Here is a 144,179-nt window from a genome sequence, read left to right as displayed (position 1 = left end):
CCAAATTCACCTCCATGAAATTCAAACTCGAATTCCCAGCAGCCTGATGATCAGCCACTTCTCGAAAACTCCCCGGCCAAAGCATCTCCCCTTGCTCTTCCTCTAAGAAAATCGGTAGGCCAAAATGATACTCGTGCTCAAATCTTGCCCCACTTCTAATTTCGTTCGGCCTAATTGGTATGGCCAAGTTTTGATGGACAGAAGAGTGTGCTTTGATCCCGAGAGACCTAAATGGTGTCGCGGTAAAAGGTAGAGAAGCCAAATTGGCATATCTCATTGCCCTTTTGGCTAAACTTCTTTCTCGCTTATGTGCATTTTGGTGGCCCCCGAGTGCCTGCGAAGTAGAGAATTTTCGCTGGCAGTAGTTGCACGAAAACACTCGAGGGATGGCTGCAGCTGTGGTTCGCAATGCAGGCTCGTTGCTGCTCTCGCTGGTGCTGGACACTGCCAAGCCGGCCGAGTCCCTTGTCTCAGGCTCATTGCTGTTGAAGTACAGCGCCAAATTAAGGCAAACTCGTTGTGGGTTTGATTCGGGATTGGCCAAACTACTCCGAATGCTCAAGCTCTCGTTAGATGGAGCTGCAGCTGCGGAGTATGATGTTTCGTGCATTGATAAGTTGGAAGCTACCTGGCTGCAAACATCTGAATCATTTTCTGAATTGGCCTCCACTTCAAGGTCTATAATTGGTTTCATCATGTGCTAGAAAAGTGAAAATTGAATCAAATTTCTTCACATTCAGTCTGTCTTCTCCGCCAGCTTATTTCCTGTAATTTTTCAAATCACACTAATTGCAGTTTAATTTAATCCAATGCTGAAAATATATTAATTTGTTCATTAATGTAGAAATTAGCAACAAGATCAACAAAATCATTTTCTTTTTCGGGTAAAAATAGCATATGCTACATGTATATATATATATATATATATATATACACACACACTCAAATATTTCTTTTCTCTTGGTTTTACATTTATTATTGCGACCAAATTAAATACTCATAGTAAATTATCGAATTACTAATTTATGTTTCGTTCATTAATTATTTTTTTTAGTAAATTCGTTTATTAATTTGAACAAAATTGTACTAAATTCCACTAGTTTTTCTAAAGTTTATAAGTTTCAAGTATTTTTTTTTTCTTTTAACCATAATAATTGTATTATAAATAATTAATTATATAATTCTTTTACGTATAATTAAAAATTGATAAGTGAAACAACAAAAAAAAAAAAAAACCAAAAATTCCAAAGTTCTAATTGTAAAAGGATATTAATTATTCAAAAAATATTAAGCTAATAAAAATGAAGAACATGAATTTTTTCTATTATTTATATATTTTAATCATTCATAAGATTATCAAAAGTAAATGAAATCACACACCATACATACCATGGAGATGACCCGCACGCATCGATCTCGAGCAGTCAAAACCAGAGAGAACAGTACTAAGCTATAATCAGAAATACCCACATACATACATACATACATACATACATACATACATATATACTCGTATTCCTTTGGAAACCAAGAACATGAAATTTAACAGGAAAATGGAAAAGAAGAGAGAATAGGTAGAGAGAGTTACCATGAAGATGAAGATGATGATGAGCCAAATGAAGAAATAATTGGAGGTGAGTAGTTGTGGGAGGTTTTGGTTTTGTGGGTTTGTTGCTGATTTATTATCGGCAAGATCAGTAGGAGAAAAATATATACCTGCAGATCAAAGATAAAATATACATATATATACATACATATACATACACACACACACACACACACACACACATATATATATATGGAAAAGGTAAGGGCAAGAGGAGAGATGGAAAGTGGGAGAGAGAGGGAGCCAATGGTGGGAACGTCAGAGAAATTCAGAGCTTAAAAGCTATTCTTATGTTGCTCTCATTTTTATATATACATATACATATACATATATAATGAGTTTGTTTTTAGAAAAGAGAGATACCCACATTTTTTTGAGTTTGCATTTATGTATATATATATATATATATATATATATATACATACATTGTCGTTTCAATATTTTATACATGATCACAACTCTACACTACACGAGGAGCTTTCTTTCTACTCCCTCCTTCGCTAGGGTGAGCAAAACTTAGTTCAATATATTCTAAAAATTAAAATTCATTTTAATTTAAATAAAAAAATCCACATTGTGGTTTAGCAAAGATATAAATAATACTAAAATATATTTTTTAAAAAAATTAAAATATTTAAATTAATTCAGTCCGTTTCAATTTAATTTCAAAATAAATATTTTTTACCTATAATTTAGATAATAAATATTCTTAAACATTTAATTATTCTTAAGAACATGAATTAAAAAAAAAAAAAATTGTGCCACCATAACTCCTTACAATATTAAATTATTTAAAATTTGTATTGGTGTATATAGATGGGTATGCACATACACCAACAATATATATTTGTATTTTTATCAAACAACCCCACCCACCCAATATATATATATATATACATATATATATATACTTATACCATCTCTCTTTCCAATTGCAATTGCACTTTAATTGAGTTTTATTTTTATGTTTTAATTAAATAAAATTTGCATTATTACACTACTTTTTTTAAAAAAAAAATTAAATCAAGAGGGTTCTCACGAATTCCCATAATTAATTAATTAATTAATTAACATAATTTTTTTTTAATGATTTTTTGGGTGGCTTACAAACAAATAAAGTCAATCAATTGCTTTTCCACCAACCATGGAAGAACTGGTTCATATATACTTTGGTTTAAACCAAAAATATTTGTTTAATATTTAATTTTTATGTAATTAATTGATAATTTTAATTTTGTTCTATAGTTTTAAATCTATTTAATTGATTATTTTATGTGTATTTTTTATAATTTTTTTTATGTTAATCCTATTCAACTTTGGTATGTCAATACTAAAATATTGTTTTTAAATTATTTTAAAAATGCATTTCCCACATTAACCTAACATATTTGAGACATATATATATATATATACTTCTTTAAGTAAATTATTTGACCCAATAAGTCTTTAATTAGATATTAAATATATTTTTTATTTTTTAAAAAACGTATAAATTTGAATTAAATTGTATATTTTTATATTTTTTTTATTAAAATTATATTATAATAAGTATCTGTGTCGTATAATTAAAAATTATATGTATATGTATATAAAAATAAATAAATTTCTTGAATCCTAAACTCTAATGGAAACCCTATTTAATAATAATAAAAATTATGCCATGATCACTTTATACAAGACCCATTTTGAAGAAATAATCATTACGTATTTAAATAAGAATAATATTAAACTACGTATGTCTGTGTATGTATATATATAAATACATATATATATATCATCTTCGCCTGCACCGAGCAATGCTGACTCTTCAAAGCAAAAAATGTTTGATTCATTACATATAAACTAATATTATCTTCTTCTTTTCGAAAGAAAGAAAGAAAGCCATCTCCATACATATTATATAACTTTAGGGTTTAGTGCCTATGTATGACCTCTGATTGCCATAAACGTATAATATATGTATATATAGACTGCCTCGTAGGCTAACATGAATAGATCAAAGTATATATATCGGTTGATATCCTCTTTATCTTCATGTTAGTTTCTATAATTATATATCTATATCTATATCTATTTATATATTCAGTCTAGACTGTAGCTAGCTAGCTTCCTACTTTACCTTGCATGTAACTTATAATGAAATTCCAGTTTGACACTACGAACATTTGCAAGAAAAGTTAACGCGTGGTGCGAATCTTCTGAAACTTATCTACTTACAGTATTAAGAATATGAATATTTGTATCATTTCACATGTTTCTTGGTGTGTGTATATATATACATATATATATATATATTATAAATTAAGCTGATGAAAACCCATATTTTCAATATCATGGAATTTTCATCATTAGAGCTTCTTGAAAAATTTAATCGATTATGGTGTGTGTTTGAAATTCTAAATGTCAACTTGCAAATTAACAATCATGATGGAGTATCTAATCGATGTGGGTGCATATAATATATATATATATATATATAAAAACGTATACGATATCTTTTTAGTAAAATTTTAAGTTGTAATTATGGTAATTTTAAAATAAAATAGGAAATTCTTAAACATTATAATAATATATTGTTAGTAATGAAAATTACAGTACAATACATATGTATATATATATATATATGTGTGTATGCATATTTCAGTTCCCAACAAGAAAATATAGTACTGGACAATATTAATTATGTTCATCGGACATAAGAATTGAAAAAACCAAGATGAGAAAAAGACATTTTGCTCCCATAATTATCCTCTTATATTAAAATGGATGTAGCCTCAGATACCTACCAGTAGGTCATTAGAACCCTAAGCACATGTCTAATCTACCATTAATTTCTTAATTACAAAAGGGAATATAACTTGTCGGCCAGTTACATACATATACATATACATATATATATATATATGTGTGTGTGTATACACACATATGTATATCAAAATCAACTAATGATACTTTACCGTATGATCCATCCATGTGAGCTTCAACTAATCTAATTTGAAGTTTGGTTTTTTATTTTTAAAACTATTGAGTTTCCTTAATTAAAAAAAAAAATTAATAATTAGTTAAAATATTTATTTTTATTTAAAAATATAAGACTTTCAAATATTATTTAGCGATCTTGTATGCATCCATATCAATGGTAACTTATTATTTTAATAAATTATTTTTTAAAACAAAAAAATTTATATAAATACTTTTTTAAAATCTCATTTATTAAATTTTATTGTAAAAAATAATTTTTTTTAAAAGAATTCATCACGATATATTTGATACATATATAATATTATAAAAAATTTATATAAATTTTTGTAATTTAATTACTGTAATTTTATCAAATAATTAAATATTTGTTTTTATTAAATTAAAATATTGTAACTAAACTATCATAAGTTTATAATTTTATTATAATACTATTTTAATTATATGTTATTTTTTTATCCATAAAAGACTATATTTTAATTATCTTAAATAGATTCTTATAAGGCTAAGAAGAATTTTGAGCACTTTCAAAATCAATTTGAAGAGTTTGAAGATGTTTTAATTAATTATTTTATACTAATTTTTAATTAAAATAGAATGTGTGTGTGTGTATGTATAATTATATGTTAAGTAGAAAGCAAAAAAAAAATAATAATAATAATAATTTTAAAAAAAAGGTAATAAAAAGTTACTTTTTACCCCCAAAAAAATAATAAAATAAAAAATTGTAAAAGGGTTGCAGTTGACACGTGATAGACACGTGACAGACACGTGAGAGGCACGTGAGAGAGAGTTTTGTCCCCAAGGTAAAATAGCAAAGAGGGAAGTAGTGTTGGCATTTGCCGACAGTTTTCACGCCCGCGCCGATCGGCTCGGTGGCCGAGACGTTGCTCGGCTTTTGTGTCAGGGGCTCGCTTTGTATTGGTTGGTCCCCCACCCGACTCCCATGTCTTTTTTTTTTTTTTTTTTTTTTTCAAAATTTTAAAATAAATTAACAAATTACTTAATAATATTTTGTTTTTAGTGTTTTTTTTTTTTTTTATATTTTAATTTTAAATATTTTTATTCTTTTTAATACTGATTTTCTTTTATTTTTCAAGAAATAATAATGATAACTAATTGAGATTATATATAATAATCTTTATGTAATACCCGGATCCGAAATTTAATCCAAAATTAATTTTAAAGTTTTAAAAAATGTATAAAAATATAGTTTTTAAATTCATAAATTTTGTTTAATGTAAAATTAGGAAAAAAATATGTTTAGGATGAAATTGAAAATAATTTTAGAAAAAATAAGTGAAAATTTGAGTTCAAATGATATTTTTGAAAGAAAAATTAAAAACTGGAGGGTCAAAATGTAATTAAAAAAATTGTGCCACGTAGGACTGCCCCATCAGCAGGCCCGACGAACCGGAGCGCGCTGCGTGGCAAGACACACTAACTCGGCGCCACAGTGGAGGCTACGCTGGTAATCTGCGTGCCCGCAATCGGACGGCCCAGATGCGTTCTTGCGAGCGTGGACAGTCCAGATCTATTCTCTCCTCAGGCACGATCGGACGGTCGTGATTAAACGTGATGAATGGTTCAGATTCGTTTCCTCTTTAAATGCAATCATACGGTCAAGATCAAATCACAATGAACGGTCCAGATTTATTTTTTCTTTAAACGCGATCGAACGATCGAGATCAAACGGTCGAAATCAAATTGTGATGAATGGTCTAGATTTATTTTCTCTTTAAATGTGATCGAACGATCGAGATAAAATGCAATTAACAGTCCAAATTTAAGAGAGACGGATATAAACATCTCGCATCACATTGAATCCAAATACTACCCCACCCATAACTTAGAACTTACCACGATTATCCACGCCTTGAAGACTTGCCCCCATTGCTTGTATGGGGAGACTTTTCAAATCTATACCGACCATAATAGCTTGAAACACATATTCACTCAAAAGGATCTCAAGAGGTGGCCGACTTTGTTTTCAAGTATTTGGTATATCAGCAAGTCAAGGCAGAGCATCAACGCCCAGGTGGGCTACTTCAGCTATTACCAATTTCAGAGTAGAAATGGGAACACATCACAATAGATTTCGTGACAAGATTGTCTAGGGTATGTTCGGGACATGATGTCGTTTGGGTAATAGTTGATTGGTTCACTAAGTCTTCCCACTTCTTGGCCATCAAGATGACCGACCCATTGGACAAGCTAGTAAGAATGTATATCCGAAAGATAGTTAGGTTACATGGAGTGCCAGTGATAGTAGTATCTGACAGGGACCCAAAGTTCACTTCTCAGTTTTGGTCTAGTTTTCCGCAAGTCATGGGAACGAAACTATCCCTTAGTACTGTGTTCCACCCTCAAATTGATGAACAATCAAAAAGGATGATCCGCACACTAGAGGATATGCTATGAGTTTGTGTTCTTAACTTTGGGGGCCATTTGGATGATTATTTACCCTTAATAGAGTTCGCTTACAATAACAGCTATTAAGCAAATATTAGCATGGCTCTGTACAAGGCATTATATAGCCACCCATACAGATCATTGATCTGTTGCGAAGAGGTGAGTGATAAGAAATTGTTCGGCCTACATCTTGTAGAGGAGACTACAGTCAAAATAGTTAAGATTAGAAAGAAAATCCAGATGGCTTAGAGTAGACAGAAGAGTTATATAGACACCTGGATGAGGGATTTGGAATTTGAGAAAGACGATTGACTGTTCCTTAAGATCACCCCTTTCAAGAAAATTAGTAGATTTGACAAGAAAGGAAAACTAGATCCCTAGTTTATTAGGTCATTTGAAATCTTAGACAGAATTGGTACCACCGCCTACAGACTGGCACTATCTCTAGAACTATTCAGGGTCTATAATGTGTTTCTTGTGTCCATGCTATGCAAGTACAACCCGAACCCCTCTCACGTTGGCCCACGAGCCTCTTTCACTCCAAGAGGATCTATCATATGAGAAGGTACCGGTGGGTATTGTGGATCGAAAGAGTAGAGTACTCCGCAACTAGAAAATACCCTTCGTTAAGGTCCTATGGCAGAATTTTACACAGAGGGAGGCCACATGGGAGTTAGAATTAGACTTCATAGCCCAATATCTCCAGCTATTTGATTAAGTGAGAGTGAGATAAATTTGAGAGCTCAAATTTCTTTTAAAGAGGGAAAATTGTAATACCCGGGCCCTAAATTTGGCCCGAAATTAATTTTAAAATTAAAAAATATATATATAAATATAATTTTTAAATTTTTAAATTTTTAAATTTTTATTTAATGTAAAATTAGGAAAAAAAAATAAGGGGATGATGAAATTGAAATTGAGAAAAATTGGTGAAATTTTAGGTTCGAATGTATTTTTGAAAGAAAAATCAAAAACTGTAAGTCAAAATATAATTAAAGAAAATTACACCATGTAGGACTGGCCGGTTAGTAGCCCCGATGAAACGGAGCACGTTACGTGGCAGGTACACTGACTCGATGCCACGCAGGAGGCCACGCTGACAATCTGCGTGTCCGCAATCGGATGGTCGGAATATGTTCTTGCACGCGTGAGCGGTCTGGATCTGTTCCATCTTCAAGTGCGATCAAACAGTTGCAATTAAATGAGATGAACGGTGCAGATTCGTTCCCTCTTTAAACGTAATTGTATAGTCCAGATCAAATCGTGATGAACGGTTCAGATCAAATCACGATGAACGGTATATATTCATTTTCTCTTTAAACAAGATCGAACAGACGAGATCAAATACGATGAACGGTCCAGATTTAAGGGAGACGAGTATAAATATCTTGCATCACGCCAAACCTAAACTCTAGCCGTTAGCCCCCCGCCAGAGAAAGGAGCCAACCACCACCGCTGGAGCCACCTCTGACCGCCAAAGAAGGTAAAAATTCTCTTATCAACTCGGAATTTGATTTCGAACACCCTCATGGCCAAATTGGAGCAAAAAAAAAAACAGCGGATGAGCCGAAAACTGCGAGTAAAGCCCGGCGGTGCTACCACAGTCAAAACCAAAAATCGCCTCTGATGAGTCCCTTCAAGATTCCCGTTTCATGCGATTTTTTCACCATTATGTTTACCATTCTATTTTCTACAAGTTGACCGAAGAAAAACGACCAGCCACAAAGGTGAGCCGGCGGAGTCACCGTATCAGAAATTTTCGCTGTCAGTAGTTTTTATTTTTCGACTTTTTCGACCAACCAAAGCCTCCTAACGTATTTTCTTGGAAGAATTGGTATAAAACTGGCCGAAACTGGCCAAAGTTGGCCGAAAACGGCCAGTCTGAGGCAAACCACTGTCGTGGACAGCGGTGCCGTCGCTGGAGCACGACGGAACTGCCATGTCAGAATTCTGAAATTAGTCAGAAAAAGATTTTAACACCGATTTTAGATTTTTAAGGGTATTTTGAGGTACTTGAAACATGTTTTAATTTCCGTAAAAAAATTTAGGAAACCCGAGGACCGCCAGTAGACGAAGCTGAAAGTTCGGTATTTCATACACTGATTCGGGTAAGAATCCCTCACCTTATTCCCTGTTATGGAATTGAAGTTGAATTATCAATAATACAGTATTTTGTGTAATTTAAAAAACTTCGAGAATTAATTACAAGTTACTAATGGAGCTAAAGCCGATTATTTATTATTATTTGTCATGTTAACTGATTGTTTGATTTTACAGCTTTAAATGCATAATAATATATTAGAATTGGCAAAATAATTCAGTTGTGTTTCCTTAATTCATGTAGTGTTTGTCTTGTGTTGACTTATGGTTAAATTGTGAAACTGAAAAATTAAATGTAAACAGAAAATTGATTGGTTAAGTGAATGAATGAATGATAGCCTTACTGGATATCTTGGGAGATGGTGGACGGACTGAATACATAAGGAACCCTACCGTAAACGTCGCCTCATACCGGACGAAGTATCGAGGATTAGTATTTTTAGTGCTCATATCAGGCGCGATATGGGGACGACTAGTTAGTTGACAATGTTGAATATTGGTTCACGCGTAGTGGGACATCCCTATGGACCTCAATGGATACCAGTAAGCAAATAAAAAAGAAAAATTATTATTTTTGCTTACTTGAATATAAGATTATGATGTTGTTGAGTTATTGTCTCTATAAGTCGGTTTTATAAATCTCGAAACGCTAAGTATGCAATAAATGGTTTTACTTATGATAAACGAATTTGCTTAAATTAAGAGTTCCATTGGTTATTTTATGATTTTTACCAATATTCAGTTTATGTATCGGTGAGTAGTATGATATTCTTACTGGGTTAGTGTACCTCACTCTTTTATTAACTATTTCAGATCAAGAGGACCAAGATCCAAATCCCGATCAACAAGGAAGTTGTGAATAAGTTCACCACCCGGACTCCTTCAAAAGCTAGTGAAGGTCGTCATAGGATGCTCAGTTATTTACTTTTCGTTTATTTCTTTAATTTTCGTTTATTTTTTTAGAACGAACATTTCTGTAACCTTATTGGTTATTTTAAACTATTGTGTAAGGAATGTAAACCCTAATTTTATTATTCCGCTTCTGCATTCAATTTATGATTTTATTTCTTTTTAAGTTCTGGATTGTTACAACTTATATATATATATATACAGTCAAATATTAATGTATAAATTATAATTTATTTTATTAATTAGTTTGAATTTAAATAAAATTTATAATATATTTATTTTGTAAATATCATGTTATTAATGAAAATTTATCTTTTAAGAGATTTGGTTAATATTTATCTTATTTTATGATGTTTAAATTTGATATAAGTTTATTTAAATTCCTTTGAAGTTATTAATTTTAGAAAGAAATCAATAAAAATTTAAGTTTTCTTCCCCTAAAATATCCCTAACATATACACATATATATATATATATATTTATATGTTTTGTAAATTCAATTCTGAATTAAATTTATTTGAAACTTGATGGAGAACTTGATCAAGTATAACTCACACCTTTGTTAGCCCATATGTTACGATTATAATTACATGCCCATTGGGCTTTTAGAAAAATAAAACGTAATAAACCCATCAAGAATCTGAATGCCAATTGGTATCTGGTATAGCAAATTATATATGTATATATATATATATATATATATATATATATTAGATATCCGAGTGAAATTAATTTTTAAAGAAATATCCTTAAATTAATGTTAATTTATTTGGTAGAATTCAATCTCCAAAAATTAATACATAGATTAAGCTCAGATAAAAATTTATCTGAAACATTATAAGTTGATTGTAAAAAGGTTTAAATATTTTGATATTTTAAAGGAATATTTGTAAAGAAAATTAGGGAGCAATTTTTTTTTAGTAAAAATCTATATATTAATTAAAATATATATATATATACATTAATAATTATATAATAACAAATTATTTTTAAATTGAGATACGTACAAAAATACATTACGATATAAAATCACAATATTTAATAATAATAAAAAAATAACGTGCCAACCATTATACTAAATAAAGACGGATAAATTAACATTGCAAGACATTGAATTATTTAAGATTATAGGTAAATAAATCTTACAAGTTTATGAAGCTACATAATAAGCTTTTAATTAAATTATTTTACTAAATATTTATTTTTTATTTATTTATCATTCTTCAGTCATTTTATAACTAAGTAACTAGTACTTATAGGTGAATTATGTAAGGGTGTCATAAACCCCAACATTTTACCCATATTTATTTGTGTAATGTCATTTATAAACTCTTGTAAAAAATTTTACCCACTAGGTTAAGATCATTGATGCAAAAAATTATCTCACACATGGAAGCTGTTTTTTACTAAGGGTCATTGTATTGGTAATATGGTCATTACTCGTGAAAAAAAAAATAAAATAAACAAGGCTATTGAAGGAGTCCAGGTGGTAGACCTATTCACAACTCCCTTATTGATCGGGATCTGGATCTTATTTTTCTTGATCTAAAATAGTTAAAAAAGGGGTGAGCAACACTATTACAGTAAGAATATCACACTACTCACTGATATTGAAACTGAAGATTGGTAAAAATCATAAAATAACCAATAGAGTTTTTAATTTAAGTAAATTCTTTTACCATAAGTAAAACCATTTATTGCATACTTACTATTGTAAGATTTTCAAAACTAACCTATGGAGACAATAATTCAACAACATCATACTCTCATATTCAAGTAAGGAAGAATAACAACTTTTCCTTTTTATTTACCTACTAGTATCTATGGAGACCCATAGAGATATCTCACTACGCGTGAACCAACATCCAACCTTGTCAACTAACCAGTCGTTCCCATATCCCGTCCGATATGAGCGCTAAAAATAACATCCCTCAATACCTTGTCTGATATGAAGTCAAACTAGCCATCCCCATACCTCGTCCGGTATGAGTGCCAAAAATACCAATCTTCGATACCCCATCCGGTATGAGGCGATGTTCACAGTAGGGTTCCCTATGTATCCAGTCCGTTCACTATCTCACATGATATCTAGTAAAACTAACATTCATTCATTCACTTAACCAATCAATTTTCTATTTACATTTAATTTTCAGTTTCATAATTTAACCGTAAGTCAACGCAAGACAAACAATACATGCATCAAGGAAACACAACTGAATCATTTTACTAATTCTAATATATTATCATGCATTTAAAGCTGTAAAATCAAACAATCAGTTAAACAGGACAACAATAATAAATAACCGGTTCTGGCTTCATTAGTAACATGTAATTAATTCTCAAAATTTTTTAAATTACACAAAATACCGTATTATTGATAATTAAACTTCAATTCCATAACAGGAAAAAATATGAAAGATTCTTACCCGAATCGGCGTTCAAAACACTGAACTTTCAGCTCTGCCTACTAGTGATCCCTAAGTTTCCTGAGTTTTTCTGTGAAGATTAAAACCAGCTTCACGTACCTAAAAATACCCCAAAAAATCAAAATCAGAGTTAAAAAATTTTTTCGACCAATTTTGGAATTTCGGCACGGCATCACCACCCACGACGGCAGTTTACCTTGGATTGGCAGTTTTCGGCTAGTTTTGACAGATTTCTGTCGGTTTATATTCATCCTTGCGAGAAAATACGTTAGTGGGCTTTGGTTGGCCGAAAAAAATTGAAAAATAAAAACTTACCGACGGCGAAATTTTTCGGTGCGGTGGGCGCATGAAATGGGAAATGGGAATAGGCTTATCGGAGACGATTTTCAGTTTTGTCTGCGGCAGCACTGTTGAGCTTTACCCACAGTTTCTGGCTTATCCACCGTTTCTTTTGTTTCTATTTGGCCATGAGGGTGTTTGAAATCAAATTCCGAGCGGGTAGGAGAATTTTTACCTTTTTTGGTAGTTGGAGGTAGCTCCGACGCAGCGGTGGGCGACAGTCAGCTCCTTTCTCTGGCGACTGGTTCTTCTACTCCAGCGAAGGGCTGGCGAATAGGGTTTAGGTTTTGTGTGATGCGAACTATTTATACTCATCTCCTACAAATCTGGACTGTTCATTGCATTTGATCTTGACCGTCCGATCGTGTTTAAAGAGAAAATGAATATAAACCGTTCATTGCTATTTGATTTAGACCGTATGATCGCGTTTAAAGAAGAAACAAATCTGAGCCGTTCATTACATTTAATCACAATCATTTGATTGCGTCTGAGAAGGGAACGGATCTAGACCGTCCTCGCGTGTAGGAACGCATTCGAGTTGTTTGATCGCGGGCACGTGGATTGCCAATGTGGTCTCTCGCGTGACACTGAGTCAGTGTGCATTGCCATGCGGCATGCTCCAATTTGTCGGGCTGCTGACTGGGTAATCCTACGTGGCACAATTTTTTTAATTGTATTTTAACCCTCAATTTTCGATTTTTCTTTTAAAAATACTCCCGAAACCCAAATTCCACTCTTTTTTCCCAAAATTATTTTCAATTTCATCATCCACCTATTTTTTTTCTAATTTTGCATTAAATAAAAATTTAAAAATTTAAAAATTATATTTTTATATATATATTTTTTTAATTTTAAAATTAATCTCGGACTAAATTTTGGCCTCGGGTATTATAACTCTCCCCTCTTAAAGAAATTTAGTCCTTCAAATTTGTCTCTCTTACTCAATCAAACAGTTGGAGATACTAAGCTCTGAAGTCTAATTCTATCTCTCATGTGACCTCTCTGTGTGTGTGATTCTGCCATAGGATCTTAGTGAAGAGAATTTTTCAGTTGTGGAGTACTCTGCTCTTTCGGGGCATAATACCCACCGGTACATTCTCATATGACAGATCATTCTGGAGTGAAAGGGGCTCATAGGCCAAGACGTGATAGGGGTCCAGGTTGTACTTGCGTAGCATGGATACATGAAATATATTATGGACTGTGCATAGTTTTGAAGGTAGTGTCAGTCTGTAGGCGGCGGTGCCAATTCTTTTTAAGATTCTAAATGGCCCAATAAACTAGGGATTTATTTTTTTCCTATTACCAAAGCTATTGATTCCCTTAAAAGGAATGACCTTAAGGAACACTCGATCACTTTTCTCAAATTCTAAATCCCTCCTCCGAGTGTCTGCATAACTCTTCTGCCTGCTCTGAGCTGTCTGGATGTTCTTCTTGACTTTAACTATTTTGACTGTAGTCTTCTCCACAAGATCTGAACCAAACAATTTTCTATCACTCACATCTTACCAACAGATCGGTGATCCGCATGGGTGACTATATAACGCATCGTACGGAGCCATGTTGATACTTATTTAGTAGTTTTTATTGTAAGAGAACTCTATTAAGGGTAAATGATCATCCCAATGGCCCCGAAAGTTAAGAACACAAACTCAGAGCATATCCTCTAGTGTGTGGATCATCCTTACTGATTATCCATCGGTCTGAGGGTGGAATGCAGTACAAGGGACAATTTCATTCTCATGGCTTGCTGAAAACTAGACAAGAATTAAAAAGTAAACCTGATGTCCTTGTCGAATACTACTGTCACTGGCACTCCATATAACATGACTATCTCTCGGATATACATTTTTATTATCTTGTCCAAGGGGTCGGTCATCTTGATGACCAAAAAGTGATAAGACTTAGTGAGCCAGTCAATAATTACCTAAATGGTATCAAGTCCTGAGCGTTCCCTAGGCAATCTGGTCACGAAATTCATTATAATATGTTCCCACTTCCACTCCGAAATTGATAATGTCTGAAGTAACCCAGCTGGGCGTTGATGCTCCGCCTTGATTTGCTGACACACCAGACACTTGAAAACAAAGTTGACCCCTCTCTTTTATTCTCGTTTTACCAAAATCATGATTGTATACTTTGATACATCTTATTGCTTCCGGGATGCATGACAAACTTTGAGTTATGAGCCTTTGTCATGATATCCCTTTTCAGCTCACTGTCACATATAATACACATCATGTCCTAAAATTTGAACAACCTATCGGCAAAGACTCAAAATTCTGAATTTATTCCATGTTTTGTATCTTTCCTTAGGGCTGCCAAGGTGGAATCGGTGGATTAAGCTTCCTTTATTCTCAGGATCAACTCAGGTTGAACAGTCAGGTAAGTCAAACATGTAACTCTCTTCAGGTCCTGAAGTCGTACTTATTGTACAGCCCCTATTACCCAGCATTCTGAAACTATTAAGTAAGCTAATATACCTGTATTTTTTTTGCTGAGTGCATTGGCTACCATGTTTTTCTTACCCGGGTGATACAAGATGTTGTAATCGTAGTCCTTGAGGAGTTTTATCCATCGTCTCTGATGCATGTTGAGATCATTTTGAGTGAATATATGTTTTAAACTCTTATGGTTGGTATAGATCTAAAAAGTCTCTTCATACAAGTAATGACACCAAGTCTTCAAGGCGTGGATAATTGCGGTAAGTTCTAAGTCATGGGTGGGGTAGTTTTTCTCATGACTTTTCAACTGCTTGGACCCATAGGCTATGACATTCTCATGCTGCATCAAAACATAACTCAACCCCAGGTAGGAGGCATCACTATAAACTGTGTATTCACATGTCCCACTCGGCAAGGCCAACACAACTGCAATAGTCAACTGCTTCTTTAGTTATGAAAACCTCATTTCACAGTTCTTATTTCACTCAAACTTGACGTTCTTCTTTGTGAGCCGGACCAAATGAGCAAGTAGGCTAGAAACTCCTTCCACAAACCTGTAGTAATAACTTGTCATCCCCAGAAAGTTACGAATCTCCTTGACCGAGGTCAATTTCTCTCAATCGAGTACTGTCTCAACTTTTTTGGGATTCACTGACACTCCATCCTTTGATATGATGTGCTCTAAGAAGGTAGTCTGCTCGAAATAGAACTCACACTTACTCAACTTTGTATACAACTTCTTTTCTTTGAGAACTTGCAAAACCTGAGTCAAATGGTAAACGTGTTCCTCTCTATTTTTTGAATAAACCAGGATATCATCGATAAATACGAAGATGAAATGATTCAGGAATTGTCTGAAAACTCTGTTCATCAAATCCATGAAGATGACCAGTACATTGGTTAGTCCAAATGATATGACCAGGAACTCATAGTATCCATACCTGGTTTGAAAGGCTATTTTGGGATTGTCTTCTGTCTTGATCTTTACCTGATGGGGTACTTGTTCTAGATCACGATCTTGTTAAATCCCCTGCAGTCAATACATGATCTTAACGTTTCTTCCCATTTCTTTGTAAATATGACTCCAGCGCTCCAAAGAAAAACACTGTTTCGAATGAACCCACTGTCCTGTAATTTTTTTTTATCTATTTTCTTAGCTCTTCCATCTCAATACGACTCATGCGGTAAGTGGCAATCGAAATAGGCTGGGTGTCTGGCTGAAGATCTATAATGAATTCAATTTCTCTGTCCACTAGTAATTTGGGTAGTTTATCCGAGAACACATTCGGGAAGTCTCGGATTACCGGGATCTCTAGAATGTAAATTTTTTCTTAGATTTGCCTAGTCAGAGAAAAAAATCGAGTTAAAATGCTATGTAATAAGGAAATTGCTACGAGGAAATAATATTTAAAGCCTTTATTAGCTTGTAAATGACTCTTCGTTATGAGACTTAAATGCAATTTTTTTCGTAGAAACAATCCAAGGTGGCGTGATATATCACTAATCAGTTCATTTTTAGAAATACAACAGGGTCCCCTATGTCAATCTCTATCAGGTCCATCATGGGTGAAACCGAGTCTCGTGGAAGAGGGGCCAGATGTTGCTAGGGAGAGACCAAGTGGCCCTGTAACGATGCCGAATGATACGGTGGGGACTCCAAATTGTATTATAATAGTGTCAGATGATACGACGGAGGAACAGGGTTGCATTGAGATGGCGTAAGATCCTTTCGTTGTAGGGGTGGCTCATATTGTGGAAGTGGTGGAGGGTCAGATAGTTCCCTCCTCCACTCTCTAGCCTACTGGGTAGAGATAAGTTTCTCTAAAATCTCGATGAGCAGATTGACATACTCTCGAAGCGACCCATCTTGGGCTACCCTGTTCAGTAAGGCACCTCATCTACTCGTGTCTTTGTACTCATTTTTCACAAGAAATGGTTGGATAATAGTTCATATTTGGTATTTTTAAGTCTTTTTATAAGGAATGGTTTCGAGGAACACAACTCTAATACCAACTATAACGGCGAGGAACTTGAAAAAAAATAAAGACATGAATTGAATGTGGAAGCGGAATAATAGAGTTAGGGTTTATATTCCTTATACAATAATTTAAAATACTCAATAGGGCTATGAGAATGTCCCTTCTAAAAGAACAAATGAAAATTAAAGAAATAAACAAAAAGTAAATAACTGAGCATCCTAGGATGATCTTCACTAGCTTTTGAAGGAGTCCAGGTGATAAACTATTCACAACCCATTTGTTGATCGGGATCTAGATCTTGATTTTCTTGATATGAAATACTGAATGAATAGGTGAGCTACACTATCCTAATAAGAATATCACACTACTCACCGATACAAAAATTGAAGGTTGGTAAAAATCATAAAAATAACAAATGAAGCTCTTAATTTAAGTAAATTCATTTATCATAAGTAAAACTATTTATTACATGCTTACCATTGCGATATCTCTAAAACTGACTTATAGAGATAATAACTTAACAAAATCATAATCTCATATTCAAGTAAGAGAAAATAACAAATTTTCCTTTTTTATTTGCCTACTGATATCTATGGAGGTCCATAAGGATGTCCCACTACACGTGAATCAACATCCAACATTGTCAACTAACCGGCCGTCCCCATACCCCGCCAGTATGAACACTAAAAATACCATTCCTCAATATCCTGTTTTGGTATGAAGGAGAAACGGGCTGTCCCCATAGCCCGTCTGGTATGAGTGCCCAAAATATCAATTCTCGATACCCCATCTGATATGAGGCGACGTTCACGGTAGGGTTTTCTATGTACCTGATTCGTCAATCATCTCCCAAAATATCCAGTAAAACTACCATTTATTCGTTCACTTAATCAATCAATTTTCAGTTTACATTTAGTTTTCAATTTCACAATTTAACCATAAATCAATGCAAGACAAACAATACATGCATAAAGAAAATACAACTAAATCATTTTACCAATTCTAATATATTATGCATTTAAAGCTGTAAAATCAAATAATCAGTTAAACATGACAACAATAATAAATAACTGGTTCTGGTTCCATCAGTAACCTGTAATTAATTCTCGAAGTTTTTTAAATTATGCAAAATACCGTATTATTAATAATTAAACTTCAATTCCATAACAGAAAAGAAGGTGAAAGATTCTTACCCGAATTAGTGTTCGAAATACCGAACATTCAGCTGCGTCTATTGACGGTCTCTCGATTTCTTGATTTATTTTATAGAGATAAAAACACGCTTCATGTATTTAAAAATACATTGAAAAACTCAAAATCAGTATTAAAAATATTTTTTGACCAATTTTAGAATTCCGGCACTACGACACCACCGTGCTTCGGTGACGACACCACCGTGCTTCGGTGACGACACCACCGCCTGCGACGGTGGTTTGCCTCGGACTAGCCATTTTCGGTCAGTTTTGGTCGGTTTCGGCTGGTTTTATATCCATCACTATGAGAAAACATATTAGAAGGGCCTCAGCTGACTGAAAAAAAAAATTGAAAAATAAAAACTTACCGGCAGTAAAATTTTTTAATGCGGCAGCTCCGCCGGCTTACCTTCACGGCTGAGCATTTTTCTTCTGTCAACCTGTAGAAAACAGAATAGTGAACACAATGGTGAAAAAATTGTACGAAACAAAAAACGGGAAGAGGCTCATCGGAGGTGATTTTAGGCGGCGTCGGACTTTACCCGCAGTTTCCGGCTCATCCGCTGTTCTTTTGCTCCGATTTGGCCATAAGGGTGTTCAAAATTAAATTTTGAGCGGATAGACAAGTATTAGAGAAGACTTGAGAATGACAAGTGCAAAAATAGAAACAATTCTTGAAAATGACAAGAAATAGAAAGGGAAAATACAAATTGAATAAAATTTGTTAAATATTTAAATTATTAAATTAGTATATAAAATTTAGTTTATAATTTTTTTTTGAAAATAAAAAGAAATTAAATGTATAAAATAAATAAAAAAATTAAAAATTAAATTATAATAAATTTTAAATTTTAAAAATTAAATGCTGACTGCACAAGCTGTTGACAGTCTCTTAACAAACCCATGTGCTGGCCACAGAGATTGTGCCACGTGGACCGCCAGCCTCTTTTAGTTAATAAAGTAGAACACTTCAGTATCTTGCGTGTCCGTTAACTAATCATTTACAAAATGCTATTAATTATTATCCAGATTACTTTAAATAAGATAATATATGTATTAATATAATATTATAATTTTATTTATATAGATTTATAATTTGTAATTAAAACAGTAAAGAAGAAGAAATTTTCTGCAGTTAAATTATTGTAAAGAAAAGTTTTTATTTTTTATATATATATTTTTTTAGAAATAAAAATATATTTTACAGTATTTACATTTTACAGAGAATGGAGGAAGGATGGAGAGATGGAGGAAGAAGAAAAAGAAATCCACCAATTTTATGGCCTTTCAAACATTCATGACAGCCTTTTGATTCTCCCCAAGTTTCCTGTGGGCCCCACTTCCATGTGCTCTCTCTTCCCCCTCCATAGCCATCTCCATCTTCTTCCTTCTTTCTTCATCTTCAAGATCTCGCCAGCTTCTGTTTTACATTCAATGCACGCCATACCCATCTACCCACCTCAAAAGAATACTAACGAAAAGCTGTAGTGTCCACTTTTCAGCTTCAAACTCCATATATATATATATATATATATATCTCTCTCTGTCACAACTTCTTTCTTGCTTTTTTTTTTTTTTTCTTTTTTTCAGTTTCAGCTTTTAGTTTTTCTTTTGGATGCATGAAGTATGGAGCTAAGTTCTTGACGTTAAAGTTGAAGCTCTTTGCAGTTTCAGAACCCAGAAAAAGGATCCACCAATCTGGTGTTTCTCTCTCTAAAAATGAAGGCGAAGACTCATTTTGACTGCAAGCTTTTCCTGGCTGTTTTTTTGGGGTTGTCTTCTTTCTTTCTCTGCGTAAATTCTCAGACAATTGCAGCCGATGATACGGCGGTTATGGTGGCTCTCAAAGAAAGTCTTAACGTACCCGAATCTCTCGGGTGGTCCGACCCGGATCCTTGCAAATGGAAGCACGTCGTCTGCTCGGAGGACAAACGGGTAACGCGGATCCAAATCGGCCACCAAAACCTGCAAGGTACACTTCCTGTAAATCTCCAAAACCTCTCTGAGCTTGAGCGTTTAGAGCTTCAATGGAACAACATTTCGGGTCCACTCCCGAGCTTAAACGGGTTAAGTTCACTGCAAGTAATTATGCTGAGTAACAATCAGTTTACTTCAATTCCGGAAGATTTCTTCGCCGGCTTATCTTCTCTCCAATCGGTGGAGATTGATAATAATCCATTCTCTGCCTGGGAAATACCCGAAAGTTTGAAAAATGCATCTGCTCTGCAGAATTTCTCAGCAAATTCCGCTAACATTTCCGGGAAAATTCCGGATTTTCTCGGCCCGGATGAGTTTCCGGGTCTAACCCTTTTGCATTTGGCCTTCAACAGTCTTACAGGCGAATTGCCTGCTAGTTTTTCTGGGTCACAGATTCAGTCTTTTTGGGTTAATGGGCAGATGGGTAATGGAAAACTCAGTGGAAAACTTGATATCATACAGAATATGACAATGTTAAAAGAGGCCTGGTTGCATTCAAATGGGTTCTCGGGTCCCTTACCGGATTTTTCGGGGTTGAAGGAGCTGCAAACTTTGAGTTTAAGAGATAATCGTTTTACTGGGCCTGTTCCCGCCTCTTTGGTGAATCTTGAATCATTGGAGATGGTGAATTTGACTAATAATTTACTTCAAGGGCCAATGCCTCAGTTTAAGAGCTCAGTTTCTGTGGATATGGTTAAGGATTCGAATCGGTTTTGCCTTCCTAGTCCTGGAGACTGTGATTCCAGGGTGAATACACTTCTTTCAATTGTGAAGTTAATGGAGTATCCACAAAAGCTAGCTGATAACTGGAAAGGGAATGATCCTTGCCAAGATTGGATTGGGATTAGATGTAATAATGATGGGAATGTTTCTGTTGTTAACTTTGAGAAGATGGGCCTTAATGGGACAATCTCTCCTGACTTTGCATTGCTCAAATCTTTGCAGAGGCTTGTTCTTGCTGATAACAATCTTACCGGGTCAATTCCGAATGAGCTGACTACTCTTCCTGCACTTAAAGAACTTGATGTGTCAAACAATCAGATTTATGGGAAAATCCCTGTTTTCAAGAGTAATGTGATATTAAATACTAATGGTAATCCGGATATAGGGAAGGATAGAAGTTCTTCATCACCATCAGGAAGTCCTTCAACCACTCCAGGTTCCGGGAACAAAGATAGTTCAGGAAATGCTGGTAAGAAATCTTCTGCTTTGGTTGGAATAATCGTGATTTCTGTCACTGGGTGTGTATTGGTGATTGTCTTGATTGGTTTCTTGGCTTTTTGTCTGTACAAAAAGAGGCAAAAGCGGTTTAGTAGAGTGCAAAGCCCGAGTGCAATGGTGATTCATCCTCGTCACTCTGGCTCCGATAATGAAAGCATGAAGATCACAGTTGCTAGCTCAAGTGTTACTGTTGGTGCAGTCAGTGAAACGCATACTCTTCCTAGTAGTGAGCCTGGTGATTTCCAAATGGTTGAAGCAGGGAACATGGTGATCTCAATCCAGGTCTTGAGGAACGTAACGAACAATTTCAGCCGAGAGAATATATTGGGACAAGGAGGTTTTGGGGTGGTTTACAGAGGGGAGTTACACGATGGTACGAAGATTGCAGTGAAAAGAATGGAATCCGGGGTAATAAGTGGGAAAGGATTAGCAGAATTCAAATCTGAAATTGCTGTTCTGACCAAAGTTAGGCATCGGAATCTTGTTTCACTTCTAGGGTATTGCTTGGATGGGAATGAGAAGCTTCTTGTCTATGAGTATATGCCACAAGGTACTCTCAGTAGGCATCTCTTCAATTGGCCAGAAGAAGAATTGAAGCCTCTTGAATGGAGACAGAGGCTGATTATAGCCTTGGATGTGGCGAGAGGCGTTGAATATCTTCATAGCTTGGCACACCAGAGCTTCATACATCGGGACTTGAAACCTTCAAACATTCTTCTTGGGGATGATATGAGGGCTAAGGTATCAGATTTTGGTCTTGTTCGTCTTGCTCCAGAGGGTAAAGGGTCAATTGAAACAAGAATTGCTGGAACATTTGGATACTTGGCACCCGAATATGCAGGTAGCCTTTCATTTTCCTTCTTTTGTTGCTTTTAGTTAAAGTTTAAAATGCAATATTGAGAAACTTTCTCATGAGGTAATCAGCATTTGGTAGTTTCCAGAAAATAGCTGAACCCGGACAGACATTGGGAGACCCATTTACCTGATCTGACATTATTATTAACTACATTCATCAGCATAATTTTTCCTGATCTATTATAATTATGTGTTGCTTTATCTTGCATTTGATTAAGCTTGGGTTCAAAGCCTTTCTAGGATCAACCCATGACTGGATTTGTATTCAAGAAAGTGAACATTATTTCTTGAATACATATAGAGTCCATACAATCACATATCTTCTCTCAAATGCTTACTATTAATCACATGATGACAGTTACTGGTCGAGTAACAACTAAAGTCGATGTATTTAGCTTTGGGGTGATATTGATGGAACTGATATCGGGCAGAAAAGCACTTGATGAAAGCCAGCCAGAGGAGAGCATGCACCTTGTAACGTGGTTCCGAAGAATGTACATCAACAAGGACGGTTTCCGCAAGGCCATTGATCCTACGCTTGATCTTATCGAGGAAACATTCACGAGTATCAGTACTGTGGCCGAATTGGCAGGCCATTGCTGTGCAAGAGAGCCATATCAAAGGCCTGACATGGGTCACGCGGTCAATGTTCTATCATCTTTAGTAGAGCTCTGGAAACCAAGTGACCAGAACTCCGAAGACATATATGGAATTGATCTCGAAATGTCATTGCCTCAAGCACTCAAGAAATGGCAGGCTTACGAGGGTAGAAGTAATATGGAGTCTTCTTCTTCTTCGTCACTCCTTCCGAGCTTAGACAATACTCAAACGAGCATTCCTACTCGCCCGTATGGATTTGCAGAGTCATTCACATCTGCAGATGGCCGGTGAGAGTATCATTCTGTAAATTATTGTTGTGGGTGATTTTGTATGTTCATTCTACTTGATTTTTTTCTTGTTTGTTCTCATGTAAACAGTGTTGACCTCTCACATTTCTCTTCCATGCTATGTTACTTCTCATGAACATCAAGTATGGACTTTTTTTTATATTGTTTTAAGATTTTCTCTTTAAAATTTTCTTGTAGTGATATATATATATATATATAATATGTATAATTCTTCATTACTCTAGGTTTTATTGCAGTGCTGTCTTGTGTTGTTTGTTTGTTTCTGGATTAGTTACTAGTTGGGAAGCTGGAGTGGATAAGAACTGACCAGAGGATGTGAAGCTGGTCATGATCATGTTTTCTTTTTTTTTTTTCAATCATGTCATGATGATGATCATCAATTTCCTTCACCATTTTCCTTCATGATTGAACCAAAAATTTATGCCCAATGATAAAACCAAGTGAAACTAAGTTAGACACAAAATACATATATATTAAATATGCATATGTACTTTACAGACATGAATTTTCCCTTTACTTCCATTTTCCATCAAACCAAACATAAAGAAAAGATTTTACAGATCAAGTGTATGTATATATTGTTTAAAAACAAAGAACAGAAAAAAAAAAAAAAAAAAAAAAAGCATATTCATCAAACTGTATGGCAGACTGGTTATTTTGCAAACTAAACTGAGTTGTAAAAGGCCCTACTAATAATTGAACATGAGTGGCTTAAAAAGGTTAAAAAAACAAAAAACAAAAGAAAAGAGAAAGCAAAAGCAGCTTCACCATGATGTCATATCTTATCTTATACTTTGTATGCCTCATGGTGAAAGCATCATATATAACTACTCTGAGTTTTATTATTATGGTTATTTTAAATATTTAATCACTACAAAATATTTATTTTAATAAAAAAATAATAATAATAAGTTCGTTAAAATTTATATAAAATTCTTTATAAATCAGAATTCAATTTAAATTATATCTAAGTTTACGAATAAATCATGATAGTTTGTAAAAGAAATTTCTATTACATGTAAAATACCCATATGTATTTTGGTAAAAAAATATAAATCTAAATTTATGAATAAATCATGATAATTTATAAGAAATTCTCCTAATCAAATGTAAAGATCCATATATATTTCGGTCAAAATATTTATTTCGATAAAAAATATATATAAATATAACAAGACCCGTATAATTTTTTATAAATTAATATTTAAAGTTAATAATATTTAAGTTTATAAATAAATCATGATAGTTTATAAGAAAAATTACTATCAAATGTAAAGACTTATATATATTTTGATAAAAAATATAATAAATTTATTAAGACCCGTATAATTTTTTATAAATTAAGATTTAAATTAAATGATATTTAAGTTTACGAATGAATAAATCATGGTAGTTTATAAGAGAAGCTACGATCAAAATGTAAACAACTACAATTTTTCTTAAGAGAAATCTTTGTAGAATAGTAAAATTTACTAAATGGTTTTTATCAAACTACTAAAAAAATATGATACCATATCTATGTACACGTATACATATAATTATATAAAATAATGAGGTTTATATGGATGGGAAAAGATTGGCAGAGCCCAATGAGATTAATTATCAAACATTACTGAAGGCTCGTTATATATATATATATATAAGTCCACTCCTGACCAGATCATGAGTACCCAAGTATCCACGATACAAGCAATACATATACGTGTGTGTGTGTGTGTGTGTGTGTGTGTGTACGTATATGTAGTCTGATTTATTTCAGCTGTGAGCAGAAAACGAAATTATCATATAAAATTTATTATTATATACGTACATGTGAATTACAGTATGAACTAGGGCATCACTGCTGGCTCGATGCATATATAAATATAATAAACGTATATTTTACTGTTGTCTCTTGATTATACGATATATGCATATATATATATATATAAATATATATGTACATAATAATTACATTATTAATTGGCCTGTCTGAGTCATTATGGTTTTCTAATTCAAATTACTGATAATTACCCAAAAATATTCTAATTAACCGGGTTGGTACATTGGACTAATTTGATCCAGACCAAGTCAACAGGTCAAACATTTTAATCTTAACCTTCACTTATTTATTATTCACATTCATACTGGTTTTTCAATTTTCAAATATTCAACGGTCAACGTTCCAATACTACAACGTAACTGCACTCTTTGACCTAATTTCATTCAACATCTTCATCTACCTCTCTTTGACTCCGCGTCATATCTGCTAAATTTCTGTGTTAAACATGGCGGACACGCTCTTTCTTATATAACCTCACACACCCATATATATATTACAATCATATATACTTCTCTGTTATACAGATAAGCTTAAATAATATATAGAGTACTTGTAGTATCATCATCATCGTCATTACAATGATTTTGTCATGGAGAAGGCAACGACCTCGTTCTGGTTTGAGAAAGAACCAAATAGCTCCTCCGGCCTGCGATAACTCGTCGGAGATGGAGTTAACAATCCCGTCTCATTTCCGGTGTCCGATTTCTCTTGATTTGATGAGAGATCCGGTCACCTTGTCCACCGGGATCACCTACGACAGACAGAGCATCGAGAAGTGGATCGAGAATGGAAACCAGACATGTCCGGTTACCAACCAGGTGCTAAGTAGTTTCGATCAGATTCCCAACCATGCAATACGAAGAATGATTCAGGACTGGTGCGTCGAGAATCGGTCTCACGGCATCGAACGGATCCCGACTCCACGTATTCCGGTCACCCCGTACGAGATTTCAAAGATCTGTTCAAGAATCGAGAGCGCCACGCAGCGCCGGGATGAAGTCAAGTGCCGGGAATTGGTAGAGAAGATGAAGAAGTGGGCGAAAGAAAGCGAGAGGAATAAGCGATGTATGGTGGAGAATGGAGCTGGATTTGTCTTGGCAGCTTCTTTTGAGACCTTTGCCACTGTTGCAGGTTCTTCAATGGTGAAAAAGTTGTTAGAGGAGATATTGTCAATGTTGACGTGGATTTTCCCCAGCGGAGAAAACCGCCGGGAAAAGCTTGGGTCAGTTGCTTCTTTAAAATGCATTGTAGTATTCTTGGAAAGTGGAGATCTTTTGGCGAGACAAAACGCAGCTATTGTACTCAAGGAGATTCTTTGTCTAGATCGAACCCATGTGAAGACCCTGCTTAAGATTGACGACGAAGATAACAGTATTTTTAAAACTCTTGTTAAGTTAATCAGGGAGCCTATTTGTCCCGCTGCCACCAAAGCTTCACTAATGGCCATTTACTACATGATCTGCCCCATGTCTGAAATCACCAACAAGATGATTTTGAAGTTTCTGGAAGTGGGTTTGGTTTCTTCAATGGTGGAAACCATTGTGGATGCAGAAAAGGGTGTATGCGAGAAGGCTTTAGGTGTTCTTGATCGCGTGTTCGATACCAAACAAGGGAGAGAGGAGGCTTACAAGAATGCTTTAATGGTACCTCTTCTGGTCAAGAAGGTGATCCGTGTATCAGATTTGGCAACTCAGTTCATAGTTTCGATTCTATGGAAGTTGTTTGGTAATGTAAAAAATGATGATGTTGAAGGAGGTGAGCTGATTGTTGAAGCACTTCAAGTGGGTGCTTTTCAGAAGCTGCTGGTTCTTTTGCAGGTTGGATGTGGTGAGAAGACAAAGGAGAAAGTCAGTGAATTGCTGAAGTTGTTGAATGTTTATAAAGAGAAAGTAGGCTGCTTTAATTCATCAATGAATTTCAAGCACCTGAAAAAACCATTTTGAATAGAATAGGAGAAAAAGAAATAGGAATAGATAGATTATGTACAAAACATTCTTGATCTCAAATCATTTCAAATGGACAAATTCCATTAATTCTTTATAGAATTTGGTTAGTTTCTTCAGTCCCTATTCAATATTTCATTGATGACTCAGATGTCTTCAAACACCGGGCTTTAATGTTGAAAAAATTAGACCACACCATTTTAAAGACTTATAGATGATAATTCACTCGGCTACTGAATTACATTCTAATTCAACATAATATGTTCAGAAGTTCAGATTACATGGTTTCCTTTCTTTGCAATATGCTCCAAGCAATCTGCAGATTGCTGCAGATTCCAGTTGTATTGCATGACTGCGTAGATCTTCGCTCCAATTGTCTACGGATTGCCGCATTTCCTCAATAATAATCATCTATGGCTTGAAGCATAGCTGCTGCAATTTCATGGGTCCTGCTACAGCTTGCTATTTTTCTTCAATATGTTTTTCATCTGCATCTTATCACCTGATTTATGATGATTGTTTCTTCTTATGGTTTAAGGTGTATGAATATTATGGGTGCAGTGTCAAGAATATTGCTCTTATTATGGGATGTGGTTTCTACCATTCACCACTGATTGATGCCAGTTTCCATATGCTGTATCTCTATTCTGAAGCGGCGAGCACCATAGCTCTCATATTATGACTTGTGGAGGCCAGGGGTCACATTTTAGATGGAAGTTTCGAGGGTGGGGGGGCAGGAAAAGGATATCAAATTGAGAAAAATTTTAAATACTAAATATAACCTTAAAATAATAGAGATTAAGGTCGGCCAGTGAAATGATGGGGATAAGTTTCATCCTAAGAAAAATAATTCAGATCACCATCTAAGACCCCTAAATGAACTCTTAGTGATAAAAGAGGCAGAGAAGCAAAGACAGCTACGAGGTTTGTCTATAAACAAGAAACCCTTGAAATAGTGCGTAATAACTCACTTATCAAGCACTCTTGTGATGAAGATGAACATGGCTAAACAGTTTAACAAAACTGTAGGATGTAAAATGTATTGGTAGAGAAGTGTTCTGTCTTACGGGAATCAGTGTATTTTCTGTGATGATGTAAGGATTACAACTGATAAAAGCTTTCTTATTTTTCAAAAAGAAAAAAGTTACTACCCCCCATCTTTCCATTCCCCTCTCTTTACACTTTGAATTGTTTGATGGTGGAAATTCAAATCCCACATTAAACGTTAAGAATTGAATTCTTAGCATCATGAATTCAAAATGGGAGTGGCAACTCAAACACAATACACTCTATTCTAATTATAGAGTAATAAGTCCGATATAAAAACTAGAACTAGAAATTGAATGAGAATTGAATCAAATGCAAGCGTCACACGATTATCGCCTCTCTAAGATCCTCAAGCATATACATTTGATCAAGTAATTAATCATAAATTAAATCCAAGACCCCTCTCATTAAGGTTGTGAAAAAAAGTGAAAGGTCTAATAAGATTGAAACATAACCATGATGAATTTAACACCTGCAGATAAGTACTGAAAGGTCACCCACAGTAGAGATTCACATTTTCCCATTTTCTCTCCATAATTTGCTAACCATTGAAATAATCTCCCAGAAGAACTATAATACTGAATTGTTAATAACATGTGAATTTATGCAACAGTCAACACAAAAAATATCCCAGTCAGATAAAAAATGCTGAAAAGGGAACTCAATTAAACTAGCCCGTCAAAAAGAATTAGACCCAGAAAAAAGAATATTACTTCCATAGATCATGATCATTCACAAGAATATCAGTTCATAAACATATTGAGTACTGTGATGCTGCTGAGACATAAAGATTAGAGTGGTAAAAACACCATACATATCACGAAGACAACTGATAAGGGACAAAGCAGAAGCTTTCTGTCTGTAATTTTCTGGGTTAGAAGAAGATACCATGAAGCAATTTAGGGAACAGATGATGACACCGAGGAAGATGGCTCTCTCCGAAGCTCCTTGACAAGAGCAGCCAATGCCTCTGGGTTCAGACCCAGGTCACAGAGAGCAATCAGAACTGAAAGGGTGTGGCGATCAAGCCCCGTGTCAAGGATGTTCGACATGTGAAATGCCAAATCTAGGGATTCTCGAGCAGTCCGTGCAGCCTCTGGGTCCATACCAGTTAAGGAACGGGAGTTGAGGTTTTGATTTGAAATTGGCGCCTAAACCTGCAATATCAAAGCAAAATATGCATGAGAAAAAAAATTCGGCTAAAAGATTTCAAGGGATTAAAGCAAAACAAAAGAAGCAGAAGCAAAATCGAACAGTGAAATGACTTTCTTTTCCATGATTTTCACGTTCCAAACTTACTCCTTTTGAAGGTTTTCTGGTAATCGGCTTCCTTTTCCTGAAAAATCTGAAAAGTCAGACAAAAAATCCTTTGAAACCAAATAAGCAAACCCTGATTTTCCCCTTGATTTCCCCAATTTCAAACAGGTTTCTCGCCAAATCCCCGTCAGTCTTCTAATACGAAGTAGAAAAGAAACCCTAAAATCCCCAAAAACTCCTCTTCTCTGGATCGTCTAGCAAGACCTAAAACCAGTGATTTCCCCTTCGTGCCGCAGTTCTCTCTCTCGCTTGCCCGCTCTCTGCTTCAGTCCCTTTCGCCTACCAAACGGTGTCGTTTCTGCTTCTCTTCTCATGATCGAGACTTGAATTTTGGGCTTCAGTTCTCAACAGGCTTGGACCCTGTTTGGATGGGTTGATTATAGACTTGAATGGAATAATAAACTATCCATACAATAATTGGGCTTGAACCACTATATGTTAATATTTTAATTACAAATGAAGTCCAATTTTAATTATTATTTAAATGCAGTCCAAAATAAAATATATAATTTAATTTAAATGGATTTTTTATTTATTTCATACCCCCAATTTTTTTTTTTCAACTTCTTAATAAAAAAATTAAAATAATTATGTCATGTTTAGATATTTAAAAAAAATAGTTCAAATAACTGATTTTAACTAATTAATTAAAATAATAAATTAATAAACTATAAAAAAAATATATCTAATAGTATTATCAATTTATTAATTTAATTAGTCAATTCAAATTATTTTTTTAAAATAAATAAAAAATATATGGTACTAAACTGTAATAAAATGGTGCGATCATACCAGCACTAATACACCGGATTTCATCAGAATTCTGTAGTTAAACGTGCTTGAACGAGAGTAGTACCAGGATGGTAAAAATGATGTGGAAACATGCACGCACCTACTCTTTTATTCCCCCATCTTTCAATCCGTATGGTCTCTGGTTTTAAGTATTACGAATTTATCATAGATTACGACCGGTTCTATTAAGAGCGAACTTTTTTGCATAAGAATACTTGTGCAAGAGAAAAGCTAATCATAAAATCATTCATTTAATTATCTTTTGGATTATTTAGAAAAAAAATGACAACCGAACATTTATGCTTATAGAATTAGATTTTGTCGCTATCAATGATAAATGATTGCACTTTTTTAGGTCTATTGTATAACAGTAACATCTATTTGGTGTCTTTTTTTAATATAATTTTTTACTTTTATCTAAAAAAATTGTAGTAAAAAAAATTATAAATTAATACTTTATTTTAAATTTTTTGAAGAGTAATTATTCTAAAAGTAAATAATAAATTTTAATTTTTTTTATTAATTAAGGAGCAAGAAGTTTCAATTTTACTTATAATCTATACTTTTTGTTTATATGATAATTAAAGACTTTGTTTTGTAATTAAAAAAAAAATTTAAATTCCAATTTTCACATTCATTTAGTGTGATAATTTTTTTTTTAAAAATTAAAATATGATAACACAAATAAAATATAAGTTGGGAGAGAAATGAAATCTATTTTCATTATTAACAAAAAAAACTAATTTTGTTTATAATATATTAAATAATCACACAAATTTATGTTTATAAATACTTACAAGTTTAAAAAATAAAAATTATTTACCAATTAAAATCTAAAGTACCCTAAATACCATTAAGTCTCAATTTTGGTCTTATTTAATTTTCATTTTACTTTGTCTTAATTTTTATTTTTATTTTTTATGTACCAACTATTATTATGTACCAAATAATTCAATCTATAAGTATTATATCTCGTTTGAACACTAAAAATAGGAGTTAAATTAAACCCAATGGCACCCACAGGATATATATATATATATATATATATATATCTTGGATACATTGAATAGTAATATTATTTTATGTTAAAAATTTGGATATTATTAACTATTTATAATTAGAAAATCTTAATAAATGTGGGTCACCATATTTAGAACATAATATTTTCTTACATATAAAAAAAAAACTGATTTTTTAAAAATAATATAGAGGAAAAAATATATATATATAAATAATAACTTGGGGGTTGGTGAATCATTAATTAAAAAATATATATATATTTTATGTGTGTGTAAATATATATATATATATATATCAACCAATAAAAATTCAACACATCATTTTCCACCTCATATTTTCAACCTCTCCATCCTCGTTTCTATCGACCCCCTTCCATCCATTAGTCAACTGGAAAATTTAAGTTTCGTATTTGACTCCAGTCACCATCACCTTCGTCATCCATTGCAGATTACTGACTGAACTTTTCTTCTCAACCTTTTTCCAGTTAAGTCTGTATATAACAGTAGTTTTCTATTCGTGATTTCTGTATAGTTTCTTCCGTTTCGTTACAGTAGTGAATTTTCCCATGTGAAAAAAACTATAGCTACGTAGTGGGTAATTGCTTACTATTGTAGTTTTTTTTTTTCTTTTTTACGTGATCCATGATGAGTTCCTCTCGTTCGATATTACGGTTTCCGCAGATATGGAAAATTTGTCTTCTTCTTCTTCTTCTTCTTCTTTTGAGGACAATTCGGTGAGATTCTCTCTTCTTCTGGTTTTTCTTATTTTTTTTTTGTGCTTTCTTTTTGAATTTAGGGTTTTTAGTTTTTGCATGGGCGATTAAATTTGATATATCTTACTGCTGTTATGTAAAAGACCTAGATATTCAGATGAATTTAGTAGAAAATTGAGAGCGTTGATGATTTTCAAAAGTTTTGGACTCAGGATTCTTAATCACTTGTTCGTTCAAATTCAAGTAAATCGATACGTGTTCTTATAAGTTTTAGAAAACTTCCGAGCAAACACACGCATCATCATCTATGCCCACAAAATGTAATATCAAAATTGAGGCATTGATGTGTATGATTACACTGTTGATGCATTAATAAACAGATGAATATTTGCATCCTAATTATGTGAGGACATGAAATAATCATTGGAAAATAATTCAATCATGAAAGAGATCATGAATATAAGGAGAATATATATATATATATATATATATATTATGCATGAATGGATCTATAAAGTTACAAGATTCTATTGTTTTAAGGAAAATATAACTTCATTGATTGAGATCCATCATTCTAAAAAAACTGTAATTAAAAAATTAATTATCCGTAATATTTTAATAATATTTAATCGTTTATAATATATGTTATTTGTATATACCGTAAATATATGTAATATATAGAAATTAACCGTAAATAAACATATAAAGTCAACGCTATAATTCGTATGCTAATTATTATAACTAAATATGACATTTAGTTATACCTAATAAATAAAGTTATACGTCGTGTAGAATCTTTAAAACACGATGTATTAGTTCTATTTTTCAAGTACTCGACATTTATAATATTACGTTATTGTTACAAACAATTCAAGTTTACGATCAATACTTATTTTAACTAGATTAGGAAAATAAAATAAAAATCTATTTTTTTTTTCAGATTCGTTGTGTGTTGTTACTGAAATAAAAAATTAAGTGATAAGTTTTATTATCGTTGTTTTACTTCGCTTTATTTATTTCGTTATTGAATTTTCTCTATGAAATAATGTCGATGATTTAGATTATGATCACGAAATTGAAATATTTGCATTAACATTTCTTTCACGAACACATATAAAAATCATGAATTGTATATATATGTATGTATTGATCCTATTTCTACAATGTAACTTGATACTAAACATTATAAGATTTTGTAGGTGAAAGAAGTCATCATGCTGGAAGAGAGTAACCAAAAACCAGAATGGCTTGAACCTTTTATGCAGACAACATTCTTTGATGTTTGTCCCATTCATGCATTTTTCCAGATTGAGAAGAATGCTTTTTGCATCAACTGTTGCGTAGATATTTGTCAATACTGTTTGTCTTCACCTGCTCATCGTAGCCACAAGATTATACAAATCTACAGGCATGTCTATAAAGAAGTTGTCTCAATTCCTACCATTGAAAACTACATGGATTGCTCCAAGATTCAGGTACATATAAATTTTCTTAATTATTTACTTAGTCATTTTCTTAAGTAAATATTTCATATTTTATTTGATAAATCAATATGCAAACATGAGTGACTTTTCTTTAGAAAATTAAACTCCGACATCCAATAATTCCATTGCCAAGACAAAACCATTTAGCTCAATCATCGATTTACTCCTTATCTTAATTAGAGATCTCCAAAGAGTTTTTATTCATTGAAACTTTTGCGAATAAAATATTACTCCCTTAGAATTTTCAGCACCATATAATTCAATTATTTGATATGTAGTTATGGGAATACCACTATATTTTTATAACAGTTGCTTATGATTCTCACAAAATTATTTTTTGAATTATTGAAGTTTTATGTAAACTTAATATACAAGAATGATATTACAAGAATAATGATGAAATTACTTTTAAACACAATTTCTCTTTTATTTGTGTTGCACCTAGAAACATAGGTTACAATAATAAGCTTTTTCGTACACTATTGTCGATGCGAAAGCATATTACTTTAAATATATTGCATATTTGTAGTATCTTCATTTAAATAACAAAATAACTAATATATCTATTAGTGGCTAAAATATAAAAAAAAATTATACTTCTATAAACATGCATGGAGGCACCAAAACCCTTTCACCTTATAATTGCACTCATTTTTCTTGTGACTATGCATGCATAATATTTTGTGTCTATATTGAAATTATGTGTGACTGTTATTATTTATATAAGGACTTAAATGACTTATAATTAATAGTTATATATGAACTTTCTAGATTTGAAAAGTTATGAGACTCGTAATATTAATTAAATATAAAATATTATAAATGAAAACATAATATATGCTAACTTAATAACTTTATGTTGATGCGTACTTGGGCTTTATGGGCATTGATTTTATTTGCAAAAAGTTTTCTTTGAAACGTGTGCAACTTTGATAGTGATATACATCACTTGCATGAATGATAAAAATTATAAGACTTTTATAAGTGATTGGTGAACTCTATTTAACTTTAATAATGGCCGACATCAATAATATATATCAAATTATTAGACTAGTAGTACTTACATATGAACAATATCACAATATATACCAACTTGGTATTTTCTTGGACTATATGGGCACTTAATTTGATTTATAATGAGTTTTATTTGAAATGTATATTGTATTGAACATGACATGCTAATTTCAATGATGAGGATTATGAGACTCGATAATTGATTGATAAACTCTGTGTAAAAATTAAATATACAACTGTTGTGAATTGAGTTTTAATTCTTTTAGAGACAGTGATTTACGTTTGAATAATGAGTATGATTTTTTCTTAATATAATTATTTGAATGTTTCTAGTAACATAATCAAAAAATTTCTCCACCATAAGCTCTTACTACATTTTATTTATGGCTTGTATCTTGATTTTCTCTTTAATGAACTTTTCCTTTTTGAAGAGAACATATTGCAAATCTGGTTGTATTAAGAGTTAGAACTAAGTTTAAATGTATAAGTACTCTTAAAATGAATTTCTTAATAGCGTATATATATCTTACAGAAATTATTTCATCAATTGGGAAAGCTTATGTATAACATGCATATCAATATCAAAGAAAAGAAATAATCTAATCTATGATCATGTTTCGATTCATTCATAATTTCCATGTCCCTGGTGTCTTGGATTGCATCAATTCAATGATGTATATGTAGGGTATAGCAGAAGGTAAATAATCATTTTGATTTATGTTATATATTAATTTTTCTAGAACTGATATATCTCTATGTACACACACAAACACAGACGCACATACATGAATGTAACGTAACTATATATTGATGGATATAAAAACACTCTTAGTAGGGGCTGCTTGGGTATGGTGCGTGTATGTATATATATATATATTTATTTATTTATTTGTTTTCCATGTTTCTATCTGGGTTGGTGCAGCAATATAAGTGCAACAAGAAGATGGTGTTGGCTATAAAACCCCTTCCCCATGTTTCTACTGCTGCAAGATTTGATGTAGCTTGCAGGGGCTGCGGCAGAAGACTAGCCATGCCCAGCCTTCATCTATACTGCTCTATTTCGTGCAAGGTAAACATATATGTTGATGAGACTTTAAAATTTTGATTTGAATGATTTGACTAAACTAGTTTATGTCATATTAAATCGGTTTGATTTGGTTTGAAAAAACCCTAGTATCTTGGATATACTAAGATTTACAGATTAATTGGTGACTGTACTCATTTCTTTTCATTATAGTGGAAAAACCTTTTATTTGTCTTGTCTGCGAACGTTAGTATCTTTGCAATATATATAAATTCACGTAAATATGTACATACGAATATATATATGTATATATAAATATATATCAATGATGATATTTCTGATGATGTTAAAATTAAACTTATAAAACAGGTGAAAGTATTTGACTTGAAATCAAGTTCTTCAGCTCCTCCATTTCTTTCTCCTAACAAAGTGAAAAAGAGAACTGATTCAGCACCCAAAACCAGAAAGCAACCAAGGAAAGGGATTCCTCAAAGGGCTCCATTTTTCTGAAGACTAAGGTATAAGCCAATTTCTCTCTTCAGGTTACTTTCATAACATAAATGAGTTGAATAACAATGTAAATACAATTAATTCAATTCAAATCTCTATCGAAAAATTATTCACGAAAAATTTAAAAACGAATCTATTACATTTATGAAATTTTCAAACTCGTAAGTACTAGCTCTTCGGTATTTAATAATTTTTTCTTAGTCTCGTAAATGCATGTTTTGTGATTACAGGTTATGCATGTCTTCTCTTTATCCGACCTACATGATGATTGTCAAGTGAAAAGCCTCCTTCAGAAAGAGTCCAAAGTCCTGAAAGTATATTGTGACCAGCTTGAACCCTAACTATAGTTATATATATATGTATAGGGTATATTTCTCTGGGAAATGTTAGCAGTTTATAAGTTAAGAAAGTTGGGAGACTTATTAAACTATCTGAACTAAACTGTCACCATGGCAGTTAATATGTGAACTCTTTTTAGTCTGTGTCTACATGCATATATATAGATATTATATATATGTATGTTTAATGCTGTTATATGCATGAAATTGGAGAACTGAAAAATTATTCTGTGCATACATCAGCTTCAGAACTGAATTAATATGATATAGTATATTAGGTAAAACTGATTTTTGAGATTGAATGAAGTAATGTGCTTTTTGCTCAGCTGGTTATATGAGTTTTTGTTCATGTTAGAAATTAGGTTTTGACTCTTATGTATTAGGTTGTCCCAACAAAAAAGATACAGAAGTAATTTACTTATGTTTTAGAAATGATAATAATAAATATTATGTAATAAATAATTTTAAATTTATAATTATAAATAAAAAATTTTAATTTTAAATTAATTTTTTATATTAATTATAAAAAAATTAAAATTTTATTTTTTATAGTAAATTTATTTTTTTGATATTTTTTTAAAAAATTATTAAAAATTATAATTTAAATAATTTTACAAGTTAAATGACTGAATTATAAATTAAACGAGTCCTTTTTTTTCATTTAATATTACATATAATAAAACATAGATAAATTAATAATTTGATTAAATATATAATCATATCATTCTATCAATACAAACAAAATAATTATTATTATCATACATTAATATACAATCTTCTTAAATATGATATAACTTTGTTATTACTATCATATGTCATTATCATATACTATTGTACATTAATTATATACTATAAAATTCATCCAAATAAAACATTAGGGTCCATGATAACTGTTTTATATAATTTTATTTTTGTGTTAAGGGATCTCTTTAATAAAAACTTTCTCACTTTTGATATAAAAAAAAAAATTGTGTCAAGAATTGATCTTACTTAATATGAACCTTGCATATATATAGTTTATATATATATATATAATCAATAATATCTACATAAATTAAAATTGTACCAAAATATTTAGAATTTTTCTTTTAAATTACGAGTTCAAAAATTATTAAAGAAATAAAATATTTTTGTAGAGACTCCGAAAATATTAAAAGAAATAAGTTATAAATTAAGTGCGGAAACTTAATAAGAGTTCAAAGTTTATATTACTTACACAATAACTTAAAGTATCAAACAGTGTTACACCAATCACTTTGCATCAATTCCTGCGATAAAATACGTTAAGGGATCTCGGTTGGTCGAAAAAATCTAAAAAACTGAAAGTTACCGTCGGCAGGGCGCTCCAGTGTTGCGGCTCCTCTGGTTCATATTGCGGTTTGGTATTTTGCTCCAGTCAACCTATAGAGAAGGACATGATGATCACAACGGTAGAAAAATTATACAGAACGGGAATCGGAAAGGGACTCATCGGAGACGTTTTGTAAAATTTTTCGTGGCAGTGCCTACCAGGCTTTGCCTGCATTTTTCGACTAATTGACCGGTCATTTTGCTCCGATTTATCCATGTGTGTTTAGAATTGAATTCCGAGCAAAAGAAATTTTTTTTACCTTTTTTGGTGGTTGGAAAGAGCTCCGGTGTGGCAGCAGTCTCCTTCCCGGCGGCTGGGTCTTCTTCTCCGGCGAATGGGTCTTACGGTTAGGGTTAGGGTTTGGTGTGGATGGAGGTTATTTATATATGTCCGCTCTTGATCTGGGATATTCATCGCGTTTGATATAGACCGTCCGATTGCGATTAAATAGAGAATGAATCTGGACCGTTCATCGCGATCCAATATGGGTCATCCATCGCGATCTAATTTGGACTGTCCGATCACATTTGGGGAGGGAACGCATCTGGGCCGTCCGTGCGCGCGGGAACGGATCTGGGTCATTCGATCGCGGGCACGCAGATTGCCCGCGTGGCACCGCGTCAGCGTTCGCTGCCACGCAACGCATCTTGATTCATCGGGCCTGTTGACCGGACATCTGACGTGACCAAACTTTTTTAAATTACAGTTTGATCTCTGGTTTCTAATTTTTCTTTCAAAAATACTCTAAGAACCCAAATTTTCACTTATTTTCTTCAAAATTGTTTTCAATTTCATCTCATTTCAATTTATACTTCATTTTTACTCTAAATTAAATTAGAAAAATTAAAAAATTATATTTATTAATTTTAAATTACATTAAAATCTTATTTTGGGGTATTATAATTTTATTGTGTGAGTGTATTATAAGTTAACGATTGATATATAATATTTTAATGAGTGCAATCGTAAACTTAGTTAATTAATATATTAATATAACTATAATAATCAAATTAGATTAAATCTTAATAAATCTATTATATTTTTGTATAAATAGAATATTTTAAGGTATTAGATTAGCTTAATTGAAGATAACTGTAATAGAATAAAAATCTGACTTAATTTTTTTACATTTAAAAAATATGTATATAGAAATATATATATATATGTAATTTATAAAAAAAAACTAGGGACTAAAATATATATGAGTGAAGTTATATCTTATTGTTGTTTCCGCTCAAATGCGTGCAATCGTCGTTTTCTTTCACTGTAGGTTCCAGGGGTATTAAGCTGATGAGATTTTTTCAAATGATTTAATTTTTTATTTTAATTTAAGTTTTATAATTTTTTGTGAATTCTTAATAATTTTATATAAAACATTATTTTTTCACGAGAAGCACATATATTAATTTATTTTAATATATTTATATATATATATATATATATATTCTTATGGGCCATTATAATTTTTGTTTTTACCTTATAATTAATCAATTCAGAGAAGAAAACTCCACAATCAAGAAAAACCACCGAGGGGACAAACAGATTGTGGATTACACTTGATAGAAAAAAAAAATGTGCTACCAAGTAAGCGTTTTGTGTGTATTCTAATTAAAAATTAATGGTATTAATCACTGTTTAATTAAATAATTAATTAATTTTTTTTAATTTAAAATTTATTATAAGTGATATTTAAATTTATATTTATATTAATAAATTACGGATTTATACTAAAAAAAAGTTAAAAAATTTATGGTTTTCTTAGTTATAATTTTATTAATATACAATTGACGACAAAGAAAAAATGTTTTTTTATAGACTGGTGAGAGAACCAAATTCAAAGTAGTTTCTCTTTTTGCCAGTCACTGTCTCGGTAAAAATTATTTTTCTACACGCGTTGATTCTCCATTTTATTGCCTTCGTCTCCACGCAAATACTCGTACGAATCAATTATAAAAAAAAAAAAAAAGAAAAACCCTCTCCACTCTCCCTGTTTATTATACTGACAGCTTCGAGTTGATCATTTTCGACATATACAACACACACACACACACACATTTATATATATATATAGATACAGGTATATATATATATATATCCACTAAAATCATGATCATGGATTTCAGGCAAGCTGCTGTGCTTACATGTTCTTCTCTTCCTCTTGTGAGTTGTGTGATGGGTATTCTTCGTCATCTTTTTCAGTCGACTCTGAAGTCAACTACTTGCAGAGATGATCGTGAGGAGAATCTGATGAGTAGAAATGGTGAAGGAAGCTTTGATGCAACTACTGCCAATAGAGCAGCTCAAAAGCAATTCAAGCAGGTCCAAAACCTTCGAATCGCTTGATATACTGATATACATACATATATATATATATATAAATATGTAGATATTGCTTGTCTCCTTGATTAGCGTGAATTTTTGCTTTACCATGTCATATATGTATGTATAATTTATATGGGTGTGTGTATCTAATGCTTAGTTCAAAACTGATTGGAGATGATTTTGGAGTTCTGATTCTTGACGGAGAAAAGCTGTAAGCTGTAAGGTCATGACTGTTGCTTGCTTGGGAAATTAATTATGGTCTTACTGTTGTTGTCTTGAATCCAAACAATTGACAAGGTAGAAATATATGCGTTTTGGCTCTTCATGATTTCAGAGAAGAAACTGAGTATTTTCCTTCTTTATGTCTACACACACATACATGATTGAAAATTGTTTATGATTTTCATGTGTAATATATATGTTCCTTCCTGCTATCCTCTATGACCCAGGGCAAGATAAAACTGTAAAACACAAATATATCTGGAAAAGAGAAAGTTATATATAGGTTTTTATGACCTCAATATCTGCTAACATCAAAGCTTAATATGAAAGTTAAACCAGGGAATTTAAGTACTGGAAAATTTACTGTGGTTTGATCAAACTTAATTTTGTTCTCCGAAAAGATCGAATTTAAGTTTACTATGAAATTTCGTGAAATTGTGATAGATTTATTCTCTCTGAAGATAAAATTGACGCATATATTTACATGGCGATTACAGAGACAAACCAGTATTTGCGGATAATTGTAGTATCTATAAGCACATAAGATGGTGAAATTAAACACATTACAACAACAACAACAAGTGACAAGCTTACTCCTAGAATGGATCTTTGAGTATTCTATACCTCCCGCATTATTTGTTGAACAACTCTCTATGAGATTAGAGATATGCAAATAATTGTAGTATCCAGAGGCGACAATCTCACAATCGAATAACGTGAAGCCTGAGCTTTGTAATATCAAACTAGTAAAAATGTCTGTCTAATGTGTTTCACTGATTAAGTAGAGTTTCTGCCCATCATTAATCATGTCCACATCAATAATTTTACCTTCATCTTCAGACAGTATGCATGAAGCATCTGCAAAAGATAGATGCTCGGCTGCTGATTTGATGAGCTCTTCAATGGTGCGTGGAACCCATAAAACGACTCCATGTATTCTTTGTTCTTTAGCATCTTGTGGATGGAGAGGAAAGACGGTACACTTCTTTTTGTGCATTTTATCTGCGCAGTTAAGGAAAAAAATTCTCTTGCTAGTGATGATAAGAGACAGGATGATCAAACAAAATTGTGGAGGCTACAATGAGCAGAGGTACCAAATGAGACAAGAAAACTTAACATGAAAAAATATTTATTTACTTCTAACATATTTGTTTTATGGTTTCTAGTGACATCAGATAAATTTGCTGCCGTAATTCTTTTGCATGACTTGTATAAACCAGACATTGACTGCTAAATGAAACCTCCATTGTTTTCACCAGCAGAAAAACTGACAGAAAAGCGTCTAACTAAAATTGGTAACCTATGGTTGTGCAATAATAGGTTGAATAACCAATATCTTGAAAGTACAAAGGCAATAGCATTTCCTCATGCAGAAACTCATTAGGTTAAAAATGTAGACGATGCACAAAATTTTAGTACTGTGTGAAATAATATGTCACATAATTAATTATTATCAAATCTTAAACCGACTTGACAAAATGACCACCATACTGTTTATTTTTTACAAATATAACGAAATATTATATTTAGTGGTCATACAACTTTTTGCTAATGTTTAAGTACTCCTCTTTGGTTGATAAATCTTTACTCATAACAACATAACTGCGAATCACTCCCATAATTCAAATAGTTTTGATTGTTTAATTTTTCTTTTCGTGAACTGATTCTATATCTAGAAAAGCTTAATGTGTATTAGCTATCAGTTAATTGAAGAATATAAAAGCTCATATTAGCATAAGATGGAATTAAAGTTTTGGTAATACCTTTAACTTCTTGAGAGTGATAATGAAGTTCTGACAGCTGAGCAGACTTAGCATCTTCTAGTAGCTTGATCAAATTGTTGTTTCCACACATCTGCGCTTCATCAATGGGTGTGTTTCCTCCTCTGCAAATTGTAAATGGCTAAATAATTAAAAAGTTGAGCAGAGTAAGAACAGCTTATTAGATGCCAAAACGACGGTCTATAATTTTCCTTGCAAAAATATAGGCAGAATAATAGAGAAGGGAATTTTTTCAATCCAAGGTTAAAACTATTCAAACGTAGTAATAGAGAAGTGAATAGATCTTGTGTGCTTTCTAAAGATACCCGACAAAAATTAAAATTTCCTCATTCCTCATAAAAAAAAAAAGGAATGTACATAAATTCTTCGTACAAGAAGGTGTAAAGAACAAGTCCTGAAAACTAATGAATAAATACAAACAAGAGATTTCAAGATCAACAAATCATTGAAATAGAATATTTTCACTCACTTGTAACATCAAAGTAAATATCCCTGCCTATGGTAGAGTTTCAATTGCATGATTAGATGTGATAGTCGAAGCATTCTAGAAAAGTAATTGGAGGAAAAACAGAAACATTTTTTTTCCACATCAAATAAGAAAAATGAAAATATTTTGCACCTGTCCTTTGAGAAAACACTAGCCCCTGATTCCACCAATATCTTTGCCATCAAATATAATCCTTCCGAGGCAGCAACATGAAGTGGAGTTCGATGGTCATAATCTCTGGAGTTTGGATCAACGCCATTGGAAAGAATCCTTCTCAGAAAATCTGAATCACCTTTTGCAACAACAGTACATAAAAAACTACCAGCATCGTCTATATCTAAAGAAGCCCCTTCTTTGATTAGTAAGGAAGCAATTCGATCATGTCCATTTTTTAAGGCTTCTAATAAGGGTGTGTTCCCGAATTTGTCTGTGCAAAAATGGAAATTACTTTAGTGCATGTTCTAATGTGCATATAGACAGATTGTCAGGCAGAAAGAAAAGTGAGAGCTTACACAATAAAAGAATTACCTTTTATATTGATGTCTACGCCTTCTTGAATAAGAAAAACTGTTATATCTTCATATCCTCTGCATGCTGCAAGATGCTGTTTCAAACAAATCCCTTTTAGAAACAATTTTTTCTTCCTTTCTTTTTCCAATTTCTTTATCTTCCTGATTATGCACATTATGTTTGGGTGAATAAAATAAATATGATTACATTACAAAAACAATTAATAAAACTACTACAAGTAATTGCCATATCTAGTCACCATCTTTAACCTGAATGAAAAAACCTCCCAATTTTAGTGTCTAAAAACAATGAGCACAAACAAAATTAATCACCCACCACTCAAAGTTTTGCGAACAAATCGGAAAGTGTGTTAATCATGCGCTAGAAAATGGAAAGATAGAAGAATCTACCATATTGCCAACAGAAAGGTATACTAAGGTGTGAAAAGACTTGGATGAGATGTTCAGATATTCTAGACAGAAGATTTATTATAAGTTATTATACCCTCCTTAAAGCAATTTAGTTATATGGAGAAGTACGAAATAAAATAAAGTTGTGAGTTCAATGCATAATCAGAATTCAGGATAATGGCACAAGAGGTAAATAAACTACTATAGAAAAAAAATAAATTGGAAGACCTTAGAATAAGTGAGAAAACCCCATGTGCCTATATTGTGGTAACAAGTTAATAATAAACATTAACAATCTGATGCAACAAGATCAAACCAAACATGTGACATCTATAAACATTTTACCAAAGAAAAATTTGACAGTCACCTAATATATACCCTACACATACCTAATAACTCTCAACTGACAGATGTATTAACTAAAGACTTAAGAAATCTAACATTCTAAAATTCTATTGGCAAGCTGGAAATAGACACATCTACTCTCTAGTTTGAAGGAGAGTGTTAAAGAGATAGTAAATTAAGTTAAAGGATACAAGAGTAAATTACATCTTTATAATTAATTGTTTATTTCTTTTTTCATTCTAGAATAACAATATATCTAAGGTTGTAATATTCAATAAAGTATACGTGAAAAAATTCTTGACATAAATCATTCTTCCAACACTAATCTAATCATCCTAAGTTATCATCAGCTTGATTTTGTCAGTGTTTTGAAAAGTAAATGTGTTGTTTTCAATTGGATCAATACCAATTAGATGTTGCAAAAACATAGACCTAATTATGCATTTTCACCTAATCTGTCCATCACGTGCAGGTGCAACGCTGAGACATTTTCATTTGTCTATGCCGTGTGAAACCACATGGAGATTGTGGACAAGATTGTTTGATATGGTTGGGTTGATGCCAATAATTCCACTTTTGGTAAAATGCTTTTTGATCTCCCACTTCAAGGGAGTTGGAGTTCTGCCAATAATATAACTTATTTCAAGAGGAGCCAATTTGGCAGAGTTGTGGATCATTTCGTTAGAGAGAAATGGATGTATTTTTTTAGCACTGTTTCTCTACATACTCAGATATGTGGGACTGCGTAATCCCTATGGGCTAAGGATAATGGAAAGTATTCCGACATTGGCTATCTGTTCTATGTAAAAATTGGGGAGTTCTCTCATTTCTTGAACACTAGGGTCCTTCCCTCACTTGTCTTGACGTTGTGAATATTGTTTTTTTCTTTGCATTTTGTTGTATTTTCTCTCATAGAGGATGTCTTGTTCTCCTTTTGTATATCTTTTCTATTTTCTTCTAATATACTTCTTTATTCGATTAAAAAAAGAAACTGTTGGAACTCTAGGGGCTTTGTTAAATGAAGTGTAGCAGTTTTTAAAGCCTCTAGTATGTCCTCCATTAATACTTACTTTGCTGGAGGTATCACATTTTACAAGACAATAAGAATATTTTACATTATCAAATCAGTTGCGAATATTATATAATGATAAGATCACTCTATGACATCTTAAATTTACTGAACAGAATTTGGATAAATTTCTTATCTTATAGGTAAATGCTAAAAGAACAAGACCAACTTTGCCAGCAAAAGATTCATAAGCATAAAACATACCAAAGGAGACCGTCCATCATAATCTACTTTGTTGGGATCAGCCCCTGCTCGGATCAATCCTTTAAGCTGGTATAGATCACCATAGTAAGCTGCACTGTTGACCTTCAGAGCAAGTTCTGCTTCTTGCTTACCAATGTGAAAGGTGATATCCGATTCCAATTGCTTAACTCGATTGGATTCTTTTCCCTGTCAATTTATGAAAAAAAAATTGTTTGTAGCTGTAGCAACCAAATTTCATAAAGCCTGTGTAAAGAATAGAAAAAGAATTTTGTGCACATTCTGGGTGGCAATTTTGCATCCATTTCTACTATAAAAATTCCAGATTCCGGGAACTTCAACAGGGTTTTATGGTAGCAGCAAAGTTAATTACCTCTAGGAGATTGTTCAAGATTCTCCGACCATCATGGAAATATATCTCCAGAATATTTGTGAAAGATTGTTTATCAAGCCGCAGAAGCTTACATAGTTCACAAACACGAACTGTGTAAGGCTGAGGAATGTTGCACAGGATTGAAATTTCACCAAAGGAGCTGTTAGGACGTAAAAATGAAATAGTCTTTTCTGATCCATCTTGAGCAGTACCCACCTCCTCCTGTGAAAGATAATATTTCTTGTATGAAAATTTTATTAAAAAATGGTGAGAACTATAGCCTGCAATTCTTGGTCACTAATTAACATCATTAGATTATATCATGAAAAAGGATTAAAATTTACAAGAAGAGGACTTGCATACCAAATGACCAAGGTGGAGAAACTTCGGTTAGCTTATCATACTTTTAGTAAGGATATAATTGAACCCCAGGCTTTACAGGTGGCAAGTAAATTGAGCAAAAAAAACAAATCCAGTGGACATTTTTTTTGAAACTAAATATATAAACCATGGACAGAGTACATTACATGTTAGAAAAATGCCATCCGTTCCGCAGCAATTAAAAAATAAACATCAGAGGACCTAACTGGGAAAATACAAACATGGGTGAAAAATATAGGTCTAAATAAAATCAGGATATTAACAAATGAAACTACCAAATGCAGAGGCATAAGATACTGAAGCATACCAGTACACCATGGCAGACAAAATATAGTTGGTCCACCACATTTCCTTGCTCCATGATAACTTCTCCAGGCAAAAAAAACTCTTCATGGAGTCTAATAACCTGCAAGATCAAATAAATAAAAGAGATGAAACATGACTTGTATCAGCAATAGTGAAATGAGATTTTGTTTAACATATCTCTGGTTTTGTGGTTACTAAATGTGAGCACAATACATTAGCCTTTACCTACCGGAAGCATAAGACACCCATCAGCATGGAAATAATGTGCAAACCACAAAAAATTAATGCATAAAGAAAATCAGAAATTCAATTTTCAAATGTAGATATTCCCTGTTTGATATCTTTTTAGCATGAGGCCAACATCAAATTAATCTCCATTGTCCATTTCCATGAGACAAGGTACGTTAAATTCAGAAACAAATACCAAGAACTATGATCCCATGCAAATAATATGTGTGAGAATTGGACTTCTTCAATCCAGAAGCAGTTTCGATGGTAGCAGATTTACTTTTCAAGGAAATAAATATAATGTAAAAATTCCATGCCATAAAGAAAAGTGACTTACGATCTGATTGATGAATTCCGAAGAGCATCCCTGGAAAAGGGGAACTTCTTCAATGTATGACATGTATAAAGTTTGGGCAATCTGTAGAAGAGAAGAATCAACTTGTTGTATTAAGTCCAGAAATGTTTCAAAAGGAATCCTTTGATACCCACAAGCACGCATACATATTGCACATCAATAATGTTTTTTAAACAAAGGAAAGGAAAACTTATTAATTTATAATATCTAACCAATCACTCGTAACTAAATGATTAGTACGTCTATTCCTTTACAAGAGATCGTGGGTTTGAGTGAGGTTCTGCTTCCATGTGTGCCCATGGTTGGAGGTTATTTTTTGTTGTATTATAATTGTTATATGTGTATAACTTAATTAATGAATGTATAAATTTATTAGGAAAAATATTTTAAACAAATTTACGATATCCAAAAATAAAACTAAAAGTTTGATGAATTACAAATATAAACAGGTAAAGCTTCCTTTCTTACTCCATAAAAATTGCATCCAAAATGTAGCTGATTATTGGTACTGCCACTAACAACAGCAAAGTACATATTTTCTAAGTTTTGTATCAAGGAATTAATGATAAATTCCCTTCATAGCAAACGCCTATATGGTTTTCTATAGAAACAATGCTCCAAATTATGCAGGAAAGCATTGATAGAGGATGTCATCCTACACCTTCAGGCTATCGTTATTAGCTAGGTCAAGGCAGGCCCCTTTTTCTTATCCTAGAAAGTCCCATACCAAATGTACACCATAATCAAACCACAGAAATGCTTGCCAATTTGCATCTGATGCTTTTGTAGGTTACATGGGTGTCCGAGCTTGCAATCACTAGGCTTAAGTTTGTCAAGTTATTTGCTGATGTGATGACTATAAGAACCTGACTGTGAAGACTGAGGACAATATTTTTCCCATTTCAAAGAGACTATTTGCATGTATGAGAAGAGACTAAATGTTCCTCACTGTCTAATTATGTAGTTGAGTTAGGGAGGAAGCAGTTCTGATTACAGGATTTCAGGGTTACAAGGGGAATGTTTGCTACATAATGGAGAACAATATTACATTCCTAATCAGAAAGCCGCTTAACTTAGTTCAGTTCATTAAGGATATGTATTTTCACTTTCTTCATGACCTCTTTATGATGGAAATGCAATAAACTAACAAAAAGTAGAATAAATAAGACCCTTCTTTTCCTCTTACCTTAGCTCGGATGGAGATGGGGATATCTTGAAGTACAGCAGCATCAGTGTAGCTACTCTCATACTGCAGACGAAAGTGGCCTTTAATCTGATTACGAATATCCCTTCCAAGTCTGTTTCTGTTCATATACTTAATAAGATCTGTCATTTTATCCCTAAATTTTTCTGTCTTAGATCCTTTTACAATTAATGCTGTCATGTTACCGATCAGATAGGCACCAAGAACCATATCAAATGAAACATAAATCATTACAAATATCATTTCCCTCAAGTTGACAGCGTGTATATCTCCATAACCTGGAAAAAAGAAAAGCAGTCTCTTTAAGCATTTCTGAAATCTAAACAATGATGTAGCATTTAGAGCAACCATCAGAATGCAAACTGCATCTAGGATTCTCAATTTCATATACGGGTAAATGAAGAGAAATCATGAACTTAATTAATATTGTCTTTCGCATAAGAAAGCAACCTAATAATAACATCTTACTTCAAATATATGAATTAATGGATGCTGCTAATAGCATGAGAATTACCACTTCTGCAACAATTTCATATTTGCTGATATATACATACTATTGATATGTGAACAATTTCATACCTGCTGATATATAATTTCATAATTGCTGATATGTGAACATACAGTTCATCCAAGTAGACCTCAAACAGGTGGTGCACATATAATCTGTAGTACTCTTACCACTACCACAGCGTTTACTGACAGCATTTTACTTCTACCACCACAAACTCATAATTACTCCCTTCCTTGAATAAGCACAGATAAACTACCAGCACAGCATTTCAATAATTGTCCGAATCTTTAGCCAATTCCTAGAATAGAATACCTAGATGCAATTCATCCATGCCAAAATGGTATATAAAAGTTGGCATGGAAAGCACTTTAGAACAACTAATAAATAAAAGAAAATAACTTCCATTTTAAACTACAATATGATAGTAAACCTCAAAATCATATTTTAAATAAGGCTTTTAAGAGTCAAGAAATGACACATATTGTAGCAAATTTGCACAATCCAGCCATCCACTAGCTCCTACCCAAAAAGAAAATGATCCAAAACATAAGTTTCACATATATATATATATTCTGTTTTAGTATTGGAAGACCAAAATTTCCTCATTGTAAGGAAGGTAACCTAAAAGCTTATTGAATTTAAAATTTTGTCTAGCTTCCCATATAATGACATGCTTACTGCCTTCCGGTTTTTTATTATTTATGAAAATTCAATCCCAGGATCCAGTTTCCGTTACATAATTATTTGGGTCTGATTACATCACATAGCTAACTGCAGAAGAGTATAAAATTTCAACAGTGATGACTTCTGCTATTATCTTAGAAGTTAACTTACCAACAGTGGCCATAGTGACGATGGCAAAGTACATAGATGTCGTGTACCGCTTCCAGAGGTCAATATCTCTGAACTGCGAATACCTATAATCACCCAATTTTAAACTTCCAATCCACGTGTACTCTTCTTGCTGTGGTGGCAGAGAGGTGGCCAAATAGTAAAAGATGCAAGCTGCTGTATGTGTGCAATAAAGTTCAACAAAAATAAGCTTGATAATCCTGGTAAACATGTAGTTGATTCGTATGTCTTTCTCCATCTTCTGAAAAAATTGAATGACTTTCCGTACTCGATATAACCTAATCCACAAGAGATACCTGACTTCTTCTTTGTTTCCGGAAGCCTGTTTGAAGAAAATTCTTGAAATGGTAAATCCAAGTCTTAATGTGCTTACAACTCTAAGTTCATTATATATCCTGTCAAACCATATTACTAATTTTATGGCATGAAGTTCTTTCAATCAAACCAACCAATATGTAATACCAATCTATGTTTAATGATATGATGGACAAATTATTTATGGGGAACTTAAAACCAAATACATTGGAATTATGCTCTTCCTTAAAAAGTGAAGACAGGGAAAACTAAAGAAATACCTTGTAAATCAAGTCCCAAGGCATGCAGCCAAGTAAATCAATGATAAAAGATGATTTCAAGTACCTGCAGGAAGAGGTGAGGGAAGGGGGAAGATTAACAACAGCAATAGCTAAAACACTAAAACATGATATTATGTGATCTAACTAAAGCAAACTGGGGTTATAAAAAATAAACAAGCAAACTGGACAGGATACTACTTCAATTAAATGTTCTTCAATTGTCCACACGATGCTGGAACACATAAAATCCAATGGCATGCCAACGTGAAGATAAGGATAGAACCCCACTAGAACTAACATAACTATAACATTTCCATATGTTTGTCAAGCTTTAACTATTAAAAAATCTTTTGATTCCGATAAATGTTAACCTTGTTGAATTAGTCATATCATGGGACTAAAGATTGATCATAACCCATCTTTCTTGGTTGTTCTCTATCAATCCATTAACAGCACAGACAGAGAATGTAATAACTGATGGATAGGAGAATATCAAAACTTTAATATAGTCCATGAGGGTACTACTTCGTACTACAAAAAGAACAATCTGATGGTTGATTACACAAATGTTTTAAGTTAATAAGAAAATAACAAATATAGTTTAATAGTAACAACGAAAGGAACAAAGAACCTAACCGGAGAGTAATTGGGGTGTGCTTATAGACCATTCGGTATGTCTGGCTGTCTCGATAGGCAACAAAAAACTGCAAAACAATGTCTAGCAAGAAAGCAACCTGTCCAGCAATGTCCAGTATAAACAGGTTCTCTGGCAGACCTCTGAAAAACCCAAATTCCAAGGGAGTGAAGAAGGACGAATACAGTGCCCATACCAGTATGAACGTTGTCCAGGCTCGATACCACCTGCAATTGGTCTTGTGATTTTACTACTTGTAAATTGTAAACAGAAGATGGACTTTACAATGCTCTTATGGTTCTATAAACAAGTAACTACGAATGACACTTCCCCATGTAGCACTTATTCAACACCCAATTCCTGCGGTTAGTGCCCGAGGCTATTGGCTCCTATGTAATCGTCTCTTTTATTTATCATTGAGACTGAATTCCATATGGAGATAATTGGCTTCCCCTTCTTTCCTTAAAAAAAATTCAGGCTATGCAGCTGTTTATTTAATCAAACAAAGGATCTTTTGATTGTTAAAATAGTACTGTATATATCACAAAATTGAATGTGACTTTTTAACCTCCCACGTCATTAAATAGTAACAAAAAGTATAAATTTTCCGGAGCTTGGAGACTTATTTATATGCTCATTTTTGTCGCACTGTTCTGTTCTGCTAGACTAAAAGTTAAACTGTTGGGTTTCCTCTTTTTCATTTGAAACAATAGTCTTTAAACTATTAAGGTTTGTTTTTCTTTTTACTTTCTTTTTTCAAATTATTTATTTAAAATGAAAAGTAACAATAATATATTATTAAGAAAGACTATTTTTTAACGAATAATTCAAACGAACAAAAATATTTAAAATCTTCAATTAATATTCTTGTAATTTATATATCCTCGTTCGTTATAAAAAGTGACTATTAATAAATTTTAGCACACTTATTTTTTACCAAAAAAAACTAGTACCCGCCCCCCCCTTAGTAATTTTTTTTTAACATTAAAAGAAATAAAACTTGAAGCACTTAACTCATAAATTGACCATTGCTTAATTTTTTGGAATATCAATTAATTTTATAATACTATATAAATTTAGCTATTTTATTTCTATGATTAAACTTTGTTGTTTGACACACAACACAATAGGCTTGAATACTATTGGTTGTTAAAAAATTCATGTATTCTAAATAAAGTAAAGGGAGAAAAACCAGATGAGTGCTGTCATCTAAACAAATTCATGTTGACTTGTCCCTTCTAATCATAGTACAATTTTGTTTTAAATTTCCTTTACCTATATCAAATGATGATGGGAAAATTTCAAGAAACAGCTATACATGTTTTTCACTATATTCATCAAATTAAAACTTCATAAATTTGATATTAATGCCAGCAACGACAATTGACTCATTGTTGTTAAAAGCTTTAGCTTAATTAATAATAGAAATCAAAATAAGTAATATGTTCAAAGGATCATGCTTGAAGAATTCATACCATTAGATCTTATATAAACTTATGTGTTAGTTAATATATAATTAACAATCAATAATAATATATAAATTTTTAAATTAAGAAAAAAAGTAAAGGCAAATTACTAATTCGTACCTTAACTTTGGACTATACTGTAGTTTAATCTTAACATTATGTTGATTATAATTTAATCCTTAAACTTACAAATTTATTTTAAAACGTGATTTTTTCTAAATAATTTTTTCATAGAAACAATTAAAGTTCTTTGGGTATTATTTGAGTAATATAAAAAAATAAATCTTAAAGAAAATAACATTATATTCTTATTGAGGAGAAAGTTTGAAATATTCAAAAAAATTATTGTTGTATAATTCTTTTTCTGTCTTAATATATGCATTATTTAAATAAATAGATTGTTATTCTTGTCAAATTCATTAGTATTTTAGTTACTATAAATTTTTTAAGTCTGTAGAAAAAAAAAAGTATTAATTCTCTAATAATCTCTTAATAATAGAAGTAAACATCAGACTAATACTCATCACTATTCCCTTTGGGTGAAGCATAACTAGACTATAATATCATTTTGCTAATAGGTTAAATGCATCCACAGTCTTGACCACACAAAAGAGACAAAGGCACTGTTGCATTAATTAGCATGTGATACAGATACCCTACAGTTTTGCATTAATAATGTATATATGGACTGTCCACTGTTCAGTGGGTGAAAAGATCAAAAGTAAATCGTTGTTATAACAAGTTATATGAAAGTAATTTTCACTTTCTTTATTACCAAATTTATCCAAAAAAAATAAACATATAACAATATATGTTTATTATGAAAACTAAGAAAGCTTCAAGTAATCTTTTCTTGCATAATACCAACGAGTGTTCTTTCCCACTGATCAGTTATTTTTAAAAAAAATATATATGTATTTGTTAATTGTCTACCTTCACGTTAATAAAATTATTCTCTTATAGTCGGGTTAAATAAAAATATGACGAAATTAAATAAAATGTTCCTGAAATCATTATGCGGCTAAATAAAACGGCATCTCTCCCTCTGGCGGGCCAGGATATGATGACAACAGGATCATCGGAAGTACACAGTATTCCTCATCCCAGCCATGCATACAGCTGTGTGTCTGAGCTAACGGCCAAGCGGCCGAACCGGACAAGTATGGACCGACGTGATTCGGTGCCTATATTTTCACCGAAATTTCAAAAAGTTTACTAACACCACAGCATAGCACCAAATTTCAGTGAACAGTCCAATCTTCTTGTGCCACGTGTCTAATTTGGGATCTAATTCACCTCAAATCAAAATTCGTGTTTCTATAAAACCAGAAAAAGAAACGCGGAGAAAGAAGAAAGAAAAAAACCCCAGCAATTTCGGAGACATGGACGATGGGAGAGAGAAAGAACGTGAACGGATATGTATTCGTTTTAAAAAAAAGAGAAAGAGCTTTTAGAACTTACCTGCTATCTGGAGAGATAATGCATCCCCGAGAGAAGTATTTGATGCCATTGATGACGCTCTCGCGGCTAAACTTGCGAAGACTGGAATCCAAATTAAACAGGTTCGACACCAGATTGTACCGGCTTCCTGCCGACGACGATATTCGTTCTTTAACATCCTCCACCACGTATTCCACCTCAATCATCCCTCCGTTTCGATCACCTCCCATCCTCTCCGTCCTCCAATCAAATGTTACTTAATTCTGATCCCTCTCTCTCAGCCACGCCGTCTCACCGGATTATATATCATTCAATGTCTCTCCTTCTGTGCATCAATCCACGGCAACTGATTGTTTAGAAGGTTTCAAATTGTTGATAGAGGATTTTATTTGAATCTTTGATTAATAACGAAAAGAAGTAGCAAGAAACGACAAAGGCCTAAAAGAAATACAAATTAGGAGCGAAAAAGGAGGATAACTGAAAACAGAAAACATACCTTTTGTTTTCCTTGTTGCAAAATCGGACACGAAGGTCATGTGAATAGCAATGTTAATTATATTTATATATATATATGTACATGTATATAGTTGCTTAAGATAATGACGGCGGAGATGGCTAGTTTTTCCTTCGATTGCGAGTCTGCAATACAATCTCCATTTCTTTTTCTTCAAACAATGCTAAGTATACGTTCAAATCTTCAAAAGACAAAGAACTACATAGACTCCAAAGAGTAGAAATCCAGAGCTCAAAACTTTCAAAAATCGCAGAGAGAAAAGACAAACCGGAGTAGAGAAGGAGACAATTTATTTTTGCCGTGTTTGGCAAGGAAACGTTGGGGTTGCTGAATTTATACCTAATCGCCCCCTCTCTCTTTCGCTTCGGGGTTTTTAATTTTTAATTTTTTATTTTTTATTTTTTATTTTTTATTTTTTATTTGAATTTTGTTGTTTGGTTGGATTAGCAGATGATAACGTAATTAATTTTATACCCGGGTGAGTTATGGATCTCTATCGGGTTTACTCAATAGATTTGAAAAGCTATTAATAACGTAACTGGATGACGTGTAACCCGCGTTTCATGGCGCCACGTTTGTTTTATTTTTTTAAATAAATTATGCGATCATATTGGCGGCCGATAATTCAATAATTAAAATATTAATAATAATTCAATAAAAATAATTTTATTCAAAATTTTTAATAAATTATTTCGTTTCTTAAAAAAGTAAAAACAATGAAAAATTAATTTTATATTATATTATATTTATGTGTGTATAATAACAATAATTAATTTTTTTTTTTTTATAATAAGTGAAAACCAAAATTAAAATTTATAGTATGAATGGAAGTGTAAATACCCTTGACCACAATATACAGGAAATCTTTCTTGGAATTATGGGATATATATATACACGCAGCTTACATTAAATATAATGTGTGTGTGTGTGTATGTATGTATACATGTATATATACCACCGGTTTCAAAATATTTGCTGATCCGTTACACTCATTCCCAATTTTTGTTTTCTTTTTTGCTTTTTTCTTAATTTAGATTAAATTTTTTAAAAAAATTATTATTAAATTAATTTTAAAAAATTTATATTTGTTATAATTTAATTATTAATATTTATCTCGTTATTTTTTAAAAAAATTAAAATAATTAGATTAGTTGAATTACTTTTTAACACCGAAACATTACGTAATAATTTTAGTTTTTTTATTAAAAATGAAAAAAAAAAAATCAAACATTTGAAATAAATAAAAATAATTTAAAAATTAAAACTAAAAGTGTAATTTATTATTTAATTAAGGAATTAATGTGATTAATTACCCAACTAATAATCAATTTATGTGCAATTAATTTTTTTTTAAAAAAAAAAATTGTGGGCAATGATCGAAGTTTCTATAGACGTATAAAGTTGTAGCTATAAATAATAAAGTTCATTAATAATTAATAACGAAATTTTGTGCATGCATTAATTAATGGAGCATATTAATTATTATACAATATTATGTGTGTGTGTGTATATATATATTTATATGTACGTATACATTATATGTGTGTGTATGTATGGCCTTAAATGGTTTCCTTTTTGGTCTGTCACTAAACCGGAATGTGACTCCACAACCAACTAGCTCCTTTGTGGGTTCACCATATTCACAAATTAAAAAGGAAAAATTAATTAATTTTCACAAAAAAGAAGTTTGTAAAGTCACATGGTATATATAATATGCTTTTAATGACTTTCTTTTGTTAATTTGTGGTACGTTATAGAATTATAATTCGTTTTTATTAAAAAAAATATATAATATTTAAGAATTTATACGTGATGAAAATTTAAATTAATTCGTTAATTTGAAAAAAAAAAAATAGAGATAATTATTGGACTAAGATTTAAAAATTATCTATTATAAACTTATTTTTAACATGAGATATTCAAAATTTTACTTCAACTACAAAATTTGGTTTTATGTAAATAAAATTATAAATCACGCTTTCTTAATTATCTATTTATTGATAATTTAATTTAATTATTTATACTAACATGTATATGAGCCGGGATGACAAGAGAAAAATGTGACAATTGTTCATCTTTTATACTAACATATATATATATATATATATATATATATATGAATAGGGATGATAAAAAAATATGTGACGAGTCAAAATTATTTTACTTGGTAGAGATCATTGCAGATTTAAACCGACACTGAATCAAGTTTAATTGAGTCAGATAAATTTTTTAAATATGTCAAATTAATATATGATAAGTTTTAATTTGATGTAAAAAAATTCATTTGAATCTGACTCAGACTTTATTTATCAATTAAAATAAAAAAATTATATAATATCATAGTTGTTGACGATTAAATAATAAATCTACTTGAAGTGGGACTGATTTCACTATAAACCCGCACCATGTAACAAAAAAATAAAATAAAATAATTTTTTCAAAAAGTTATATTGAGTTTGGTGTAATTTCAACGTAACATAATCTTTATTCGACCTGGATTCGATTTTATCTCCCACCAGATTGTCATCTCGACATATAACATATATGTAGATTGTTTAATATTTTATTATTATTTTGTACTCAGTGACTAATCAATTAATACAGTTTAGTATTTCTTAGAGCAAAATTTAATATTTAATAATGTATATAAATATAGCCTATAACTTTATAATGTTAAACATTTAATACTTGGTGTCAAAATTTCGATGCTAATTAATTAATTAATTAATTAGCCCACATGAAACGCAGGCACACATTATATGAAGCAAATGGCCAGCTAAAGTGAATGAGTCACGTATGTGCATTTGGGCTTTACTTTAAAAATAAAAATAAAGATGTATATATATATATGTGTGTGTGTGTGTGTATATATATTAAACACCACGTATATCTATGTTTATTCAAGGTTTGCGAAGGTGGTGCTCTCCACAATTGAGATATCCTGCTTATAATTAAATTATTTAATTAGTGCTTCTTCCAATTACAAAAGATAATTAATTGCTAATTAATTAGGTTATGGAAATTTAATTACTAAAACACAATGGCGCACACTTGTTATAGCTCTTTGTTTTGGCTGCTTATCGTCATAAGACACTCTGCTTATGTTACTATAATATATATATATATATATATATACATACATATGCACGAAGCATTTATGTGTAACATGACCACTTATTGGTTATGCATGCTACATATATATATATATATATATACGCACACACAAGAAGCATTTATGTGTAGCATGGTTACTTTTTGTAATGGGATTAGAGAATTAATATGATATATATATATATATATATAGAGAGAGATATATATCTGTGACTTAAAAGTTATATACTTTATAAGTTAGGAGACCATATAAATTTAACAAAGACAAGTAAATGTTCTTATAATATAAAAGAATTGATCTTAATTAACAAATGTATAAGAGATAGTGATAAGGGTGAAGAGAGAAGTTAATTGGTGAACAAGTGACAGTATTATCTTTACCGTAAAACAAATATTATTAAATAAGATATAATATATATATATTATATATATATGTGCATTATAATATAATTGAGTTTTCAGATTTATTAATCAAGGGTTTTTGTTGGTTTACAATTAAAATAAAATTTTACTTAGTTTTTGAACGTAGTTTTAATTATTTTTTTAGACCAACATGCATGCAACTATTGCATTATTGACTTAGAGAAGCACCAGGATTGAGCAGTTAATTAAAAAATTAAACTCAATTCTTAATTTATTATAATTACTTTAATTAAAAAATATTTAATTATTATAAAATATTTTTTTTATTTAAAAATATAATAAATTCGCTAAAAGTTAACCTAACTTTACAAACTCGAATTGATTGTTTAAGTACTTAAAAATTATTTAAGTAAATACACAATATGCAATATTATTATATTTTAATAGATTAATTAACCATTTGATAAATAAGCCAAAAAAGGGTCTTAACTTTTAATTAATTCCTACACTAATCCCAAGTTGTGTTGTGTGGCTTGAATTCAATAAAGTTTTAAGTATATATATATATGTCCATTACACTGCACGAAAAACCAACTAAGCTTTAAAAAATTATATGTTCTTTAAGAATAAGAAATGGATTCTTATCCGTAATTAATTTTTTAAAAAAAATTAAAGTTATAATTGGTGTATTAGAGAATAAGTGGATACTAATTAAGGGCTAATCATATTAGAATTACGTATCATTCAAAAATAATATAATTATAGAAATCATTTAGAAAAAATTTTAATTCTGTAATTCACTTTTTTTTTAATTTATTTTAGCATCCTTACGTGTATGATAAGATATGAAAACGAAATAAATAAAAGTGAAAAAAATAATAATAATTGTCATTGAAAGTGAAGAATTAAAAAGAAAATTATTGGTAAGAAACAAAAAGTGAAGTAGAAGTTGACTTTGACCTACTGTAATGTGATTGATTGCTAAACTTAAAGCCAAAAAATGTTACACCTGCCCGTATATGACTTGACTTAAAATAAATAAGCTATAAATTTTATGAGATTTTAATCATTAGTTTAAAGCTAATAAATTATTAAATTCTTCTAATTAAATTTTATTCATATATTATTATTATTTTTAAATATTTAAATTTAATTATATACGATTTTTTATTTAATCCGAATCATAATTTATATGTAAATAATTAAATATTTATTTTTACTTATGATGTTGGCAAGAGTATTTGTTGTTTTGAATTGGACCGTCGAAGTGTACTGTCATTTTATTTTTAAAAAATTTAGAAAATATATGCTGATAATGACATAAAATTATTATTTATAAGTTTTTTAATCATTATATCAAATAATTTAATATGTTTTCAATACAATTAGTGATTGTTTTAGTCTTTAAATTATTATTCATGCTATAACTGTATTTCAAAAAAAAAATTTCATTACAATTTAATATTTTAATGTACAACTACAAAAATTTTTTTAAAAAATGACATGATTTTTTAGGTTATTTTTATTTTATTTTTAAACTTAAATAAAATCATTGTATCTTAAGGTTACTTTTCATATAGATGCAATTTTTTAACTTAATTATATCAATATTTTAATTAAATTCTTAAATAAATATCCACACAAATTCAAAGTTTACTTCAAAAATTGGTAAGAGAAAATTAAAGAATATATTAAAAATTAATTTTTTATAAATATATTTAATTAGTCTATCAGATAATTGGTTGATCATTTCAATCAGAATAAAACTCAACTGAGAATGATCATCGACAACATCACAGTTTAAAAAATATCTTTATCATTAATCATATTTTAATTACACGATCACGATTCATCTACCAAATTTAAGATCATGTCTCCTTAGAACACAAAGACACAAAAGTACAAACCTATAAAACATATGCTGTTCAATTAAGGTCATGAATATGTTACAAAATTAATAGAGTTTGAAATCTTCATTTGAGACACAAGTTTTGTGAATTTCTAATTAAATTCCACAAAAATGTTGATTTGTTACTAACATTGCCTGAAACCCTTAAACAGTTTGCTTCCTTCCAAGAACCATGATCATCTCAATCACAATCAAATAAAATGCCCCATCAAAATTAGACCATCCTCCCTCCCAGGTACAAGACTGAGTGTAAACCAAGAACAACAATATAATTGTCGTAGTGGATGGATGCTTGGTATATAGGTATACTTTTGAAAAGTTGCCCGCAAAACCTGCCTACTTTATTGAGTCTAGCCGATCTTGTCTGTTTGCTACATAAATCATGTACAAGAAAGAGGAACCGATGCTTTGTTACAGCAAGTAGCCAGACTTCAAGCTCTGGATAGATTTTACATCACCAGGATACATGTTAGGAAGTATTTGGATAATTCGCAAGTGGCTCCGAATTCTTCTTGCCGGGACGAGTGATCCAATTTGAATTAATCAACCTGAATCAAGGCAGCCATATATTGCCAAGCAAATTAGTGCTCTGAAGATTATTTAGGAGCAGTTGATGCGTATATTTATCAAGACAAAACTATGATGTCTTATTGTCAATTTTGTAACTTTCTGAGATCAACTTTAGACCATTTAACTGATAACTGACCTAACGGGTTACGATCTGTTACTACCGAAACTAACAGGAACTAAAGACAAGTTATCCTCCTAACTTTGTTCTAAACACAGTCGTCATAATTTTTTCCAAAAGTTACCACTTGACCGTGCATAGGATTTCCAACTTCCCAAATTGACGCAGAAACTCTAGAAGCAGGAAAGAAACATCTTTTAGTAATTAAGCTTTATGCTTTTCTAGAACAGTGATACTATTACATCCAGTTTTTCAGCATAACAATAGTTCACCAACTAAATTTATATCCAAGTTATATAATGCCCGGCTGAAAAATGTATTTTGAAAACCTAAATCTTAGGTCCAAATAAAATGAAAACAATCTAATATTCAAACCAACAGCTTTATCAAAAATTGCCCTGGAAAGGAAAGAAATTACTGCATAGGCATAACAGCTGCGCTCTGCCATTGAACCATCCAAATCACGACTTGTGGAATGATTTTTTTTTAACACAGAATTCTATCCCCAAGGAGAGGAAGAGAAAATACCAGCAAATTTAGAAGTAGAGTTCATAGATGTTGCGCTCTCCAATCCACAGCAAAATCCTCATCACTATCATCATCACTGGATGATTCTTCTTCCATAGGCTCTTTTCTAGCAACCTCAACGCCTTTATTACGTTTGGCTGACCTAGCAGCCTCCAACTCCATTTTCTTCCTCTTCAAAATTTCCACCTTCTCCTTGTAGGATCTGTAAAAATGGTTAAATTTTCAAGAACCATTTGATGAAGATTAAAACAGAAAAAAGAAATAAAAAAGTTGATAGAAGAGTATATTCTTCCATTGATTTAAAAAACAACTCACTTTTGTTCCACCAGTTCCTCCTCTTCTATCATTTCAGCCGCATCAAACTGCATTTTGTAATGGCAAGATCATAAAAGAATACTATAATTCTACAGTGGGATCGAGTTGCTAGTAAAATAAGCCATGTAATATGATAACAGTTCTGACCTCTTCTTCTTCCATACGGTTATCTACCTCCTGCAAGTCCTCTTGGATCAACTTCTCAAATTCCTTGTACTCATCTCTGAACAGCATTTATAAAATATTCAAAGTAGGTTGTCAGTCCAAATATGTAACTCATAATAAATACTCATTGCATAAAAGGTTCTGATGCATCGGATGAGTGAGAATACAACAATGAGGTTTGAAATCCAGACTTCGGATATTATATTTGCTAAATAATAGAAATCTCCACCTATATATTTGTTGGACACCAAATAAGATCTTCTTGTTATAACGTTTCATATGGTTGGATTTTTCTAATGCAAGATACACCTGAACAGAAAGGTAGTAGATGGTGCTAATATCTGTTAGAGAAAATCATGCTAAGAATTATATTTGCTAAATAGTAGAAGTCTCCATCTATATATTTATAGGATTAAATAAGACCTTCTCTTTATGAATGTCTATTCCCTTTCCCTATTTTTAATATCAATTGATTTTTCTGATGCAAGATACACCTGAAATACAGAAGGCCGTAAATGTTTCCAAGAGATGTTAGAGAAAATCACAGTACAAATTGTGTAGTCCTATGATTGTGATTTAGTAATTTAGATTAGCTCATATTTGACATATTAATTCATGGGATTTTCCTTCAATTTGATTGCATTCTTCCATACAATTTAGTGAACACAAGATAGATGTGCAGACCACTCTTTCCATGATGATTGCAGGCATACACCAACTACTAAAACTTAAAAAATATGTTTATCAGTGTATACCTCCAGGGAAGGGGGTGGGGGGGTCCCTAGTAATACTTCAAGATACTAAAACACAAACTGTTGATATCATCAATCAATTAACAAAAACAAATTCCCACTGTTTAGGACTTGAATGATCAAAAGCTGAAGAATTTATTGGTTAAGTTGTAAAGGCAAAGCAGTATATAGCTCACACACCAATGTCTCACTGTCAAGACTAATTAGGAAATCATTTCGAAGACTTCCCCATATTAAATCAAATTTATCCTCGAGCTGCACCATTTGTAAGTTTATTAAGGCCCTTTCTCACAATTTTGGAAACTAAATCTTAATCCTTAAACCTCCAAAACCAGAAGAATGAAAGATGAAAATAAGGATTGAAAATAGATTTGAAAATACATGACCACCAGAGAAGTGGAAACTTACTTGACATCTGGTTTAACGGGCTTGATACCACGAGCTCGTAAATCAGCCTCTTTGTTATCAAAAAAGCCTTCAGGAATAGATCCCTTTACTTGCGTGGTCTCTGAACTTGTATGCTGTACATATTGGTTTACGTGTTCCTCGGTAGACTTGTCACTATCAACAGATAAATTAGCTTGATTGCTATCAAAGAAGCCTTCAGGAAGAACCCCCTTCACTTGCTTGGTTCCTGAACCAGCTATGTCTGCCGATGTCTGTCCAGCCTCTCTCTCAGGCTGATTGCTTTTTGTCTGGCTGACTTTACCACAAGGCAAACCATCCAACTTATTTTCCAAGTTCAGCGTCTTCGCCTGAGATTGAGCAGAAGCCCCTGACATTTTGTATGAATCAGGGTCCACTATCCTAACTAAAAATGCATTATAAGGTCCTTCATTAAAATCCAAAAGGTCATTGTACAAACGTTCAATTCCAAGCCTTCCACCAAAAACAACAGAGTGCAAAAACTAATGGAATGATTGTAGCCAGACACATGTATAAACAAAAATAAAGGCCAATCAGGAGCCACATTCCAACAAGAACAATATGATTAAGAATGAAGTGGATGTAATAATAGATTACAAAATCTATTGCACACATGCTTTACATGATATAAAGAGGAGAAAAGACCATCTTCATCATTTAACCTACTCCAACTCTTTGCAAACTAAATATGACATCGAAGTAAAAAAAACAATAATAGAATGAGTAATCTGTCTGCAGTGCTACTTCAGTGTAAAACAGGTTACCAATTCCTTTCAATTGTTATCATTTCAATGAATTTTAAAGTGAATTCAAGAAGCTGGAACTTTATAAATGCCATAACAAGTTGCAAACATGATACAATGAGGGAAAAGGTAAATGTGCTGTAGGTTTCAGACTGGTTTAGCAGACTCTGGAACCAGCTACCAGATAATATTTTTTCTACTTACAAAAGAGCAAAGTATTAAACAAGTGAAAGGGGAAACAAAAGTGAGATACAAGCTCTTACCCGTCTTTTGTTTTGCCATATCATGATTATCGAAAAAGTTAGAAGGAAGCCCAGATGAAGTCTTAGGATCCGGTAGTCTTGTTGAGGGTTCAACTTTCATCTTTTGCGAATTCATAGCTGACTCGGGATGGGACTCAGGCTTCGTATTGTTAATTTGAGTCCGTCCAGCAGCATTAGCTTTGATATTATTAATTGCCTGATCAAAGAAAACCTTCCATAAGCATGTGATCCGACTATTGCCTGACTACCAGCTCATAGTTGGAAAGTAACTTATGATGCACAAGAAAAAAAGATATGTATTATAAGGAGATACTGGTCCAATACAAAATCAAACTATTTAAAAGAACAAAAAATATCAACAAAGGCTCCAAGATACTCCCCTAAGAAGATGGAGTGACATATATACAAAAAGCTCAAGGTCTGAAACCAATGATCTCTAATACTAACAAAAGGAGTGTCCTCAAAAACTCTGTTGCTCCTTTCATTTCAAATCACCCTCATGATAGCCAATGGGATGAGGCTATGAGTTTTTTTCCTCTATTTATAGAAATGCCATTTCAGGCCAGATTTCCTCTGCCACTGAACTACTGACACCAACGGCATCCCATAATCCTCTAGACTCAGGACACTAGAGGAGAATTAGGGCATTCATTCCCCGGAAGGCACAAAGGACAGATATTGAATATGATTCCCTCTTGCTTCATTAGATTGTCAAAGGTGAGGATTCTACCCCAAGCAGCCTCCCAAGCAAAGAAAGCAATGTCAAAAGAAGCTTTCTTCTTCCCTGTTTACTTCCAAAGAAGTATGGAAACTACTTCTGACTGGCTAAGATAGTTATGATAGAAGGAATACAAGATGAGGTAACCTATACGCCTACACCCACCAGCAACTTAAAAAAATAAATAGCACAAAAATAAAAAATGCAGCAGAATGTTAGGATCTGGTTGAATCTGTTGGTTGTGACGTCTCAGAGTGGCCTTATATTATCTTGGTGCTTCTAAGGGGTAATCTTATCCTAGGGTTGCATCCTTCCGGGATCCAATTGTGAGTAGAGTCTCTAAACGTCTAATTTGTTGGACGAATATTCTCTTCTCCTTGGTGGTAGGATCAGTCTTCTATCCATTCTTGCTTGTCCAGAATTCCACTTTCCTATCTTTTTCTCTCTTTAAAATTCCCGGAGATGTCATTGAGGAAATCGAGAGCTGATGATTGCGACATTGAAATATCAGTTAGTTAATTAGGAAAGATGATGTTTGCCTAAGTCTGATGGGTATTTCAATTAAAAAATGCAACAGGTGAGCTTAATGTATATATTTATCATTTGACATTGCCAATAGAAAAAAATTGAACTAGTTGGAACAAAAACTTAGCCTAGTTATTCCAACTCTCCAACTGAGATTATAAAGCATTCCCAATATTTCATATGATGATTCATATCAGAAGGTAGAAGATAGTTCTAAAAATAAGAAACTCCATATAGCAAGGACATAATCAAGTCATTCAGCAGAAGCTGTATTTTTTCTTTTCACCAGTTGACCATGAACCTATCCAACTCCCTTGTGTTCTCAAACACTTGTTCCATAATATAACCATAAGTAATTTAATATTCTAGTTTGTTGTCTGCTTGTGGTTACTTCGAAAGAAAAAAGGACATATAGTCAGCACCATAAAAGTAAATGCATCATTACCTCATGATGTTTACGAGAAACCTGGTGGGCATCCCAGCTAGCTTCAGACTTCAGAACAACATCGCAAACCCGACAAACAGGTTGATCAAACTCATTGTATCTGAATACAGTTTTTATTAGTTAGCATAAGGAAAAAAATGATTTTCTCAGAAGCTTATCAAGGAGAGTATACCCATAAACACCTATGTTTTAGAAATGACTTGCAAAGACAAAAGCAACAATTATAACATATTTGTTAGAAAATATCATACGTGTGAAATGATTTACCTCACGAGAGGAGAATCTATGCGCTTCTCCTTCTTCTGCGCATTCAATTTAGCACGAAACAGTGCCTTCTTCCTCGCTTGAGCATCCATTATTTGCTTCACTTGTGAAAACAAAGACAAGGAGAGAAAATTTCTTTCAACCTAAAACCAGAAACGAGACACAAGTCACACAACAAAATCATAGCTAACTCAATTGTTTATAAAACAACATAGAACTATTTTTCAACCTCGCCTTCCAAAAAACCCTGATTCGCTTCTTAAACCTCAGCTTCCTGCAATCTCAACCCTCCACCGGCAAATTCCGGCCTATAGATTCTAATTCCTCGCACGCGAACCCTCCGCTTCACTTTATTGTCGACTTATCGTGCACCCCATCCATCCAGCTCCATCAAACGAGTAAAGAAACTCCATGTACACCATCAATCAATCATCATCAAGAGATTTGTTGCTTCTCTCCCCTTCGAGTTCTTGACGATTCCGAGAGTATTGTGCGTGTTCGACTGCGTGCAAACTCCTCTGTCCCTCATCTTCATCCATTTTTTTTTCCTTCCTTTTCAATCAGAGAACAGACCTGAAATTGGATGGGCCGAACGAGTACTGAATGGGCCGAGCAAAGTAATAGCATCTGGGCCCAATGATCCCCATCTATTTTATTTTTTAATTAATTAATCTCCAATTTTTTTAAAAAAAAAATTAAAATTTTATTTTTAATCTTTTTAACTAAATTATTATTATCATTTTCACCCTGCTTATTCCAAAGTAATAAATTTTCTCCACTCATATACTCACTTGCGTCATGTATTTATTTTACTTTAATTTATATTTAATTGTATAAATTCTTTGCTAATCACGATTGAACTAAACTATAATTACAAGAATTAAACTTTTCATATAATCATACAAGGTAAAAAAATAAAAATAAAATTAATCAATTCATAAATTTGATGAAATTATAATATAAATGTAACGGAAGTTCAAATAAAAATATTATTTTAATTTTAAATCAATTTCATATTCAAGTCAAATTAATTATTTTCGTGATAATTCATGATTATATAATTAAACATACGAGTAAAATTGACTACGTTACAAAATTAGAATTTGAATCAAATGCAACCCTAGATCTATTGCTACCAAGATCATCTTGATTTAGTATAAATAAAGCTAAACTAAATACCATGAACTATATATTGTAGTATCGGAGCTAAATTTATTGATTTAGTAGCAGCATTTACTGATTCCTCATCACATCGATGCAAGAACTAACGATGGGAACAATGCAGACATACCTCAAAACACCTCCATTCAAATAGTTGTGACAGCAGTCACGAGACGAAATCGTACTCATGATATAACCATCTTTGTTTTCATTGCTCTTTTCTCGTTTTCCCCACCAGAAGTCGGAGAGGAAACTGACTCGAAAATACCTAGCTTTGCTATAAAATAATTAATCGAACCTACCATATGATCTCGACAAGGCAGAACTGCCATTAGACATACAAGGCCTCAATTTTGCTTACAAGTTCATTCTAGAAGACGAGGGGCAAAAATCTGCAATAATTATTGACGAGTGCACTCGAGCTTGCTTTAACAATCACACAAATGCTTTCTTATGAAGATTTCAATGTCTTCACCAAGTCTTCGCGTCTTCCAACTTATGGTTGTCTGAGAAATTTGGCTTCTTCGCTTCATGAATCACACTGTACTACATGAGAATGAAAAAGAATGGAAAACAATCATAAATTGCTTTCTGAAGCTATTTCTGGAAGCACTGAACTTTCTTTGTAAACTTCATTTAAATTTCACATTTAAAAAAAAAACTATAAAAACATGCAATTTCCATCCAAAATGATAAAAATTGACATTCTTGGTGGAACTTAAAATATATATCCTCAAATTTTGAAATTGTCTAGTTTAATATTTACTACTTTATAACAAAAATAAATTCTTTTCATAGTTCAAATAAATGTAGTTTCCAAATGAATTCTTGTAAATAAAATTCATTTCTTTCAGACATAAGACTAAGAAGATATAATGTTAACAAAAAGCGACAAGCTTAGAAAACGAGTAACAGAAGAACGAGAAGATAATGGCAGCATTCTTAATGATATCCAGCATTCAGACGGCCAAGAGGAAAAAAAAAATATGTACAGGGTGCCTTAGCTAAAATGGGAAAGAGAGGATGTGAAAAACCAACCTTTTTTCTATCAAAGTTCACTGGAATATTCTAGGAGAATTACAAGCCGAAGTCAAGTTCAGCTTGTTCTAGTATTGATGTCACCCTCTTGAAAAATTCAGGTTCCTTTTCCCTAACATCATCAAGTGTCCTTGACTCGTGTTCATCAGCCTGTAAACAATAAAAAAAATCAAGTACATAACTCCGGGACCAAATGAGTAATTGATTCTCTGCCCGCAGCAGACTATGACAAAATATGATCTGCATGAATACATCATGCATTTAGATGCATCTAAAGCATCTTCATCTTCATCTCCTTTTCCTTTCTGGGAGAGAAAGAAGATTAAGAGTTAAAAGTACGAGAAATTAAAAACAATGTTCGAGCAGTGCTGTAACTGCTATTTACAACTTGCTCATATTAACATTTAAAAATCCAACAGACATTACGTAACAACTATCATGTTACAGATAAAGTTGCCAAAAAAGGAAAGTGACTGAGTAGAAATTGATGTTACAATCATAATAAATAAACGTTTTGGACCAACGAAAAGCCCTGGCTTTTTTGTGTAAATCTCTGACAAGGAAAATATATCACATATCAGGATCAGATTGAAGGATGATTATACCTTGGTAAATAAAAAACTCAACAAACTATTGGAGAAAAATCAGAAGATTTGATACTATCCAAAAGAAGTACATCAATACTAGATATTCTATTTGATAATAAGTTGAATTGCATTAGAAAAATTGACTTCAACTTTGTATACCTAACAAGGAATTTTCCTTTTCTTGAGAGAATAGCAAGGAATTGATAAGACTGTTCTAACAATTTTTAAATATAGCAGAAGATACTTTTGTTTGTGAACTTGGCAACCATTCAAATAAGTTGCAACCAAACAATTTCAAAAGTAAAATATAGTAAGGCATTGGCTAGCTACAAAGAAGTATGATTACAACATGAAAGCCATTTACAAGAGCCTTTGAAAAATTTCTAGTGAAAACAGCCAATAGATTGGTGGATTTTAAAAGATTGGATTTGAGTGAAGAAAGCTAATTCAGGTACCTCTTTAAATTTCAAAAGAATCAAGTTTGACACTGAGGCTGGCTTCGTTCGGTCCCACCTGAAAAGAAATGGCAAGAAACCATAACGTGAGTGAACAGTGACTCCAAAATTGTACTCCCAAGATAAAATGGGGTTTTAATTTATGAAAATAGCACTAATGTCTCAAGTAAACCTCATAAAGAGATTTATTAGGTTTTATCCAATCATAGTTTTATTAATGAACTATACCATATAAAATATGCTGCCACTCCATTGTACTTTTTTTTAACAGTGTCACTTTGTTTTACTGCCCAGAATTAGAGTGTTTTTTTTTTCTTTTTTGAATGTAACAGTAACAATTATATTCAAGAAAACAAAGTACCAAGGGGGTACCACCTATTACAAAATATTTACAAGTTTGTCAGTGTATCTATTATACACCTAAAATCTTCCTCCCTATTAAAATCATGCCCTAAAACATTATACTCAAAATAATGAAACTAGCTATCCTTCAGTTTACGAATATTATTTTCCATACCCTCAAAAGCCCTACTATTTATCTCTTTCCAAATCACCCACAATGGGTCAAATGAATAGTTTATCTTACCTCAAAAACAAGAGCTTATACAGTGTAGAGTCTATAAGCTCTTCAATGGTTTACAACATGATGGTTTTTTTCCCCTAAACAAGCTGTTGGACTGTTTGGATTGAGTGATGTTAGTAAATAAATTCTAGTATTTACCTTCTGTCATGGACTCGGGAGTTAGCTACAGTTGTACACGAGACATTTAATCCAAAAGAAAATAGATACCTACCTGAATATAACAATGAACAAGTACCTGAGAGTTTGTTCAGATTACTACTATGAGATCTCACCCTCTCAATCACTTCATAGTTAAGACTGCTAGACTCCTATAGTGTTATGTCATCTTGCTGTGTCATAGTGACATAGGCCTGCCCTTTGTTTCTTTCTTGTTCTCCTCTCAATTCCCACCCTTGGTTTGGAGGTTTTCCACGGGATACTAACATCATTTCCGCATGTTGCACACTTTTTTTTTTGAAAAAAAAAAAGTATCAATTGTGCATGTTGCACACTTTCTTGCAGCAAGTACACCACAAGCTACCGACCACATGACCCACTCATCAAATACTTTTTCCACCTATGTCCCATATCCAAGTAACAAAAAAAATAGCTGCAGGATGATTCTTTGACCAGTGTGGCAGAGAAATGAGATGCCAAAATAAATTCAGAACTCCAAGAAATACTCTTCATGTTCCTAAATTGTCCACAATCCTTGTCTCTATTCAAAAACTCACTCGAGGTTACTTGATAGTTATCATATATTTGAGAATGAGGATTCGGGATGATTAGATATGCTAGAGAATGAGACTGGATCAACTATCTTGACGCATTGAGTCAATCAAGTATCTCAAGGGCAAGTTTTGTTGCTCTTTTATTTCAAACTCTTTTTATCCAATAAGGAAAAATTTGGCTTCATCAATACTGACTTGGCATCCATCATTTCGAATTATTACACTCTTGTTTTCTTTCAAAAGTCAATAGTGTTGAATATTTTCGTTATGAAGTGTGTAAACTATCAAACAAAAACATGAACTTAACATTTCCCAAGAGAGAACAGATTCTGTCCTTGAGAATTTGAGGTTTGGCAAAAGTAAGATGTTTTCAAGGAACAAGGCGACTATCAAAGAATCCGTGAGACTGAGTTAACAATTTCTAATCCTTTATTGCAAGATGAAACTGAATCTCATGTGGTCAGAAAAGGGATTAGAGACTGCATAAAATAACTATTATATCCTTTTTTACATTTCTTGTCCTCTAAAAAATTCTCACAATCTCATAATGTCTTTCTTGTTAGCTTCAACACTATTGTCGTTCCCATTACCTTATCTAAGACTTTTTCCAACGAAAACCAGAAACAAGCCATGAATGTGAAATGGAAGCATTGGGAAAAAAAAAAACAAAACCTGGGACCTACTGAGGTTACTGGCAAGAAAGAAGCCAGTAGGCTGAAAATGGGTGCATATGGTAAAGTATGAAGCAGATGGATCTACAAATCAAGGCTAGTAGCCAAAGGATATACCCAGACTTACGATTGATTATTCAAAAATACTCGCTTCGATTACAAAGATAGATACTGTTGGATATTGTTATAATTAGTAGCTAATTTCGGTTGGGAATTGCAGCAGTTCATATTAAAAATGCATTTCTGCATGGAGAACTAGAGGAAGAAATTTATAGGACATTCCAGCAGATTATGGAGGCAATTTGGCTTACTCATACTGTGTGTAAGTTGAAGAAAGTCTTGTATGTACTTCAACAATAACCACGAGCATGATTTGACAGATTTGCTGAAGTTAAGATGTCATGGTATATAAGCAGAGATAAGGAGGCCATACATTATTCACAAAACACCCACCTTTTGTTAGAGACACAACTCTCCTGGTATATTTTGATGAGAAAATAGTAACAGGAGATGATGGTACCGAAAGACAACATCGAAATCAGCACTTTGTTGTGGATTTTGAGATCAAGGCACTAGGATAGTTGAAATATTTTTTTTATGGGATTGAGGTAGCTCACTCTATACATGACATTTTTTGCTCACAGCAGAAATATTATTGATCTTCTTCAAGAAACGAGTAAGACAACATGCAAACCAGCAAGTATTCTAATAGACCAATAACTTAAACTAGGAAAGGCAGCAGTGGACGCGGCTGTAAACAGAGAAATATATCAACACCCAGAAGGAGGACTGATTTACGTCTCTCACATGCGACTAAATATACCATATGCAGTAGGCGATAAGTCAGTTTATAGATACCCTAAAGAACTCCATTTACCGGAAGCTCTCTGAGTGGTGCAGTATCTTAAAAGTACATCAGGTAAAGGTATTCTCTTCAAAAGCAATGGAAGTTTAGTTTTTGAAGCATATACAAATACCGATTATGCTCGGTCAATCATTTACAGAAGATCAACCTCCAAATATGGCATCTTTCTTAGGGGTAATCTGGTGATGTAAAGAAGCAAAAAATAGAAAATGGTAGCACCGGTCAAGTGCGAAAGCAGAATTTCGAGCAATGGCCCAAGGCATGTATGAACTGCTTTGGGTAAAGATCGCCTTAGGAGATTTGAAAATTAAATTAGATGGTCTGATGAGACACTACTGTGGTAATAAGTCCGTCTATAACCCATAATCTAGTACAATAAGATCAAATGAAACATACTGAAGTTAACAGATACTTCATCAAAGAAACACTAGAAAGCAGGTTGATTTTACACCTAACACAACCACACATGGCCAACTTGCTGTGCACTTACCAAAGAGTTAAGTAGTCTAGTGTCTCAAAGTATTGTCTCCAAGCTGGGGATAGAAAACACTTATTCACCAGCTTGAAGGGAAGTGTGGGAAAAAGTAATTAATTGTGTGTATATATTTTTCCTTTTTTTTAGATTGTATCCCTAGAATTAGGCCCATTTAACTATTACAGTAGAATATCTCACAAATCATAACATCCCAAACTAATTATGTTTTTTTCCTATAGCTAGAGTTGCCGTATATATATGTGCAACTTTCGTGAATTACTCAATAATATGAAATCAAATTCTTCCACATCTAGCTTTATGTTTCTGCAGAGAAGCATCATTAATTTTAAATGATTAGGATATTTTCTAAGCAAAACTACACACCTTACAAGTATTAATTCATTAACAGACCGCCACATTCCCCGTCCAACATTTTTGGCTGATTGTTCTCTAGCACTTCGCCCGTGCCACAGCTCTTTCACTATGTACCTCACTTCCTCGACATCTACCTAAAGAGGATGGAAAAGAAAATCGATCATTTTAGACAGAATCAAAATAGGTTTTTCTTCTGGAATTGAAGATATTTCAATATCAATCTAGTATAAACAAATGAATCAAAGGCTACAAAAAATAAAATATGCATAAAAAAAATGGAACTGATTTCCAATAAATATATTTCACCACTTATATGACAGATAAATTGGTCAAGTAAAGGATTCGGTAATTCAAGGAGAATTCCGACTTGTATTTAATGAAAATGATTTCACCATATGTAGCCAAAGGTTAAGCAGACAAATATTCTTCCCTGGCAAGTAGAGGACCACAAATAATGGATGATGCCTTATATGTCTCTTACTTAGGGTCCTAAGTAAGAAACACCCACACTTAATGTCATGCGAGAGTATGGATGATGCCTTATGGTCACGCCTTAAGGTCAGTATATTTTAACATCTTTCATGTAGTACCTTTTAAACCAAAAAAGAAGGGATCAAATAGGGATGTCAATGGTAACTGTATGAAGCTAGTACCAAGTTGCATAAGCAGTTAAAATGTTTTATCTGAATGCTAAAGCGCTTATTTTCCTTAGTAGAAACTTACACTTAAAACATGAATACCATTCACTAAGCCTCAGCCTAGAAGATGGAACAATGAGATGGCCAGACAATACAAATCTCTACTGGCCAGGGGAGAAAAATATTTTTCCTGACCAAAATGGTGCATGCATATTCATTATGCTCTTTTTATCGATTTTGTTTGCAGATTTTCTCTTTTTGAGGCAAAAAAGCGGTGTATGTAAACCTATCTGGATGTCAACATTAAAAAATGAACAGTAATGATAACTGCAAGTATACTCTCACAAAAGTCTGCTCCCGTACAGCACACAAACCACACTAGACAGATATAATGATATACTTCCTTGCTTTTGAGAAAAAGTACCTAGAAACCATACTTTAATTACAACCAGAACCTGAAGAGCCAATAGACATAGCAAAAATATAAGTTTCAATGTCCCTAACCGAACAAGCATATTGACCATAGACAAACTTAAGGGGAGGGAAAAATCTTGATTAATTGGGGTTGTTTATGTAAGAGGGCGGCAGAAGAGACATGTATCATTTGCTCCTATTGGATTCTCTTGCACATGGTTTTTGGGCAATGGCCTATGGTTTAATAGGAATAAATTGGGTTATGACTAGTACTATGAAGGATGAACTTTGGGCATGGAAAGATTTGGGCAATAGGAAGAAATGCTGGGATTGGTTCCTTTGGATACTTTTTGAGTGATTTGGAAGGAAAGAAATAGAAGCGTGTTCAACGGTTAGAAGAAGGAATACATAGATTGAGAGAGCAGTGGTTTCAAACCCTCGGTATTCTGGTTATGGATAAACAACTAGATCACATGGCAGGATCAGGAGAACTAATTGATATTCTTACAGATTTGTAAATAATTTTATACATGAGTTGGCACCCCCTTGGTGTATATACTTAATGATACTTTTACACTTAAAAAAAAAGAACTAAAAAGATAAAAGCACCTATAACTTGAGAAAACATTAAATAAATCTAAACCAAATAAAGATGACATCCAACCCAGTCAACCAACAGTAATCTTAGAAGCTATTTGATAGCCAAAACATCTTTTATAGGTAAAATGCCCTACCAGGACTTCAGTGGATGTACCATATAATGACTCTTCATGCTCAATAAGGCGTTGATGAAGCATCTCGTAATGATCGACATCTAGATTTACTACAGCCTCAGTTTGAACTTTCAATCCAGCAAGTTGTGTGATAACATATGAGGCCATGACCTGTCCAAAGATTGCAGGAATGGTACCGAGAACAGGAATGATGCGAACCCTGAACCCAGGCACAATCTGAAATCATGGTAAGAAGTAAGATATCAAACACATAAATAGCACTAAAATATAGAGATCATAGGCAATAGTTACTTTTTTCTTGGAGTGTACCACGACTAACCAAAGGTGAAAAAGATGGGAAACAAAACTATGGTGATTTATAAAGCATAATTGAGGTACAAACTAAAAATAAGGATTTTGATGAGGCAAAAAATATCCTGACTTCCCCATGAGAAGATTAGGTAAGTGAGCACAACTATCGAAGTGCTCCTTTGATCCCATATACTTTGGGAACATCCGATAAAGCTGGATCACTCTCAAAAGAGATATTACAAAATACTTATTACACATCCAAATCTAATTATAATTTAGGAATTCTAATAGAAAACTTAAGGATACTCAAAACATAAATAAAATAGTACGAAAAGCAAATAACAAAAATGAATAATAAAACCATTCTCCTAACATTCTAATACTGTTATTAACATCATTTTCTATTAAAGTAAGCAACAAAAAAAAGCACCTGATAATCTGAAGGGTTTTCCTCTTCTCCAGTTGGCCCCTTGAATGGAAGTAGTCTCGCCTTTGGTTTTTCCAATGAAAACACTATCGGAATGCCACTCTCAATGCCATAATCCTTCCTCAAACGGTGTCTTACCTGGAAAGGGGCACTTCAATAAGGATTCACACATCATTTCAAGCAATATGAACCAGAAAAGCCATGTGTATAATACAGGTGGAGATAGAAAGAACAACATTACTCAAAGATGGAAATTCTCTAAATGCAGATCATTATTTTTAAACTAAATGAAACAAAAATCTTCCAACCAATATTTTTTTGTCCTTCCTTTTACTACAGTTTTACTTAGATAACTCAATTTAACAGACCCAATAATTGTATATCCTCTGCCACTAGATGATTCCTGTATGCAATAAAACACTGCTAAATCACTCTCAAGCAACCTTAAGTAATAAAAGGGCAAGATGCTGATAGAAAGTATTTTGCTGAAATGTAATAAAATTGAAAAAAAAAAGTATATGTAGTGCATTTCAGGGTGGCTAAATGAGATATACAGTTAAAGATTAATTTTTTGAAAAGTAAGCTTTTGGCTGAGAAAAAAAAAGACGAGAAAGATAGGAACGGGATAGTACACACAATTCAATAGAAAACCAGATAATCTCTAGGCAACTTAGGCCAAAAAATAGCCTTATAGAGGCTCTGCACCATAGCCCAAAGAGAAGCCACAAAAGGTAACCTATCCCAAGGAAGCAAAAGACAGGAGAAATGATCTTTAAAGATCCTTGCATTTCTCTCCACCAATAGCCAAACAAACAGTGTTCCCACCAAACACTTATAAAAACCACAATTCAAAGACGCGACTAATAACTTCAGCCATGGTCTTCAAAGAAACAAGGGAAGATGATCCCCTTGCCAAAATCCCATTTTCCCCTAAACCAAGATCTTGTAGAAATTTTGAATTGTAAATTGTTCGCTTCACTATCTTTTGTATAAGAAGGATTCGCTTTTGCTTTGATGCCTCATCTATAGTAAACTTCCATTCAAGAGAGAGATAGGGGGTACCCACTTAGTGGTGGGGATTTCCTAATTTAGTCCTAGCTAGAAGATGGCACACAAGACTTCTTCTCCTCCAAATTTGGTCTCACAGAATAACAAAATTCCTCTCAACTATTATACTAACAAATATATGCAAATAATGCATCTTCTGAAGAAAGTTTAGCTTTATACACACACATGTAGCAAAATAAAGAGCACACGTGTAGTACACTTCTTCAGAAAAGGATACATCATGACAGATATTTGAAAAAAAAATTACAAAAATTACCATAAAAAACAAGAATGATAAGTTTTGAGGAATAAAGGTGCCTGTAAATACCAAATGAAATATTCTTATAGCAGTAAGTTTTCTTAAGTTACTTAAAGTAAGTTCTTAAAAAGAAATAATTATGTGTTTGAATAAGGTATTAATTAATTGTAAAAATGAGTTGTTGCTTTCTATAAAAGAATTAATAAATAAATACATGTATAGAAAATATATCTTATGATTTACATGATCATATATATATATTGTTAAATTTAAATGTTTTACTTCAAAAAATATTGTTAATTTTAAAAGTATACGAAGAGGATAATTAAATAAATTGGTTACACTAAAAAAATAAGAACTAAAAAAGTTAGGAGTAAAACACTTATTCTCTACCTTTTTAAAATAATTTTTAAAAACTAATAAGCACGTCACTTTTTATATTACAATCACAAAAGTTAGAACAAGATGCTTAAAATTCTCTGAAAGCAACAAATAAACAATCCCATAAAACCTCTTATTATCGAAGTGAAAAAATGGCGTCTTATTATGGTCCAAATTCATGAGATTATCACCCAAAGTTTCAAAAATCAGATTATTGTGGGAGCATATCACATGGACAAGCATCCAATAATTATTGTGAGAGCATGATCACATGGAAACACCCAAGAACTCAAGTGATTAAGGAAATAAAAACTAAAAGTGTCCATAAACATTACAGCTCTGGATAATGGGTCGTTTGTTGACTCTCTTAAATCAGCAATTCGAATTCTTGTTGGATCAACCCTAGCACCAGCACCTGTAGCAGATAGAACCTTTAAACCTCTACGCACACATGCAGCAAGAAGTGCCACCTGTTGCGCAAGAAGATATAAAACCCAAACAAAAAATTGAAAGTTACAGATATCACTTCACAAGCAGGTAGAAAATGACATGCAACAATTTTCTTTTCCACAAATCAAATGCTAGGATGATTATAGAGCTTCATTTGATCATGTGTATGGCATCAAATAAGCAAGAAAGCTTTCTAGTGCATTTATAGTGACCATAATCATACAAACAAACATGATCTACCTGCAGATACAGCTATAGACATATAAATACTCATGCACAGAAAGGAATATACACAAATGAGATGGCGAAATCCCATGGGTTTTGGCACGACCCAACTCAATTGGGGCCTTGGCCTGGTTTAAGGTGTATATATCTGCACGTACCGGGGGCCAGATAGGTGGGTTTCCCATTTTCTGAATTCATCCTGTCCTGATATTAATTTACAAATTTACTTTTAACATTTTATGATTTACTAGCCCTGTATATACAGTTAAGTACACGTCATTTCCATTCTGGCTGGTAGGCAACTCACTGCCATCCTATTCTCCTAACCAAACAGCTGCACCTGCAACCACATGACAACATCCTATTTTTCTCCTTTATCGGAAAGATGGCAACTGCCACAACCGCCTACCCAATAGTCAACCCTCACTCAGCAACATCCATGACTTCCATCCCTGATTTCCCAAACACAAATTCTTTTACAGTCTGCAAATCATAAAATTAAATAGAGAATGTGATAATAGAAATTATCTCACCACCAAAATCTTCCATAATAAACAAGGATACCTGGTCCAGCAAAATGGGGTGGTGATCAAATATAAATGGAGATGGATAATGGTTTCAGTCCCCAAATCAGATGGTCTGGCAGAGTGGATGGTGCTCAAAGATAAGTGGGGTGGATATTGGTTTCAATTTACTAATCAAGATAACCGAGACACAAAGAGAAGCTAAGTACCAAAGGGAGGGGTTGGAAGGCCCACCCAGCTACTATACATAAATGCACATCTATGTGCCAGAGTAAAGCTTCGGTGTTTATTTTACCAGAAATTATGAATTCTAATTCTTCTAATTCCTCATTGAAATACGATAAAAAAATGTGCACAGAGCGTATCTTTGTGTCAATGTTTTGTATTTTACCTTTGTATCAATGTTATCAATGCAATCCAAAACAAAATCAGGGTTGCCTGAGAGAATCTCATCTTCAGATGATGAATCATATAGGAGCACTTTTGCATCTACTTGGCACTCAGGAAAGATTGAAGAGAAATGCTTTTTGAGGCACTGAGCTTTTGGAATTCCAACATCTGCTCTCATTGCAACAGCGTGTCTATTTAACGATGAAAGTGATACCTTGTCATGTAATCAATAATAAGTACAATACCTACTGTTGTTTGACAGGATACAGATAATTAGAAACAGAGAAGGAAACTTAAAGGAGAACCGTGTAATAATAAAAGGAGATACAAGTACCATATTCTAACTACTTTGGATTATAGCATGGCACATGTAGGTTTCATACATGAGACCATGATCAACCAAATAATTGAAATAATCAACAGCAGTGCCAGAGAGCTATTGTGACAGCCATAAGAGTGACATATATATTAATAAAATAACAATTGAACCAAATTCATTTTCATTTGATGAGAAGGTAATTAGTGATGAGAAAGCAGTAAAATAAATCACTAAATGCACATAATAAAGATGGAGAGGACAATAGAATGATAAGTAATAGATGCATGTACTTTCAACTTAGTGACACTAGTTCTCCCATAAACATGAAGTAAAAAAAATGCATGAGCAAAGCAAGATCAGAGTGTATGAATTATGTTCTTTCCCTGTTAACCCAAATAGGGGGGAGAGAGAGAGAGAGAGAAAGAAAGAAACAGAATAACACTGTGAATTAGTCCTGGACTGACAGTTTTAATGCATAAAAGAAGTGCAAGACCATAAAATAAGGTTACCAACATAGAGTGGAAATTTTGCATGAACATTTAAGAAAAGGAGTTAAAGAAGCTAGAACATATAAGATAAAATCATATAAAAAATACCTGGTCAAAATCCACAAGAAGAAGCCTGCCAACTCCCGATCTCAAAAGCATGGATGCTGCATGACTCCCAACCCCTCCAAGACCAATGACCACAACGTATGATCCAGATACTTTCTGTTGAGACTCAAGGCCAAAGAATTGAATATTCCTAATAATTTAACAAATCAATGCATGTTATTCAATTCAAAATTTAACCTTAAAGGAAAATCATAAACAAAATAGAAGGTTTGGATCCTTTGTCCATCCAGGCCTTTGTGCCAAACATATATCTGTCTGCTTAGATAAACCCAAAAGTGCAATGGTATATAATAGCAACTCAGTAAAATGATTTAAAGACTGAAGAAGTACTTAGATGCTTGCAGTTAAAGTAATATCAAAAACATCCAAACTGCATCAAAATTCCAACTCTTCAGTAATTTTCATGGTGTCAAATTGACAACACTGCAGCATTAAATAAGTGTTGAACATGTTAATGAGTTAAAACATAGACCTCACCCAAAAAAGAAAACAAAAATAAATGTTAATGCACATACAAACACTCTGCTCCTTGGAAACAAAATAGCTGATCATACTCCAGTATTTTTGTTGAAAAAAGTCCAATCTTGCCCAAAAAAAATAACCACGTTCACAGTCACAAATATTTTAAAAGTTCAAAAGATGGTAATATTGATTGTAAAATGACAGTTCACCCGCACACCATCATAATCTTTTTCCCATTTCAGTTTAGGAGAAAAAGAAAGGAAAGCTAAATGCCAAACAGGAAAAGGGAAAACAACTAAAGTAACTGAACGCGATCGAATACTGGAAAGATACAAGGCAAAAGATTGGTGACCAAAGGGTTTACCTGAATCTGCAGGATTGACTACCAAAAGCCATTTGTACCTGCTTGCAAAGATGAATATGGTACATATCCTATTGTCTTTAGCTGCTAACTTCAATTGACAATTGTAGCAGTTTGATATTAAGAATGTTTTTCTACATGGAGAATTGGAAGAAGAAATCTTACATGGAGATTCTCTCCGCTTTTACTAAAGGAGTAGGAACAAACAGAATACGCAAATTGAAGAAGGTACTGTATGGGATTAAACAGTCTCATTGGGTATAGTTACCTAGATTTGCAAAGGTAATATTATTCATAGGGTACAAGTAGATTTAGGGAAACTACACCTTGTTCATTAAGCATTCAGAGTCAGTAGGAGTCACAACCTTCATGATATATGTAGATGAAATATTTGTTACAATAAACAATGAAGATGAAAAAGTAGCTTCCAAGAAATGCTTGGCTGGATAGTTCGAGATTAAGGAGTGAGGAAATTTAAAATATTTTCTCGGAATAGAACTGATGTACTCAAAGTCAGAAATATTCATTTCCCAACAAGAATATCACATATTTTTTAAAGGAAACCAACAAACTAGCATACAAGCCAGCTAGCATACTCACTGATCTCAATCATAAACTGGAACTGACAGAAAAAAACCCAGATGTGAACAGGGAAATCTACCAGAAACTAATAGGAAAATAGATATACTGGTCAAATACCAAGCCAGACATTGCATTTGCCGTTAATATAGATAGACAGTTCATGCACAATCTTAAAGAAGTACACTTACAAGCAGCCTACAGAATACTTCATTACTTGAAAGGTACTCTGAGGAAGGGGAATTATGTTCAAAAAAACAATGAGCAGCTTCTTGAAGCATATAGTGATGCAGAATATGTTGGATCACTAATTGACAGGAGATCCACTTTTGGATATTGTACCTTTCTTGTACGGAATCTAGTAACATAGAGAAGTAAGAAGCAGAATGTGGTAGCTTGGTCTAGTGAATAACAGAGTTTAGAGCTATAACTCAAAGAATGTGTAAGTTTTATGGTTGAAGATGATTTTAGAAAACTTGAAAATTCAATGAGATAGACCAACGAGACTCTAGTACGATAATAAATTAGTAACTAGTTTCGCTTATATTCCAGTATAATATAACAGAAATAAGCACATTGAGGTAGTCAGACACTTCAGTAAAGAAAAGTTGGACAGTGAAATTATTTATACTCCATATATGCCAACTACTTCACAACTTACAGATGTTATGACTAAAAGATTAAGTAATCTAATATTTCAGACAATTATTGTCAAACTGGGAATAGATAGTATCCATTTACCAGCTTGAGAAAGAGTGTTATGAAGTACAAATTAGGGTTTCATTAGGGTAAATAGTAATTGGTAAGAGACCCGATTTTTTTTTTTTTTGGAATAGTAAGAGACCCGAATTTTTGTAATCTATAAATAATATTATTTCCTTTTGTTGTTGTCATTCACTTGTATGTATAGAGTCCTAATATTCAATAAAATAAAACAATAATTCATCCTTCCACATAACTTCTATTATGTTTAACTTCTCCTATTATGTTTTCTTGTTTTTTCTCTTTATGATGATTTCTTATCCTCCTTTTTTGTACCTTTCTTTTTTACCCTTCTCTTAAGAATATTTCTTTTATCTCTCAAAAAAAGAATCATGTGAATTAAAACATCTACTATTTTCATCTTAGAAAATCATTTCAGATCCAAGTAATGAATTTCTTAAGATAAAGAAAAGATGGTATTCCTAACAGTGACTTTTGTCAGCTTTATGGCCTTCACTAATGGATTATCACAAATTAAATTTGTAGCTGCTTCAGAAATTTTTTGTTCTATAGAAATCCTAGGAAATTTTAAATGATGACTAGGAATTAATGGAAGTTCCCAACTTTCACTGGCGACAATCTGGGGGCCACCACATTAGGATTCACTAGGAGTTCTCAGATTCTCATAGATGCTAAAAATATCGCAACTCATACAACACAGACTCCACAAGATTATGTTCTGAAGAATTAAGAAAAACGATAAACATATTTAAGAAAGCATTTTTTGCAACCTCAAAAGCCCAATATGAAAGTGTAAAGAAGCATCAAATGCATGCTCCATGTGTAAATTGGAAATATTGCTTCTAGCTTTGCCTGAGCCTTATGCCTTAATGTAGAAGCTATGTGTATATGTTGTTCTGAGTAACAAATGATCGTGAAAACTCGATAAAATTGAAGAAAGAAGATTTGCATGTATTAAACCTATTTTGAGGCGTCCAAGTACATTAAAATTAGAAGAAAATTTCAAAAGACATAAGGATTCAGGTCAACTGGACACATCAAACTAAAAAGTACCTAGTCAGATGTTCAGAAACTACTTCATCCGTAAGAAGATCCTGACCAGCCATTCTGCAACTTTGATCTGCAGCAATGCAGCTGTGCTTAACTATCTCAGACGCAACCTCTTTACCTGTCAATTACAGCTACATCATACACTGCCAACTTTCATTTTTAATCATATGCTGCCAAGATTCACTTTTAAACTGAAAAGTAAACTTTTCAAGTCAGATTAACTAAATAGTTCAAAATCAAGATCAGGCAGCATAAGAATACATATAAATGATGGAACCAACAAATTTGGTGGTTGAATGTGCCATGATCTTAAAATCCTGTTTCGTTGTGCTAGTTAGAGAGGGAGAGGAGGGGGACTACATATGTTGATTTTCTTTCTTCATGCTACAGAAGTGTGATTTTCTTCTTGGATAAAAGAAGTATTATTAAAAAGAGCGAAGAAGATAGCACAAGAGGAGGACAAAAATCATACATCAGTAGCCATAAGACCATAGTATCAAAAGAGCAAAAGGATAACTCTGAAATCGCCCCTTTCAGCACCTCTGAACCTTCTACATAACTCTCGCACAAAAACATCCCATTCTAGTTTCCACATTCTTGACTAACCAACCTTGATAGCAAACATTGGCAACCTCGTCTAGGAACAAAGAGGCAGTTGCCACCCCTTTTTTTTCCAAAATAAAGAGGCAGTTGCCACCCCTTGATCCTTTGGTGTTCCATTTACCCAAAAATATTTGAGGCACCTGCATATCCAGGCCTTCGAATTAACTCCCTCAAACAGAGAAAGCTTTACCCTTGGCAGTAATAAACCACCACTAATGATCTTTGCGTCAATTGTCTAATTCAACGTCATGCGTGGTGGCCATGGGTAGTAATTTTTTGCCTAAGAACAAAGAGACAGTTGCCATCCATTGATCTTTCGGTGTTCCATAAACCAAAAAATATTTGAGGCACCTGCATATCCAGGCCTTGGGATTAACCCCCTCAAACAGAGAAATCTCTACCCTTGGCAGCCTTAAACCACTACTGACGCTCTTCGCGTGTCCATTGTCTAATTCAACCTCATGCATAGTGGCTGTGGTTGGTAATCTTTTGCCTAAAGACAGACCCCGTACTTTCCAGATAGTTTGAGTCCTCCTGTGATTTTGCCCATGTAGCATCTCTACAATTTGTTGACTGTTGGCACGTCTGTTCCTGAGACTCATACATGTCAGACATAAATTCTGGTCAATCTCTGATTGACTTCGATGACAGAATCTCCAAGTTGCGGGAGTTTCTGTTGCTCCAAGATTATGGACTTGCCCTTCGCACGGGTCACCAAAATGACTGAAGGCTACACGTCCTCAGAGGCAAATGCTCTCATACCGCCTTGTCAAGAGTCTTGGTCACTGACTCAGTCTTGAGAATGAAAGTTTGAGAGGAGGAAGAAGGTTAAGAGCTAGGGAGAGACAAATCAAGAGAGACTGTGAGAGAGAGAGGGTGAGAGAGAGTGAAGCAATTATTTGAATTTGAATTTCCCGGATAGTTTTCAAATATTCGTTACATCTGTTATTTATACAAGGCATGGAGTGTCTGACAAACTTCTAACCGAATAACAACCCTTATGATTGTTCCCTCTTATATTTCTCCCGGTAGTGTAGCCGAAGGACTCACATCCTTATTCTTGCGCCTATTGTAAACATTGAAGGGTTTGTTGTTGTTGTCAGTTGCCTATAGGTGAATGCATCTATCAAATGGGGAAACCTGAACCGAACTCCATTTAGTGGGTGTCTACGGGATACTCATCCACGTAAAGGGGGTAATATGTCACCCACCTATCAAAAAATTTTATATAACTGCAGATGTCATATTTATAAAAACTGAATCCTTCTTTAGCCAACCTTATCTACACGAGAAGACAATATCAGAAAATAAGGATTTATTCATGCTTGAAATTCCATTCCCATCCTTACCACCAAACACTATATCCCCTCAGTCAAAGTTTCTCCAAAACCTAGAAAATGAGCCCTCTCAATCTCAGTTGGCCTAAAACCCAAAAAATGAATCCCAGTTACACCAAAATCCAAATAACGAGCCTAGACCAGTAACCACACAAGACCCACAATTCAATTCACCGTTCACTCAAGTGTACTCTCAAGGAGGAGAAATTTGGATCTTAAATGAAAGGTAATTCAAGCGTCTAAGCCAAGTGCTAAGAATGAGGTAACTTCTAAGAACTCTCTACCTTCTTATATTGATTTACTTATTACACTTAAAAAAGATACTAAGGAATGTACTAAAGATCCACTCTACCCAATTTTAAACTTTGAGTCATTTAATATATGTTCCCTATCTCACAAAAAAAAAATTTATGAATCTAAATGCAGCGTGTGTTCCTAATACATTGTCTAACCCGTGAAGAATGGAAAAATATCATGAAAGTTGAAATACAGACAGCACAAAAAAAATCAGACATGGGACATGGTGGATTTTCCAAAGGAAAAGATACATGTGGAATACAAGTGGGTGTTTACTACAAAAATAAGGTTGATGGGACCACAAACAAATATAAAGCAACACTTGCAATGAAATGGTATATTCAAACTTCTAGGATAGATTATCATGAAACATTTGCACCAGTTGCCAAGATGAATATAATGCTAGTCCTACAACACCTAGCTGCCAACTTTGATTGGCAGTTACAGCAATTTGATGTAAAGAATGTCTTTTTGCATTCTCTCTCTTTCACTTTTACCTTAATCTATGTGGCTACATGAATAACTACTCTTTAACTAGCTCTTGTTCTCTCTCTTAGTGCCAACCATGAGATCTTCCTCACACTCTCAATTCTATCAACCACTGCCAAAAAGATTTTAAGCTGAGAGAAATAATATAGAGGAGCTCTAGATAATGACCTTGGATGAGAGTAACGACCCCCTAAGAAAAACAGAAGGTACCTTTCTGACAAAGAAGTTATTCAATAATAGGCTACTTCAAATTGACACAACAAATATGGGAAAGTAAAATCTTGCTTTTAGAAAATTTGTGTTGGATGATCTATTCTCCAATTACTTTCCTAAAAACTTTCAATTAAAAAACCAAATTTGGCTGTTATGGAAAAGCAAATTCATGATTGTTTTCTTAAAGCAACAAAATTACTTCCAATAGAAGCAAATAAAAATCATTAATGTGTTCTAATTACTCAATACATCTTTAGGTAAAAGTTTATAGAATACTATAAATATATTTTAACATCTAAAAGAATAAGCGGAATAAAAATAAAATATATTACTTTTATTTCTATGATATTTTTAACAACACATATACATAAGTACCAAATAAAAGTATTTTATACAGCATCAAAATAATATATTAACGAAATATTATAATTACTTTTCATGTCAGCAAACTTTTTAAAAAAGATACTTATCCAGACAGCACTACCAAATGAAGTCATACTCAACCAAGCCCCTAATAACCTAAGCCTCGATATTAGTAACAGCAAAACCACTCTTATTCAGGATAACATGCCACCCGGAATTAACCAAAAACTTGCAAAAAGGTAAGCACATTATTGGACATCTCATGGGGCAGGAGCAAAATAATGCCATAATCAAACTAAAGATGGGATGAAAATCTTCAATCTCATCCTCCCCTACACTCAAACATTTAAGTAAACCTCTCCCAAACATGAGATAATATATGACTACAAACATCAACTACCAAAGTGAAAAGGAACAAAGAAAGAGGATTTTCCTGCCTAACCCCATGCTACCCTGAAACATAGCTTTAGGTTCACCACAACAATTACAAAGAAACTCAAGAGAGGCATCCCTCCATCCATCTCCAACAATCCCCAAACTTTTCTCTACATGACCTTATTCAAAAACCCCCAATTAACATTATATATAATCCTTTTCAAAAATCAAACTTAAACACTGAACCTAACATGTAAATCTTTTCACATCCTAAGTCATTCATTAGCAATGAGGGGAAGCTCAAGCACTCATCAACCTAAAAAAAAATGCATTGTACCACCTTCATATTTTATTGAACTATAAATAACATGTCAAAGTTCCATCAATTCATACTTCTACAACGACATTATAACTCAACAAACAAAAGATTATTTTCATAAAATGTTAACAATTTCATTAGTAGGTATAGATGATTAACAAGTAACCCTCAAAATATTTCTTTTTAGAGTGTAGTGGGCTCCCGCGCTTAACAATATTAATTTCAGTACATAAAATTCAACTACTACGAAATAGATTTTGACAAAGTCCAATAGGACCAGCAAATAAGGTGATTCGACAAGAATGGGAAATTGAGGGGTGACTTGAAATGCGCTATTACACTGTCAAACCCTAGTCTCATATAAACATAAACGTGATTATTGAAGAAACTACAAAAATAACAGATGCAATATCATGGTGCTAAATGAGTCCCAGCAAAAGAAAAAGGTTTTCAGTTCTTTCTATGGCTTAACCACACTTCAGAAATTAGGTGAGAACTCACCATTCAATTCTATGGAATGTTTATGATGTGGCCTCAGGACCCTTCTGCAAAAACAAGAAACACATAGCATTATAGAATACCTTGTCTCCCCTGATTAGTTAACAAGAATCCATAAGTTCGGCTTGAAAGTTCAGAACACTTGGAATTTCCGAAAAGAAAAATAGAAACAAAAACCAGAAGTTCAATAAGTCACTGAACCCCTATCAGAGTAAAAGAAGAACTACAGTCATCTCTCTTCCTTTCTGTTTCCTCTCAGGAATGCTAAAATAAAACAAGAAGATTGCAGTCATCCACAATAACGAGAAATAACCTACCCTGTAAGAACCTTTAGAAGAGCGACCGTAGAAACGGAGCCGAGAAGAGCGCCAGCTCCTACCAATGCCAAACACTTGAGTTTCTCCTCCATTTACAGATTTTCTCTAGTTTCCCCTCTTTTCTCAGTGGCCAAACAGTAGCGTCGAGTTTTATTTCGAGCCTCGGGATTCCTCTGTTCACCTCGTACTGGTAGCCATGGCGTTTCTCCTTTTTGTCCTTTCTTTTACTTTAAGAAAAACTAGCATTAAAAAAAAAAAAAAAAAAAATCCTTCTTTTTCCTTCCCCATTTTATACGGGGACTTTTTTCATATAATTTCTTCTTAAAAAATATTTTATAATAAAATATTAATTTAATTACTGTATTATTTCAACTATTTAAATTAATTTTTTATATTTTTATTTATTATTTTAATTCTTATATTTTTAAATATATATTTTATTTTTTATTCATTAATATCATTAATAAAAATATTACATAAATTCATATTAATTACATTAGATATTCTGAATAAAATATTATTTATATAATGTAACAAATGGATAATACTAGTATACATGATAATTCTATAAATATTTTAAAATTAAACTATTTTTTAATTTGAAATCACAATAATCAAAATGAAAATATATATATATATGTATATAAATATCAATTTAAATATTTTAAATATAATTAAATTTATTATATTGTTTAAATTACATTTACAATATATCAAATAAAAATTTAGTTTAACCATATATGTAATTGTGTTGGGGGATTTTATTATATGATTTAATTATATCAAAAAATGTAATTAAACAATTATTATATTTTTTTTAATTTTAAACAATTATATTTTACTTATACAATTAACAAACACCATTAACTGAATCAAAATATATAATGGCACTAATGTAACTATAACCTTTAGCATATCTATCTATACATTTATAAATATTAATATATAAAATTTTGACACACCCAATATATTTTTTCACTATAATTTTTGATATATGTGTCAATTCAATCTAAAAAATAAATATATATACATATTTAAATATTCATATAGATGGAGAAAAACTAAATGTATTTAAAATTAAAAAAATAAAATAAAATTCACTAATATTGAAATTTAAAGCTAATAGTATGATGATCGTAGAGCGGAAAATTAGGCAGTAACTCTAATAATCTTTCGCAATTACAACTCTCATTTTCTCTCCATACGACTTCTACGCTTTTAAAGTAATGTCGCCAACATCTATATTGACTTAGCGCGCAACATAATTCCTTCGTTATGTTCATCAATGTCTCGCATAGCACCTATACGGTAAAATTAAATTTAAAATGTTATGAACTGATTTAATTTTAAATACTTTATAATATGAATATATGAAAATTTATATATATATATATTTAAATTTTAAGTACCTTTATTAATTGAATATTTCTCGTAGAATCAAAGTCCTGACATGAGAGTCGTGGATAGAGTTTGATGGATAGAGTTCGAACTCGAATCGTCCAAATCAATCCATCTACGAGATCTTTATAATTTACTGATTTTGTAAGATTTTTTATAGTTAATTGTACGTGATTCAAAATTTTTTTTTGAAAATTCAGTTTTCTTCTTATATTTTCCACGTGAAATATAACCTGTAAAACAAGATTAAAAAAATATTTTTTAAAATATACAAATTAAATAGTCTTTAAATTAAAATAAATACTAATTAAATAAATATAAATGAAGACAAACCTTGGGGCTCCGGGACGAGATGTGCAAATTCACAGTTTTTGCTTGACTATATGTTGAAAGAAATTGTCTGAGTTGAAAAAACTCAAGACTATGGAGCTTGCGATACATGAATACGAATTTTGCAGTTTGAACGGTTGATGTGTTGATAAACTGTAGCCAACGGGGTTTGATGTGTCCTCTGTAGGTGAATGAGTGTAGATTAATGGAGTCGTGGAGAACAGGGCAAGAGGGATGGAGATCTCGGGTGGAAAGATCGAGATGTTTAAGGTGACGATTTGATAGATTCAGTGTACCATGGATGGTGCACTGGCGGATTTGCAGAGTTTCAAGGGCTGGGAAATCAGACAACAATGCTAACCATTGTTTACAAATTGGCATACTTACAAATTTCAACACCTTCAATTTCTTACAACCCGTTATCTTCACATCGCATGGGTGGCCTTTATAACTCACGCAATGTATGAGCGATTCGAGACTCTCCGCCTGATCAATGCGGAGAGTTTGAATGCAGACCTGGTAGACTTTAAGGGATTTGAGTTTCGCCAAACCGCAGAGTCGAAGATCTAACAAGCCCTGACAGATGATTATAGAAAGTTGTTCAAGTAATGGGCAGGAATTGACGAGACTCGTAAGAAAGTTTTCAGTTAATTCTATTTCCTGGAGGTGGAGCTGTTTCAGTGAAGGAAATTTCAGAGAATCAATGGAGTAACCTTCAGGCTCCCTCAGCTGACCGCTACGAAGCTCTAGAACTTGGAGAGAATGAGCGTAGATGCTGGAAGGGAAAACAGAAAAAAGAGTGTATACCGGTCGATTCAGATGAAGATGCTTAACATGGTGAGCTGCGGCCAAGTTAATCCAATCATCGATATAATTGCGCAGTTCGAAGTGATAATACTTGACGCATAATTTGAATCTTTGTAGAGAAAGCCTCTGTTGGTTGCAGAGTCTTTGGAGATGCTCATTTACGAAAGGAACGAAAGGATCGGTACATGAATCCCTGTTGGGAAAAAATTCATCGTCGAAGTCGGAGATGAGAAAGGAATCCCACGCTCTACGCCATGGCTTGCCGAGGACGGTGGTCCGGCCGGCTTCGTTGAGGGGAAGCTTAGACAAGATTCGGTGGAGAAGGTGAACCGGTAACTCAGAAATATGATCGACACCGGTCTTCTCCGCCGCGCACATCCCAATTCGGTAAGAATTCAACATTGAAAGCTTCGTTTTAGTTTATGGCATCTACGTATACGTCTGCGTGTATGTATATATAGATACACAAACACATGCTCTCCGAATTACATTCAAATTGTATTCCTAAATGTAATCGGAGCTGTTTTATTGACACTCACTAAAACGACGTCGCATTGAGTGTCTCCCACTCTCCCTCTTCATGATTCCTTCTTGTGTTTTATAAGCAGGAGAAGGGAGACTCCTGCACGCCTTTTCTTCTCCTCCGGCGTGCAGATCTCCTCTCCATCTTGTCCGGATTCCAGAGACGTCTCCGCCTCTTCCTCTTCCTCTTCCTCTCACGCCTCTGCAACTTCTTCTTTTTGTTCCTTTTTCTCTTTATTATTATTATTTACTGTTTATTATTTATGAACATCTAGTAGATGGCTAAGTGGTGAAAACAGATTTATCAAACAATGCGGCCAGTTCTTGGTTTCTTTTTACGTAGTAGGGATGAGAATGGAGGTTTGGTATGGTTGAGAATGCTCAAGTAAATGCATGTAAAATGAGGACCTAATAAAATACCATGCACTACACGGCAGGCGTCTCTGCACCTTCACGATCTCCACAGTTCTAACCAGAACTTTTCTTTTGAGACCAATACATTTTGGTGACTAGTCCTGCCTCCAAGAGAATCACCAGTAGCTCATAATTTCATAGAGTCACCATGTGATCGTTATGGCACAGCTAGTTTTGTTTCCCTACTTTCACCCTTAATTTATAGAGGATAACACCATATCAGACCTTTTAACTTCATCAAAAACTACATACTGATACTCAAGACTATGATAATCGTGCTGCTACTGGCGATATAATAAGATTTGTTAAGGTGAGAGAGAAATAACACAGGAGAAAAAGAATATAGAATTGAGAGCATACAAAAACCTGCATCTATTTAGTTCAAATCCCATACACACAATGGCCTTCCTATATAAGTTTGAACTCTCTTATCATTTAACTTGAATTTCTTTTTCTGCGATCTTTCTTTGTTTGAGCGGTTGATTTCTACGAATATATGTCAACAGATATTAATAATTGTTCTAATTCAGTTGTTTGAGTGGTTGATTTGTGTAAATATTTGTATAAATTAAAAATTACTTTAATTTTTACATCATAATGAAAGTTTTCGTTTTGAGTAAAAGTTGAAATATATTAAGGTGGATAAAAATGGGTATGATAAAACTGATGATAATATGTTCGAATGGTTCAATTTAAAAGATTTAGTAGTTTAACTTGATTATACAGTTGTGAGCAACATATGATTGTTCTTACCTGCTAAGAGTACGAATTTTATAGTAATGGCAAAATCATCGATATTTTCCTTTAGGGTTGTATTCCATTGGATCCTAAAATTGTTCTACTCTATAATACTTTCATAAAAGATTTATATTTAGAGAATATATTTAATGTATCAGCTGTATTAAGAAAATAAACTTCTTGACATATAATGAGTACAATGCAAATAAAATAAATTATAAGTCAGACAGTACAATAAATCTTGCAGGCAAAGTGAACAATAATAATATTCCAGCACAGTTTGAGGTGATGATGGGGTAGAGTATTCAGTTACAAATAGTTATTGCATTGAACTCTTCAAATTCAAGTAGTTATTTTTAAAATGATGATGTGGGTATTGTGCCTAGGCGTAAAAGCTCATGTGTAAGAAATGATGTGTCCTCTGTAGGTGAATGAGTTTAGATTAATGGAGTTGTCGAGAACAAGGGGAGAGGTGCGGGGACCTGGGGTGGAAAGTTCGAGATGTTTAAGGTGATGATTTGATATCTTCAATCTGCCATGGATGTAGCAATGGCGGATTTGCAGAGATTCAAGGGCTGGGAGATCAGGCAACAATTTTAACCATTGTTTACTAATTTGTATATTTTCAAATTTCAACAACTTCAATTTCCTGCAACCCGTTACCTTCATATCGCGTGGGCTCATGGTGGAGAATTTGAATGCAACCTTGGACAAGTTTAAGGGATTTGAGCTTTGCCAAACCGCAGATTCGAAGAGTTAACAAGTCGGGACATCTGATTATAGAAAGTTGTTCAAGTAACGGGCAGGAATTGATGAGACTCATAAGAAGGTTTTCAGGTGAATCTATTTCCTGGAGGTGGAGCTGTTTCAAGTAAAGGAAATTTCAGGGAATCAATGGAGTAATGTTCAGGCTCCCTCAACTGACCTCCACTAAGCTTTAGAACTTGGAGAGAATGAGCATAGATGCCAAGAATGGAAACAGAAAGAAGATCGTGTATTGGTAGAGTCAGATGAAGATGATTAACATTGTGAGCTGAGGCCAAGTTAACCAAATCATCGAGATAATCGAGCAGTTGGGAGTGATAATACTTGACGCATAATTTAAATATTTGCAGACAAAACCTCTGTTGGTTGCATAGTGTTTGGAGATGCTTATTGACGAAAGGAAAGACTGGATCGGTGTATGAATTAATGCCGAAGAAAGGTTCACCGTCGAAGTCGGAGATGAGAAAGGAATGCCAGGAGCTACGCCATGGCTTGCCGAGGACGGTGGTGCGGGCGGCTTCTTCGAGGGGGAGCTTACAGACGATGCGATGGAGAAGGTGATCCGGTAACTCAGAAATATGATCGACACCGGTCTTCTTCGTCTCGCACATTCCAGTTCGGTGTGAATTCAACCTAGAAAGCTTGATGTAAGGTCATGACATCTACGTATATGTCTGCGTATATATCTATATATATATATATATATATAGATATATAAACAAATTTAAAAAATCTGGATTATATTCAAATTTGTTTTCCTAATTGTGTTTTCACCTTTCCGGTTCAGGAGTTGCTATATTGATCGTCACAAAACGATGTCGTAGCCCCTCTCTCCCTCTCTCTCTTTATGACACAGCAATCCGGGGGAAGCTATGTTGACGCGTTTCAGGAGTTGTTTTGGCGATCGTTCCAAAACGACGTCGCAGCCGATACCTCTCTCTCTCCAACACATTGCTACGTTGGTACGGTGTCGTTTTAGTTATTTCTACTTTCTTCCCATATTGCTTCTCTTAGATATGCATCTCAATTCTGTTTTTATGCTAACTGGAAGATTTATATACAAATTTATCCAAAAATCCATAATACTCAGAAAAATTGCAACTAGTACAGAGTTCCCATATTACTTCTGTTAGATATGCATCTCAATTCTGTTTTTATGCTAACTGGTAGATTTATATACAAATTTACTCCAAAGAACAGTCCAAAAATCCATAATACTCTGGAACGTTGCAACTAGTACAGAGTTTACATGCAATGCTTCTACATTGCGAAAGCATTTTACAGCAAGAAGAACCTAGATTACTTTATTGGAAATGTTTCCAATGTTCTGGAAAGCTCAGCCGAACCCGGCAATCCACAGCTTAAGTTAAGATGTCACAGAGCTTTAGAAGAAAAACAAAAAAAGTGAATATGCGATTTATTGAATAAAAAAATTATCAAAATCTGCTTTTTCACTTCTTCAATAGCATTGCGCTGCATTGAGCCATTATCTTGGACGCCCTGGTGATTGAATCAGTCATATAGAAGTTCTCAATGGTTGACTTGAATGGTGTTGAACTCATCTTCTCAGCGCACTCAGGCTGCAAAGAAGGCCCAAATGTAGCAGGTTCCCGTTCGTCCATATGCAAGAGGTTGGGTGCCACAGTCCGAATACGTGATCTGATGGCTCCGAGGGTGTCATAAGGCAACCTAACTCCTGCCACCTCAGAGAGTGCCCGGATTATCTTCCAGTCATCCCTAGCATCACCAACAGTTGGAACAGCTGGTAATGTTTGTTGGGTACACCCTTCAGTATTCTCATAAGTCCCTTCCTTTTCGCTGAATGCAGCAGAGGGGAGAATAACATTGGCTCGATAAACACCATGGTCACCATGGTGCCCTTGATAAACCACAAAGGCATCTTTTGGAACCTTCTCCACGTTCAAATCATCAGCACCCATCAAATAGACAAACTTTGCAGACTCTATACATTTATCTGACTCAGGGATGAGTCCAAGGTCGAGAGCTGCAGCTTGGGCAGCATTCAGGAGTAAAAAGTTTAGCCCGTTCCAGTCAGATCGGACAACATTTCCAGATTTTGCAATGGCTTCCACAGCAGAGAAAACTGCATTTTTGTCATCTCTGTCGAATAGTCCAGCACCCACAATAATGGCTGGGTTCTTAGCATTTTTGATAGCTGAAGAAAATGGGTGACGATCCTCAGCAATGTCAGTAAGTGTTTGGGGACCTGTGCCCAGATGCTCGCAGTCATAGTTGAAATCTGTTGCAGGACCAATGTAGCCAACTTTAGCATTTGATGCTCGAACAGTCTTCTGGATTCTGGCATTCACCATTGCAGCTTCAACTCTTGGCTGACAAATCAAACCAGAAAATATGAGATTTGTTCTTCAATTTGTTTTTCACCACCTATAACAAAAGTTTTATGTAGACAGCACACACCCTAAGAATAAGATAGGACATAAAGAGTAAAATGAAAATATGCACAAGCCATTCACTTTGCAGAACTAAGGAATCTCCAGCTCTCAAAGGAGGCTCCATAAACATGATTGTTTAGCTCCTACAGCAATTCCTCAAAAACAAAAGAAGAAAAAACCAATACCAAATACATTGAAACATATAAAATGCATATCCTTAGAAGATATTGACAGTGCTTGAGAAGAAATGTAAGAGCATTACCTGGGTGCCAACTAAAAGGAAAACATCTGCTTTCTCAAGACCGCTGATACTACTGTTCATTAGATATCTGTATCTAAGATCAGCATTAGGGGTCATGCCATTTCCTTCGCACCACACATTGTTTGAACCCATCCTGTTCAACAAATCTTTCAGTGCCATCATAGATTCAGCATCAGATAGCTTACCGGCAATCCCAACTATTTCCTCTGGTTTAACTTGATGGACAATTTCGGCAACAATAGATAGGGCATCATGCCAGCTCACAGCCTTAAATCGGCCATCAGCATCGCGAATCATAGGGTCATTTAGCCTCTGCCTCTTTAAACCATCATAACAGAATCGAGTCTTGTCTGATATCCACTCTTCATTTATATCCTGCAACATGTCAAAAAGGCACGATAAAAATGTGAAGTTCTAAAATTTTTCTTCAAAGTCAAGTTCTTCCAAGATACACACATACAACTGCTACTGTATACATATCAGTGACTATGCAATATCGAACAGTCTTAATCCATTTGAAAACAAATCAACTGACAATCAGCTCTATTGCTTCCACAATTTCCTTGTTCATAAGAATGAATTATACAAGTATTAAGAACAATAGCAATAGGCACTTCACTTTTCATGAACCAGATGAAAGGATCTAAAATATTATTTCCATATGATAAGTGCAATGGCCCAAGCCATGGCAAGCTATGGTGTGTTCCAGCAGCACTCACTTAACTATATCGAAGCACATGTTTAACTGACCAGAACTGATTTAACGACTATATGTTATGGATAACCTATTATGGGACCTCAATAGCACTCTCATCAAGCATGTCTAACATTATCGGAACATAGGAATTGGTAAGAGTACTTATTCCAATCTCACCATGGATTTCATTACTTAATCATAAGAAGAAATGAGTTATAAGACCTCTGAAAAAATTCCCATAGGAAGAAGTTATAAGAATTATTTCTAAAACATGTCATGTGAAGCCATGGAAATTGCATGTAACATGCAGCTTTTTCATCTCCTTCATATGGCAGGGCCATACGTACAGATGATAATACTATATTTACTTACAATTATTAAAAATATGACACAGAAGAATTAATTTCCTTTTTCCACTGCCACTCCAGACACAGAGAGTTCATGTGAAAAAGTTAATTGGATTATATGTAAAATGAAAAACAGCATATGAGTATACCTCATTTAACCGTGGAACAATGCGCATGACCTCTGGACCTCTGCTATCAATCCTAATGTTAGATCCAACAGCATCAGTAACATCAATGCTCTCTGTTCCTTTCAACTCCCAATTTCGAGCTTTAAATGCAAAGGGTTTTGAGGTAAGGGCTCCGACAGGACAAATATCTATGACATTTCCAGAAAGTTCACTAGTCATAAGCTTTTCAACATAAGTCCCAATTTCTTCTCCACTACCACGACCTAACATGCCAAGATCCTGAACCCCAGCTACCTCTGTTGCAAACCTCACACACCTATTAAGCTCAAAGAGAAAAAAAAAAAATCAAACACTTGTTTTCGTCTAAAAGTAACATACATATTATAATGTTCAAGTGATACTTCCTATTAACTCGGATCACGTCCCTAATCACATTAAAATATGAAAGACCAAAATTGATATTCTACCTTACATTAAAAGCTATAGGAGGGAAAATATTTGGTTCTCTCTAACCTTGTACACTGAATACATCGAGTCATCACAGTCTTAACCAAAGGGCCAAGGTTCTTGTCAACCACCGATCTTTTCACATCAGTGAAACGACCACGATCAGATCCAAATGCCATAGACTGATCCTGAAGATCACATTCTCCACCTTGATCACAGATTGGACAATCCAATGGATGATTCATAAGCAAAAATTCCATGACTCCTTCCCTTGCCTTCTTTGCGACTGGTGTATCGGTCTTAATTTTCATTCCTAAGATACAAAACCTTTGGTGTGTCAAACATAATGTATAATTAGCCACAAAATGTTGATGCACATGTGCAAGATAAATGTGATTAAGGTCAGAAGAAAATCAAAGGCGCAAACTCAAATCAGCATATAAATCATAAAGTTCATGACCCTATCATACCACCTCACTCTTTTCCACATATCTGAAATTTCTCAGAATCAAAATTCTTACAAAACATACGGAACTGAACCCTGGACTTCTAATAAAATTGCATTAACTTGTCAATTTATCAAGAAAGGTCACCCTGAAAAAATGCTAAAGAGGGTTAAAAGTTATGCAAAATTTAGAAGACGATCCAACCCAACGGGAAAACAGAATAGGCAACACAATCAATCCGAAACGAGCAATGCAACAAGATTCAAAAGCTTCAAATGAAACAAAAAAAAAAAAAACAATCAGGCCATCTGTGTATAGTAGGATTTAAAAGCAGCGAAGAGCCACAGTCGCACAACAATCCAGCATAATTTGATCCCAATCAAACCCAACAAATAAATACAATCACAAACGCAGATTAAAACAAAGCAAATTTAACGAAAACAAACCGGGAAGCGCAGGCATGGCGCATGAAGCGACGGGCTTGGGGGACTTCTCGACCTCGACCAGGCACATACGGCAGTTTCCGGCGATAGAGAGTCGGCTATGGTAACAGAACCTCGGAATGTCCACGCCGGCGACCTCGCACGCCTGCAGGACGGTGAATCCCTTGGGGATCTTGACCGGGTACCCGTCCACGAACACCTCGATGGCATCTTCCGGGTTGGGTAAATGGACTCGGGCCCCACCAACGGGAGTACGGGGAGGAAGATCGGGGGCAGTGTCTGGATTGGCCGCCGCGGCGGCGGATTCAGGGGATTGAAGCTCCGGTTTGGTGACGATTGTCCGGAGGAAAAGCCTAGGGTTTTGAGAATTGAGGAGAGTCGTTGCGGGCCTCAATACCCTCGAAGCTAATATCCCTAACCCCATTATCTTTCTGCAAATCAATTTCCCACTCCGTTTCTTCTCTCTACACTATATACAAAGTCCCCTGCCAAGGTAGTAATGTTCAATTACTAGTGAAAAAGAGAAATGTTGAGTTGTTCGTCTGGTTTTGTTTGCCGTTGGGTTGAAATTCCAGGCGTGTGGTGTACACATCTGACACCAAGTTCAAGGAATAATGGAGGTGGAGCAAGTCTCGTCTTGACCCGACCCAAGTTTTATTCTACTGGGCCGTCCCCTTCAGCGCCCAAATAGGTTGTATTTTGAGTTTAATTTATATAATTTTTATTATTTATAATTAGAGAAATTAATTTTTATTGTATAAATGTTTACTGATATTTTATTTCCACTATAGTTTGTTAAAAGATGAAAAAATATTACTTTCATTATTTAACATTCTAATTTTTTTTTTTTGGGAAAAAGAAAAGGTGGGTTCTTATAAAACGTGTGAAATTTACTTTTTTTTATATAAAAAAAAATTATTTTTATTCATTCATTTTCTAAAATTTAATTATTTAATATCTAAAAATTTAGTTATAACTTACATATTTGATATATAATTAAATTAATTCAGCTTATCTCTTTAATTCCATAATAATATATTTCCATTTTTACATGTGAAAGAATAAATCAACAAAATCACATAACTTGGAATTCTATGTAATATTGACTTGTAAGTAAAATATTATTTTAATTCAATTGAATTGTATTTATATTTATATCTTTTGAAATTAAAAATTGAACTGACATAAATTTTACTGTTAAATTCTTTTTCTTCATCAATGACCTTTAACTAAAATTGTAATTCTTTTTATGTTTTCAAATAAAATTAATTATTATATTATTATTTTTATCGTTCGAAAATCATGAAATTGACATATAAAATATAATATATAGTAGACTTATACTTAAAAGAACCATTTAAAACCTAAACTTTATGGAGAAATACATCTTTTATATAAGAGTTAAATCGTTATTATTTTTAAAATTTTGTAATTATAGCAAACTCTTAAGAACTTCTTTGTAATATACCTTAAAATATAATAATAGTTTCATACTTATTTTGATAATCTTTATTTATAACATAACTAATAATGAATTAAAATTAACAATATATTAAAAAAATAATCAAATATAAATGTTTTAATTTAAATTAATCAGATTTTTAAAATAATATTATTTAAAATCCAAGTCCAGACTATCCAAATATAAATTTGCAAAAATAAAAAATTATTTTGTATAGCAAATATGTATGAATATGGTATCAAATTTTATTAATAATTCCACATAAGTTTGAATCGAATAGTAAAATCCGTAGATTTTTATGATTGATGATAAAAATGTAATACTAACTTAATGTATACATGCTCTGAAAAATAAGTTATGTTGTGGGGAAAGATGTGTTCAAGTCATTCCAATAAGAAAAGTCCATGGAAAAACCAGGAACCTCTCTACTTCTATATAAAATCAGAACGCACAATGAAACCTTCAAATTCTATCTCTAATCAATTTTTAGGTAGATCACAAACTTTAGTCAGTTTAAATTCAAATTATACAATCAGTCACCCTGTATTTAATCCTAGCTCCTAGCACTCTCCAAGTGTTTCAGAAATTTATAACTAGATTTCTTAATCCCGTTTCAAGGCCTTCGTGATTAAGCTTCTTGTAGATATAATTGCTAGGTAAGCTAATACCGTGATGGCAATACCTGCAAGCAAGACAATACGGTCATAAGCAGCATCCTGGACAGTGTAGACACGGAGTCCTATTGTATTCCAGTTGCTCTCCGTCCAAACAGGGTCCAGCATTCCCATGGTATCGGAAGAATTCGAGGGCAATAAATTCCAAGTTCCAGATTCAAACTTCAATCTAGTGGAATATGCTGGAACATACCTGGAATAGTAAATGAACATCTTTTTATGTCTGTAATAAACAACTCAAGAGTAAGATCTTCAAATCACACATTAGTTCATTTATCCTGAACTGGAACAGACAACTCCCAATCATATATTCTGATTACTTGTCATGAACTAAGGTAGGTAAACAAGATGCATGTAATAAGTTTGCACGGCAAAATAATACAGCCAAGCGGAAATAGAGACTAGATTTGGTAGCACATCATTGTTCCCAATGCAGCCAAAATATATTCCTGATAACTCTGTGCACAAAGAGTGAGGTCCGATAGGAAAATGCTATATCCATTTAATCAATAAAGACGTGTTTTTACGGACAAAATATCTTAATACCCAAGCCCCAATCGTTCATTGGAGGGCAACAATCCTCCCATCTGACTAAATGTTTCTTGAGGACTCACCTCTACCAGACCAAATGAAATTTCTTATTACCACTAAATTTCTTGTGTATCAATATAAGATATCCACAATGCAGCAGTAATTTGTAAAAATAAGAGAACTGGAGTGTAGTTTCGTATGGGAAGCTAAATATTATACACAATTTGGCTCAGATGACCAAGTTGCAACACATCGAGGTAAGACTGCTATATAAGCACATAATCCGCAACCTTACCAACTAATCTGACACGTGTAGTTCATAAAGATGCTACATTTTTTAAAAGAATAGATGCATCTTTAGAAGAGACAGTATGCTCAAATTTCTATTCTACAATTGAGTTCCTCAAATTCTCCATGGGACCATGCTCACTAACTTCCCTGACCAAACAACTCCAGAAAAGAGAAGGGTAAGAAAAAAAAGAAGAAAAACTAGGGTTGAGGGAAGAAGTGGGTTTCTGGTTTTACTAGACCTGTTCAATTTTCGAAAACCATCTAAATCAATGTCAGTAAAAGAGATAATCTAGCAGCAGATGACAATAGTAAATACAATAAAGAGTAGAGACAAAATAAAACCTCCAGTGGTATCATAAACATCTTTAACTTTTACTAACATAACCATAATTTTTATTCAGTTCCATTACTAGATTAAAGTTCTAGCAAATACATTACCTGGTCGTGGATGTAACACACACTCCCTTGCCATCGGTTTCTGCTTTGATGCAAACTTCACTTCTGTTGCTACAACCTTGAGAACAAACAGAAGTGGCATTGTCCTCCAGTTTGGATGTTTTATCAGCCAGAAAATTCCAAACAAATCTAGAAATATCACTGACATATCCAGGATATGGCGTGGCAGAAGGTTCCCCAAGGATGACACCAACATAATGGCTTGGGCATGTACCAGCAGGCGAGATGTAGTTCTTCACCAGCTCGCAAGATAGACCAGGATCACAGTCTAATAGACAGCCCATAAGTTCTTCAACCAGAGTGATATTCACACTGATGGCACTCAGGTCGGAACTACTTACATCTTTGCTATCACTTGCAAGAATGTAAAGTGTACGTGCAACAAGAGCAGCTGCTGCTGCTACAGATGAAGAGTTTATATTTGCTGTATTGAAGATATGAACCAAAATAGAAGGTGAGGAAAAAGGAGATCCGGAATGGTCATGTAAAATTCGAGATAAGTTTTAAGGCAAATAAAAAGCAAATCATAGGAGAATATAAAGTAACTCACACAAATCATCAAGGTGACTATGGTAGAATTTGTTGGTGAAATTGTTATCAAAATCTTCTAATACAATCCCAGGGGTGAAAGGGTTCTGTAATGTGAGACAAAAAAACAGCCAATAAGTATACAGGAATCTAACTCATAATCTACATTTAATTGTCTTTAAAAGAAAATAAAAAATTTATGGCTTCTTTTGGTACATGAATTTTTTTTGAGTTATTAGTTCTAAAATTAATATTGTATTTTAAACAAAAACACATCAATTAATAATTAAGTGAAAATTATGACGGAGCGAGAAAATTTTTAAATTTTCTTAGTCTTTTCTATATTTTTGTTTGTGCTTAATTGTTCTATAAATTCACATCTATCATATACTTTCATGGATTGACACACGAATTTAGAAAATGAAAACAATAAAGTTTTTTCATGTACTAAATGGAGCATATATTTCTTTGCTTTCCATTTTGCTTCATAAGTTTCTGTAGCCATGAAAATCAGAATATTCAGATTGATAAGTAATCTCATAAGTAGTTATTAATTTAAGTCAAAATCAGGCTTTTAGAGTAAATCATAATTCTAATTGGCGAATTCCAGAAGTTGAGTGGAGCAGTCATTCAGACCAATGGTTTTTCATAACCAAATTTCATAATCATGCAAGTATGGATCTATGACATGAATAATTAGTTCGAAATCAGCTTATCAATTAATCAGGAAATTCTAGTAACCAAGGAGCACAGAAAAGTAGTTCCTGAAAGGGACAAGAAACCTGAACATAAAATGCATCCAACAAAGAACTGCTAAGTTCAAATTCTTTTTTTTCCCAGTAGTTATTATTTTACAGGTTTCTTAAATTTAAATGAAACAAGTGAGAAAATAGAGAACTTCGTATTATATTTACATCTTATGTGCCAAAAAGGCAAGGAACTGCTAAAAGAGAAAAAATATAAGCTTAGATGTTCATTATTCAGTACCTTCCTCAGAAATGCCATCAGGGAAGATGGAGGTATCCCAGGATTTGAATTGCTAGCTGAAAAAATTGAAACACTTTCCGATTTGAGTGAATCCCCAGCTTGTTTTAAAGCATCCAGTGTCTCATTTGTGTTGGATGAAACCTGCAAAAATACAAACAGATAAAAGTAAGTAATATTTCACCTCACCCATGCGAATATATACTGTCACTATACAGTATGAAGAACCACAACTTTGGCTGTCTTGGACCATGAGGATTGTTAGAATATTTGAACACTTGCATGCAAATATACATTGTCAAAAAACAAACTGAAGGACCATAATTCAGTCATTGGTCTTGGCCATGACAAGTTGATTCATGGAAAATCAATCAAGTTCCGATCAACTTCTTCCTTTGTTAACCAGGTAAAAACAAAAGGCTGTAAACTAGAAACCATTATCCTACATTCTTTCCATTTCTGCTGGAATATGTCTACTCACTTAAAATCTCTCAATCCCAAATTCTCTTTTCTTGTCAAACCTCTTGCTTATAATCTATTTTAAAAATAAAAATTATCAGTTTATGGCATGTCAATAAGGGGCACAGAACTTTTTTAAGAAGAAGAAAATACTATAGAGAGAGAAAGAGATAGAGAGGATAATATATTCTGCTATCAAACTACCAGTTCTTTTTTTGGGGTAAAATTCAGCTACCAATCTACAACAAAAAATTAAAAGGAAAAAGGGGCCAGATATTAATATAAAAGAGCCTCCCAATTCATTTGCAGACAACAAGTAGGGGAATGCACCAATTATCAGATCATAAATTAGATGAGACTAGCAAATTCACTTCATTCACAAAGGAGAAGAAATAATAGGTTCAATTACTGTATAACAGCTACTACAATCAACAATTTGCTAGATAGAAGAGAGCATTACAGCGAGAAGAAAAGAAAAAGAAGTTCAAGAAAGAGAAGAAACATCCTGCATCAGCCTTGACAGAAATCCAGGGAGGTCAAATAATTAAGTCAGGTAAAGCATTGCTGTTTGGATGCACTCTAACAATGACAAATCAGCCATATGCGTTTATCACTTTCTTCCATAGATACTAAGCAGATAAGTTATATTTGGATACTCTCTCAAAATATACAGTCTTGTGAGAACAACTTTTCATGTGAGACTCTAGTTTAACTGTAATCATTTCTTGTTTAAGCTAATTGAGAAAGAACCAATGATTATCATTAAACCTTAACTTCTGGCCCTTGCATTACGAGGTTCCACTCCAGTGACCAGCATGCATTAACATATGGTAATTAAAAGTTGTACTATAACCAGCAAAGGTTTCATAGAATTAATTGAATCTTTACCAACTGGGAGAAAGAACTGCTCATAAAATCCTTTTCAAAATCTCAACCCTTATTATTGTACAATTCCATAAAAAGTTGCATCATTTTATAAGAATATGGTGAAAATCAACAGATCCAATAAGTTCGTTCAAAGAAATTGCTACTGACCTAGTTCCTAACATTCATAAACGTTCTTCAAAAATGGCAATATTGGCTAACAATACTTAACCACCAAGCCCGTTATTTCCACCAATGGGGAAAAAAAAAAACAGAACTGCTGCTATCTTGACACCCATCACTATCCTCACCAAAATATGTACCAATCTGTGGCTCTTCTGGAGGACTACTGCCACAATAATCATAGATTGCTTTTCAGCTTTTCTACAGAGGCAACAATATTTCAGTAATATATACTGCATATGCGTGAAGTTTACCTTCCTTGATGATAGAATCATAAACAAAATGAGCCATGTAAAAAGTTAGCGAGACCTATAAGCTGATAATGGAGTAAAATATTAAGTTCAAAGATAAACATATTTTCACTCTCAAAAAAGATTAAAAAAAGAGATACACATATTCTCACCCCTGCTTTATGGGCATAAAAGGTTTTGATCCCTTGACTTAAGCCTTTTCCAACAGATCCAATTTCTACAACCTTTTCCACAATCAGTAAACAATTTGTTAGCTTCTTAAAATAATTGCAACCTCCAAAAGAAAATTTAAGAAAATTAATTATCTAAACATAAAACTAAGTAAACATGACACTGTTAGAAAAAAGGCTTTATTTTTACAATTTCTCCAAAATAGAAACACGGTTACAATAAAATCATGTCAAAAAGAGGAAGTATCATCCGGGAAAACCAAATAAACAAAGAACAACAAACTAAGGCAAAGAAAAGCTGTTGGCATCAAACATTTAAGTTTGATAACTCTTTCCCGTATGTTATTCCTGTTTTGTCTCCTCCTGAGGGCAGCATGGTTATTTTGGGGGATGTTGGTTGTCAATTGTTAATTCTGACAAATATCTGGAACAGGCCTTTCTTCTTCTTGGACTAGTTGGCAGAGACAAAGATGACGTGGGAAGTCGCTTGGGTCACACATGGATGCTCATGATCTACAGTATTAATGATTTATTGAATCCAGTAGTTTGCAGACTTTCTGGATGACTTCAATCTTACAGAGTTTCACACCATGCAAGGATCATTATATGGGCTAATTTTCCGGAGCATCCATCACTCTTGGAACTAAATCCTTCCGAGGCCTGTATCTGATCATCACTTGGTCATTCTAGAGTGGGGGAAAGTGCAAGGAGGCTCCACACCCTTTTAATTTAAATGTATGTGCTTGACAACAGGTGGCTTCAAGGATCAATGGAATGGTAAGAAAGAATAAAGTCAGATGGATATGATAGCACTATGGTGGCTCCTAAACCCATGAAGTTTAAGAGCATGTGAAACAGGGATAAGAAGTGCTTTTGGCATGTGAACAGGCAGGTGGCACATGAAACTCACATTCTGAATTCAAACACCTGGTTTTGGTAACTAAGAACAGGAATAACCCTTGCAACATGTAGTTTTATCAAACGAAAAGAAAAGCAATGCCATGCAATCAGGATCAATCTTCTCCTAATTTATCTCTGTAAGTGGATCTTTATTAACAATCTTAGCAGGTCTAACCAAAACTATGAGAAATTAGGTAACAAACCACTTTGAGAAGCTGATATGTACCGTCTCAATTAATGTGCTATTTAGTCCCCTAACAGCTTCAGTCCTCAGATCAAGTTCAAGCAAGAACCTCCGGCTACCAAGGTAACCCCAGGACTCTCCAGTGAGAACCAGAAAGACAAGCTGCATTAACATTAAGAATCTGTCAGTACGCATCCAGCTCTTAAATTAGTAACAACAACTGTGAATGTTAACAAAAGCCCTATAATCCCATAAATGACTAGCAACAGTAAGCTATAATTTATATTTTCAGAAGGAAAAAGAAGTATTATGAACAGAGCACAAGTGCCACTAATGCACAGAAGACCACAATGGATTCAAATGCTTTAAGGTTGTATTGTGTTGGTTGTTTTTTTTTTTTTTTTTTTTTGGTTCTAAAAAAAAGAAAAAAAAAAAGAAAAGCAGACTATAATTTGGTGCTAGTGAATATGCCAGAACCATCAGAAATAAAATAATGTAAGAACTAAACTGAAATTTGAATCCATTTACCAATAAAACAACTTGACAAATCCTAGAAGATAGTCAGATTGTCAGAAAAAAAAAATGCATATGGAAAGGAAGACCAACTAATAAGCACCTGTTTATTGAGGTTCTCCAAACCATCAACATGAGAAAGAGCATCCACTGCTGCCAGCAGTGAGATCAGTCCCTAAAAGTATTTCGGGTATAATATTACATACTGATTTAGGCAGAAAAAATTGTAAGAGAAATAAATAAAATCTTAAATGGAAAAACATGCATCAAGCAAGTTGAACTTACAGATATTGGGGAATCTGCACCAAGATTTTTGTCACGAAAAAATGATGCAGAATCCATGGAGGTCATTGTTAATACAATGGGCTTCTTCTGGTCTGAGGATGAAATATTAATTGGTGGGAGAGATGACCAAACACTGCCCTTCATAATAAAGATATAAAGTAAAATTAGATTTACAAAATTTGAGCCCATTTCTGCGTCAGTTATATGCATTCAGTTTTCATTTTATCCAAGTAATAAGCACAAAGAGTTTAGTTCATGACTGAATATGGACTTATCTTCTCTGAAAAATTTTATGCAATTTCAATGGACATCCTTAATTGTCAACATACAACCACCTTTTTTCAGGAGAAAAATGAGAAAATCCCTTAATAGGAGACTAAGAGGGTGTCAACCATATAAAAAAGATTTACAAGTTAATCATGATATATACCAAATCTGCTAAATCCTTAGCATTTTTTTTTATAAAAGAAGAAGCTCCATTAAAAAAGCATGGAAGGACGGAAAGATCTAAAAGATGAAGAATAAGTTATCCTCCTCAATAAGTAAATTAAAAGTCAAAAATAAAAAATAAAAAATTGAAAACAGTGTGTACAAAATTGTCTCCTTTATCTTCTGTGTACGTTAACGTCCCAATTCACAATATAGTTATAAGATGCTTAAGTTTGGGAAGCCCAAAGGGAAGCCATAAAGATGACCCTCTCATTGAGCTAATGGAACGTCATCGCCTGATCAAGAGAAATCTGTTGACTTCTTGCTAACCATATGGCCCAAAGACCTGCAAAAATAGCACCTTGCCAAGCACCTTTGCTTCTTTTCTTACTCCAACCGCCGAAGTACATGAATTCATAAAAAATATCATCTGTAGGAGGCACCATCCAACTGAAGCCAAATTTATTCATCCAATCAGCCCACAATTTCCACGCCATGGTAAATTTTTTTTTTTTTTAAATAAAAGTGTGAATATGTAGTGATGTAAGGGTATCAAGGGGGCACCACCCATGTACAAAAACTTACATGTCGATTAGTATATCAACAATGAAACCAAGATCATCTAAGCAGTCTATGTTATGCCCCAAAAACGGTAAAACCAAAATAGTGAAACCAATTATCTATGATGGTACCAAAATCTACGCTTGTCCCTTCAAAAGCATGGTTATCTCTCTCATTGCATATGACCTAAAAAATGGTAAAAGAAATGAGTTCAAGCGTTTTCTTCTTGCTGCTAATGCCTTCCCAGGTAAGGACCTCTGAAGTGATTGACTCATTCATGACCCATGATATAACCAGTAGGCCGAGTACCGTGGACCAAATGTTATGAGATATAGAGCACCCAAGGAGAAGGTAGTTGCAAGTTTCTAGGTTGTTTTTGCAGAGGAAGCATCTATTGACAATGGTAAGACCTCTTTTCATCAAATTCTCCGAGGTAAGAATGAGGCAGGCCTTTTGCAGCCTCCCAAGCAAAAAAAGAAATTATGGAAGTGACACCCGATTTCCAGATGATACTGGAAGGGAACTTTCTCTCGCCATGAGTTGTGTTAGCAGCCAAGCAATTGTAGAAAGATTTGACAGAAAGACGTCCGTTCTTAGTTTGGTTCCATTTGAGTTTGTCTTCCTGATCTGTTAATTGAATATTAGCCAAAGTCTGAAGCAAAATCTCATATTCCTCAATTTCTCAGTCCTTCAGATATCTATTCATTACCACATGCCATTGCCTGGGGTTACCAGGATCAGCAGCACTGTTGGCCAGCAAGTTTTTATCCCTAGCAATTGCATAAATGAGTGGAAATCGGGTTTGAAATATATCCATGCCATGCCAAATGTCAGACCAAAAATGGATCTTATTACCTTTGCCAATACTCCAGCTAGAGTTGTGAAGGATAGGGTTGTTGAGCTTCCATATATTTTTCCATAAGCTTAACCCATGAGTATTGCTCTTGATTCGTGAATGGTCATAATTATCACCATTAAACCATTTATACTTTACAATTAATCTCCAGAGACTGCTTCATTTCAAAATCTCCAGATCCACTTTCCAATGAGAGCTTTGTTGAGTTTGTCTAGAGATCTCAAGCCCAAACCACCCTCTTTGAGAGGTACAATGTAAAAACAAATGGAAATTAGTATCATCATTTCTGAAGCACAAGATGTAAATATTAGGAGATAAATCACGGTAAAGGCGTTGAATCTGAAACAAATCTTTAGTATTGAGCTTTTGGTTAATAGTAGTCGATGGACATAACTTTACCTTCAAAGAGATTATAGCTTTTCAGAATACGTTGGCAATATGGAATTGCTTATCACTGGGTTCAGAAATACGGTACATAAAGAAAGACTTACATGGGAACAAACCAAAACGTTCAAGGATCCATGATCATCAATCTAGTGGGAAGTAATTTAGCAGGTTCATTGAGGTCCTGACATTAGAAGTCTTCCTATCAAAAAAGTTATGATTGAAATGGAAGTTCAAAGATATTTTTTCCCCAAAATTAGCAGCAAAGCTAGAGACATAAGGAGTGTATCACAGTGGGGATAACATCTTCATATGTCTAGTGCAGAGACATTTGAATGATTGAGAGATTGGAGAATATGAACAACTACTCATAATACTTTCCCAAGTTACCTTGATGACAATAGAGACGCATCGGTGTGGAATCAGATAAAGAATGCACTATTCACAGCTACTTTCTGTAGACAGCTCCTCAAGCATGATGGCACTAATTATTTTATTCCGCATAGGTAGATTTGGTTGGGGAAGATTCCACCCACATCTCCTTGTTCGCTTAGAAAGCTAGTAGAGAATGTATTCTGACTATAGACAAGCTAAGAAGAAGGGGCAAGATTTTGGTCAATATCTATTATTTTTGCAAAAGAGCGGAGGAAAATTACAATCACGTGCTATTATGGTGTCCAGTGGTCTACAGGCTATGGTCTATGGTTTACAAACACTCTTGGTATCAGCTGAGTGTGCTCAGATTCCGTGAGAGGAGAAATTTGAGCTTGGAAGGGGTTGGGTTGTAGGAGAAAATATGTGGAAATCATTCCACTTACTATCTTTTGCATTGTGCGGAAAGAGAAAAACAAAAGGGCTTTTGAAGGGGTTGAAGATATAGAATGGTATAATCTTATGAACAATAGACGATTTCAGACCCTTTATTTCTTGTTATTGGGTCACTCCGTTTATTATTTTGTGGAGTTAAGGAACCTATTCGATAACTAATTGATTTGTAAATATATTGTAAATGGGTTGGCATCCCTTTGGTACCAATATTAACGTACTTTTATACTTTTATTTCGAAAAAAAAATAGGCAGTATATCTAGTAGATAACTCGTAAAGCCAGTGAAATTTTTTGGCAAGTGATTGATCCCCCAACCATGTGTCCTCCCAAAAAAACCTCTCAATCCATTTCCCATATGTAGTTGAGCAAGTGGGCTAAACAAATGGTGGACCTGGAAAATGGATTTCCAACGACTATAGTGAGTTGTGGATACCCTGAAAGGGTCATCCAATCACCCCTCACTCCTCCATGGATACTGTTTATCAACTTGTGTCATAGAGAGTTTGGTTCATGAGAAAAGTGTCGTAGCCATTTTGCAAGTAGAGATAAATTCTTTGATCTTAGATTCCCAATGTCCAAACCACCCAAAACTTTTAGATTGACAATAAACCTCCAAACGAACTAAATGATCTATATTCTCCTCCAACTCCAGTCCATAGAAATCTTTTCGTTGTACCCTCAATTCTCTTTGCTATCCTAGCAAAAATGCTAATTTGAGATAGATAATATAATATAAATCCTTAATAAAACTAAGAAGGCGATCCTTAAACAAGAAACAAAGACACAAGATCTAGAATCACAAATCTCTAAAACTATCTAAGGCAGTTTTGGATCCTCAAATGCCCTTCTATTTCCCTCTTTCCAAATAACAAAAAGTTTCCAAGGGGATAAATAAGTTGTCTCCTGATCTTACCGCCTTGACCTACAGAGGAAGTCCAAATAAGGTTTATTTAGATTTTTATGGGGGAAGTTCTAGTAATTAGAAAAATAACAATAACTAGAAAGATTAAGCTAAGATTGAATTTGACTCATTGGTGGAGTCCAATCTACATCTTTCTCCATCTCTTGGATTCTCACCATGTATACACAGAAAATTCACCAAAATCAATTTGAAAGCTTATTCAAGAAATATTTATATCCCTCTTGCTAGTTTTTTCTTTTTTTTAGTCCTGAAAGGTGTCCTAAAAGTTCAAAATGGAGTTGGGTAGAAGTCCACAAGGGGCACATGCCATCTGAGCTAAGCTGGTTTGGCATTCCACTTGCCAGTTAGCGTCCAGTTTCTCCAAATTTTATGCAAATTGAGCAATAAAATCGATATTTACTTCCCAGAAATATCAACAGTTTTCCATGCATTGTTTGGGAAGGTTCTTGTACACACGGTAGATTCAGTATCTTTTTTAAAAAAAAAATAAAAAGCATAAAGGGTATTAAATTACATGCACCAAGAGGGTGAAGAACCCATGTATGAAAAGAATTTACATATCGATAAGTATATCAATTAGTTAACCTAGGTTCTCTATGGAGTACAGATTTTGTTTCATTATCAACACTCCAAGGGGCTGGAACCATCTCTCTCAATTTCATCAATACTCCTCCACTCCCTCAAAAACTCCTATTCATTTCCTTCCAAACTATCCAAAAAATAGCCAATGGAATGAACCTCAAATACTTTTTTCATCTCGTTATATCCTTCCAATCTCATATTTTTCCCTTGATTGTACCCACCATGACCCAGTTGTATCTCAGAATTCCAAAGTTATAGACCATAAACTGTGGGCAATGGGACACCGAAGAAGGATGTGATCACGTGTTTCCTATGCTCGCTTACATGAACAACACCAATTCACCATAATCTTCTCTCTTCTTATAAACTTATTAATAGTCAAAATGCTCGCATGTGCTGCTTCCCAAGCGAAAAATGCTATCCTTGGAGGTGCATTTACTCTCCAAATGTATCCAAACAGGAAGCTTGGACTCTTCCTTGGTCAAGAATTTATAATACATCCATACGGGACCATATTGGTTGGTCCTGGTAGTCACTAAACAGTAGACATGGTATCTTACATTATGCCTTACAGATTTCTTCAACACTTAGATTGTCTAACTACTTATTTTTAGTTTACACTTGTTCCACTTTAAGATTATTATAATAAAATAATATTCAAATTGTTTCATTTCTGATTTTCCATTCAAAAAAATAATAGTAAGATCATTAACGAAACAATTTGAATATATTCAAAAACATTAATAATAAAATCATATTCAGGAAAGTTCACCCGGAATGATGCATGTCATAGTTGATTAAGATCAGTTTTCTACTTTCTGAATTCTAGGAGCAGCATACCACTAGTTCATTTTCATTCACCCATGAGTAGAGTGCCTTGGACCTATTCCCGCCACTCCTCGCCTTATTCTGCCTTTTCATTTTCAACCAACAAAGACCTAGAAAAGCCTCAATCAATCGGAGGAACGAAGTAGCTCGCTTAAAAGGAGAGGAATGACTTCAACAAGAGGAACTACTCTTTACTTCGATAAAGAAAGAACTTTCTAGAGAGAGTTGCTTACTACTAAAAGCAAGATGCCCCCCTAGTCTGATTTTATTGATCACTAGCCCTTACTCTCAGTCATTGATTCAAGAACGAATACTGAGACAGGTGTCCCCCTGTCGTTTTTTTGAAAGAAAAAAACATTAATGAAATTTGCACACTTCTATCCCGGAATCCCCATGCCTAGAGAACTTGACCTATTTAAATTTAATTAAATTGCAATCTGTTCTATAAAAGAATGCAATTTGTGCTACTAACCAATAATACTTAATTATCTATCAGCAAATCAAAACGTAAACATTTTCTAACTTGAATGTTTCATAAACTTGAGTTTATTTCTTGTTCAGGCACACAATCAAATTTACTTTTCCACTAAAAGAAGTTCAATTTAGTTATCTTGAATAGAAATGAGAGATTAACACTCTGATGGGCTTAGTAGCAAAAAGAAAAAACAACAGAAATGCAAAAATGGTCATATATTTTGTCAATTGGCAGAGTAATAAGAATGGAAAGTATCCAAAGAACTGTACCTGTATCCACCTAGTGGAAGACAAGTCATTTCTTTCAGACAAGATTCTGAATTTTGAGTCCCAGCTTTTGTCGTCTACTTGAAAAGGAACATATTAGAAAAGTACAAATAGTAAACCATGAGAGAATCTAAAAAGATTTACAAAGTCAACTCAATGACAATTATGCCAAAGAAGCAGAATCAAGTACCTCCATCGCCATATCAAACTCAGCTACATTAGCAGTGTAAGCTTTTCTTGTCTTGTCCTTCTTTGAAGCAATCTGCATGATAAGAAGAGAGTGAAGATATATGAATCAATAAAAAGTAATTACCCAACTCAGCATGAAAGAATTAAAAAATGAATTACAATCAACCTGCAAAATGTAATCATTTCAATTAAGTTGTAGAATACTTCAGCTGATAAAAAGAAGTTTATTTAAACATGCTCAAGCAAGCAAGTAGTATATATGGAACAGTAGACAAAGGAAAAAACGCCCATAAAATAACAGAATTATTTAATTCTTTAAGTCTCATATACTCAAAATTTCATAAGAATTAGCTTTGATTGGTCAGAGGTAAGTTCTCAGATTGGTCAGAGGTAAGTTCTCAGCACTCGAGCTTTTCATCGGAATCATGAAACACGAAGTGGTCTACCCACCAAGAGTTCCATATTATTTGCTCCTACATTTTCAAGAGAAAATAAGACAGACCGATCCTCATTCAGCAATACTGTTTTTGCCTTCCCACCAGCCCACTTGTCTGTTATTTGTCCGATCTTCTTATAATACACAAAAAGTGGAAAAGTAAAAATGATGTCTCATGCTAAACAACACAAAAATTGAATGTTCATTGAAGCTTCCACATGTATGTCACCAGCTGGCAGACAGAGAAGTTAACTGAAACCCAATATGAGTGCAATAGACATGCATCTAGTTATATATAGATATAAATGTTTTGCTTCACGCACCACATCAAGAGGCACACAATCCAAGGCATTCAGAACCACTTCTCTATAGAGAGGAAGTGAAGTACCTAACCACCTGAGCTAAAGGTGGTACGGGCTTTATAATTGCAAAGATACCAAGCACCTGCTATGCTAGTTAAAGAGAGGAAATAGAACTCATCATTTTCAGTTATTTAAAAAATGAAAAACAGTTAAACTAGCTTTGATTAGATCATGTATTCCTTTTTTACTTGAAAGTCTATGTTTGAAAAAAAAAAAAAACGAGAAAAAGAAATAGATCAAATTACAATAAGAATTGCACTCAGAATACAAAAAGGGATGGGAGTTTCAGGGTTTTGTGGCTTCTTAATCACTTCTTAGGAAGACGTAACTGAGTGCCAGCCTCAGAATTTTCAGCTAATGCCTAATGGTACCCCTTCTGAGTTCTGTATGCGAGTTGCACACTCCTGATACTATAATAATTCTGTTAGATCTATTCATTTCTATACAGCTATATACCACACTCCTAAATCTCAAAATGGTAAAGAATTGGTTAAGCAACCTTAACAGACTATATAATTTAGCAAAATAAACAAACATCTTAGTGCTGTTAGACAGCACTTGCATGTAAACATTGCTCTCAGTTCTTATAATCCTTCTCTAGCTCAAGTCTGTTTTCACATGTCATAAAAACCAGAATTCTAGCTTGTGAAAACACCAAGTAACCTTTGTAACACAAAAAGAGATGGAAACAGCAAAAATATAAATGATGATATCTCCCAAATTCACAGAAATCTTGGACAAGAATTACCTCCAGCACAGTGTCCGTGCTACTCTCAGAGAGTAAGAATGCAGGAAAATTATAAGTGTTCCACATGATACCAGATCCCTGCAAACACAAGATCATGCATCTTTAGCTTGTTTAACAAAATACAAAATTAGAAGTCCTTGAGTCCTCAAAGCAGCACCAGTCAGTGTGAGTTTATTCAAGGAGTTAATTGGCAAGCCTGATAAAGAAGCAAAATGTTCATTTTTTATAAGAAAAGGAAGAGATTAATCTTAGAGAGAGAGAGAGAGAGAGAGTATACAAGGCAGAAAAGTCCTAATAATGTAAATGATAGATTGATTCATTTTCTGTAGCTTAAACTTTTGGAATTATTTGCTAACATCGATTGTTTCTCGTGATACTAGAACCAGAAGTGTTGAGCTAAAATCTTAATTGATGCTCTCTTTCTGAATTAATTAAAACTTGGCAAAATGTATGATACATACGTATTTGATAAACAACTTCAGCCAAATGGGCTTACACATGAGGTGATATATTAGAAAATAACTATTTCTTATCAAGTTAAATATTTAGGATAATTTGGCTGCAATCAATTCTCTCATTAATAAGACAGAAGAAAGAAAATAATATAACATGAATGAAAACAAAAAACAACCGAAATAGGGAAGAGATCAACCTAAATAGCTTCCCAATTTCTTTGCAAACTAGATATAGGTGTATCATTGAAGAACCCATGTACTTTAGCCCACAGAGGTCAAAAGAACTGATGCTAGATATATTGACTGAAGATTCAGACATCATATCACCATCCATTATTTAAATACTCCCAAGATAAACCATGACTATTATTCCTACAACCTTGACAATTGGAATCTGAATATATGCTGACTAGTTGATCTGAAGTATCCTGTCAAGGATAAATGGTGGTGCATCAGCCTATTATATTAATTTATATCTATATTTTTTAGTTTATTTACACTTTGTTTTTCTATATTTATTAGGAGAAGTATTTTCAATCCTATTAATATAAGTATTTTTTAGTCAATCGCACTTAGAAAAATAACTATTTGGCACATTTATAATCTTTTTTAAGATGAGTATGTCTCACTTATTCTTTGCGGATGATGCCTTATCTTTTATGAACCTAGTGTTAATATCATTCTTCACTTGAGGTTCTTATTACTTTGCTTCCAAATGGTTTCCGACCTAAAAATCAACTTGAGTAAGACGGAAATGGTTCGGATTGGTGATAGAAGGGAGGAAGCTAGTTTGGCTAGGATTTTGGATCGCAAAGTCACTAATTTGCCTATCAAGTACGTTGGTCCCCCACTTGGGGAAAAATATAAAGATGTTAGAATATGAGAACCCATTATTGACATGTTTGGCAGGAGGTTATCAGGGTTGAAGAAGAATTTCCTTTCTAAAGCAGGAAGACTCACTTTGATTAGGAGGTTATCAGGGTTGAAGAAGAATTTTCTTTCTAAAGCGGGAAGACTCACTTTGATTAAGAGCACACTTGTTAACTTAACAATCTACTACATATCCATCTTAACAATTCCGGCCAGCATAGCTAGAAGACTTGAAAACATTCAATGTAGATTCTTTTAGGGTGATGAGGATGGTAACAAAAAGTATCATTTGATTAGGTGGGAGGAGGTTAAAAAACTGGTTTGAGAGGGAGGCCTCGGCTTGAAGTCTATTGTGGAGTTAAATCTGGCTTTCCATGGGAAATGGTTGTGGAGATCTCTTGGGGTGAAGGGGAAAATGTGGTGGAAGGTTGTTCGTGCTAGATGGGGAGATTAGGAGAGGGAGAGTGGAAGAAGGGGTAAATTTATGGCTCACGGGATGAGCCTTTGGAAGAAGATTAGGGATGAAAGCCAATACATCAAGGGCTGTCTGGGTTGAAAAGTTGGTAGGGGTGATGGGGCTAGATTATGGCATGATAAATGGATGGAGAACTTCAGCTTAAAAAACAGATTCAAAAGAATTTTTGACATTGCTTGCAATAAGGATGCTAAGGTGGAGGAGATGTGTGAGTTTATGGGGGAGGATAGGGTGTGGGATGTGAAGGTGAAGAGAAGATTGCATGACTGGGAAATTGATGAGTACAGCAGCCTGCTTTTGTCTCTGATAGAAACAAATTTGAAAACAGAAAATGATAAAAGAATATGAAAGCCTGATGAGAAGAAAGGCTTCTCGGTGAAATTTTATACGGCTGTCTGACTAAGAAGGACAACAGCCACAACATATCTGCTCCGTATAAGCAAATTTGGAAATCTGAAGTCCCTCCTAGAATGGCTTTTAAAATATTTCAAAAAAAAATTCTCTTTTTTAAGATCATCATTCACTTATTCAATAAAGTATGTTGAGACTTTTATCATTACTTGATTTTGTCCCTTAATCAAATCTTAAAAATAATACCTAAGAACCCTAATTGTGATATCTAAGTTTTCAACAAATCCCCAAGTAAACACATCAATTCTAATTTTTCCTACATCAGTCAGTATTCGATATAAAAGAGTACCACATCCAAAATCTCAAAACTCCACATTCAAACAGCCAAGCTCGTTTGACCAAAAAAACACAAAAAATAAAAGGCCAAAAAACTTTAAACCTCTACCAACCGCCAGCGTGTTCACAACTCACAATTGGGCATTGAGTGACACTGTACCTATCACTAGCATTAGAAGACCCCTGATCAACAACCCTCCAAGAGCCCCACCAAGAAACTCTGCAAGACAGTGCAACATTCGCCTCTCTATGTTCTCCAAGCTACTGCCTAGCTACTGCCTCTCTTCATCTTATCTTTCAGTTGCATCTGACACTGACAATCAATTTTGCAACTATCAGAGTTGATTAACAGAGTCCTGCCATTGTCCAGTGACTAGAAGCAGGAGCGTGAGGCACATGAACATCTGGTTAATTGTGGAACTCGCTTGACCAAAACTATTTTGACTTTCCTAACCTCTGAGTTTGACTATACAAGTTTCATCGACAGGTTATCGCCTTCAACAAACTAATCCGACTCTAGTGTACGAGAAACTTTGACTTAACAACAATGAAATTGAATGCTAGACAAGATGCGTATGAGAGAGACATTAATACGATTTAGAATAATACAAAGGGCGACTGATGCAATTTTCAAAGAACTAAGACACTTATGTGCACAAGTAGCCCCACCTGTTCAAAACCTGAAAGTTACACAAGCCACCGCAGTTGATAGGAGACATGTTGGGATAATGTTATATATATCACTAAGAAGGTGAAAGTCAAAAGTCTTGATTTCGATGGAAGAGGAGATCCTGGTTTCTTCCTTAATTGGTCTCATTCAATGAAAGAATATTTTAACTAGTATAATATGTTAGATCCATGAGGGTTGTATTTGCCAAAATAAATCGGTTGCATTTGAAAGATATGGTAGTGCAGTGCTAATGAGAATCTAATAAGAAGAAGGCAACCAACAATTGAAACATGAGATGAGATGAGTCAGTCTTCATGAAAAGTATTTATCTCCTAACTCTACATTAACTTGAGTACTTGGAGAAGAAAAACTCTATATTAACTTGAAAAATGCACATTCAAGAAAACTAGTATATGCATTCAACAAGTATTGCGTTCTTGGAATTTGCCATTTTTTTAAGGGAGTAAAAGTTGATCCAGAAAAGGTTTAAGGGTATCCAGGAATGGCCAACTCCCAAAACTGTACCTGCAGAGTGAAGCTTCTGTTGCTTTGCCTCTTTCTATAGGAGATTTATTGAAGACTTTAGCACTGGCGCTACAATGGCACAATTACTAACTGCATCAAGAATAACAATTTTTTCTGAATCAAAAGAGGGTCTAAAGCTTTTGATACCTAGCTACTCTATGTATGATATCTAGGTTTTTCCCAAACCAGTAAGATGGTAAATTAACCTTAATTTGTTTGACATCAACAAGTTTCACCAATTCTCTTAGAATCTATTTAACTAAGTGCTCATGAACATCTAAGAAAGTCAATGGACATCGTATAATCAAAGAACTACTTTCAAAGAGAAATGACTCATTAATCAGCATTTCAAATCAACATAAGAGAAGCCTTCACTGTCAAAAAGGCAGGCATAAGTTCAATCATGTAAAACTCTAAGGAACTCACTCCAACAACATATTAATAACATACAATTGGGTTCCATTCATAACCATTGCTTTGGTAGGGCGCAAACTCAGCTTGTGGGAACTTCCGATCAGGAGAAAATCCTAGGGATAAAAAATACTAGTATTAGCAACAAAAACGTAATTATTTCCACCACCTAACTTTCTTTAGGTAAGAAACTTCGTCAACACAGCTTAAACTCATATGAAAAGACTCGTAATCAGTAGATAAATTACCTTTCAACTTATTTTGGATTCCAGTTCCTGATTCAAGTAGGACACCACCAATATTCTCAGTGAAGCTTGAATCATTCAACATTCTGAAATAGAAACAGACATCCAATATTTTGATTATTGAAAGAATTGTCACTCTTTTCGCAGAAAAATATTAGCAGAGAACAATATCTAACAACTACAGTAAGGATAAGCGATTCATCCATGGATGCCAACAGCATCGTATCAGATGGATATGTGCATCAAATTCCTCCATAAATGACATAATGCACCATCTGTCCCAGTAGGTGCAAGAAATAAATTTCAGCACTTGGTCCAATATTTGGTAACTATTTTATGGAAACCCTCTACAAATAATAATGTTGAAAACACCTAGGAAAATAAACATCCAGACATGGCTGACATCACATAGAAAAGAAGTTACCAACTTCTTCAGGAAAAGAACGAAGTCACCTAAATACTAAATAGAACCTGAACCCAGCACAAATATATAAAACTAGCCTTCTCATATGGAAAAAGAAAAAAAAAAAAAAAGCAAATACAGAAATTATGGTGCCAGGCAACCACAAATATTCTCCACATGTATATCCAAGTTTGCAGAACTCAATTTATATTTGTTAATTTACTTCAATCACTTTCACCACTCTTAGGTATAGGTTATTTTAGACGATTTCATAATAATACCGTATAAATTAGGATGCATTAATTGAATTGCTATCTTGCCATTTACATATATGATTAAGTGATTTTAACCAATCTTACGATTTCCTTTTCCTATTTGGAATTGTCAGCATTAACAGGTGAATAGAAGATTTCAAGAATAATTTACAAATACAGAGATGAAGTCCTTATGATTAAATTCATTGTTTTTGTCTTAAAATGAACACATACACAATAAAAGAAAGCATAAGAGAGATTATCTACATCCTTCTTTGAAATTAGATTCATCTATTCTTAGATCTGCAAGGAGGAATAAACACACGAGACACATCTGCTGATTGGTCATTTCTCAATGACGAAAGTAAATGAACCTAAAACCAAGTCCAGCTATCCCATTCTAGAAAATTTTCACATATTCAATTAGCAGAACAAGGCCCCACCAAATTGAAATTTGTTTGATACTAATGGAAAATCTCAGCATGTCCATTATAAAAAAATCAAGATCAAGCATTTAGCTGATGACTCTTTTTTTTTTTTTTTTGGGGGGGGGGGGGGGGAGGGGGGGTGGGGTTTAGTAAAAGAGGAAATAGTATAAACAGGACCCTAAAGGGACTACCAGCCATGTGAAAAAACCAAATTACGCAGCATTGGAGCAGTAAATCAACTAGGTTCCAAGAGTGTCTCCACCACAGAAGATCTAGGACCAATGATATCTCATGCTATGAAAAGAAGAGCAGTGCCCGAAAAAATTCTTACGTTCCTTTTTTCTCGAAAAGACCTATATAACAGCCAGTTTGGCAAAGAAAATTTTAGAGGATTACGCAAATGAAATATCTCTATAGCTCAATGTAGCCATCTTTGTATATGATCAGAATTTTTCTTTTTGGATAAAAATAATTAGTGTATTGTATATAAGCATCAAGAGGATGCAACCCGTATACAAAACTTTATAGATCAGCCAAAAAGTCTACCTAATCTCCAAAATCCTCATCGATACAGAGAAGATGACCCTTAGTGGAAAAAGCCCAAGGTTTAGAACCATAAATCATTGAACCTATCAAAAGAAGACTTGGTGTTTTTGCAAGTCCTTTTGTTCCTTCCTTTCCAAATAAACCATAAGATGGCAAGAGGGATAAGGCCTATATTCTTGTTATAACATATATCCCCTTGAACACATTAGATCATCCTGCTCAAAACCAGTAGTGTTAAATTCTTTCCACTTTTTTTTTTTTGGAAGAAGAAGAAGAGGAGAAAATGATAATTTTATACAATGCTACATTACTTCTGGGGTATGATAATGCACATATGCATGTTTAGTACTATAGTTGCCAGCATTCTGAAAAAATGGGTTATTTTTTACTTGCAAAAGCAGAGAAAAAACCAAGAATATACAAGTTTTAGAAATAAAAATGTCAACATGCCTACTGAAGAAAGCTTGAATTTCATCTTCTGACACTAAAATAGTAGAAGATTGAGCCAGCTCCTTAGCATCCTTGAATCTTATGATTGGAGCCACAACCTTATCTCGTCCAGGATCTGAAGATAAATATGGTAAGGTGAATAACCATCCACAAGAATATTCATCCAAAAAATTTCCCAACCTCTAGAGTTGGCATGATAAATAAAGCCTGAAAAGGATCTTACTTGAACAACCAATCTCCCCAGATAGGTTGAGGAGTCGTACACAAGGATATCCATCTGCAACTATGTACATTAACTTCCGGAGATCAGGAACTGATTCAATTGAATTCATCTGTCCTGAAGTTTTGATAACAAAAAATTGGATTAACATTTCAACAATAGAGTTCGATAGCCAATTTTTTGCAAGCATGCAGAAGCAAAAGTAAGAAACATGACTGACAAGTTGTTAAATATTAAAGCAAAAGAGGAAAAGTAAGAAACATGATTGAAAAGTTGTTAAATACTAAAGGAAAAGAGGAAAGCATTGTGCAATACTCGCATAAAGGTAACCAAATTGATTTCTCACAAAGAGAAAAAAAGGAAAAGAAAAAAGATAATAGCATGGATATAAAACATTACAGCTACTGCTAATGGTGTTCCTATTTCCACACAGTTTGAAGAAGACAACCAAATTACTTCATATAGAATGTGGCCAACAATGGCAAGGGCCTATACATGTTGAATGAACACCTGTCAAGACCTAGGTAGTAATGACCTAAGCAAAATATGTGCATTTTGGGTTTGTTATTGGTTAAAAAAATGTTTTGATTAGTGAAATTTAGTTTTTAGTTAATTAGCCTTAGCTTTTAAGTAGTTTACTGTCAACTATATAGAAGCTGATATCTTGTATTTTCTGGTCATTCAATTTAATGCCAAACAAATTATTAATTTCTCTCAACATATTCTCTTGTCTCAAACCTTCTTCTCTATCTTCTGTATTTATCTCAGCTTCTTCTCTCCATTACCTGCTACTTCATCTCTGTCTCCTTGTATTTCTTATTCTATTATTAGCTCCAGAATCAGGAACCTGACAACCCCATGCGATTATTTTTTTGATGAACCCAACAAGTCACCCGGCACATGAATCACAAAGCAGCGACTGCCAGGAAATGCTGAATAAATAAGTGTAAAGCCCGACTGACAATCAATAATTGAGGTCATCCGCACTTTGATCAAGGTCAAGCAACCCTTAGAGAATGTAATGTTTCATGCACCGAAATTATAGTCCTAGCAAATTTCTTCAATTTTCTTTTTAAAAAGAGAGGTATGGTCGTCGCACGTAATTCAGAACCTAGTTGGCGAATGTTATCTGATCCTATATTTCAACTAACATCTAACATGAAAAAAGATGAAAATGATAATTTGGAGGAAATAATGAAAGAACACGATCAATGAAGCGAAAAGGTGAATTAGGTCCAGCATTTTGCAATTTGGCAAAAAGCAGCTCAAGATTTACCAGAGAATGGAACCTTATTCTACTAAAGGAGTTGGCGGAAACTTGTTCTTCTCTGTCTTGAGGAATAAAAAATGACATTATATTAAAAACACTATCGTCTTCGCAGTTGCACCTCATTTCAACAGCCAAAACTGACGGTAATTTAAAATTTCCCGTAATCAAAAACGTTTAAAAAAAAAAAGAAAGAAATAAAGAATCGGAAGCGCGTCAGGATGGCAGAGAATCCATAATCGAAAAATCGAAACGCTAGAAATCCATGAGAGAACTCAAGGGAACTCACCGGAGAAAGAGAGGCATAGCTGGAGACTGAAGACTACAAGAAGAAGACTGACAAGTTTCACGTCCACGACCTCCATAAACCCCTTGGAGCAAGAGATTTCTTTCTTTCTTGAGGAAATTCCGAAAACGAATATTCGAATGTGTATCTTATCGAAGATTCAAGATCGAAGACTGTTACTGGTTCGATTGTCTGCTGCTTGCTGATCTTTGAGCATCCACCAAAGGGACGAGACGAACAATTACCCGACTTGGGACCCGACGGGTCGTCTTTTTAACGGTGAAGAAAACAGTAGCGGTTTAACAAATCCTGCTCCCTATTGCCTTACCCGTAGGAAGGACTTGGGGGAGTATTTGTGACCAATTGATCCAAAATTAGTGACCACTTGAGAATTTAATAAATTTTATATAATTTATTTTTAATATACAATATGTAAGTATATAATATACGATTAAATATTTAAAACATTTTTTATTAAGTTATCTAATATATAAATAAAATAAAATAGCTAATTATATTGTGTTTTTTGTCAATTTCAATCCCTAAAATTTGGAACAAAAAATTTATTCAACATCAAATTTATGTACTTCTTAATAAACCTAATGAATCGATTCAATTTTTTTAATGAATAAATCATATTAAATTATAGTTTTTAATTGCTCATCTCTTAAAAAATATAATAGAAAAAAAATACTTATATTAAAATTAAGATTCTAATTTAATGATAGATTCAGTTTATAGTTTATACAATCTTATATATTATATTTAAATTTAAACACGAAATAACTAATAATTTTTACTAAAAAAGTTAACTAAAAAAAAGTCTATTCGTATTTTGTTTGTATTCAATACGAATAGGGTATTCAATATGTTTTATATATATATACATATATGTACCCAGACTCATATAACATATACGTTATATTTCTAAGTTCTCATAAAAGTAATATAAGATTTAAGAATATAAAATAAGTATATATTAGGCAGGTTTGACTACTAAATAATAAAGATGCAATCTTTTACTAAGGTGAATAGATATTTTACTAAAATTGTAAATATTTTTGTATATAATTATATTACTAAATATTTAAATATTTTTATTTATTAAGAAGAGAAAGTGTGTATACATAGAAACAACAAGGGTCTTCAATCTTATGTGATAAAGAAGAGTCTTAAATATGCATTAACAAACACTAACATTTTGTTATGATGAATTTTATATAACGGTTTATTAATGTATGGTATTGTATGTTAATAATATAATATAGTAATAGTAAAATTATATAATGTTTTGAAATATTATGTATTAATGTATGATAATGACAGATATTTTTATTTAAATTGATAATATCGTATGATTGTAAATTTAATCAAATTATTAATATGTTCTACTTTATTGTATATAATGTTAAATTAAAAAAAAAAAATCATTTAAATTGTAATTTAATAATTTAACTTATAGAATTATTTAAATTATAATTTTTAATACCTTTTTTAAAAATAAAAAAATAAAAAATTAATTTTTTTTATAGTACATATAAAAAAGTACTTTAAAATTATAATTTTTTATTTATGATTATAAATTAAAAAAAATATAAAAATTAGTTATTATATAATATTTATTATTATTATTTATGTAACTTAAATAAAATAAATAAATAAATTTTATTAAAAATAATTTTCAAATTTTATAATTTTTAAATAATTATGTATATTCAATCAACTTATATATTTCAATTATTCTCTTACTAATATGTACATGATCAATTTTCTTTTTTAAAAAAATATATAATCACATAAATATAAAAATTTTAAAAATATAACACCCGTTAAACAACTCAAATTACAAATTCAACATAAATTAATTATTTCAAAATAACAAATTAATTCATCATAATAATAAAATTCATCTACTTTCCTAATTATATATTAAATATGCAACATAGTTTTTCGAAATTTCCTAAATCTATATTAGAGTCTTGCACTTCACCAAGAACAACTCTCATTTTTAATTATTTAAAAATATAAAAAATTAAAAAATTAAATACTACAAATTAACAAGTTTAGATTTGAATGAAACAACTTGCTTATGAAAAAACTACTTCGTTTAGGAGGGCAACCCATAAAAGCGTTAGCCATGTTTGGTTTAACTATAATAAGCATATAAGCTCTTATTTTTTGATGTAGATTAAAACCCAAACGAGCAACCTCTTCATACACCTGGCTTCCTGGAACACAAATTTGTGTGCTTGTTACCAATTTCTCGATTGTAATAGCAACCATTCCAACTTGCTGAGTTAGGTAATCTTCCTCTAAAATAGCAGACAAATATTTCGATTTCTTTTGCCTATAAAAACTTTGTGATTCAGGTTGGGGTTTCGAAGTAGGTGTTTTGGTCGTTGGAGCATCGTTCACAGTTATCCACACCATCAAAATTGAAATTATCACCTGAATTTTGGCTAAGTTGTTGGTCAATCTCCTCAACACTCATTACAGGTTCATTGTCACTCCTCTTCCTTTATCTTTTACTGGTACATGTTGTCTTACAACCAGCCCCATCAGTTCTATCCCTTCCATACATTTTCAACATCTTGTCGTAATTCCTCACACGTTTGTTCTTCAGTTCAACTGCTTCAGGTTGAGCATAGGATGCATTAATATGTTAATATTTAAACCGTGTAAAATATTGCAAACAATAATTGCGAACTAGAAGTAAAATAAGCATCTTGTAAAGCCTTATAAATCATTTCTTGCATGTTGCTAGTAAAGAAATCTACGAAAATTTTACAACATAGACCAGTTTTTTAAATTGAACTGATCACAACCTTATGTTGGAAATCAACTAATTTTTTATTCCTGAATTACCTCCCCCTTTGAACATGAAGCAATCCCTGTCTGATTGTATGAGCTTTCCCAATTCATTCCATCATAATGCTTAATCTCAACATGATTGAGTGTTCCTGGGTCCACACACCGGTACGTAACTGCAATTCCGTCGGGATTTGATCGTGGAATATAAAAGGAAGTTATGCCACAAACCTTACAGAATGTATGCTTAGCAGTGTGAGTACCAAAAGTGTAGGTCGTAATGTACTCTTCTGAATCTCCCAATAGCTCGAACTTTTTAGATGGGACAATGAAGTGGGTATTGCCCCTCATGGCGCAATTAGAACAGTTGCATTTCCAAGCTATTACACTGCTTGGTGCTCTGACCCGCCATCTCACTCTCCCACAGTGACATTTGCCATTATGCACCACTTCAGTCTCCAAATCCATAGTGTGATATTCTGAATTTTTAGTGTCTTATCGCAGATACTATCAACAATGTAGGACCTGTAGAAAGTTATCGCAAATAAGTCAGCAGTATGTTTAAATGAGTTCATGATGGCCATCACAAATTGAGGTCTACTAGGTAATGACATGATTTCACCAATGACACAACTATTTAAATTCATTGATTTGATAAAAAAAATGGCTGTCAGCCAAAATCCCATGCATTTCATTTGATGCAAATTGAATGAAAAGAATGATGTTGCACAAAAATCAGAATGAGTGTCAAAGTTCTATGCAAGAGGTAACATATCTATGTTTCTGCCAAAACATTGATAAACAATAAAACAACACTTTCATAATGAAAAAGAAAAGAACAAAGATCATTTAAGCAATTTATTCCACTAACACATAAAACAGAAAATAAAACATGCATCCTCTCTGCAATTTCCATTAACTGATGAGTTTGAATCTAGATATTCATTCTGTTAATTTAATTGTTTGGGCATATGGAACTCTTTCTTCATTAGATGCAAGAAATAATTCTTTCATCCATCAAGACTATATTATTTCTCAAGTATAAGAAATTCACAGAAATGTTATATGAAAACAGAAATTACTTGTTCAAGATGATATCCAAATCCAACTCTTATAGGATCACATCGCCAAGAACTTCAGTTTGAAATCCACTAGGCAATTCCAGGGTTTCCAAGACATGATTGCTTCCATGGAAGCAAAAATTTTAAATATAACTATACATATGAAATTTGTTTGTAAAATTTATTTGAAAGACACTAAGAGTATACCTATATTTGGAATAGATGAACAAGTTTCGTAGAAGAAATTTGAAAATTCAAAGAGAGGATTAAAACCTGTCCAAAAACAACAGCAATTGATAATTGAAGTGAAATTGAAACAATATATTTCAACCTCAAAATTGATGGAATATGAAATGGATTATTTTAATTCCATTTAAAATTCTCTACATTATTAGTTTCCACCATCTTCTAAATTTTTATTATTTTCAATTAAACTAAGTGTTAATTTCTAAATGAATTCCATAAAAAATTGTTTATTTTTCCAAATGTAACCACAATTTAACAATGAGATTATAAAATCCTTTCCAAAATGCTTTCGATCCCTTTGTAGATAAAGTCAAGTGTGAATTTCTAAATGAATTCCACAAATAGAGTTTTCTTGTTCCAAAGATAATTTTGCATTCAGAAACTGTCAAGGCAAATTATAAAATCTCCTCAACAAAAAGAGTAGAAGCGTTCTCTCAAAGATTGACTAGAACAAACAAAATGCCACTAAAAGGAAGAAACCTACCAGTTTCTCTAGTGACAACATTTTTAAGGTCTTTTTGGCCTAACTTTTGTTCAAATATCATACATTAAAATTTCTTAAGTTAGAAACAAAAATTATCCTTCAACAAATTCAAGGTTGAACCAAGCTAGTCCAAACATCAAAAGACAGACAAATAAATCATCACTTAGCAAGGTAGTTCAAATGTAGATATGACATTATTTATCATTGAAAGTAGTTTCTAACAATCAAGTGATAGAATAAGCCAGACTAAAGAGAAATTAAACTGAACAGGCAACAAACATCTGGATAAGGAGAAATTGGTTCAAAAATATATTAATACAAAACAGTGTTGGCAGTTTTCAGCACTCAATAAGCACAAGCACATACCCAATCAACAGAAAGCTTAATTGCTTAAAAGCAGTAAACTAGAATTTAACTTGCTAATAACAAACAGAAATATGGATTAGTTGGTAAATCTCCGATTAGTGGTTTTCATGTGCCAAAGTGATACTGAGTAAACATGATTACTGAGCACTGAAGATGGAGATGGATTTGCAGAGCGAGTTTTGCTTTCCCTACTGTTTGACTATATATATCTATATGTGTGTGTGTGTTATCTCGTGAAATTACCAAAAAGGCACGCACATATCTCCGATTGTGTCTATTCTCTCTAAAACCTGTTTTGTCTTCAGATCTTCTTCTTCACCGTCTCGCCGAAGTCTTCTTTTCGACAGCCATTCATCCTTCATTAGTCAGTTTATTCTTTTCCGCGATCCAAACAGGTCTTCTCTTCTTGCAGCGATTAGATTTTAAGTCCTCTTGTTTTTCTGGACAATAATAATTGTGTAGCGCCCGGGAAATTGAAGAAAAAAAAAAAAAAAAAAAGGAGAGACCACGTCAGCAGACCCAGTCAGCAGTCCCGGCCAACCGGGACCTGCCACGTGGCAAGACCACGTCGATCCGGGACGGGCCACGTTGGCGATCCGCGTATGTGCGATCGGACGGCCCAGATCAAGCGTGCGATCGGACGGCCCAGATGCAATCGCATGGACGGCCCAGATTCAATCAAAAACGGACGGCCTATATTAAATCAAAATGGACGGCTGAAATCAAAAGGCAAAAGGGTATAAATAAGACCCCCACACCAGACCACAAAACCCTAACCGCCTGCCCTCGCCGGAGAAGACGAACCAGAAGCCGGCCGCCGCCACCCGCCGCCGCACCGGAGAGATTTCCGACCGCCGATCGAGGTAAATTTCATACTCCCGACTCGTTTTTCCACACTGATTTCCCCTGTGGCCAAATCGGAGCCAAAATCCCGGCCAAACGGCCGGAAAACACGGCCGAAACCCAGCAGCGCCACCGCGCCCCTCCTCGATTTTTGCCTCCGATGAGGCCCTTCCCGGCCTCCGTTTAATGCAATTTTTATATCACCGTAATCACCATTCTTTTCTCTACAGGTTGATCGGAGCCGAATCACCAAAACACGAACTTCACCGGAGAGCCGCCGCACCCGAGAGCACCGCCGCCGGTAAGCTTTGGTTTTCCGTAATTTTTTGGTCCCCCGAGGGCCCTAGAGTTGTTTAATCGCAAGGATCGATGCAAGTGTGGCCAAATTCGGCCGAAAACGGCCAAACCGAGGCGAATCGCCGCTGCAAGCGGCGACGCCGTCGCCGGAGCACGGCGGAGCCGCCGTGCCGGAATTGCGATATTGGCCAAAAAGGGGCCCTGGGCCTAATTTGGAATTTTTTGGAACACGTGCAGGTACCAGTAGTGCGTTTCAGTTCCCCGGGAAAAATTTAGGGAAAATTAGGGACAGCCTGTAGGCGCACTGTGAAGCCGTGTTCGGACCCCGAAACGTGTAAAGACCCCTCACCCTATTTCCTATCATGGTATTAAAGTTCAATAAATGATAAAACGGTATTTCATGAATCAACGAATGTGTGAAATTGCTTAAGGTCGCTAATGGAGCCCGAGTCTAGTGTGGTTGTCGGTTAATTGTTATTTGCCATGTTTTACAGTTTAAAAGCAGTATGAGGTTTGATGTTTTCATTTTATAGTTTCGTATGCATATTTTACTGTTTTACCGATTATGGATTGAATGACTGAGATATTGATGCTGTATGTTTGTCTGTTTGGCATAAATTACTGTTTTGCTTGTTTGTATGTGGATTGATGATGCTGACTGAGGGAAAAGAGAATGATAGATTATGTAAATGGGTAATTGTATAATGGGGTCAGCCTGACTAGATATCCTGGGAGATCGTGGACGGACCGGGTCCGTAGGGAACCCTACCGGGATTGTGGTCTCCCATACCAGACGGGGTATGAAGATCTTATGTGTTTTGGCGCCCATACCGGACGGGGTATGGAGACGGCCCGTTTCACCCTCATACCGGACGGGGTAATGAGGTTTATAGTTTTGGCGCCCATACCGGACGGGGTATGGGGACGGCCCTGAAATATGATTTCAAGTGTTAAGGGTTAACGGGTAGTTGGACCCCTATGGATCCCCATGGATACTAGTGGGCTGGTAAAAGAGGAAAAATATGTTGTGTAACGATTGAATTACAAAAGACTTGATAAGTATTATGTTATACAGTTCATATATGATTTCATGATGATGATAATGTTATTGCTTTCGTATACTGTTTTATGGATTCCATCGAGATAAGTGGATGGTGAAGGATTTATTATTGATAAAAGAATTTGTTGTAAATTATGCTCCATTGGTCTTTTTGTGTTTTCTACCCACCTTTACCTCCGTGACGGTGAGATATCGTAATGTCTTTACTGGGCTAGTGTAGCTCATTCCTTATTTAATCATTTCAGATCAAGAGGGCATCGTTCCCGAGCCGGTTCCGCAGGAGAACGACGAAGGAGACGCCTAAAGACTCCATAGTCATATTCGTAACTTTTACTTTCAAGTTTCTCTTTTAGGTAGTTTGATCTTTTATATTTTGTGAGCACGTTTTTGGTTTTAGTGTAAGGGATGTTATTCGAATTTTGACTTCGCTTCCGCATTTGATATTTTTAATATACATTTCATTTTAAATTTCCGGGGCTGTTACAAATTGTCTGCTAAATTCTACATTCTACTCTAACTCTTATTTTCTGCTTTAGATGCTCCTATTAATCATAATTCTTTCCTCCCTATATGCAATATGAAAACTCCGGTTTCTCTTGACTTACTGCCACCAGAAAACCACATAGGTTGATTATCAAAATCTTCCCTGCATCAAGCAATGATCGTGACCTCCTTCAAAAACAACCCAAAATCATGCCATTAAGAGATCTGTATTTGGCCCAAGTTCTGATCCATTGACTTCCTAGGAACTTAAAAAATAAAAAATTCTAATCTAAGGCCAGTAGAGGACATACACAGGAAATTGAAGGCCACCTATTATCGATTTTCAGTTGTCAGTTACTGTAGGCAGCCCATTGTTCTTTCTATTCCTTCCAAATCAAGAACGAAAATTTTTTCCATCTGGGAACAATCAAAGAATACAACGCCAGTATGATTACAATCACCAAATTTCAGGAGCTGTTTCACCCATTAAAATGCAGAAATTTCACCATTAGTTTACATCTAATTCTTTTCTTTTTCTATTTTCAGATCACAACAGATGAAAAGAATTCCATCTTGGCAAGTATAGCAAGATGTACACAACAGAAAAAGACAGACAAAGTCTTTAAACCAAAAACAACCTAATTTTATTGAATTTCATGTAGAACTAGAAGCCCCATCTGGTTCAGCCTATGCATTTCAAAAACAACCTATATGCATTTCAAAAACATAAACCCTAAACCAGAATATCCAAAGCAAAGATCAATACTTACATTGATTGAAAGAATGAGAGGTGACAGAAGATAACGCAGATGGAGAATCGAAGAAGCAGAAGCTGAGAAACGCAGATGATATTTTGGAAGATGGAAGCATAAGAAGCAGACGCAGGATGTTTTATGCTCTGTTTGGATGTTTTATGCTCTGAGCAGGTAATGTACAGTCAATTATGAAGTTATAACATATTTAGAAATATGATGTATTAATTAATGGTAATAATAATTATTTTATTTAGTCGATATAGTTGTACATTAAATTAAATTTTTAATTTGTTTATATTTTATTATATATAATATTGAAAGGAGGAAAAAAATATTTATTTAATTTGATAAATTATTTAAATTATAATTTTTAATAATTTTTTAAAATGATATTAAAAAATAAATTTATTATAAAAAAAAATTAATTTAAAACTGTAATTTTTTATTTATAATTATAAATTAAAAAAACAAATTTATTATTATTATTTTTATAATATAAATAAATAAATATATTTTATTTTATTAAAAAAAGAAAATAAGCGGATTGAGTTGGTAAAAAGTAAAATGAAACCAGAAATAAGAATTTTTTAAAGAGTAAAATGAAAATTAATAAAACTTAATGATAATATAATTAAAATAAAAATATGAGTCCGTTAAAAAATACGAAATCAATAGTTTTAAAATTTTGTTAAATTTTATATTTTGAATATTATTAAACATCTTAAATTAATTATATAATTAATAAATAAATAAGATTTTATTATTTTATTATTATACTATATATTAATGAATTATAAAATAATATAATTTAAATAAAAAATTATTAATTTATAAAATTTATTAAAATAATAATTTTAAATACCATTCAATAAATTGTAGAATCTCCTTAGAAGTTGATACAAACAACGTATACTTTTAAGAGTTTTTTTTTAATTGGAGAGAAGAATTTGTAAGTTATTTTATTTATAAGTGCGGTAAAAAAGTAATTTATAAATATCATTATTAATATTAAAATATTATAATATTTTTCATACTTAAAAGTCAAATTACCAAATACCCCGCAAGGCAGCCCTAGACAGACTCCTCTGGCCGAACCCCGTAGCCGTCTCCCTCTCGAGCTCACTGATCTCTCTCCCCACCGCTGCACCTCTCTCTGTCTACTGCACATGTTCTCTCACCTTTTCGGCTCCGTCTGCAACACACCTTCACCATAAACAACAGTTCTTTGTCCACTGCACAACTCAGCACCCTAAACGCCTCGAGAAACCTTCGTTGAAGCTTCACCTTGCGGCCAAAGCTAATCTCGGCATATTATTTGTCTGCCGTCATTATCATACACTTGGGCCAACGTCTCGCCACTCCCCTCGCGAGTCGATGCTCGCCGAGCCGATTGCTGTTTAATTTCAAATTCAGTCACCAAGTTTTGTTCGAGGCATCGGTAAGAGTTGAATGTATGACTTCAGTTTTTGAGTAATGACTTTTGGCTTTTCATTGACTGTGCTTTTTGATATTTCCTTTATGTTTATTTGGGGGTCTGTGAAGCTCCAATGTTCGCATTGATACTACTAGGTCTAATTCCATCATGCCATTTTTTTCTTAGTTACTGGCATATCCTTCGCATGTAGAAAGAGATTATGATTCGGTGTTTGAATTACTTCCACCTTTAGCTTCAACTTCTTGGGATGAAATTCTAGTTCGTAGTTTATCTATAAGAATAACTTACCTAAGAAGTTCTTCAAGCTACTGGTAGAACCGTGGTGATTAACAGACAGGCATTATGATCTTATTCTGCATATGCCATTCTTTGAATAGAAAAAGTACATGCACAGTAATTAAGTAAATATAAAATATTAGGATTTAACCAAACGGTTAGCGAAGGATTTCTTACGCTACTGAACCTCATGTAATCCTATAGTGAGTGTTTAGCTCACCTTAAATTGTTATGAATCTATAAGTTCTTTAAGGTAATACAGTTTTTTTTATGAATAAACTGTTAAAATGTTTGGAAAATTACGAACCTATAAGTTAAGTTGTTTATAAGTGTATTGGTTTATTTATGGGTTTGATAAAGGTATAAGTTGTAAGCTCTAAATTCTGTGAGAATACAAAAAGAAAAGGCACCATTGAACAGACGAATAGGATTCATTATAACAGGATAGAATTTTTAAAATTGTTCAAGGTCATTTTGTTCTTTTATTTTCTAACACCAATTTTGTCTTAAAGAGCTTAAGCTACAGTCCAATAGCTTTCTAAACATGCTGTTGGAATAGATTATTTGCTATCTAACTTGCAAGTTCTAACAAAATTCAAAACTCTATTAAAGAACTTCTAAACTCACGTTGACCAAATAAAATATGCTGAACTATATGCTTTCTTAGTTGTTTATAAATGGACATGAGGACTTTTTTTTTGAAGGAAAAATGAAATGTATTATAATAGTGATACTAAGGGGGTGCCACCCATGTACAAGGGGAAAAACAAGGTAACAAGACATGAAGACATGAGGAGGACATTGTTGTTGGATTGATTTATAATCACTTTTCATTAAGTTAAATTTGTGTTCTCAATTTGAATCTCGACTTAATCTCTGCTTTATGACTTTGCTTATAGATCTTACTTGTATTCTTCAAATTTTAGTCAGTGTATCTACATATCGAAAGTTCTATATGTGTCTGGGTTTTCGGAAGAATAAGTGCCTAAGACTGGGACTTAAATATAAAAGAAACTGTAGTGCTTAGTTTGCTTATTTACCAAAACTAGGTGATTGATACCAGGACCTTTTATTCTCAGGGTTTCAAAATGAAGTTGTCCGCAAAGAAATCAAAAAAGGCAAGAGTCAGCAGTCTTGACTCAGAAGACTTGAGTGACTTGGAAAGTGAGAAACTAACGGTGAGTAGTATTTTGCGTAGGCGTACTTTTCCCTTCATGACTTTGAGCACTGAGGGCATGTATTGTAGATGAATGAAGAGGATGACGATGATTCTCATTATCATGATGACGGAAAAGAGGATGATGAGGATGAAGACAACGGGGATATCAGCGATGATAATGATGATGGTGAAGATAATGAAGAGGAGGAAGAAGGAGAAGATAGCAGATCAAATGAGGAGGAAGAGAACGAGGATGATGATTATGAACACAATAATAAACATAATCATGCTGAAATGGAAGAACTTGAGAAAGAGTATATGGATCTTCGTAATCAGGAGCAGTAAGGCTACTCATTGTTTTTTTTTTTTTTTTGGTGATTCTACTTAACGTTATTGTGAAAGAAATTCAGAAGCAGTTTGTGATTAGCACTCAAGATAATATAGTTTTCCTCTAGGTTTTTCCAAAGATTTTATTTCAAAACCATGTAAAATATTCACCTTTACTTGTTTGGTAGCTTTGCAATGTGCAAATTATTATAGTTACTGAAGTCTAGGCTGTTTCTGTGTCATTTACAAACTTGGATTTGAGAAAAGCCTGTTGGAATCAGATTTCCAGTCAGCATTGATATTCATGTCAGTTCTGCTTTGCGTAATCTGGTTCACACCTACAGACAGAAATAAACCAACGCTACATACATTGCAAATATGGTTCTCCTTTTTTCTTTCTCATTCATCTTTGTTTTCTCTCCAGAGATATCTTGAAGAATCTCAAGCAACATAAGGATGATGATCTTCTGAAAGGTCAGGCAGTAAAGAACCAGAAGGTACACATCATTATTTGGTTTAACTAAAAATAGCCGATCACTTTTTGATCGTAGAAAGTTCATTGATAGCATCATTGCTATATTTGAACTATAATCATTGTTTTAGTACTGTATTTCAATTAGATTGAATTCTTGCTCTCTCTCTCTTGGAGCATAAGTGTATATCATGTTCTATAGTTTAAGATTGTTAAACTTCTATCTTGTTCTTGTAAAGGCTCTTTGGGATAAAACTCTTGAGTTCAGATTCTTACTTCAGAAAGCATTTTCCAATTCAAATAGATTACCGCAGGTAAACTGATGTAATCAATTTTTTTTTTCCTTTTGTTAGTTCCAAAATATAATTGTTGCTAAACATCAATGTTTGTCTGCAGGACCCTGTTAGGTCATCATTTTGTTCTGTTGATGAACAAGTCAGTGTAGCATATTCAGACTTGATTACTTCATCCAAGAAGACTCTAAATTCTCTCTTACAACTGCAGGAGGTATAATTGTGGGGTGAAACCATTTCATTCCTTCTTTATGTAGGATTGCTTTGTATGATCTTCGACTTTAGTTCTCTATCTTCTAGAAGCTTTGACTGTAAAGTTTTTGGTACTTCATAAATTATATTTCTTTTGCCTGCTTACCTTCTCCTACTATTACTTTACAGGCTTTGCTGGAGAATAATCCATCTATCGATCAATCCTCAAATGGTATACGCAAGACACCTTAACATTTCTGCATTTTTCTGCACTTTATGCAACATTAATCAATTTCATATTAGCTTTTCTTATAAAAACGAAAATCAACAATGTGTTTTTATATTTCTTTATAATATTTCACATTTGTTTCTCCATCTTACTTGGTTAGGTTGATTTGCAGGGTCCTGCAGGGCTATCTAATTGTATTTGATTAATATCATACATAATTCTGTAACAACATTTAGTGATGCCATGGTTTATAGCATTAAAGTTTTGTAGGCAGGAGATATCAAGGAGAACCAAACCTCAACTGCTATAATGATGATAATGGACCATTACATATTTTAATTTCTTTTTCCTCTTCACACGAATTACCAGCATATGGTTCTAATTCCATAGCTAATATTTGTTTATTTGCACTTTTTATTAGTTTTGATTCATCATTTTTTGGACATGGTATTTGTGATGCAACATGCTATTTGTTACTATCCACTTTTTGTGAGCTCTTTTTACCTGTGATTTTTGAATTTTGTTTGATGTGCATTATAGGAGAAATTTTCAATAAATACTTAGGTTTTTCGTACAAAAATAAAGCAATATGTATGTGCATGAAGCGGTTGTGATAATAGCACTCATTGTCTTGATATATGTTTCTTCTTGGATATTATTCAGGACGATCGTCTAAGAAGAATTTAGAGACAACCAAATTAAATGATGAGAGTGATGAAGAATGGTCATGGATTTCTCATATGCATAGGAGGTACTCCACTATTTACCTCAGTGTCTCTCTATCTCCAGTAATTTTTCTTCTTTTATAAAAAATAATAATGATAATAATAATAATAATAACCTGAATGTTCTTTTCTACTGAAATTGATTTTAGCCACAGATGAAACTATAAGGTTTTCCAGTCCTGGTATTAAGTGAAGTATCAAAAATTAGCGATTTCTTGAACCTTCTTTACAAGGGCCATACTCTAATTTCAATTATATAAAACTGGTGTCCAGTTGTTATCTGAGCTTCCATTCAGTCTCAAATTTCAATGTTCACACTTTGTAGAATAGCTGCTTTTAGAGACAAATCAGTTGACAAATGGCAGAGGAAGACACAGGTTACAACTGGTGCTGCAGCCATCAAAGGAAAATTACATGCTTTTAATCAGGTTTGATTCTAACAGAAGGGATGCTCTTCTCCTAAAGGAAATATTACTAACTCCTTTTTCCCTTTTCAATAACAGAATGTTAGCGCACAAGTTGCTGCATATATGAGGGATCCAAGTAGAATGATTAAGCAAATGCAACAAAGAAGATCCACTGTTGACATATTTGGGACTGTAAGTTAGTAAACCTCATATATGAATTTGGAATCTGTAGAGTAGAACATTTGGACAGGGCATTCTTGGTATGCAAACGTGTCAATTATCCTTTTTGCTTGTACTCATCACCTGGCTTATTTACGGGCAGGTGATTCCTGAGGGGGGCGCTAATACTTCAGTAGAGGTAATTCTAGTTTGCATTTTCCTTTTATTCTTTGTTATTTTCTGGGATTTCATTTCAACCAGTAGATCTGATCTATCTCAGCACAAAAATACAAGAACTTGTCATGGTCAAATCTCAATCCAATGTTGAGTTAGGTGCATGTTGAATGTCTGGAAAGTTTTGGCTCACCTGCTTACCATTGTATGCAGAATATAATATAATGATCCATTTTCTTAAAATTTTTTTACACAAGGAAAACGAGTTTCCTGGTAAACTGAATATGAAGCGGACAATCCCTATTTAACAGTTGCCTTTGCACACTATCACATTGTGCTAGGCAATTTTATTTTTAGAATGAGCAAAGGGCAAGTGGCAGATCTGACTGTTGTGGATATATATATATATATAGGGAGAGAGAGAGAGATGAATTTCTTTTAAGTGGAGAAAAATACTTGTTTGCTTTCCTGTTCACATTCCTGACCTATCGCGTGCATGTTCCTTTTTGAATGTGGCTTTTGAAGAGCAAAAGTTGAAATCCTTTGTGAAACATATGCACGGAGTTGAAGTATTTCATGAACAGAGCCTAGAAAAATTAAAATGTTTTTAAAATGAATTCAACTGTTGATAAAAGTATAACTGTCTACAGGGTAAAAACTGAATGGATATTTAATGTTCCTGCATCAGTACACTTTCAACTGTCAGTTTATTTGGAGTGCTGAAAAGTGGTGTGTTTATGGCCTATGAATATAATAACCAGTTCCTTCTTGCGGTCCTGTTGTTGATATATATAGGTTCTACCTCAGGAAGCCCAACCTGATGGTGACCCCGAACTTCTGGATGACACCGAATTTTATCAGCAATTGTTGAAGGAGTTTTTTGAAACAATTGATCCAACGTCATCGGGTATCTTTTCTATCCCATTTGTATGCATTTTACATCTTTGTACACAGATTAATGCTCCAACATGATAAATAAATGGAAACTGGATAAACAAATTATAGAACTTTGATGGCTTTTTGCTTGTGTATCTTGTAAGTTCCTTATACTTTTATTTCAAAAAAAGAAAAAATCTTGTAAGTTCCTTAAATAATTGAGTCATATGTTTCCAACTAGGTCACTGTTTTCCTCACTATTCTAAGAATCCAAATTGTCAGACCATTTTCACTTACGCAACTATGCAAATCATGGATTTACAACCAGCCTGATTAATCTCCTAGTCACTGGTTTGGATTATGTTTGAAACCATTGTTCTAAATCTTTTGGTACTAATTGTCCAGATACAGCTTTTTATGCTCTGAATAAGCTGCGGACTAAGAAAAGAAAAATTGTTGATCGACGTGCCTCAAAGAGTCGCAAGATCAGGTAAGCAGTCCAAATCCGATTGCCTCCCACTCCATGCTAACAGAAACTTCTTGGAGTTTGTGAGGTTTCTTGTCCTTATATTAATTTGCTTGGAATTTGATAAATTCTCGTATTTTTACATTTCATATTTTTTACTGTGATTGCCTCCCAATTTTTTCCGATCTACTTTGAATGGTTGTGTTTAATTATATGTATTTCATCTTGAATAAAAATTATGTAGGTACAACGTTCATGAGAAGATAGTCAATTTCATGGCTCCACACCCCATGGACCTTCCCCCCATGGCCCCTAAATTATTTGAGAATCTGTTTGGACTAAAAACCCAAAAAGCTGCTGCTTCGGAATTATAATGTTTTGTCCAGGTTAGTTATATTTGGGCTTTGAAATTTTGATTTAGATGACTTCCTACTACTAGTTAGTCATTTTTTGCCTAAAAAGGTGAAAATTCCTACAAGTTTTCGGTTTCGTAGCTGTATGATACTTGTCTGTGCCCTTAAAACTACGGTGGTTTACAATTTATTTTTTTGATTATAATGTATCCAAGAGAATCAAATAGAAATATCGTTTTACTAAAAACTATTAGATGCTTGTAGAATGTAAGAGAGTTAGAATATTGTGGGGGCAGTTGGGAGAGTGTGGAAGTATGACACGATTGTTAACAGTATTTAGTGGTTATTGGAGGGACAAATTTGAATTTTTTTTTTAAAGTACAGAGACTAATTTAATACAAAATCAAAATAAAAATTGAGTCGAACAAAAATAAACAGTGTAAAGACTAAAAATGCACTTATCCTATAGTTTCCGATGCTATAAATCTCGAAAAGGGATATGAATTCATAAGAGATGTTCTTGTAGCCCATCTTTTAATTTTAATTTTAATGTGTTTCTATTGCCGATCTCACTGCTCCCAACATTTTACACGAACTCCAAAAAATCTCCTTAATAAGTGGGAAATTGTGAAGTTTCAAAGTTCTAAAATTGTAAAGTTTCCATAGGTTTATTATTAGATTTCTATGCCATGGTTGTTTTAATACCATTGCATAATCCTTGAAGAGCTTTGTGGGTTATTTAGAAAAAATATCTCAAATTCATTCTAGTGCAAAGTTATGGTTTTGTATTATATGAGAGGTTGTTTCCAATTAGAATCATAGCATTTGTATAATGGGCTCTACTAAGACCCATTTGAAAGACCCAAAACCATATTAGCATTTTCGAGCCCAAGAACTATCCAATAAATCAATAGTACAGTAGTCTAGTAATAGAAAGTTCTCGAATTAAAGGATATTCTTAATTCGAGTTGTGTTATATTTAATTTGTTAATTAGGTTATACAGACAATTATAATAGAGTTTAAATACATAATAAATTATTTGTGATTTAGCTTAATTGTAATTCAATTTTTTTTTTTTTAAATTTGTGGGTAAGTTTAATTGGACCCATTTGAAAATATACTGAGCACTACTAACTCATATATATATATATATATATATATATATAGACACATCGGGTGTTAAAACTTTTTGCCGACTTAAAAGTTGGGAGACAACTAAAAGAGTAATTAATAAAAAGAAAGATCTTAATTGTCTTAATCACAATTATTGGAGAATTGAAAAGAGAAAGATATAGTTTGGTTACTTTTAACTCAAACTCAACTCATTATGATTCATGACGATCTCCCTAACCACTTTGAAAGTAAAAGCTAATGGAGATAAGAATGAAGTTTTATTAACAAAGGATATGTATGTGTAATGTGGTCCAATTAAGCATGGGCGTGCACTTTGAACTGACTATTTTAATTTTATTTATAAAAACTAGTGGAGAAGAAAAAGAAGAAGAAGAAGAAGAGGAAGGTCCATGCTGACACATAACTAGCTTTTGATTATATATATATATATATGTGTGTGTGTGTTTTGTGATTAGGTATGCGTCACCAATGATATTCTTCTTGCTTCTTGTAATAATTAGGCATGATACGTGTTTATCGGTTCCAACCTAGGAGAGCTACTACCACACACAGATATGTGTGTGTGTGTGTGTGTGTGTGTGTGTGTGCTTCTTTCTCAGAATCATTATTGCAAGTTCTTGCTTGCGTATGTTGACTCTCAATTTCGTTTTCTGATTAGGCATATTTTGTCTTCATATATATATATACAAACACCAGTCTTTTATATATATATATATATGTATATGTTGTGGCTCTTTAAAATGATAATATTTTGTATTTTACTCAAAAAATGAAATCTATCAAAACATATTTAATGGGTAGAAATAGAAAATTTTTTCCTAAAGAAGTAAAAGATTTTAAAACTAAAAAAAATGAATTCGATGTTTTGAATATTTGTTAAAAATTGATGGTAAAATTAGGTATTTTAGGTCATATATATATATATATATTTAAGAGGTGATCCACTATGTTATTATATATATATATGTAGGCGGCAAAGGAAACAAAACTCTAGCTACTAATAATATTGGTGCATGGATCGTGCTTTAATGGGGCAACTGATATATATATTTTTATAAACTGTACACGATCTTATCTATCTCTAATGTCGTACGTCATATAATTATTAATTAATTAATCAAGTAAATTAAATTAAATTAAAGAAAATGATTCCTCAATTTGTCTCCTCAATCGGTCATGAAGTTGTTGGTGTTTTTCTTCGTTCTTTTAATTTGCTAATCAAACAGTGAAGTGGGCAGTGAGGTAGATAGCCAAGATATTGACTTGTCACTATTCATATATTTACACACACACACACACACACCAAGTTTTTGTTTTTGTTTTTATATTGTATATAGATACTCTATATACACATATATATGTTCATGCATGTCAAGCATAAATATTATATTATATATATATAGATATAGATATATTAATATATGGGAAACAATAGTGGTTGATTGGTAGATTATTTATTTAATAGTAAAGACATTTTTTATAATTTCTCAGTAGTACTTTACATACAAAAATATGCATATGTTGTCTCATCCCTGAGGCCAATCTAATCAGTGTGTATATGTATATATATATATATATATATAAAGCCCGTGAGGTGAAAAAAAAAAAAAAAAAAAGAGATGAAAACTGGTAGAAAATTTTTTTATTTTCTTAGAAATGCCATGTTTTAATATTTAAGTGAAGATTCTCTAATTTCCATAGCTAATCTGAAATCAACATAATAACTAAATTGTTTTTTTCTAGACCATAATAAAAACAGATGCACAGCATATACATATACATATATATATATATATATCAATTAATGTGGTGATAGATATTCCCAGGAAATTAAACAGGCCGAAAGAGTAAAACTTTGTTAGTTTGTGCTGGTTCAATGTATATGACATATATATATATATATATATAATTGGTGACTACCGTTTTCTAAAATATATATTATGAAACTTTAAAGAAAACCAATATTATACAAATAATCACTTGGGTCAGTTTTTCTGCATCATTTCTTTTAATAATTTATACATGTACCAAACACATACATAGATATATACATATATATAAAGAAGTGGAAACACAAGAACTAGCTAGAAGATTCATCAATTAAAGTGAATTGAAAACAATTAATTACAACTTTTCTTTTTGAACTTCATTTTCAAATGCATTAAATGAAAAATTGCTTCCTGCAATTACATAATATGTTTGCAGGGAGACTGACCCTAATTCAATTAATCAGCTACTACCACATTAACACATATACATATACATATACATGAAATTGATTATATTAGTATTGTGATTTATAATTTTTTTTTTTTAAATAATGCAACAATGCATGTTAATTTTCATATGAAAAAAAAAAAAAAGAAGAAGAAGAATATTTTTGTGGGTTCACCGAATAAATAATGAAAAGATATTTAGGTAGGATATTTGTATTGAAATGAAGAGGTAGGGTGCATGCATGCACATGAACCCACATGGTATGGCACATATATATCACCTCTAAATAAAGACATAGATGGTTTGCTCCCAACCGCCCAATATCAAATTTTGTTTCATATCTTTCGTACATATAATATAAAGTGTACCAAGTTTATTTCACTACATATATATACATATACATATACATATACATCCTTCCTCTATATCAATTTTACTATAGTTATCACAATACTAATTTATGATAGAAACTAAAGTTTCAATTCTTACTTACAATAAGATTCACATGTACTACTTGTAGTAAAGTAAATCGTATAGTTTGAGATTTAGAATTAATAACTAAATATAATTATTAATCATTTAACTAAAAATAATTTGTAAATATATAAATGTATGTATAGCCCCGTGATAACTTTTACCAATTGTATCGTAGTAATAATATATAACCCGTGAATACTTCACGGTTTTGAAAGTTACTTCCTTTTCTTCCTTCTTTTTAGACTTGTCTCATTTTCCAACCTCTTTACATATGAATTAAATGTTACTCGTACTCTAGTGTATCTAAGGCAAATTAGGTTAACCATATATATATATATATATATATATATGTAATGAGTAAAATTTTAATGTCTATACTTAATTGTGTGATGTTATAAATCAATAAGTAAATTTAAATTTAAAAAAAATTTAATTATTGAATGCATGAAATTAGTGGGTCAAAATTACTTTTAACTAAATGGGTCAAATTTTCTTTATTTACCATTTAAGTGTATGCATGTGGGTGTAAGAGACTAATTACTTAGCTTTAATTAACTTCAAATTTATTTAATGATTTTAATTAACTATATGTCTAATCAAGTAATAAAATTCAATAATAAATTATTTTACAATCTCGATATAACATTCATTATATCCATAATCATGATTAATTGTTAATTACAACAATCCAAGAATAATTCTCATGAAAATATAATAAAAATAAATCAAAGTGATAAAACAAAAACTATACTCGGTCTTATCCAAAACTTGTAATAATACTGATGCAAAATTTTTACGAATTAATAATAAATATAAATATATATATATATACACACACACACACATACACATTGGTCCATATATAGTAAAAATCAATTAATGATATTATATAAAATAATTAACTAATAAAAATCTTTTTAATTGTGCTACGAAAAATAAAATTATTTTTCATTTTTAAAAAAGTCGGTTGATGACTAACGTTAACGGCTTTTAAATCTGCGTGGGTTTTCCTACGATTGTCTGGGCCCACATATGGTGACGTGTCAATCTTGTGGTCCCCACAAGAGAGAGAAACCACAATCTAAATCACAAGTGTACTAAGGTCGGGCCCACTGCACAAATTAGTTTTGTCCGTGCACGTTTTCCTTGACCTGCCACGTTTACCAGATTAGGACCGTGGTGGGCCCCGCATTTGTCATTTAATAATTAAATATATAAAGAGAGAAAAATAATTATTATAAAAATGACAGCACGGCCTTATTTTCTCCGTTTATTTATTTGATTTACTTTTTAGATAATTATAAATATTTTAATTTATTAATTAATTTAATTATTTATCTAATTTCTTTAAATATATAAATTTTTTTATCTTTGAAAATATGTGAATTAAAATGGTGAAAATAAGCTCAAAAAAGGGGTTTTTGAATTTTATAGAAGAAAAATTTTCCTATTTTTAACTAAAAAAAAATTAAGGAATTTCCATTTTTTATTTTTAATTAATGGAGGTTAAAAGGGTAATTTTGATTTTTCTTCCTTAAATTTACATTATTTTATATTGATATTATATATTAAAAATTTGATTCAAAATATTACTTACATGGTAAACTTATTTTATCAAAGTATTTTATGAATTGGATTAACCTTTGTGAATAGTTTGAATTTATTATTTACGGTTTAATTTTGTTATTATTAGTAATAGCTTCTACATATTTTATTATTACTAATAAATAATTTATATATTTTTTCTATATATTATTTATAGTTTAACTTATGATTTAATTTAAATTTTATATGTTCTTTTTAATTGTGATTATGATGTTCCAAACTCAAAAATCACCGACCTAATAATTACTAAACAAAAATTATTAACTTTTAAAATTTTTAATTTAAATTACTAATAATATATAACTTGAGATTTTCTATTCAACTTTTAATGATAAATAATTATTTTTAAAACAAAATAATACAAATTAGTTGATTATATCTTTCCTTACTAAACTTATCATGGAAATTTAAAGTGGGTCTAAGTAGATCAATTTAATTAGACCATTATTAATTATGACTAACTAATTCACTAACTAATGTTGGAATCTTCCATTTTCTTAAGAAATAAATATTTGTTTATACATATATATATTATAATAGCCATAATATATATATATATACATACATGAGTATCTTAAATTTCATCAAGTACTAGCTAGGTCCAAGCATTTGATCTAAAGAACCTAAAGATATAATGAAATGAATAACATATTTCTTATGAAATAATTGAAAGAAATGGGAAAGGAAGAAAAAATAAATAAAGTGAAAGCCATTAAAGGAGCCTATGAATAGTATTTAGAAAATAAAAATACATGCATGAACAAGGGTTTATTATAGCTTCATTATAGTCAAATCTTTTTTTTTTTTTAAAGAAAAAAAAGCTAAAGTATTATATCAATTTATTGACAATAACTATAATTTTGTAATAATTTAAATTATATCAAAAAAGAAAATTACTAAATTATTTAAGTATTTTGAACTTTGACGTATTTTATATATTATATTAATAATGTCATAGTGTCAATAAATAATTATGATGACAGACATATTCAAGTCAATATTTTAAAGAAACGTATACATATATAGTTAATTTTTGGTTATTGTATAATGCAAGATTAAAATATATTACGTCGTGCTAAAAGAATACATATAACTTGTTCATAACTA

At 33.1% G+C, this 144,179-nt stretch overlaps 13 protein-coding genes, 1 long non-coding RNA gene and 1 other non-coding gene across 29 annotated transcripts in view; 5 read left to right on the top strand and 10 right to left on the bottom strand.

Annotated features, from left to right (window-relative positions):
- The window catches only part of ZFP4 (zinc finger protein 4), a 2,089-nt gene extending 199 nt beyond the window's left edge, over positions 1–1,890 (bottom strand). The window contains exons 1-2 of one of the 3 annotated variants that reach the window (XM_088213236.1): positions 1,589–1,890; positions 1–785 (exon numbers count right to left, since the gene is read on the bottom strand). The exon at positions 1–785 is cut by the window's left edge and continues 199 nt beyond it. In XM_088213236.1, coding sequence (XP_088069362.1) covers positions 1–697 — 697 coding nt within the window. In that variant the 5' untranslated portion in view covers positions 698–785; positions 1,589–1,890. The other 2 variants (XM_022035708.2, XM_088213238.1) reach the window with 2 other exon arrangements.
- Positions 1,891–19,616: 17,726 nt separating this feature from the next.
- TMK1 (transmembrane kinase 1) lies at positions 19,617–23,566 on the top strand. Its single transcript, XM_088213210.1, has 2 exons — positions 19,617–22,426; positions 22,799–23,566. Exons 1-2 carry the CDS (start codon positions 20,107–20,109, stop codon positions 23,329–23,331), a joined length of 2,853 nt encoding a protein of 950 aa, XP_088069336.1. The 5' UTR covers positions 19,617–20,106; the 3' UTR covers positions 23,332–23,566.
- Positions 23,567–25,627: 2,061 nt separating this feature from the next.
- On the top strand, positions 25,628–27,232 carry LOC110809785 (U-box domain-containing protein 21-like). The gene has a single exon (XM_022035710.2). It carries the CDS (start codon positions 25,749–25,751, stop codon positions 27,111–27,113), a length of 1,365 nt encoding a protein of 454 aa, XP_021891402.2. The 5' UTR covers positions 25,628–25,748; the 3' UTR covers positions 27,114–27,232.
- Positions 27,233–28,848: 1,616 nt separating this feature from the next.
- Positions 28,849–29,599, bottom strand: LOC110809786 (mitotic-spindle organizing protein 1A-like). Its single transcript, XM_022035711.2, has 2 exons — positions 29,460–29,599; positions 28,849–29,317 (listed from the first exon to the last, which is right to left on the bottom strand). The coding sequence occupies exon 2, from the start codon at positions 29,264–29,266 to the stop codon at positions 29,060–29,062; it is 207 nt and encodes a 68-aa protein (XP_021891403.1). The 5' UTR covers positions 29,267–29,317; positions 29,460–29,599; the 3' UTR covers positions 28,849–29,059.
- Positions 29,600–31,971: 2,372 nt separating this feature from the next.
- On the top strand, positions 31,972–36,033 carry LOC110809748 (protein RGF1 INDUCIBLE TRANSCRIPTION FACTOR 1-like). Its single transcript, XM_022035655.1, has 4 exons — positions 31,972–32,022; positions 33,201–33,476; positions 35,422–35,568; positions 35,893–36,033. Exons 1-4 carry the CDS (start codon positions 31,972–31,974, stop codon positions 36,031–36,033), a joined length of 615 nt encoding a protein of 204 aa, XP_021891347.1.
- A 3,639-nt stretch (positions 36,034–39,672) lies between these two features.
- LOC110809778 (uncharacterized) lies at positions 39,673–40,478 on the top strand. The gene is made up of 2 exons (XR_002538886.2): positions 39,673–40,041; positions 40,202–40,478. It is a non-coding gene; the product is annotated as an uncharacterized LOC110809778 (long non-coding RNA).
- A 244-nt stretch (positions 40,479–40,722) lies between these two features.
- LOC110809747 (potassium channel SKOR-like) lies at positions 40,723–54,252 on the bottom strand. 3 transcript variants are annotated; one of them, XM_088213186.1, is made up of 14 exons: positions 53,891–54,252; positions 53,416–53,740; positions 50,491–50,715; positions 49,855–49,918; positions 49,262–49,601; positions 47,899–48,194; positions 46,695–46,775; positions 46,131–46,229; positions 45,443–45,664; positions 45,073–45,258; positions 43,063–43,138; positions 42,667–42,961; positions 42,030–42,151; positions 40,723–41,268 (listed from the first exon to the last, which is right to left on the bottom strand). In XM_088213186.1, exons 2-14 carry the CDS (start codon positions 53,622–53,624, stop codon positions 41,027–41,029), a joined length of 2,457 nt encoding a protein of 818 aa, XP_088069312.1. In that variant the 5' UTR covers positions 53,625–53,740; positions 53,891–54,252; the 3' UTR covers positions 40,723–41,026. The 3 variants fall into 3 exon arrangements, with proteins under 3 accessions (XP_088069312.1, XP_088069304.1, XP_088069316.1); XM_088213178.1 differs by having other exon boundaries at positions 53,416–53,719; XM_088213190.1 differs by lacking the exons at positions 53,416–53,740; positions 53,891–54,252 and having other exon boundaries at positions 50,491–51,019.
- A 4,854-nt stretch (positions 54,253–59,106) lies between these two features.
- LOC148269070 (small nucleolar RNA U3) lies at positions 59,107–59,321 on the bottom strand. The gene has a single exon (XR_015815966.1). It is a non-coding gene; the product is annotated as a small nucleolar RNA U3 (small nucleolar RNA).
- LOC110809759 (zinc ion binding protein) lies at positions 59,283–65,667 on the bottom strand. Of its 2 annotated transcripts, none has more exons than XM_022035676.2 (9): positions 65,353–65,667; positions 65,127–65,266; positions 64,860–64,959; positions 63,172–63,367; positions 62,148–62,550; positions 60,970–61,045; positions 60,823–60,869; positions 60,508–60,709; positions 59,283–59,839 (listed from the first exon to the last, which is right to left on the bottom strand). In XM_022035676.2, the coding sequence occupies exons 2-8, from the start codon at positions 65,213–65,215 to the stop codon at positions 60,529–60,531; spliced, it is 1,092 nt and encodes a 363-aa protein (XP_021891368.1). In that variant the 5' UTR covers positions 65,216–65,266; positions 65,353–65,667; the 3' UTR covers positions 59,283–59,839; positions 60,508–60,528. The 2 variants fall into 2 exon arrangements, with proteins under 2 accessions (XP_021891368.1, XP_021891369.1); XM_022035677.2 differs by having other exon boundaries at positions 62,148–62,514; positions 65,353–65,666.
- Positions 65,668–66,313: 646 nt separating this feature from the next.
- Positions 66,314–86,978, bottom strand: LOC110809757 (NAD(P)-binding Rossmann-fold superfamily protein). Of its 4 annotated transcripts, none has more exons than XM_088213156.1 (12): positions 86,743–86,975; positions 86,429–86,472; positions 81,935–82,049; positions 78,739–78,886; positions 77,825–78,037; positions 76,570–76,704; positions 74,551–74,685; positions 73,830–74,045; positions 72,053–72,177; positions 68,365–68,422; positions 67,323–67,472; positions 66,314–66,830 (listed from the first exon to the last, which is right to left on the bottom strand). In XM_088213156.1, the coding sequence occupies exons 1-11, from the start codon at positions 86,832–86,834 to the stop codon at positions 67,362–67,364; spliced, it is 1,392 nt and encodes a 463-aa protein (XP_088069282.1). In that variant the 5' UTR covers positions 86,835–86,975; the 3' UTR covers positions 66,314–66,830; positions 67,323–67,361. The 4 variants fall into 4 exon arrangements, 3 of the variants coding, with proteins under 3 accessions (XP_088069282.1, XP_088069274.1, XP_088069289.1); XM_088213148.1 differs by having other exon boundaries at positions 66,314–66,825; XR_015816927.1 differs by lacking the exon at positions 66,314–66,830 and having other exon boundaries at positions 67,429–67,472; positions 73,850–74,045; positions 86,743–86,978.
- Positions 86,979–87,828: 850 nt separating this feature from the next.
- On the bottom strand, positions 87,829–90,778 carry LOC110809746 (uncharacterized). The gene is made up of 3 exons (XM_088213144.1): positions 88,474–90,778; positions 88,152–88,373; positions 87,829–88,043 (listed from the first exon to the last, which is right to left on the bottom strand). Exons 1-3 carry the CDS (start codon positions 89,677–89,679, stop codon positions 87,843–87,845), a joined length of 1,629 nt encoding a protein of 542 aa, XP_088069270.1. The 5' UTR covers positions 89,680–90,778; the 3' UTR covers positions 87,829–87,842.
- A 2,121-nt stretch (positions 90,779–92,899) lies between these two features.
- EMB1467 (NADH-ubiquinone dehydrogenase) lies at positions 92,900–97,496 on the bottom strand. The gene is made up of 5 exons (XM_022035660.2): positions 96,904–97,496; positions 96,078–96,324; positions 95,586–95,880; positions 94,393–94,767; positions 92,900–94,067 (listed from the first exon to the last, which is right to left on the bottom strand). The coding sequence occupies exons 1-5, from the start codon at positions 97,322–97,324 to the stop codon at positions 93,168–93,170; spliced, it is 2,238 nt and encodes a 745-aa protein (XP_021891352.1). The 5' UTR covers positions 97,325–97,496; the 3' UTR covers positions 92,900–93,167.
- A 1,252-nt stretch (positions 97,497–98,748) lies between these two features.
- On the bottom strand, positions 98,749–122,026 carry LOC110809727 (Zn-dependent exopeptidases superfamily protein). The gene is made up of 16 exons (XM_022035635.2): positions 121,696–122,026; positions 120,143–120,256; positions 119,920–120,034; positions 117,842–117,924; positions 117,633–117,709; positions 113,501–113,578; positions 111,956–112,027; positions 111,769–111,842; positions 105,636–105,768; positions 105,454–105,525; positions 104,880–104,999; positions 103,736–103,807; positions 101,830–101,970; positions 100,865–100,949; positions 100,297–100,738; positions 98,749–99,229 (listed from the first exon to the last, which is right to left on the bottom strand). Exons 1-16 carry the CDS (start codon positions 121,769–121,771, stop codon positions 98,965–98,967), a joined length of 2,019 nt encoding a protein of 672 aa, XP_021891327.1. The 5' UTR covers positions 121,772–122,026; the 3' UTR covers positions 98,749–98,964.
- A 1,542-nt stretch (positions 122,027–123,568) lies between these two features.
- On the bottom strand, positions 123,569–130,278 carry LOC110809767 (carbon-sulfur lyase). 4 transcript variants are annotated; one of them, XM_022035689.2, is made up of 3 exons: positions 130,111–130,277; positions 124,558–125,025; positions 123,569–124,320 (listed from the first exon to the last, which is right to left on the bottom strand). In XM_022035689.2, the coding sequence occupies exons 2-3, from the start codon at positions 124,966–124,968 to the stop codon at positions 124,312–124,314; spliced, it is 420 nt and encodes a 139-aa protein (XP_021891381.1). In that variant the 5' UTR covers positions 124,969–125,025; positions 130,111–130,277; the 3' UTR covers positions 123,569–124,311. The 4 variants fall into 4 exon arrangements, with proteins under 4 accessions (XP_021891381.1, XP_021891380.1, XP_021891379.1 ...); XM_022035688.2 differs by lacking the exon at positions 123,569–124,320 and adding an exon at positions 129,652–129,757 and having other exon boundaries at positions 124,392–125,025; positions 130,111–130,278; XM_022035687.2 differs by lacking the exon at positions 123,569–124,320 and having other exon boundaries at positions 124,392–125,025.
- Positions 130,279–131,141: 863 nt separating this feature from the next.
- LOC110809745 (rRNA processing protein-like protein) lies at positions 131,142–139,484 on the top strand. 4 transcript variants are annotated; one of them, XM_088213084.1, is made up of 15 exons: positions 131,143–131,533; positions 132,886–132,984; positions 133,053–133,306; positions 133,717–133,789; positions 134,004–134,078; positions 134,161–134,271; positions 134,439–134,481; positions 135,142–135,229; positions 135,529–135,631; positions 135,707–135,802; positions 135,933–135,968; positions 136,739–136,850; positions 137,225–137,309; positions 137,530–137,671; positions 139,124–139,484. In XM_088213084.1, exons 2-14 carry the CDS (start codon positions 132,895–132,897, stop codon positions 137,657–137,659), a joined length of 1,296 nt encoding a protein of 431 aa, XP_088069210.1. In that variant the 5' UTR covers positions 131,143–131,533; positions 132,886–132,894; the 3' UTR covers positions 137,660–137,671; positions 139,124–139,484. The 4 variants fall into 4 exon arrangements, with proteins under 4 accessions (XP_088069218.1, XP_088069210.1, XP_088069205.1 ...); XM_088213092.1 differs by lacking the exon at positions 139,124–139,484 and having other exon boundaries at positions 131,142–131,533; positions 136,751–136,850; positions 137,530–137,885; XM_088213079.1 differs by lacking the exon at positions 139,124–139,484 and having other exon boundaries at positions 137,530–137,885.
- The last annotated feature ends 4,695 nt before the right edge of the window (positions 139,485–144,179 follow it).

The sequence above is a fragment of the Carica papaya genome, chromosome 1 (assembly GCF_054855325.1).
Source record: "Carica papaya isolate Zhongbai chromosome 1, ASM5485532v1, whole genome shotgun sequence".
Classification (NCBI taxonomy): Eukaryota; Viridiplantae; Streptophyta; class Magnoliopsida; order Brassicales; family Caricaceae; genus Carica; species Carica papaya.
Note: the sequence above shows the minus strand (reverse complement) of the source record. Positions and strands in the feature narration are given on the sequence as shown.

Bases quoted from the DNA above. Each gene is read 5' to 3' on its own strand.
- TMK1 (XM_088213210.1), top strand. From the start codon at position 20,107: ATGAAGGCGAAGACTCATTTTGACTGCAAGCTTTTCCTGGCTGTTTTT. The intron at 22,427-22,798 runs GTAGCCTTTCAT...ACATGATGACAG, and splicing joins CTTGGCACCCGAATATGCAG to TTACTGGTCGAGTAACAACT.
- LOC110809785 (XM_022035710.2), top strand. From the start codon at position 25,749: ATGATTTTGTCATGGAGAAGGCAACGACCTCGTTCTGGTTTGAGAAAG.
- LOC110809786 (XM_022035711.2), bottom strand. From the start codon at position 29,266: ATGGACCCAGAGGCTGCACGGACTGCTCGAGAATCCCTAGATTTGGCA.
- LOC110809748 (XM_022035655.1), top strand. From the start codon at position 31,972: ATGGAAAATTTGTCTTCTTCTTCTTCTTCTTCTTCTTTTGAGGACAAT. The intron at 32,023-33,200 runs GTGAGATTCTCT...AAGATTTTGTAG, and splicing joins CTTCTTTTGAGGACAATTCG to GTGAAAGAAGTCATCATGCT. The intron at 33,477-35,421 runs GTACATATAAAT...GGGTTGGTGCAG, and splicing joins TGGATTGCTCCAAGATTCAG to CAATATAAGTGCAACAAGAA.
- LOC110809747 (XM_088213186.1), bottom strand. From the start codon at position 53,624: ATGGGAGGTGATCGAAACGGAGGGATGATTGAGGTGGAATACGTGGTG. The intron at 49,602-49,854 runs GTATTTCTTTAG...TTCTTCAAACAG, and splicing joins CTTGGGACTTGATTTACAAG to GCTTCCGGAAACAAAGAAGA. The intron at 48,195-49,261 runs GTAAGTTAACTT...TCTTTTTTCCAG, and splicing joins CGTCACTATGGCCACTGTTG to GTTATGGAGATATACACGCT.
- LOC110809759 (XM_022035676.2), bottom strand. From the start codon at position 65,215: ATGGATGCTCAAGCGAGGAAGAAGGCACTGTTTCGTGCTAAATTGAAT. The intron at 64,960-65,126 runs GTAAATCATTTC...AACTGTATTCAG, and splicing joins ATAGATTCTCCTCTCGTGAG to ATACAATGAGTTTGATCAAC. The intron at 60,870-60,969 runs GTCAGAACTGTT...TACAAAATGCAG, and splicing joins ACCGTATGGAAGAAGAAGAG to TTTGATGCGGCTGAAATGAT.
- LOC110809757 (XM_088213156.1), bottom strand. From the start codon at position 86,834: ATGGAGGAGAAACTCAAGTGTTTGGCATTGGTAGGAGCTGGCGCTCTT. The intron at 78,887-81,934 runs GTACTTTTTAGT...TTAAATTATTAG, and splicing joins GTTTCTGAACATCTGACTAG to GAATATTCAATTCTTTGGCC. The intron at 72,178-73,829 runs GTAGGGCATTTT...CATCCTCTTTAG, and splicing joins GTACATCCACTGAAGTCCTG to GTAGATGTCGAGGAAGTGAG.
- LOC110809746 (XM_088213144.1), bottom strand. From the start codon at position 89,679: ATGTTGAATTCTTACCGAATTGGGATGTGCGCGGCGGAGAAGACCGGT. The intron at 88,374-88,473 runs GTTTGTCTTCAT...CTTGTTTTACAG, and splicing joins TCTCGTCCCGGAGCCCCAAG to GTTATATTTCACGTGGAAAA. The intron at 88,044-88,151 runs GTACTTAAAATT...TTTACCGTATAG, and splicing joins GAAATATTCAATTAATAAAG to GTGCTATGCGAGACATTGAT.
- EMB1467 (XM_022035660.2), bottom strand. From the start codon at position 97,324: ATGGGGTTAGGGATATTAGCTTCGAGGGTATTGAGGCCCGCAACGACT. The intron at 95,881-96,077 runs GTTAGAGAGAAC...TGAGCTTAATAG, and splicing joins CGATGTATTCAGTGTACAAG to GTGTGTGAGGTTTGCAACAG. The intron at 94,068-94,392 runs GTAATGCTCTTA...TTGATTTGTCAG, and splicing joins TCCTTTTAGTTGGCACCCAG to CCAAGAGTTGAAGCTGCAAT.
- LOC110809727 (XM_022035635.2), bottom strand. From the start codon at position 121,771: ATGGAGGTCGTGGACGTGAAACTTGTCAGTCTTCTTCTTGTAGTCTTC. The intron at 113,579-117,632 runs GTATGTTATTAA...TTGTGTTTGCAG, and splicing joins GTTATGAATGGAACCCAATT to GGATCTGGTATCATGTGGAA. The intron at 99,230-100,296 runs GTAATGTATTTG...TTACTATTCCAG, and splicing joins TGTGTTACATCCACGACCAG to GTATGTTCCAGCATATTCCA.
- LOC110809767 (XM_022035688.2), bottom strand. From the start codon at position 124,968: ATGGATTTGGAGACTGAAGTGGTGCATAATGGCAAATGTCACTGTGGG.
- LOC110809745 (XM_088213084.1), top strand. From the start codon at position 132,895: ATGAAGTTGTCCGCAAAGAAATCAAAAAAGGCAAGAGTCAGCAGTCTT. The intron at 134,482-135,141 runs GTATACGCAAGA...GATATTATTCAG, and splicing joins TATCGATCAATCCTCAAATG to GACGATCGTCTAAGAAGAAT. The intron at 135,803-135,932 runs GTAAGTTAGTAA...ATTTACGGGCAG, and splicing joins CTGTTGACATATTTGGGACT to GTGATTCCTGAGGGGGGCGC.